The 144,179-nt window shown below is 37.7% G+C and overlaps 3 protein-coding genes across 3 annotated transcripts; 2 read left to right on the top strand and 1 right to left on the bottom strand.

Annotated features, from left to right (window-relative positions):
- Positions 1–55,934: 55,934 nt before the first annotated feature.
- LOC140137950 (uncharacterized) lies at positions 55,935–62,293 on the top strand. The gene is made up of 4 exons (XM_072159760.1): positions 55,935–56,081; positions 57,026–57,317; positions 58,456–58,605; positions 59,540–62,293. Exons 1-4 carry the CDS (start codon positions 55,953–55,955, stop codon positions 59,605–59,607), a joined length of 639 nt encoding a protein of 212 aa, XP_072015861.1. The 5' UTR covers positions 55,935–55,952; the 3' UTR covers positions 59,608–62,293.
- Positions 62,294–63,947: 1,654 nt separating this feature from the next.
- On the bottom strand, positions 63,948–68,639 carry LOC140137958 (uncharacterized; the record flags this gene model as incomplete). The annotated part of the gene is made up of 1 exon (XM_072159773.1): positions 63,948–68,639. A coding segment is annotated over one exon (525 nt), but the record flags the coding sequence as incomplete, so codon positions are not given.
- Positions 68,640–76,948: 8,309 nt separating this feature from the next.
- LOC140137949 (coiled-coil domain-containing protein 180-like) lies at positions 76,949–125,726 on the top strand. The gene is made up of 32 exons (XM_072159759.1): positions 76,949–77,061; positions 81,888–82,075; positions 82,396–82,484; positions 82,851–82,960; positions 83,730–83,796; positions 87,015–87,052; positions 87,966–88,100; positions 88,644–88,795; positions 100,473–100,580; positions 101,119–101,238; positions 101,870–102,038; positions 104,152–104,274; positions 107,902–108,191; positions 108,917–109,043; positions 109,591–109,716; positions 111,906–112,171; positions 113,167–113,248; positions 114,085–114,359; positions 114,973–115,119; positions 115,617–115,793; positions 117,121–117,304; positions 117,891–118,162; positions 118,329–118,396; positions 119,040–119,208; positions 119,826–119,903; positions 120,856–120,922; positions 121,357–121,501; positions 122,388–122,548; positions 123,304–123,441; positions 124,061–124,172; positions 124,886–125,130; positions 125,512–125,726. Exons 4-32 carry the CDS (start codon positions 82,931–82,933, stop codon positions 125,638–125,640), a joined length of 4,200 nt encoding a protein of 1,399 aa, XP_072015860.1. The 5' UTR covers positions 76,949–77,061; positions 81,888–82,075; positions 82,396–82,484; positions 82,851–82,930; the 3' UTR covers positions 125,641–125,726.
- Positions 125,727–144,179: the final 18,453 nt, after the last annotated feature.

The following is a 144,179-nucleotide window of genomic DNA, read 5'->3' as shown; positions in this document are numbered from 1 at the left end:
TCTTCAGTAGATAGCAGGTTTCTGTGGTAGCTATCTTCAGTAGAAAGCAGCTTTCTGCGGTAGCTATCTTCAGTAGATAGCAGGTTTCTGGGGTACCTACCTTCAATAGATAGCAGCTTTCTGCGGTAGCTATCTTTAGTAGATAGCAGCTTTCTGCGGTAGCTATCTTCAGTAGATAGCAGTTTTCTGTGGTAGCTATCTTCAGTAGAAAGCAGCTTTCTGTGGTAGCTATCTTCAGTAGATAGCTGGTTTCTGTGGTTGCTATCTTCAGTGGATAGCTGCTTTCTGCGGTAGCTATCTTTAATAGATAGCAGGTTTCTGTGGTAGCTATCTTCAGTAGATAGCAGGTTTCTGTGGTAGCTATCTTCAGTAGATAGCCGGTTTCTGTGGTAGCTATCTTTAGTAGATAGCAGGTTTCTGTTGTAGTTATCTTCAGTAGATAGCAGCTTTCTGCGGTAGCTATCTTCAGTAGATAGCAGCTTTCTGCGGAAGCTATCTTCAGTTCAGTTGATAGCAGCTTTCTGCGGTAGCTATCTTCAGTAGATAGCAGGTTTCTGCGGTTGCTATCTTCAGTAGATAGCAGGTTTCTGCGGTAGCTATCTTCAGTAGATAGCAGCTTTCTGCGGTAGCCAAAACCTGCGGTAGCTATCATCAGTAGATAGCAGTTTTCTGCGGTAGCTATTTTCAGTAGATAGCAGGTTTCTGCGGTAGCTATCTTCAGTAGATGGCAGCTTTTTGCGGAAGCTATCTTCAGTAGATGGCAGCTTTTTGCGGAAACTATCTTCAGTAGATAGCGGGTTTTGTGGTAGCTGTCGTCAGTTAACTTTGTACTTGGTAACAATATTCAGTAGAAAGCCGGACTGTGTAAGAACGTTTGCCACTGGATGGCATATTTGGTAACTTTCTTTTGTGTATAAGAAATTTATAATGCTAGCCATCTTCAGTACAAAATAATTATTTATGTACTAGCTATCAACTTTAAATAGCAAATTTATAGGCATCTTTGTTAGTAAGTTTTGTAAAAATCTTCATTAAATAGCATGATACAGTTACCTTCAGTAGATTAAGGCAGACTTAAGTTATTTAAAAGGGCACTAATCTACTTCGTTATCCACAGCCTCACCCTCCAACTCAACATCTGCATCATGTATAATCTTTTTACGTATTGTACGGGAAATGTGATTTTTTTTCTCGTTCATCTATCATTTATATTGTAATTGTCAAGGTCTTTCTGCTCAATTCACGCTGATACTTTCCCTAACATTTTCGCCAGTGAATGTACTCTACAATGCTACAGTGAACAAAGGATGCGACAAGAAAATGCACTTTATTTAAAACAACATTTACCATAACAACATAATGTAACATTGACCATAATATAGTACCACAATAGTGCTCGTTAGGCTTTACTGAAAGTAATCACTAACTACACACTTCGAAAGCAATTATCTTTTCTTTTCTTTTTCATATAGCATTCCTTTCAAAAGGTACAACGCTCATTGATTTTACAATCCGCATTAGCTTTTCAATGTTAACAACGCTGAGCTCTTCCTAATTGTGGACAGTCTTAGCGTAAGTACCAGGGCATTGGAGGTGGAACACCATTAACACCATTAACAGATAATTTCAATTTATTTCTCTCCACCATTTTGCAATAATTTAGTTCCTTTACATGCGGTAATATATAAAACATTACACTGCTATGTCTTCCTCAAATCACTCAACAATATTAGTCAGCCCTTTTAGGAAAGTGATTCTCATGACATTATAACCATTCTTTAGATTTCATTGCTAGGTGTTCGTCAAATCGCTCAAAAATATCAGTCAGCCCTTTTAGGAAAGTGATTCTCATGACATTCTTTAGACTACATTTTGCATGTCAGGCGTCATACCGCACGGTTGTTTGATGTGATTATTTATTACATTTTCTAACAAAGCATCATAATTTTCAATTCTAGACCTGGACAATACTTAGTTATTTCTTTTTTAAAATGTTTTGTGAAAATATAGAAGACGGTGTCTATACCTTGTAAGTATGCAAACAAGATTTAAGAAAAATAGCACTATTATAATAGTTCTACATGCCATCAAACAACCGTGACCACCCACATTATATTACGCCCAATACACTATCTATCGGTACTAGTAATATCTATCCCGTTTGACTTGCCTGTTTAGAAAACATTCTAGATACATGTTATTTTAACTTAAGTCAAATGATTTCTTTTCAATCATAATTTCCTTTTCAACATTGTAAACCCTTTTAGCCAACAGAGCAGTATTGCAGATTAGCCAATCAATTGAGCCCAAGGTCATACGAGGTCATACAAGCAATACATGTGGGTCACTTATTAGGAAAGTACGTTAGACAACGTTAGCCATTAATTGCATTCCCATAATTGCAAAGTCAAAGTTGATGCAGGGGTCGAATTTCAAAGTTGCTCAAATTTTGTTAAATCCAATCCATAATATTACGTATTCATAAGGATAAAGAAAATATGTAGCAGTTTGACCTACAGTATCTATGACTTACCGTTATTAGAAAAAAGTTCGAAGGTAAATATCCCCCCCCCCCCCTCCTTGGTCAAAACAATAACCTGCCGTACCAACACTGAGCAGCTATAAAGGATTATGCTAAATTTAATGCTTACAGAAAGATAACACGTTAAATTATTCCAATTATGATCAGTCGATCAATCTTGTTAATCGCGCGCTAGTGTTGCTATCTTCAGTAGATGACACTACTTGTGTGCTTAGTCTGCTAATGTTACCAATTTGCTTTCATTATTTGTAAACAACACACTAACATTCGACAGAGAAGTTGATTTTGATTTAGCTTCTTTCCTATTTACCTCTTCAACAGAATTGGTCGTACCAGAAATGACTTTTTTCTCCGAATTATCGGTTTTGAGATCTCTTCTCACCCTGTCTTTCTTATTACTGCGATGATCATATCTCCACCAACAAAACAATAATTTCAGCTGATAGATATAAGCTTCGCGAAAGTTCTTATTGGTTGCCGGATAAATCAGACTGTTTGTACTTGAACTTGCATGGGCCAACGCGTTCACAAAAACATACACCGTACGTCCCCAATACCCTCCTTGATCAAACAAGATTAAAATTAAATAGGGCAACCAAAGCAGTGTGTATGTAATCCAGATAATAAGCACTGATTTCAGCAAGCGAAGATCAGTTGTGCGAATTGCATAGCCCACAACCACACCCTGTTGTTTCTGATGATTTCTCAATTTCTTCTTTGCAGTTTGAGAAAACTTGAGGATACTTACATACGAAAATGTTATGATAATGAAGGGTATCGTTACCAAAAACACGCCTAGATAAATGGAGTAACCAAAGTTATCTGTCAAGTCATATGTACAATATAAAAGTCTTTGATCAAATCCGTGACGACCCCAACCAATCAAGTTGGGAAAATCGACAAAAAACGAAATCACCCAAAGCGCAATTATCACTCCAGGCATTGTTTTCTTGCTGAAAATTTGCAGATAAAGTAATCTATGACAAATGCAAATATATCGATTGAGAGCAATAGCTGCGATGCTCCACAAGGAACAAGCACATGATGTGATGCAGATCACGCCGAGAAATTCACATAAAATTGGTTTTCCAGAAAAGAACACGCCCTTGGTATGAACACCAAGAAGGGTGGCGATGTCGACGACTATAATGACACAGAAATCGGCTGCTGCAAGATTCACGATGAAAACATTGCTTAAAACTCGCAACTTTTTATGCACCAAAACACTGCCTATTACCAGAGCATTCCCGAATAATCCACAAATGCAGGCGGTATAAATGATAACCAAGTAGTAGGTATTGATAGGATAGTCGTCGGCCCACGGTGATATTTGTGTTGATGTTGTCGGTTCCTGATCTACCGACATGTTAATAGTTAATTTGCTTGAAACTCAAGTTTGATTCAAAATTCTTCTCCAGTCCTCGCGTATTTGGTGAATTCCACAATTCATTTATAAGTAATATTATCAAGAGAGCTTCAGCCAATATCTGCGAGTGTTATATTACTTCTTTCATTGTATTACATGAAAGAAACATTACACTTAGCCTCATTAACAAGGCTGCAAATTGGAATTATTAGAGCTAAGTGGTCCTGTTTGCCCATAAAAGTGAAATTGTAGCTGACCATGTGTGATATCTCTAGAGACTGACTCGTCTCGGATTTCATGACTTCTGGATCGACTGGATTCATTCTGATGTCAATAACCATACTCAGTACTAAAGTAAAATGGACGTAATTCAATAAATGCACGACAAACAAAACTGGTTGTACGTGACACAGGGCAGCAATTTATCCACAGGCAATTCAATTGAATGCAAATAAAAAGCTATAAAAGCTTAGTTTTCTGTTTAACAATCGAAGGAAATTGAAGTTAACAATGTGCATTGTCTCGAAGAAGGGCATTGCGAGTTATGAAATACATGTTTGTTTGTTTCTTTCATAGACAATATCAGAATAGTATACATAGACAACAGTAAAAAATTCTCTTTTCACAAAGCCTTTTTACCACGACATAGTTTTTAATCAACCAGCTATGCTTTGCGCTAATTTAGTATGTAACACAGAAATTAATTGTCCCGGAAATGTAAACATGAAGTAAGATACAATTTACAACTCTCTGTGCGAGATGCACAGAGGTATCGGAGGAAGGCTATGTACAGCCAGGCCCACCCTATTTTAATAAGAACCTACCGTTTCGACGAACGAGGTGTCAGCCTTTTAAAAGGGCATTTCGTGATCCACAGAATCATCCCCCCACTTTTCACAAAAAAAGTTGATATTTTTATATCATTGGAAACCTCTGGCTACATAATGTTTATGTACAAAAAATTTCTTGCAGATTAATTCGTTTAGTAAAGATATCGTGAAATTTGAATTTCGTTCTGGTACACCAGAACGAAATTACAACGTATTGTCAATGGAACAGAAAAATACACATAATCATGCAAAACTCCCAAACGCAAAATCGGAATCAATTGAAATTTTGGGAATAGGCTTTTTTTCGTGAATATCTACTAATAAATATCATAACAAGAGGTTGCTAGGATCACGAAATACTCCTTTAAGTTATTAAAACAACTTGTATGCCAGTTTGTTGTCAATGTAATGTTGACACTTGAGTTCAAAGGGATAATTGAATAGTTATTCTTTATCAATTCCTACAGAGTGAGATCAGGGACAAATCTAAATTAACATTGAAATATATCAAATAATCAATCTTATATAGAATACAATCTATATAATTCGATTACATTTTCCAATCCAATCCCATTTTGGATTTATCCCTGATACTAATATATTGTAAATTAATTTTCAATGTCAGAGTAGGCAGATTTCAATAAATTAAGTGTCATTTGAAGCAACCTTGACTGCAAAGGACTTTAATTGTAAACTAAAAACAACAGAATACTTTGCAGTAACAAATATTTCCTTTTGACATTGGGGATGGGGAGTGTGGTGTAAAACCCATGAAGTAGAGCGAATGCGGCGTCTTTCGCCCCAGGAGTAACTTTTCTGGAATAAAGTAAGCCATGTCTATCAATATTCGAGTAGTCCCGGTCGAGCGGGAGATTTCTATGTCGTTTAGGTAAATGATCAGAGCGTCTGCCAACCAATCAGCCCCGGGGGGAGTCACTCCCATTGTGGCCTGTACACCATCCGCGATAATCAACTTTTGAAAAGCACCCTAAACAAGGATTTAACCCTTGGCTAAAACGACACCCTAAACAGGGATTTCATTCCTAACATTAAATTTCATACCCTAAATTTCATTTCCGCGTATTTAGCAATTGCAATTTTGCTACCCTTTCTTCCAATTTTTCATGTTTTTGACACCCTAAACGCGATACGCGCGTATCGTGCCTACCCACGAAAAACGACCCTTTTACGCGTTTTCATTATCGCGGATGGTGTACAGGCCACAATGGGAGTGACCCCCCCCGGCAATCAGCGCAAATAACCCGCTCGCTATTATTTCTAAAAGAATGATTTTTATTGTCTGTAAACTTCCCTGTTACTGATGTGAGTCACATAAAAATAAGATGTATTTCTTCTTTTATCTTTTCCACAGGACACCGAGATACCCTGTGCGGTTTTTTTTAAATCAACAAAAATCACAATCAAATCACAAAATCAAAGAAAATCAAAAAATCAAACAAAAGATACAAAATGATGCACAACATTTATAATATAGTATACAATAATAGTCAGTCCTGGCTCACAAACAAAAAATATATAAAATAGATTACAAATTACTTTTTATAGTGAGAGGAGAGCTTATCATGCCTTTTGGCAATATAATACTAATAAGATGTATTTCTTACGAGGACATAAAACAATTTGACAATTCAGCATTTGACATAATGTTCAAAACCAATGTCAAAACCAATTATATTTTACTGACCTGACAGTTTCGGCCATCTTGGTCGAAGGCCATCATCGGAGTGATGGTACTTGATCCTTCCTTCTGGTTGATTGATCACCAACAGAGGGCGCACTAGCGCCCAGAAGAGGGTCGTATACGTGACTGAGAAAATGGGCCCCTCATCTCTGTTCAAGGTGTTTGGAGCTCTCTTTCTTATCCACATGGATTCTTTGATGCGGCGAGCCCCCGAATCACATTCCTTGTCGAGGATTTTAGCGCCGTCCCAATTGATCACATGATTATGCTGAACTGCGTGGTCTGCATAATCAGTCACGTATACGATCGTCATTATGTTAATCATATCACACAAACCTGATGAATTTCTTCAAGAAAATTTGGCATTGATGTTCACATTCTTCATTGGTGAAAAAAGTAATAATTCAATGTTTAAAAAAGTTTTTTTGATGATAATCTATCTGGACAGGTGTAAATTGCAAAATCAAGATGTTACGTCAAGCCGATCTGCTTGTTTAATTCATCCATTGAAAGCAGTACAAGACTGCATATTTATATCAATAGCAATTATCAATTATTAAAACACAAATATGCAAAGGAGCAGCCTCCGGGAGTAGTCTAATAATGTTCCTGTATCTTATAGACATCATAATTTGGATTGTAACAGCCAATAAAGAAACTTCAAATGACAAATTAATATATGTTCTATTGGACGCGATGTGACCGCCTCTTTTCATTAAAACATTGCATGGCCATGAGTTACTGAAATACACACAAACATCTTTTTCTGAAAGCATATTGATCAAACCTGTCTCGCTTTAATGATTTATGAGAAGAAAAAAACTTGCTATTTCATTAATGTGTATATAGGTGCTTCAAATACCTTAAATACCCTTTCCATAATAGGATAATCAATATTATGTTTCGTAAGTTTACCAGATGGCTCAATATGTATGCCTTCATTTGCATAAATCCAATATGGCCGCCAATTTCAAGACGTTATGTCTGTTAATTTGGTAATTATTCTTTATATATTATATAACATGTTGAATATGTTTTAAGTGCACGTTTCAGGTTTGGACAATCTCAGTATATATCCCAAATGTTTCATTCCCTACGCTGTGTGTCTGAATGAAAAATGGCTGCCAGGTATGGACTTCAATTTTCTTGTCATACTGACAACACCCTGATAATAAAAGTATGGTTATATACAAAGATTCAGGGTTAAATACAAAATATCTCTGCCATCCAGATTAACTGATAGCCAGAATGGAGTCAAGTGACTCTCAAAGTGGAGTAAACTAGCAGTGACTCTAAAAAGGAGTCGCCGGACTGTCACAAGAGAGTCAGCTGAATCTACCCGTGGAGTCAATTGACTCTACATTCAGATTCATCAACGCGGTACACAGTGTATTGCTGAGATATAGCAGCCATTTTGCATTATACTGCTGGTGTTTGCTGCTGTTCAGCATGCTGGTCATTAGCATGGTGTATCATGGACAGTTTGATGTGATAATTTCACTTGGTCTTGAGCTGATCGAATTTCACAGGAGAATTTTAACCTGAAGGTGAGGTAGAGATAATAACAGTAAGCTTGAATATTTGTTACTACACCATGATAGAATCGCCTCACTGGGTGATTCTATAAATGGAGGCTGGGTTACTCTAGAACTCTATGTCTAAAATGACTCCATATTTGGAGTCAAATGACTCCTGTGTAGGGTCATCAGCGGCGACTCTTCAGCGGAGTCAACAAATTATTACTCTTCAAGGGAGTCAGATGACTCCCAATATGGAGTCATTTTAGACACACATAGTCGCAGAGTGGCTGGACTCTGCTTTTAGAGTCACCCTGACTCCAGTTTGGCTTTCAGTGAATTGGCTTACATTTTGGTTTTAATTTTTTATATGACAATCTTGAAATAAGCAATATCAAGGTCTGTGATTGCGAGTTGATTCAACAAGCGTCACAGCAGTATGACGAATCACGATCCCTGCCGAGGGAGGGGGCGGCGAAGCCACGACAGCTAGCCGCGAAGCGGCGAGCACGAGTCGGTCGCCTCGAAGCGGCGATAGTCCTACACATGTTGGTAGCTCGCGGGTAATAATCGTTGTCCCAGTCTGTAACTTAATTGTTACCATGCTATAGGGCCTACTCCTACACATGTTGGTAGCTCGAGGGTAGTAATAAGTTTCCCAGTCTGTAACACAGACTATATGGCACTCAGACTCAGTAAAGGCTATTGAACAAGGCCTTACTTTCGGCATGTGCGATTTTTATTTGCGCCGTACTCCAAATTTTCGACGTAAAATATTCGCTCAACTAGTATTCGTTATTTCAATAATATTAATTTTTATCTTCTAACGAATTAGTGTTGACGGAAAATCAATTAGATATATGTAATGTCGAATGTCTGGTGTAAATATATTATCGATTTCATGTCATCGAACATTCGTTAGAAATTGAAAATGAACAGAAATAAAACAGGACTAGATTAATCAACTAGAAGGCTATATATTTGTACACAAATACGGCTACACCCGCATGTTATCGGTGTACCCAAACTTACAGTCCTTATTTGCTGAGGACTTAAAATAAAGAAATTGTAAAAAAGGCGCCCAATTGGGCAGAAAATGTGTAAACAGTGAAAGTTCAAGTCACAAGCTTTAATTGAATGTCGGTTGCACTGTCGTAGCACTTAAAATAAAGAAATTGTAAAAGGCCCCTCCCAGGGGAGGCGTCTCTCTTACTCTCCATAGGTTGCTGTTGTCAGTCTCTCTTATTCACAGTGAGGCTATGCAATATGATTAGGGAAAACTATTCCAGAGGGAGTATGTAAATTAAATGGAACAGCCATTCCAGAGGGAGTATGTAAATTAAACGGAACAGCCTATTTTGGGGCCATTTCAGAGGGAGTATGTAAATTAAATGGAACAGCCAATGGATATGTAATTTAACTGGAACAGCCTTAACGCTTCACGCTGGTATTTACAATTATTATATTATAATACGGATCTGTCTGTTTAGTCCTATGTGTGTGGGGTGGGGTGGGGTGTTAGTAACAATATATATAATTCTCAGGTGCTATCTGTGTACAAATTCTGAGCCCGAAGCTGCTTTATTTGATGAGAAACAGCCGGCCCTTTGTTTTAACATTTGGGGCCATGGGGCCCATTATATTTGAGTTATGAGGTCCATGTACATATCTTGAAGTATAATTCTCTAGTGCTATCAAGCGACTCAAGCTGGGCACTGTAGCTGCTTTATTTAATGTAATGGCCGGCCCTATGTTTTAGCGCTTGGGGCCCTGGGGCCCATATTACGTGATATATGGGGCTCATATGTACATATAACAATGTAATTTTCAGGTGCAATCTGTGTACAAACTCTGAGCCCTAAAGCTGCTTTATATGATGAGAAACGGCTGGCCCTTTGTTTTAACATTTGGGGCCCTGGGGCCCATTGTATTTTACTTATGAGGCTCATGTACATATGTTGAAGTATAATTCTGTAATTCTATCAGTAGGCTAAAGCTGGGCATTGTAGCTTCTTTATTTACTAAGTAACGGCCGGCCCTATGTTTTAGGGTTTGGGGCCCTGAGGCCTATATTGTGTGACACATGGGGCTCATATACACATATAACAATATAATGCTGAAGACCGTTTAGTGTATCAAATCTGAACCCTGTAGCTGCTTTATTTACTGAGTAACGGCCGGCCCTATGATTTAGCGTTTGGGGCCCTGGGGCCCATATAATGTGATATATGGGGCTCACATGTACATATAACAATATAATTTTCAGGTGCAATCTGTGTACAAACTGTGAGCCCTAAAGCTGCTTTATTTGATGAGAAACGGCCGGCCATTTGTTTTAACATTTGGGGCCCTGGGGCCCATAATATTTGATTTATGAGACTCATGTACATATGTTGAAGTATGATTCTCTAGTTCTATCAGTAGACTCAAGCTGGGCATTGTAGGTGCTTTATTTACAGAGTAACGGCCGGCTCTATGTTGTAGCGTTTGGGGCCCTGGGGCCCATATTATGTGACACATGGGGCTCATATATACATATAGTAGTATAATGCTTAAGACCTATTAGTGTACCAAATCTGAACCCTGTAACTATTTTATTTGCTGAGAAATGGCCGGCCCTTTGTTTTAACATTTGGGCCTCTGGGGCCCCTAGCCTTTAACATCTGGGCCCAAAATGGGCAAAAGGCACATTGAAAACTTAGGGCTCATACATGTACCACATATGAGCCCTAGTGCCCTTATAGTTTTAGAGCTAGCCTTGTCAATCTGTTGCCCCTTATTTTAACATTTGGGGCCCTGGGGCCCATAATATATGACATATGGGGCTCATGTAAACTTGTATATATAGAGTACCCCTATGGCTATCAGTGTACCAACTTAGGGCCCTGAGGCTGCTTCATCTGATGAGAAACGGCATAGTTTGTGTTTTTACATTTGGGCCCCTGGGGCCCGTGACCTTTGACCTCTGGGGCCGAGATGGGCAAAAGGCACATCTGCGGGGTAGGGCCCATAAGTGTACTACATATGGGCCCTGGGGCCCTTGTAGTTTTAGCGCTAGCCTTGACAGAATGATGTGTTTGATAGAAGAAGGAGAAGGAGAAGGAGATGAAACCACAGAATGGCACTAGAAGGCTATATATTTGTACACAAATACGGCTATACCCGCATGTTGTCGGTGTACCCAAACTAACAGTCCTTATTTGCTGAAGACTAAATTGTAAAAAGTCGTCCAATTGGGTGGAAAATGTGTAAAAAGTGAAAGTCCAAGTCACAAGCTTTAATTTAATATATGTTGCACTCTCGTAGCACTTAAAATAAAGAAATTGCAAAAAGTCCCCTCTCAGGGGAGTCGTCTCTCTTACTCTCCATAGGTTGCTGTTGTCAGTATCTCTTACTCACAGTGAGGCTATGCAATATGATTAGGGGAAACTATTCCAGAGGGAGGATGTTAATTAAATGGAACAGCCATTTCAGAGGGAGTATGTAAATTAAACGGAACAGCCTTTTTGGGGCCATTTCAGAGGAAGTATGTAAATTAAATGGAACAGCCAATGGGTAGGTAATTTAAATGGAACAGCCTTAACGCTTCACGCTGGTATTTCCTATTATGATATAATACGATCTGTCTGTTTAGTTCTACGTGTATGGGGTGGATGGGTGGGGGTGTTAGTAACAATATACTTCTTATGGGAAAGCTATTCCAGAGGGAGTATGTAAATTAAATGGAACAACCATTTCAGAGGGAGTATGTAAATTAAATGGAACAGCCTATTTTGTGGCCATTTCAGAGGGAGTATGTAAATTAAATGGAACAGCCAATGGGTATGTAATTTAACTGGAATAGCCTTAACGTTGATGTCATCTATATTATAATTACACTATTCTCTGTGGATCTGTTTAGTCCTAGTGTATGGGGTGGGTGTTAGTAACAATATAATTTTCAGGTGCATTCTGTGTACAAACTCTGAGCCCTGAAGCTGCTTTATTTGATGAGAAACAACCGGCCCTTTGTTTTAACATTTGGGGCCCTGGTGGGGCCCATAGTATTTGATTTATGAGGCTCATGAACATATATTGAAGTATAATTCTCAGGTGCTCTCAGTAGACTCAAGCTGGGCACTGTAGCTGGTTTATTTACTGAGTAATGGCCGGCCCTATATTTTAGCGTTTGGGGCCCTGGGGCCCATATTATGTGACACATGGGGCTCATATGTACATATAACAATATAATTATCAGGTGCAATCTGTGTACAAACTCTGAGCCCTGAAGCTGCTTTATTTGATGAGAAACAGCCGGCCCTTTGTTCTAACATTTGGGGCCCTGGGGCCCATAATATTTGACTTATGGGGCTCATGTACATATGTTGAAGTATAATTTTCAAGTGCTATCAGTAAACTCAAGCTGGGCATCGTAGCTACTTTATTCACTGAGTAACGGCCGGCCCTATGTTTTAGCGTTTGGGGCCCTGGGGCCCATATTATGTGACATATGAAGGTTATATATACATATGACAATATAATAATAAAGACCTATCTGTGTACCAAATCTGAACCCTGTAGCTACTTTATTTGCTGAGAAACGGCCGGCCCTTTGTTTTAACATTTGGGCCCCTGTGGCCCCAAGCCTTGTAAATCTGGAGCCAAAATGGGCAAAAGGCACATCTACAACTTAGGGCCCATACATATGCCATATATGAGCCCCAGTGATCTTGTACTTTTAGAGCTAGGCTTGTCAATCTGTTGCACCATATTTTAACATTTGGGCCCCTGGGGCCCATAATATATAACATATGGGGCTCTTGGATATTTGTAAATATAGAGTACCCCTAGGGCTATCACTGGACCAACTCAGGGCCCTGAGGCTGCTTCATTTGATGAGAAACGGCATGCTTTGTATTTTCACATTTGGGCCCCTGGGGCCCGTGACCTTTGACCTCTGGAGCCAAGATGGGCAAAAGGCACTTCCACGGGGTAGGGCCCATAAGTGTACCACATATGGGCCCTGGGGCCCTTGTAGTTTTAGCGCTAGCCTTGACAGAATGATGTGTTTAATAGGAGAAGGAGGAGGAGGAGGAGGAGGAGGAGGAGGAGATGAAACCACAGAATGGCAATATACCCGTTCATGCTTCGCATGCGGGTATAAATATACCCGTCCATGCTTCGCATGCGGGTATAATCACAGACATGTTGCATTGAATATTCTACGTCCAATAAAAAGTATGCAGCGGACATCCATATCTGATGACCTCCGTGATTGTGGTGCCCGCGGCCGCGGTTGATCCGTATTTTGCGATTAACAAGCTGCCATGAATTAATATCAATCAATATAGACGAATCCAACGAGCCAAGTGATGGTCAGAGTTCAGTTGGCCATTACTGGGTCCCGTCTGCACCAAACCGGTGTTGTTACTGCCCAATTGGATGGATTAAAATCCGCTTAAAAATCGATGTTGAATTGTATTGTGTTGTAAACTTTCATCATTCTTTGTCTACGTGTAACACGGGTGAGTTTAATATCCCCGCCAAGGCCACATTTTTTCACATTTTAGGTGGAATAGACCTAAGGGGGTGACCCAGCAATGGCTACCATTGAGGTGTAGGGATGCGCGAAATTAGATTCGTCTATACCCACTCACTAGTCCAGTTGATTAGATTATAGTTCAAATATTAATATGTTTACTATCTGGATGAATGATAATCTTCATAAACGAATCAAATAGAGCATACTTTTAACTAGGATTACACGCAGAAAATGTTAGGAAAAAACAAATGACAAATGAATATAATAATAGTATAATATTTCACACCTCAAATTATACATTTGTTACAAATCGATTTTCTAAAAACATAGACATACAATTTACTGAAACAAGTAAAAATTATCATAATTAAAATACTTATTTAGAGAATTTTTAAAGCATAAGTGAAATCCAAATTCCCGAGGTGAAAAATATTTTCTTAATTTGTTGCTGCTATGACTCTTTCTAGACTAATGATCAAAACTCTGACAAATTCTATACTGTATTTCTTTATTCTTTTGAAACTTCGTTTCAAACTTACTATAGGCCGTGTAAAATTAATATTTTGGTTCTTGTCCCTGCCTCCTCAATTTCTGGGATTTGTCAGATTTTTTTTTTTTTTTAGATTTTTCAATTTTTTAGACTTTGGAATGATTTATGAAATCTTCATACATATAAATAAGTTTATTAGAGAACAAGCATCACTTCCAAGTCTTTTTGTGGTACTCTAGGGGGTTTATCCCTCAGAATCTCACATTTGAAAAAAAAAAGGGCCTCATCGTTTCCTCGAGCACTGTTGGAGAAGACCGAAAACTACTGACAATGCTAATTTTACATTGAAAAAAAAAACACCTCCCTCCCTCATCAATTCATGAAAATCCTCTGGACGAGAACCAAAACATTAATTTTATACGGCCATATGAACATAATTGGTAATATTTTGAAATTAAACAGCTATTTGGAATTGGAAAAGGTTGCATTGATTTTTCGTGTGTTATTGCTGTGCAATAAATTAATAATGAAATAGAAATTATCCAGCAAATTCATGTCTTTCTTGAAGATGAATACACTGACCGAGTAAAATGAGCCGTATGTCTCGAAATTGATTATGTGATCAAAACCAAGTAAAATATGCAAGTATTATTATTGTTGGCAGCACCCACAATGAAAATAATTGTTATACCCGTGTTGAGTGAAAGTGAAGGCTTTCAGCATATTATTATATCTTATATTAAGGGATCTGGAATGAGCATTTTGAGCGTTTCGACAGTATTTTTTGTGGGACATGAGAGCACATCAGACATATCGAATTGAATTCTGAATACGAAGAATGTCTTTCTGATATCAAATAATTTTCATTTTTTGAAATTCACGATATAATACAAATTTTACGACAAATTATTAAAATTTTGATATTTTTCACACTTTTTATATATTTTAAAAGCTGGGAGGAAAAGCCGACGATCAATTGAAAATTTTGACCTTTCATATTGAAGATATGGATTTTTTCCCCAAAAGACTTAATTTTTTTGGGTGTTTTTGGAAAAAAATCCATATCTCCTATCTTGATCGTCGGCTTTTCATCCCACCTACATACACTTTAAGTATAAATCATCACATTGATAAAGTTTACTTCGAGTACTATGTTAAATATCGAAAATAACAATTTTTAATCATTTGCCATAAATTGTGTATTACATTGCGAATTTCAAAAAATGAAAATTATTTTATATCAGAAGGACATTCTTTGTATTCAGAATGCAATTCGATATGTCTGATGTGCTCTAATGTCCCACAATAAATACTGTCCAAACGTTCATACCCCACCCCTTAAGGAAAAAATATTATTAAAGGAAACTGATTTAAGGCAACACACGTCTCTCTTAATTCAAACTTGTTACTTATTTCAAATCATGCATAAGAGATATATAGCCGACCATCATTTAAAAATTTTGACCTTTAGTATTGAAGATATACATTTTTTCCTTACAATATTTTTCAAATTTTATGTCATGAAAAAGACACACTTATAATTGTCCACATACTAGCGTCACTAGAATGAGCAATGGTCAATTCTCTTTAAATTGCAAATCTTGTGCAAAAAGTTTTCGCCTGTTTTGTCAATTTGATAATAATTATTAATTTTTAATAATTTGCCATAACATTTGAATATATGAATACAAAAGCCACCCAAGTCCATGCTTTGGCCAAATTGAGTTAAGCATGGGAAATTGTTGCTATACATAGGCCTGTCATATGTATGAGAGAACAACTCAAATTCATCCTCTGTGTCTATTGAGCATGTGAAAAATGGCATGTATGAAAGAATCACCCAATTCTATGATTTGATTCTTGTAACACATTGATTGAAATCCAGTATGTATATAAAAGTCCACTTGTAACACATTCATTGCTAGAGAGTGACTTTTGAAAAAAAATGGGTTTAATAAAGGAAAGTGTGTTGTTTATATTACATGGCAGAATGCTTATCAACATTATACATACCTGTGTGCTTTATTTTGTATTATCTTACTAGTGGTAATCTCATTCTAACATTGTTGTCTTTGTATATGATTCAAAAACCATCCAAGTCCAAAATTTAAAATGAACCCCACGAAGTCCCTGAAATGCTAATCGTCATACCTCACACAGGTTAATCCACTCATTTGCACGTAAAACTTACCATATTGACCAGGTAAATCTAACTGAAGGAATTAAAATGATACACAGGTTTTTCTCTCAAAATCACTTCCCATGGACTTCGGTGGCTTTTGTATTCATGTATTCATTTGTATTATATCGCGAATTTAAAAAAATCTAAATTATTTGATATCAGAAGACCATCCCCCCGGGACCATTCCTCGTATTTAGAATTCAATTTGGTGTGTCTGATGTGCTCTCAGGTCCCACACTGAAATACCATGCAAATGTCGCTGTCCGATCCCTTAAAACTGTCATCGAAGTTTATTTCTGTGGTTAATACGCGGTTCTCTGTATACTATATGCCTTGATTTGGTCCTCAGTTTATTCTCGGATCTGTCGGAAGGGACAGAAACAAAGCAGGGATTTCACCTCAAAATGGTTTGTTTCCGGAAGGGTAGTCTTCCCTTGCCCTTCCCCGGCATTGCTTAGGAGGTGGATTGCCAACTGCCACATGGTTTTTATGCATCCGCAACAAGTCATCTCAAGTTAGTTGTACACATTCCCAGCATCCTTTTACTTCCTGATCCTAGGTATAAACAACTCATCCTTCCTATCAGCCTGTGTTAGATATTTTACAATCGCCTATATTTAATTTATTTAATATCCAACGAGTTATATCTTTATACATTGCTGTCATAATATTTATACACACAACGAATATTTGACCGAGATTTTGAGGCTTTTCCTTCTCTTTCTTTCAGTTCTTCAATAGCAAGCGACTTATCAATTCTTGTATTATTAGCTTGAAGATTATCTTTGCTCTTGTCCTTGTTATTAATGCGACCATAAAAAGAGCAAAACAATAATTCCAGCTGGTAAATATAGGCTTCGCGAAAGTTCTTATTGGTTGCCGGGTAAATCAGACTGTTTGTACTTGAACTTGTATGAGCTAACGTATTTACAAAAACATACACTGTACGTCCCCAATGCCCTCCTTGGTCAAACAAGATTAAAATCAAATAGGGCAACCAAAGTAGCGTGTATGTAATCCAGATAATAAGCACTGATTTCAGCAAGCGAAGATCAGTCATACGAATTCCATGCCCAATTGGTGCACCATCATGCTGCTGGTGCTTTCTCAATTCTTTCTTAACAGCTCGAGAAAACTTGAGGATACTAACATATGAAAATGTTATAGAAATAAATGGAATGGTTACCAAAAATACCCCTAGAAAAACGGAGTAACCAAAGTTGGCTGTTAAGTCATAAGTGCAATAGAGTAGTCTTTCATCAAATCCGTGACGACCCCAACCAATCAAGTTGGGGAAATCGATTAGGAAAGAAACTATCCAAAGTACAATAATCATGCAAAACATTGTTTTCTTGCTGAAAATTTCCAGATAAAATAAACGATGACAAATGCAAACATATCGATTGAGAGCAATAGCTGCGATGCTCCATAAGGAACAAGCACATGATGTGATGCAGATCACGCCGAGAAATTCACATAAAATTGGTTTTCCAAAAAAGAACGCACCCTTAGTATGAACACCAAGAAGAGTAAAGATGTCGACGACTACGATAACGCAGAAATCGGCTGCTGCAAGATTCACGATAAAAACATTGCTTAAAACTCGTAACTTTTTATGCACCAAGACACTGCCTATTACCAACGTATTCCCGAATAATCCACAAATGCAGGCAGTATAAATGATAATCAGGTAGTAGGTATTGATAGGATAGTAGTCGCCCCATGGTGATATATGTGTCACAAGTGTTGGCTCCTGATCTGACGCTGACATGTTATCGACAACAGACATTGTTGATATTTACTGATTCGATAGTAAAATCGCAAATATAATAGTTTCTTAATTCCTCTCCTGGTTTTACAACGTTTATAAATTATAATGACATTCGTATTGACCAATTTCCACGAGATTCAATAATAACTTAATTTAATTTGACCTGTGTCACCCACAAATTAAGTTTTAAAAGCAAAATGTCGACCTACTGGTTGTTTTCAGCATGTCTTGAATGCAATGTAAGCATAACGATACAGCTAGTTAACGATTTTCTTCTTACAGATCATTAAAGCGAGGCAGTGTACTTAAAGTAAATGATGTTTGTTTGAATTTATGGCCATGAGCTATTTCAATGAAAACATCGCGTCTAAAGAAAATATATTAATTAATTTGTCACTTAATGTATTAATTGGCTTTTGTTATCCAAATTATAATGGGCAAATTTGATGCAGGAACATGATTAGGATACTCCCGGAGGTTAAACTTTGCAATATTTTGCAACAATAATCGATAATTATATTGCAGTCACGCGTGGCTTTCGATGCATAAATTGCATATCATTTTGGAGCTGAGCAATTTATAAGATTTACACCTGTCCAAATAAATGTATCATCATATTTTCACCAAATATCCTCGAATGAAGAATGTGCCAAATTAGGCAAATTTGTTTTCATTTCCACAAAAATATATCTTTCTTTCTTTTTTAATTGACTCGCATAAAGGGGAGCGAACAATAAAAATCATTCTTTTAGAAAATAGGTTCAATTGGCTGTTCAAGAATATCGTTTAACCTTACACTATTTTGTCCACTTTTACGTGTTTACTGCCTCGGACAGCATGGGCTATTTTAACGCGTCTCCTCAGATTCATCGACACTTCAGCATCCCTTATCTTGAAAACCTCATTTCATAGGTCCCGATGCATATAGAAATAGTTTGGGAACCGCTACTATACCTTAGAGCAGGCGCGGAAAAAGTAGGACAATGAGGAGAAAATGGGAAAAGAGAGAAAGGAGAAGAGAAAAGGGAGCAAAAGATAAGAGAAACGTTAAATTGCACCTAGGTCTATTAAAGTAAACCCATGTCTCTAACCAGAGGCGGATCTAGGTTTTTGAAAGTGGAGCCACTCTTGAAACATTTTCCGGCTCGCTGCCTATGCCCAACTTTTACGACTCTATTAACCATTGTTGAAGAACACGAGGGGGATTATATTCCCTAAGATTAAACAAATTGCAAAATCGTACAACAAAAATGTTCCTTTTTTCAACAGAGAAAATGGATTTCATCTATTCTCCATAATACTGTTATCAGGCTTATAATGAAGAACCTTGATCAAAATTTATGTGTACTATGTAAAAATTGAAGTTAAAACTAAATGAATATTAACAAGTGGCAAATGGTGGTCATAGACCACAAACCTAGCTGGGGCATGTTGGTGTTGTGGAGGTATCTGACCCCTGCAAAATGTTCCAAAAATGTTCCCCTGTCATGAGGTTTGTTGTCACCGAGTTTTGAGTCCTGTACTCCTCACAGATGTCCAGAAAATGCAATTCTAAGATTTGACCCAGATGACCTTTGACCGGACCCTGCAAGATGTTCCATAATTCACCCCTGATCATGAGTTGTCACCGATTTTGAGCCCTGTACCTCTTACAGATGTCCAGATAACGCAATTCTAAGATTTGGCCCCAGAATGATGTCTTTTGAGCTGACCCGTTCAAAATGTTCCAATATGTTCCCCAGGTCATGAGGTTGTCACCGAGGTTAAGCCCCGTACCCCTTACAGATGTCCAGATATTGAAATTCGAAGATTTGACCCCAGCTGACCTTTGACCTGATCCATGCAAAATATTCCAAAATGTTACTCTTGTCATCAAGTTTATTGTCACTGAGTTTGAGCTCCGTACCCCTTACATATTGCCAGAAAATGCAGCAATTCTAAGATTTGACATGACCCCTGCAAAATATTCCCCTGGTTGTGAGGTTTGTTGTCACTGAGTTTGAGCCCCATAAATACCCCTTAGGGGCTATCATTTTATTTGGAAGGAGGGTCTTAAATATACAGGGGGGTCATAAATTTTCGGAAAGAAAAATACGGGGGGGGGGGGCATAATACTTTTGATGACCAAAATGTAGGGAGTCACAAGATGACCACAGATAATGTGTTTATTTTATTCAAAACTAGCGGGAGCTAGTAGAGTAAACAGGAGCAGTTAGTAAACGGGAGTGGTTAATAAAGATGTTGAAGGGTGATGATAAACATGGTGTCTTGGACTAAAACATGAATAGGAATTATTATTATTACCCAGGTATAATTCTGGTTTACCCTGTGCACCCTGTGTTTTAGGGTTAGGGTTTGGTTAGGGGATGTCATTTTCTTCGTCGGGGGGGGGGGAATATGTCGGTGACCGGAGTAAAAATTTTTATGACCCTCCTATCGCGGGCACAATTTTTTTGAGACCCCCCTATCTTGGGTCGAAAATTGTTATGACCCCCCCCACCTACACAGACTCAAGACAAATTATTCATTGCCGGAACAAAGGCGAGGAGCGCATCAAAACTTTAGAGCAAGGAAAGTATGTGGAGTGCGTTAAAATTTAATTGTGTGTCTAAAGAAGGTGCGCTATATGCCCAAAATATTTGCATTATACATGTATAATGAAAGAATGTGTGCACATTTTGATTGTTAAATTAAAAGAATACATGCACAACGCGCGAAAAGTTTGAGTCACCAGCCCTTAATAATTCTATACCCCCTATTTTGGGTGTTGAAAAATTATAACCCCCTATAATTGGGTCTAAAAATTCTATGACCCCACTCCCCAGTATATTCATGACCCCCCTTCCAAAGAAATGACAGCCCCTTATAATTTAAATTTAAATTAGGGTTAGGATTAGGGTTAGGTTTATAAACGGTGAAGATTAGGGTTAGGGTTATAATTGGGGTTGCTTAGGGGTTAGGGTTATACTTGTGCGCAGGGTCTACCAGAATTATTCCAATACCCATGAATAGTCCTGTAACTATCACACTTAATAGAATTAAATTAATTAAACTATGATCAGTCTTACCTTGTTAGTATTAGCTAGTATTTCTCATTCAAGATCACCATGATTACAGAAAACAGCAAATGGGTGATAACCATGATAACAATAAAATATATATACTGGTACCATTAACTGTACACATTTATAAACATTTATCATACCACGATGCACTGACCAATTCATCTAACGCTGAAACCTTTTGGAAATGCAGTTTTAACTTGTTGTAGGGCATAAGGTTGTGCAATAGAAATGATTTACAATATTACTTGTATATAGCCTGACCAATTGACCCCTTAAACAGCTCAAATGTTACAGTCCATGACATTATATACTACATCAAATGTAAGGTGGCACCACATCAGTGCTGCCGCACAGTATAATACCCAGTGGACTCGAAGGTATCATGAACTGTTCCTGCACTTCTTTTACAGTTTCCAATTACTAGACTTTTAAAGGCTTTTATACTATTTTCCCCAACTTCATAAACCAAAAAAAAAAGGTAGGGAAAACAAATGAATTCATGTCCCGCATTCATGTAGGCCTATTCCATTTGCAAGCTATTTTTGTGTTGCGCATAATCTTAAACCATGTTTAATTTCACTGTAAAATACAAGAACACTAATTGTTAATGTTTTAAACCACACAAATTAGGAACTGGGATTCAAATATAAAACTTAATGCAAGATGTTTTTAATCAAACAAAATAAGATACATACTCTAAGATATAAGTATAAAACAAAAAACCCTAACATCAGAAGACAAGAAAATCCCCCAACAATCATTTACTTAAACAAAACATAGAGCCTGTAAACAAATGCTAGTTAGAGTTTGATATTAACTGCCATGATAATGGCACTGAAGAATTAAAGTTCCTAATGCAAAGGAAACACATCTGATAGTTTCATATACCGGTACTAACATTGGAATTACTAATCAGGCCAAAAACACATTCATTACATACAAAGAAAGAGGCCAGAGAACACTTTCATTAATACAAAGAAAGAGGTCGGACATAACCATACAGAAATAAATGCTAAACATTTTAAAGCCTGGCTCATTAATCCCCTGTTTCCAAACATACCACCAAAGTCTGTAAAATACGGGTGCAAAATCAAAATCAAAAGATAAGCCAGAGCCTAATACTAGTACTTTTAATAGTAAACATAATATTAAACCCATAAATTTATACTACAATTACTGTTAAGGAGTGCCTTTAACACGCCTGGTTCATATCAAAAATCACATTCCTATTACAAAACCCCCTATATAAATATACCATTACTGCTTCTCATATTATGTCACAGTTTCAATACATATTAAACAAATTCTGTGTATCCATACCTTCAACCTCACTCACAGGGGATAAGATTTCAAACCCCAGTAACTAAATTTCCACTGAATCTACCCATGCTCTTCCACACTAAAATCAAACCATGTCACAAAAATGAGGCTACAACCAGAAACTACAACAATACTAAAATTGAAACCCAAATCATCAACTAGGTAATTAGCTCGCAAAACTCTTGTCAACATATCACTCCCTCAATAATACTATAGTAAACACCTATCACAATCACCAAAATAGTTATAACAGTGGTGTTCCATCTCAATACTCTCATAATTTCCACTGCATTGACATTCAACCTTAAAGAAAACTTTTGGCTTTAAAATCACCTAAAGTAATTCACTTTTTCATGTGTCCATATGCCATTATTTCAACTATTGCTTCCTACACAAACTACTGTCACTATTATCCAAGTTTTCTGCAACAACCTTTCAATTCCAACTAACTACATCCAAAATCATATTAGCCATCAATCCTCCCACACACACATTCCCAGGGCTTGCAGAAAAAACAGGTAATTAATTACCTTTTCAACTAATTAAGTACCCCAGATTAAATAACAAAGTACAGTAACAAACTAACAAACACATTCATTCCTTAGGAAAAACAATGCTTCAACAAGGCCAAACCATATCTACACTAATCAAATAATTCTTACATAGCATCAAGTCAGGGTTTCATACTCAAAGGGTAACAACACAAAACATGTGCAATTTCACTTAGTTGCCAGCGGAAGAACAAACCGAACGAATACAATACCTAGCTGGGGGGTGTAAAACCCCCCAGCTTGGTAATAAACAATTTTATGATATGTTCACGATTCATTCTGTTATAATGTACCGGTAGGTACTAGACCATCTCGAAAAATATAAATTTCAATCAAGCGATCAGCATTGATGCATTTTAACCATAAAACATCTTGACGCATAAACGATTTTGCACTTTCGAAGCGAGCGAGCGAATTGTTGGAATATTTTAGATCATCATAATGATACATCATAGTCCCAGTACAAGGCATGTGATACACCGTACAAGTAAACAACGTGGCTAATACTGCCTTTTTATTTGGGAGATTAATTCACCTTTTCGGTAAATCCCATAAGCCTTTGCGAGTACACCTGAGAACTCGTCATTTGACGTCACGCCAATCTACACCGATGCGCACATCGTTTATCGAACATGGTTACTGCCATTGCAAGTCGGCGTGACGTCAAATGACGAGTTCTCAGGTGTACTCGCAAAGGCTTATTGGATTTACCGAAAAGGTGAATTGTTGAATCAGTCTGCTTGCAAAGTAAAAGGCAGCATCTGCTGGTAGATAATATAGAATATACTGCCATTTTACATTGCCACATTATTAACCGAAATTAACAAACATTTTCAAAATAATTAAAATTTGCCTGTAGGAGTTGATCCCGAGTGATAGCGAGTGGAGTAATTTCCCCTGATATTCGACGAAGGGTAATGATCCATAGAGAATCATCCCCGCTGATGTTTATAGTGTTATGCAAATTGACCATTTACGCCTGAAATGGCAAATTTTCATACGTATTTGTTGCATTTTAATGTCGTATTTGATCATTTTAACTTCAAAATAGCAGAGTTTCGCACGCTTCGCATGCATTTGGTTGGGAAAATTATTATGGGAGCAAAAGACGCTCTATTCAGTGTACTTCACAAATCATTACATTAGATCAACCTCCCAACCCAGGGTCGGATCCAGGAATTTTTGATAAAGGGGGCGCCTTTTGGTCGACGACGAAAAAAAATGTGTTAAAGGGGGTTACCCCCTCGAAAACTCAACGGTTTTGGCCCATTGTTTGCTGTTCATGGCCGAATTTGTTCCTTTTTTTTTAATTTCTTACAATTTTTGCATTTTTAAGTTACCGGCGCCCTTTGCTTGTCAAAAAATAGAGGGGGCGCGCGCCGGCTGCGCCCCCCTAAATCCGCCCCTGCAACCCCATGGCGATGTCAAAAGAAATCTTCGTCACTGCAAAGTATTCTATAGGTGATATTAATATTTTTTAATTAAGGACATTTGCAGTCAAGGTCACTTCCAAATGACCATTACTTTAGCAAACGTTTTCAAATTCAAATCTGCCTTCTCTGAAAATTCAGAAGCGATTGAAAATCAATTTTCAAAATTAATTATTAGAAAATACAATTGAATTGGACTGTGTTCTGTAATAAGATTGATTATTTGATTAATTTTAAATGTTAATTTTATATTTAACAACCCTCTTCTATTATGTCTTTGCACTCGAGGGTGATTTTACATTTAACAACAAACTGGCTTTAAAAGTTTGTGATTAACATGATTAAGGCTGATACCTCATTGTACGCAATGGAATAATAGCCTACCTCCTTATACATCTGTACATATCGCACAGCGAGTTGTACGTTTTTATCTTACTTCATGTTTGCATTTCCCAGACAAAATTGGCGCACATATAATAGCTGGTTGATCAAAGACTATAGCCGTAAAAACGCTTTGGGAAAAGAGGCATGTTAACCAAAAACGCTTTGGGAAAAGAAATATTTTACTGTCTATGTATATTATTTTGATAATGTTTTTATTTTAAAAAAAACCATGTATCGAGAAAATACACATGACGTTGTTAACTTTAATTTCCTTCGGTTATTAAACAGTAAGCTATAAAGCTTTTATTTGCATTTAATTTGATTACCTGCGGAGAAAACGTTCTGTGTCACTTATAACCAGTCAAATATAGTTTTGTCACGCATTTATTGAATTACATCCATTTTATTTTTATATACTGATTAATTATGCGTTGTACAGATGAGCCAGAAGTCATGAAATCCGACTCAGTCTCTAGAGATATCACCATCAGATAAAATTTCACTTGTTGTATTGCCAAACAGGACCGTAGCTCTTCTAAATCCAATACACGGGGCTGAATGCAATATTTTATTCATATAATAGAACAAGTAATACAATAACATTCGTAGATTTCGGCTGAAGCACTCTTGACAATATTACCAATAAATGAATGCTCTTCACTTACGGAGTTCATCAATGCGATAGACAGCTAGAGAACTGGAGAAGAATTTTGAATCAAACTAATTAAATTTCAAGCAAATACGGCCGTATCAATACATCAACAACCAAGCTCAACCATTCATATCACCAATGTCGGTAAATGCTAACATGTCGATAGATCAGGCAACGACAACCTCGACACAAATATCAGCATGGGCCGACGACTATCCTAACAATACCTACTACTTGGTTATCATTTATACCGCCTGCATTTGTGGATTATTCGGGAATACGTTGGTAATAGGCAGTGTCTTTGTGCATAAAAAGTTACGAGTTTTAAGCAATGTTTTTATCGTGAATCTGGCAGCAGCCGATTTCTGCGTCATCATAGTCGTCGACATCTTCACTCTTCTTGGTGTTCATACTAAGGGTGCTTTCTTTTTGGGAAAACCGATTTTATGTGAATTTCTCGGCGTGATCTGCATCACATCATGTGCTTGTTCCTTGTGGAGCATCGCAGCTATTGCTCTCAATCGATACATCTGTATTTGTCATAGGTTACTTTATCTGAGAAGTTTCAGCAAGAAAACAATGCCTGGCGTGATTATTGCGCTTTGGGTGATTTCGTTTTTCGTCGATTTCCCAAACTTGATTGGTTGGGGTCGCCACGGTTTTGATCAAAGACTTCTATATTGTACATATGACTTAACAGCTAATCTTGGTTACTCCATTTACCTAGCTGTGTTTCTGGTAACCATACCTTTTATTATCATAACGTTTTCGTATGTAAGTATCCTCAATTTTTCTCAAACTGCAAAGAAGAAATTGAGAAATCATCAGAAGCAACAGGGTGCGGTTATGGGTCATCATGCAATTCGCACAACTGATCTTCGCTTGCTGAAATCAGTGCTTATTATCTGGATTACATACACGCTGCTTTGGTTGCCCTACTTGATTTTAATCTTGTTTGATCAAGGAGGGCATTGGGGGCGTACAGTGTATGTTTTTGTGAACGCGTTAGCTCATGCAAGTTCCAGTACAAACAGTCTAATTTATCCGGCAACCAATAAGAACTTTCGTGAAGCTTATATTTATCAGCTGAAATTATTATTTTGTTGGTGGAGACATGATCATTGCCGTAATGAGAAAGAGAGAGTGAGCAGATATCACAAAACCGATATTTCAAAGAAAATCGTCAACATTTCTGGTATGACCAAATCTGTTGAAGCACTGAATAGGAAATAAGCTCAATAAAACAATTTCTAAGTCAAATGTTTATGTTAGTGTGCTGTTTACAAACAATGGAAACAAATCTATTTAACAATATCAGACTAAACGGACAAGAGTTCTATTCGTGTTATCTACTGAAGAAACATCGACACAAGTGGGGATTTAAAAAAGAATCATCATTATTGGGATGATTTAAGGATACGATACACGATTTAGCGACGACAAGTGACTCATTTCGGAATGCGATCATGAATTTCGAAGAAAAAAAAGTTCCCACAGGCTTTGAGGGGACTCGAACCAATGATTCCACGCGTCGTTGATTATCAGTCCCGGTCTTTACCGCTCTGCCACGGAGGCAGATGAATGAAAGAGTGTAATAATAAAAGATAAATCTCATAATGCTATCTTTAGCCTTTTGTTTACATTAAAATGACGCATTTTGTAAAGATAGATTGGTCGTTTTATGTATAAATAGCACGAACATTTGGAAAAGGGCTCAAACAAATAATAAAGACACTGATACGATGATGAAATTGCATAACGTGCCGGGGAATATCTGCGTCGCAATGTTTTGTTTTGATTTTAGAAATTTGACCTTAAAATTTACGACGTTAAGACACTATCATTCGAAATCAACAAAAGATATTTCAGCAGTATATGGCACAATTCTTTCTCTAGAGTGTTTTAGACATGTATGTGAAATGGCTTCAACAATGATTCGCTGCATAATGGTAAAAACAGCCTTGACCTGAAAAAGGGCGAGAGGTGCCATATTTACGGATTCAGGCTAAATTCAAAATTTGTATAAAACGTTTGGTTTTTGATCGATTACAAAAATTCATTTTTGTCATTAAAAGAAATTGTATCTGGCGTGAATTACACTACAATTTTTATTCCTAGGGCTCTTTGATTTCTTTAAATATTTTTTATAATGATACGGTGAATCTACTGGCCCTCTATAATTACGCACAAAAGACCGACCCCCTTAAAAAGTTCTCTTTCTCTAAGTGTACAAGTTGGAAACATTTGTAGTAGTCGCTCATTTCTACCAAAGCACCTGTGGCAAATTACGGGGACATTATAGAACGGGCTTACGATATTGGAAAGTAAATTATCTGACTTTAAATACCATAATCTGCATATAGAATTAAACTCACTAGTCAAAGTATGGAGATAAATACTGCGGAGAAGGAACTTTTTGGTATTCTTATATTGTAGATCCTGTTAAAGGCAAATACATGTAGTTACAGTTTAATTTGTTAGAAGTTCGAGAGGAAACGAAATTATTAGGGACCCCTCTCTAAGTCTAACCTCCATAGTTGCTTTGTGCATTCCATGTTTTCGGAATATTTTTAAGCAATGATAATGCACAATTTAAATATTTTAAACCATTATACAATTATTGCATTATATTTTTTGTTTGTTTTAAATCTCACGTCAAGCTATAAGTACTTGATCATTGTCATTCTTGGCACAACATAAAGAATTAAACCTGGGGCGCTCCCAATTGCAGTAATTAAAGATTTCTCAGACAAAATGCTTCAAACATTGTCACGAATAATGAATGCAAAACTTTTATCTTCAAACCAAAAGTCCAAGAATTAAACATACTATTGCAGCGTATCAAAATTAGAAACTACAAGCTCAGTACTTTATCGTGTTTTTTGTGTGGGGGGTGTGTGTGTGTGTTTTTTTCGTTTGTTTTGTTTTTTATGTTTTTTTTTTGTTTTTTGTTTTTTGTTTTTTTTTTTGAAAAGTTTAACATAATCATAAAGAATTCAACATCTGTGTATCAAACTGAAGGCAAATCAAAAAGTTATATTCAGGTTGTTCACCTTCACAGTAAAAGCAAGAATAACAAAATACTGTCGGCTTATAAAGGGTGGGTGGGTATGAAACAATTGACATGTTCATCAAACTTGGAATGAACTGCATTAATGCGCCTCTTTGTAATGCACAATAAAATAGATTACGCGCTGACTTTAAATTGCTTGATTCCGGTGCCTATTTCTCGACTTATATCCAATTTAATTCACATGGTTATTTTTTCTTTGTGTGTCAGGTAGTGCTATGAAGTGTAGCTGTGGTCTTCACAAGAGTACGCCATCTAGCTCGATCTGATGCCAAGCGCGTTGCACCATGCATTTCTTGGTTAGAAACCAGCTTCACGATCTCGATGGACGTCCTCTTCCATTGTTCCGTTGTTCCATGTAAAATGAACTTCTTTTTTTTTTATTTCTCCATGTTTCTCATAATATGGTCAAAGTACTTCACCTTTCTCTCCATTCGGCAATTTCTGATGGTTAAACTTATACTGTCTTGTCTAGGATCTCGAAATTTGAGGGAATTTGTTTTCCCGTCTTTCCGTGTCACTTGGAGAAGCCTTCTGTAACACCACATCTCAAAAGCATCAACTCTTTTCCTGTCATTCTTGGTCATAGCCCAAGACTCACATCCGTAAGTAGCAATGAAAAACACAGCCGCTCAGTAGTAGGCGTACCTGGAGATAAATTTATAGGCCTCGGCTTTTCCATATGCCTGTCATGCCTTGTAGCCCGGGCTTGTAGCTCTTCTCTGCTGCTACAAATAAGATTATTAAATTTCAATGTTAAATTTAGATTTGTCCTTGATCTCACTCTATAGGAATATAGAGTTCCTATTATCCCTTTGCACTCAATGGTCATTTTAGTATTAAAAAAAATGACGTTAACAATAAACTGGCATTCAAGTTTGTGATTAAGGCCGACACCTCGTTCAACGAAATCGTACGTGGTTCTTCACCTATTCCGGTATATAAATATAAAGTACTGGGGAGTACATTAGCCTAACTCCTCATGCCTCTGTACATCTCGCACGACGAGTTGTATAGGTTTTTATCTTACTTCATGTTTGCATTCAGTTTGCCAGGCAAAATTAGCGCACATAGCTGGTTAACTACGTCGCCGTAAAAACGCTTTGGAAAAGAAACATGTGTTCCATAACTCACAATGCCATTCTTTAAGAAAATACACATATGACTTTGTTAAATTCAATTTCGTTCGATTATCAAACAGAAAGCTAAGCTTCTATTTGCATTTAATGGAATTACCTGTGGAGACAATGTTGTTTTGTCTCACCAATAACCAGTAAATACAGTTTTGTCACTTATATTGATTGTTGCTATTATTCTTTATACAAATGAGCCAAGAAGTCATAAAATCCGAGACAGTCTCTAGAAATATCACCCATGATCAGCTACAATTTCACTTGTATCGGCAAACAAGACTATTTAGCTCTTCTAAATCCAATAAATGGGGCTGAGTGCAATGTTTTGTTCATGTAATATAATATAAGATTAAACATAATAACATTCATATATATCGACTGAAGCTCTCTTGACAATTTTATAAATAATTAATATACTGCATTAAACATTTTCCCATTTGTAACCCGGGCAACGAGGCTCAGAGCAATGTTTTATTCATGTAATAGAATAAAAGTAATAATAACAAACAGATGTCGGCTGAAGCTCTTTTGGCAATATTAGGCTACTAATTAATAGATTGTTTTCACTTAACTTGTGGAATTCGTCAAATTTTCAAATCAAACTTGAATTTCAAGCAAATACGGTCGTCGTATCGACATGTCCATATATTCATTCGTATCATCAATGTCGGTAAATGTTAACATGTCGGTAGATCAGGAACCGACAACATCTACACAGATATCATCATGGGCCGACGACTATCCTAACAATACCTACTACTTGGTTATCATTTATACCGCCTGCATTTGTGGATTATTCGGGAATACGTTGGTAATAGGCAGTGTCTTTGTGCATAAAAAGTTGCGAGTTTTAAGCAATGTTTTTATCGTGAATCTTGCAGCAGCCGATTTCTGCGTCATCATAGTCGTCGACATCTTCGCTATCATTGGTGTTCATACTAAGGGTGTGTTCTTTTTGGGAAAACCTATTTTATGTGAATTTCTCGGCGTAATATGCATCACATCATGTGCTTGTTCCTTGTGGAGCATCGCAGCTATTGCTCTCAATCGATATATTGGTATTTGTCATAGGTTACTTTATCTGAGAATTTTCAGCAAGAAAACAATGCCTGGCGTGATTATTGCGCTTTGGGTGATTTCGTTTTTCGTCGATTTCCCCAACTTGATTGGTTGGGGTCGCCACGGTTTTGATCAAAGACTTCTATATTGTACATATGACTTAACAGCTAATCTTGGTTACTCCATTTACCTAGGTGTGTTTTTGGTAACGATACCCTTCATTATCATAACGTTTTCGTATGTAAGTATCCTCAAGTTTTCTCAAGCTGCGAAGATGAAATTGAGAAATCATCAGAAGCAACAGGTTGTGGTTGTGGGCTATACAATTCGCACAACTGATCTCCGCTTGCTGAAATCAGTGCTTATTATCTGGATTACGTACATGCTGCTTTGGTTGCCTTACTTGATATTAATCTTGTTTGACCAAGGAGGGTATTGGGGACGTACAGTGTATGTTTTTGTGAACGCTTTAGCTCATGCAAGTTCAAGTACAAACAGTCTGATTTATCCGGCAACTAATAAGAACTTTCGTGAAGCTTATATTTATCAGCTGAAATTATTGTTTTGTTGGTGGAGATATGAGCATCGCAGTAATAAGAAAGACGGGATGAGCAGAGATCTCAAAACCGAAAGAAAAACGTCAACATTTCTGGTATGACCAAATCTATTGAAGCACTGAATAGGAAAGACGCTAAATCTAAATCAATTTATATGTCCAATGTTTAGTGTGCTGTTTGCAAATAATATCATACTAAACGGTCAAGTATTATCATCGTGTTATCTACTGAAGAAAGCGGCGACACAAGCATGACAAGTAGGAATTTTAAAAAAAGCAAAAAAATCATCATAATTATTGAGATGATTTAAAGAGTTTAAAAGTGTACAACTTGGTAAAATCTGTAGAAGTTGCTAATTTCTACCAAAGCACCTGTGGCAAATTACGGGGACATTATATATAGAAGGGGCTTACGATGTTGGAAAGTAAATTATCTGACTTAGAATAACTTGCGTATAGAATTTTCTATAAACTCACCAAAAGTCCAACCAATGGTTTTTTTCATAGTGAGAAGAAAATAGGCAAGAAATTGCCGGTAGATATACTGACGCCCATAAAACATAATACAATTTGAGGAATTCGTGTTTCCTTGAAGCCATAATGTGCGATCTTATAATATGAAATTGGTTAATCTTTTTCAAACCTGATTCTTTTGCATATTAATCTTTACACATGTTCCAACTTGTGCCTAAATGGAATCGGCCAAATTTGTTGTCTTTGTAGGTTAACAGAGCAAAGTTCGACAAAAAGTCAATGTTAAATGACCAAAATTCAACATTTTGAATAAAGAATAACAAAATTAAAATTTGACGGAAATCATACATTAAGGCTTTAAAGCTAAGCGGCTTACATATATTTTGAGTGATTTGAGGGAAATCGTTAGAGACGTAATGCACTGTTTTTCATAAATAGGAACTAAAGCTGAAAAAACACTCGGTGTGAATAAAATGAGGAATTCAAATTGGAAGGGGGCGGTGGCCAATATCCCGGGATCAAGATATTTTAAATTTTGAAATCTATCATGTCAAATAATTCTAAATAAGTAATATGTTAATTATATTTAATTATTGGAATTGTCTGTCAACGGGGATACGCCTCCATCGCCTCGGTATGTACTCCTCTGTACGTAGACATAAAGCTTCAGAAATGGCAATGTTAAGGGTGGGCTCAGATGAGTAACATTGTAAAACTAATTTAGATGGTTAAAATAAGTGAGCAAGTTGATATGTGACGTGTCATATCAAAAAGAGACACTTTTGGGCAGGATCGTAAATGGAGAAATAGCCAAAAATCTGCCCGGGGTGAATTTTCTCACAGTTTGGGTTTGTTGCGAATTTGTGATGTTATTAATGTTTAAAATATTGTCTGAAAGTTTCAGACCGATATATAAATGGCATCTTGGTTTTTTTTAGACATTTTCAAGGTAATTCCTACTCTCAACATTGTCAATAATATTTTTAAAGGCCGATATCTCAATTTCCAATTTTATAATACCATAACTTACGAACTCAATATCTTCGCTAAGGGGGAAATTCATTGGGGGAAAACGGCGTTGTGGGGCAATCTCTATATTTAAAATATGTAAAAATATCAAAAATGATAACCTGCCCAAAAGTGACTCCTTTTGACATGACACGTCACATATAAGCAAGTTTATACACCTCCATCTCCTCGGTATCTACTTCACTGTACGTAGACAAAAAGCTTCAGAAGTAAAATTGTAAAACTAATTTAGATGGTTAAAATAAAAAGCAGGTGTACAGATTGAATGAGCTCGAGATGAAGAAAATTGCTTTCTCAATTTGAGACCAGTGTCGTTGAAATCGGAGCACTTTTCATTTTTAGCCCCACAATGTGTGGGCTTATGTTATGGAGCAGATGGTTGTCTGTCTGTCTGTCTGTCCGGCTCTTTTGCTGGGCGGAAGTAAAATAATTAATCTAGCATCAACGCGATAACCGACCAACTTCAAACTTAGTTGGGTGACAAAGTATGTTGACCTCGTATGTTGTATAGTTTTACATCATGATATTTGTATATTTATGAGCATATTAATGTGCTTATTTACATATTTTGTCTGAAATTTCATTATAATTATGTATTTGTATATTTTACCTAAAACAAACGCCATTACTCCACTCTGAAGCTATTATGCAATTACCAATGCAAAAAAAAACAATCTCTTTCTTCGAATGTAGGTTCATACGTGCTGCTGCATGGTGATAAACAGTTTCTTCAGCGCAACAAATTCAACTAACCTTGAATTTTCGATGTGTGACGCACATCTTCATCAGAAGAAGTCCTAAGATGTTGTGATGAATTTGCCCTTTGGTTGACCATTGGCGACTTTTGGTCGAATGAGGTGCTCCATGATTTGTGGTCCAGTTCAACATACGCAGGTCACATCTTCAACGGTGTTTAGATTTTGAGAGTAACTTTACATGGGCCAGTACCAGTTCTCAGTCTGTTAAGGCATTTCCATTCAGCCCAGTTTCAGCCGGCACCGGGGGAAGTTCTTCTTTGGCACTTATGGACACAAATGTTGTTGGTGGAAGATTGACAGGCATCTCTTTCCATAAGGCAGCTCTTGAACCTGCACTTGGTTCAACTTCGTTGAGGAAGTTTTTCCTAGAGTTCAGCCGATTCTTTGCAGGTTCATGGCCGAATAGGGGATGTCGCTCTTCTGTGGTCTGGCGATGATGTTCTCTACTGCTTACTGCACTACGACGGATCTCTGGCAGCGCTATACCACATAATATGTATAGGCTGTCTTTTGATGTTGGTCTGAGACATCCAGTGATAAGGCGGCATGTGGAGTTGATGGCTGAATCAATCTTCTTAGCATGGGCAAACTGGGCGTGTATACTCTGCAGATGAGTAGCAAAGGGCTAAGTCAGTTGATAGTAGAGTGTCTGGGCTGGCACCCCATCTTGTTTCCGTAAGTTTGCTGACAATGTTGTTTCTTGTACAGACTTAAGCTTTTGTCCTTTCAACATGGGTCCTGAAGGTGAGGCATTCTCTTGGTCGGGCTGACGTCACAAAGGGGAAATGACCTTGTAAAACCAGTGTGCGCATGTGCAGTTCCCCTTTCTCGAGCTGGTTGCTATGCGCGCGCTTGTGCAAAGGGGACAAAGGGACAATGTTCCCGGATGTCCGACCAAGTGAATCGGTCTAGGGTGATACCTTATACTGGGTAATCGCAGTTTTCGAGGGGACTACAAGATCAGATGACATTCAGTTGGCGTTTGGCTTCTCGATTGCGCAGATAGAAAGCACACACCTGTTTGCACAGAAGTGGTTATTTTTTCGTAAAAGGGTGTCAGTTCCTTGAGAGCATTTGCGAGTCTTTCTTCAACAGCACTGAAGTCACTGTCTTTAGCAGCTACACCAAGGTCATCTGCATAGATGAAGCGGCATGTACCTTCCCTTCTTGGTTGGTCGTTTGTGTAGATGTTGAAGAGTAGTGGTGCAAGCACGCTTCCCTGTGGTAGACCGTTCTTGAGTGTCGCCGTCTGCTCTCCTTTCCACTTAGTTCAACGAAGAAGTACCTGTTCTCAAGCATACTTTCAATCAGTTCTGTTAGGTATCCTTGGTAAGCTCCAGGATCAGGTGTATAAGGGATCTGTAGTTAACAGTATTGTAAGCAGCTGAGAGATCGACGAACACTTCACCGGTTACTTTCCCTTCCTCAAAACAATCTTCGGTGTGCTTAATGAGGTTGAGTATTTGGCTCGTCGTGGGCTTTCCAAGGTGGCACCAGCTTGCTAGGATGAGGAGTTCGTCAATAACAGGTCCAACTCTGTTGAGTAACAGGCGTTCGAAGAGTTTGTATGTGTGACTCAGAAGTGAGATAGACCGATAGCTCTTCGGAATTGATAGATCTTTCTCGGGCTTTAGGAGCGCCAGTACATGTGCTTTCTTCCCGATCTTAGGAAGTTTGTGGATAGACAGGCAGTGGTTATACAACTGTAGCAGCCATTTCTTAGCAGCAGGTCCAAAGTTCTTAATCTGCTAGTGAGATGTTATGTAGTGCAATTGCTTTTCCTGGCTTCAATGATGATATATCCTTTTCCAGCTCTTCCATAGTCGTGGGTCCAGTGTGACCAGGGTATTTTCTGTACTTTTTACCGTCCTGTTTGATCTTCTCTCATCTTTCCACTTTTCTGCTAAGAAGCAGCTGGTAGCAACTTGATTTGCAGTGACTTTGTGCTGTTGAGGTGGTGTTTTGGGGGTCACTACTGAGCTTACGAATGTTCTTTGACATATCGGTTGACTCTATCGGGGCTTGGCAGGTCTTGCGACTTTCTCGCCTACTTTAGGTGTTTCTTCAGAAAAGGGTTCTTCTTTAAACATGGTGGCATACTCTTCATATAGTCCCGAGCTTTCCTTGGAAAATGTTGTACTCTAAAGCCCCGTGGAATATTCCTTTTCGACGTCTTCTTCTGCTAGTTTTGCAAAGCGGTCGTAGTTGCTTGATATTGGTGCAATACGCTTGATGTTCTGTCTGCTATAACTCATCGGAGTACTCTTTCCAATCTGCTTTTAAAAGCGCCTCTTGAAAGGAACACTGGCTGCATTGACTTGGATGATAATATGCCGGTGTTGTGATAGGGTCCATCACAATCTTCTAACACAGACCTGCAATGTTACTGGTGACGATGGCTAGATTTGGGTTGTAACCGCATCTCCATCGGGCGCTGTGGAATGGTGGTGGTAGCTTGAGGTCATGAATTAGACTGAGTTGGTTTGTGTCCATCCATTCCTCTACTGCCTCTCCATCTGGGTTAGTTTCCTTGTACCCCATTGGATGATATGGCTGTTGAAATCACCAATGATGATCTGCCCGGGATGATCTGTGGCTTACTGTGCACTTGTGGAACAGAGTGTGTGAACTTGAAGTTAACAGCTGGTGGTTTGTAGACTGGTGTTACTACTGCACTCTACTGTCAAAACTTCGATGTTGTCATCTTCTGACACTGATGTAGCTTCTTTAACAGAACTTGCATTGATATAGCACTGCCATATTGCCGATGGGGTCGCTCGGTGACGGGTACCATATCAGGTATGGGTCTCCTGCAGGCAGAGGACGTCACATTGGAGGTTGCAAATTCAGCTAAGATTTGTTGCTTGACTGTTAAGAATTAGTTTTGACCAGGGCCGTGACGTGGACGCTTCTACCATGGCCCCTTCGGTGAGTATCGTTGTATATTATGCCATAATACTTATATGATTTATTGTTACATTATGTTGTTATGGGGAATGTTGTTTAAAGTGCATTTGCTCGTGGCATCTTTTATTCACTGTTAAGTACATTCACTGGGGATAAACATATTTTAAGGATGTATGTATTCCGTTTCCTGGAGAAATTCTTTTGCCAAAAACGATAAATGTAAACCATGTAAACCTTTCAAAATGTCCGGTTAAACCATAATTGAGAATACTAACACATTTTATCTGGTTTAATATTTTGGGACAAAAAATCAACTACACCTAACTGGTTTTAACTACACTTAAAAGGGTTTTTTTTTGTGCATTGGGAACATCTGTCTCAAATTTGTTTGTATATATTAGGAGACCGTCCTAAATGCACATAACTTATAATTGCCAAGATCTCAATCGATTGTGAGAGTTCCGTAATGTGTGTAGAAAAAAATCGTTTGGATGTATGACAGATGGATGTAGATTCGTTTCGCATGAATTGACTAACAGCAGCGATGTCAAAATGACATTTCACATACGATCATTAAGATGAATACCTTATCCTAGTTGAAACGATGGCCCAATCCGCTTGCTGCAATCGACTGAAGATAACGTAAAAACGATGCAGCAATCACACAACTATCCACTTAAGGCAGTTGATGCTTTAATCTATTGAAGATAGTCACTGGTATATAATGAAGATATTTACTAAATAAACCTCCTACCTCCTACCTACACGGATGTTTGATGTGATCATTTATTAATTTTTCTGACAAAACATTTATTCAGGGAATTATATAGAAAATAAATTCATACCTTTGGCAAAACGCGTACGTTGGTACGTTGTTTACTTAATGTGTCAATGTTTTTTTTTCTATTGAAGATAGCATTTACGGCGGGTGTATACAGAAGATAATTCTTACATTTAGCACATTGCATTTTTATCCGCCAATCGTTGTTGTCTAGCGGAATCCGGAATCTTCCTCTGTTACTAATAAAGTCACAGTATGAAATATTTTCTCTTTATTTTAGTCCCATCAAGTCCCGGATCTGTATCTGTTTTTACTACATAAATCCTGTTCAGAATTTTCAATAACTGACGTCACTTTATCTCCTTTTAAAAACTCAGTACGCTTGGTGTTCATGTTTTTCGCTATCTACTGAAGATAGTATTTAGGACCTATACAGAAAATGATTCGGCAAAACTCGTATTTGGGAAGTCTTTTGGTATAATTTGATGTTTGAGTTCTTCGCTGTCAGTGGCGTAACGACGGGGCGGTTGGGGTGGAGGTGTTGCTGCATTGACTTGGATGATAATAGGCCGGTGTTGTGATAGGGTCCATCACAATCTTCTAACACAGACCTGCAATATCGTATTACTGGTGACGATGGCTAGATTTGTGTTGTAACCGCATCTCCATCAGGCACTGTGGAATGGTGGTGGTAGTTTGGGGTCATGCATTGGACTGATCTTGTGTCCATCCATTCCTCTACTGCCTCTCCATCTGGGTTAGTTTCCTTGTACCCCATGCACGTGCACGTGTCCTGAGTTAGATTCTGCGCCCCTCTAAGCGTTTGAAATTCAAACCTTTCTCGCGCTACGCTCGCATTTGAGCACAAAATCATTTTGAAGATCATTTTAAAACCGATTTATCTTCATTATTACCCAAATTAATTAGCGATAGGCCCTATTTGTTCAATTTTTTGCGCGCTTATGTTTCAAGAATGGGGGAGGGGCGCCATTACATATATGCTTGGCCCTGGGTGCCACAACACCTAGCTACGCCACTATTCGCTATCTACTGAAGATATCATTTAGTGCGGGCCATATAGGAGGATATTAGTGAAAAAATTATATACAAGATGATGTGCTTGTCCAATTTTTCCATTAAAAGCCGCCCATGACTGCACATTATTTTTGACCGTTGAAATTTACTTGAAAAAACAAACATGACAAAGGAGTAGCCTAAATAATGTACCCTCATCTTTATAGCCATTATAATTTGGACATGCAAACAGCCAAATTAATAAACGCCGCAGAAAGTAACAAATTTATATCTTCTCTACATCAGGAGATGTGCCGAATGTTTGCATTGGAATGGCGCATTGCTAATGTCCAACCATCATTTGTATGTGTTACTGAAATACAAAAAAAAATGAAGTATGTAATTTTAAACTGCATCGCTTTAAAAATGATTTATGAGAAACAAGTTCGACTTGCCATTTTCATTAATACTTACATCACATTTCAGATATGCTGAGAACAATCAGTAGGGCGACATTTTGTGAAGTGAAATGATAATATTAAAGCAATAAATTCACAACTTGGACGAAATTAATTTGTGACTGACACACTTTTTACGCTATTGTGATTTAAAGACCTTTTCTTGAGTCTCAGAAATGAAAGCATTGTACTGTAAACAGGTTTAAATTAAATGAGTTCTAAGTACAGACCCTAGATTCTGCGCTCCAAGTTGTTATTGAATCTTGTGGGAATCTGTCATTGCCTAATGAACAACATTGTAAATACGATGTAAAACAGTGGGAGAGGTAAAAAAACTATTTTACTATTGAATCAGTAACATCATCAATGTCTGCAATCGATAACACGTCAGCGTCAGATCAGGAGCCAACACTTGCGACACATATATCACCATGGGGTGACGATTATCCTATCAATACCTACTACCTGATTATCATTTATACCGCCTGCATTTGTGGATTATTCGGGAATACGTTGGTAATAGGCAGTGTCTTGGTGCATAAAAAGTTGCGAGTTTTAAGCAATGTTTTTATAGTGAATCTTGCAGCAGCCGATTTCTGCGTCATCATAGTCGTCGACATCTTCGCTATCATTGGTGTTCATACTAAGGGTGCGTTCTTTTCGGGAAAACCAATTTTATGTGAATTTCTCGGCGTGATCTGCATCACATCATGTGCTTGTTCCTTGTGGAGCATCGCAGCTATTGCTCTCAATCGATATATTTGCATTTGTCATCGTTTATTTTATCTGAAAATGTTCAACAAGAAAACAATGTTTTGCATGATTATTGCGCTTTGGGTGGTTTCTTTTTTCGTCGATTTCCCCAACTTGATTGGTTGGGGTCGTCACGGATTTGATGAAAGACTACTCTATTGCACTTATGACTTAACAGCCAACTTTGGTTACTCCGTTTATCTAGGGGTATTTTTGGTAACCATTCCATTTATTTCTATAACATTTTCGTATGTAAGTATCCTCGAGTTTTCTCGAGCTGTTAAGAAAGAGTTGAGAAAGCATCAGAAACAAGATGGTGCACATATTGGACATGGAATTCGTACGACTGATCTTCGCTTGCTGAAATCAGTGCTCATTATCTGGATTACATACACGCTGCTTTGGTTGCCTTACTTGATTTTAATCTTGTTTGATCAAGGTGGGTCTTGGGGACGTACAGTGTATGTTTTTGTGAATGCTTTGGCCCATGCAAGTTCAAGTACAAACAGTCTAATTTATCCGGCAACTAATAAGAACTTTCGCGAAGCCTATATTTATCAGCTGGAATTATTGTTTTGCTCTTTTCATGGCCGCATTAACAAACACAAGAGAACGTCAGTAGGCAGACGGGTTATTAATTCGAAAACCAAATAACCAAGTTATAAGCCATAGCCCTAAACTTCGCCCTAACTCTAACCTATAACCTAAGCCGTATAATCCTAACCCTAAACATAACCCTCTGATCTATTGTAAGATCAGAGGTCAACTTCTTCATTGGGTCAGGGGTTTCCTAAATCATCATACCCAGCAAGTAGTTTGTAATGGAGAGATTTCAACACCTAGATCCGTCTTGTCAAGAGTACCACAGGGCACAGTATTAGGCCCTCTCCTATTTCTTCTGTACATAAACGACCTGCCTAATAACCAGCTATTTGCTGACGACTGCCTAGTGTACACAGCTGGCAAAGATGATAACCATATTAGAGTTCTCCAGGAAGACTTCAACAAGCTAGAGAGATGGCAGGATAAATGGAAAATGGCTTTTAATCCATTGAAGTGACCCACAATGCAGATTTCATACAAGAAGGACTCTCCAAGTTCAACATTTACATTTTGTGGTGAAGAACTCCAGCAAGTGGACTCCCATCCATATCTTGGTGTTAAGATTGACAGTAAATTGACATGGAGTGTGCTCATCAAGAATACAATTAACAAAGCTATCAGAACTCTAAGATTTTTGCGACGAAATCTATGGTTTTGCAATAAGGAAGTGAAGACCTGTATTTGATACAAATGATACAAAGGAGAACAGCTATGTTCTGCTGCAGTGACTTCGATAGACAACGGGGTAACAACAATGCTGGCACGCCTGGTTTGGGATACACTGGAGCAGAGGAGGAGGACAACCTAACCTAAACCTAACCTCATCCCTCACCCTAATCCTAACGTAAAATGCCCTAAAGTACTTTTCGGACTATAAATGGGCTCAGTGTTCCCACAGAAAAAGCCCACTCTAAATATTGGTCAAAGTTTTGTTGTGGTGGTGAAAGGAAGCTTAAGGATGAGTTGTGTTTACACCAAGGATCAGAGAGCTAAAAGATGTTGGTTGCATGTGTAATATTGATATTAATAACATGAGTCTGAACATGAGTGGACCTGTCGTGAAATCTCACGCCTGTATCGTATCGTGGGCAAGTGCAAGACCATCGTAAGCAAGGTAAGTGCACTGATATTGAATGCATGGTTTTATCAGGAGCAGCATTGTTTGTGTGTGGGGGTGTCATTTGTTGTTATGAGAGGTAGGCCCCCTCTAATGATCACAAAACCTTCCAAAAGTGTTCAACTTCCTAGACATATTTTTTTGAAAAGTTCTGAATTTCAAAAGATAAAAATATAATTGAAGAAACCTCAAAAAAGGAAGCAGGAGGGGACGTGAAACATGTTATTTTTTATTTGGCCTTATAATATAGGCCTATTTGTTTTTTGACAGCCGTCTACTTTATTCAAAGTTTCTTAATAGTGACCTTAAGGGTAAAATTTTCAAATGTCGTGCATTGCTACCCCCCCCCTCTTGGCCTGCTAAAATCGCCCCTCCCTCTCGGCCTGCAAAAAATCTTTGCCCCACCCCGCACACTGCCAAATTTTTGCGATCCCAATTTGCAAACCTTGCGAGAGCAGCGAGCAGGAAAATTTGCATAGCCTATTTAAAGCCATGTTATAACATTTCCACACAAAATAGATAAAAATATTTCTTAGCCATAAAATGTTAGCTTTTATCATCAGATAGAAATTTACTACCAGCGCCGATGTCGCCAATGTGTATCACGGTCACTCCATCGGTTGTAGCACGTACTGTGTTGTGAACATCGTGTACGCGCGTTCGACTAATATTTCCATCGTAATAATAAAATGACGGTTCCTGCGAGCTCCTGCGTTTTATTGAAAATCTCGGATTTTGACAAAACTACAGCGCGTATAGTCTTGAATTTTGCAGGGTATGTTAGTTTGATAAAGTACAATTTTTTATAATCATGTAAAAAAACATAATTTTGAAAAATATTGAGGGCGTTCTCCTCAGCAAATTCATATAATATGGCTTTAAGCGTTTCCGTATCTTAAAACGAATTGATGCTATGTATATAATTTATTTTGAAGCTTATTGTTCCGTGCTTACATTTTTATTCAAATCATGAAATGTCAAAAATGCGACTTGTTCCTGGTTTTGTCAGAACGGGTCACATGATTATAGTAATGTAATTTCATTTGTGCTTTAAGGTGTCATTATTTGATGTTATATCCCTCATTAATATATTCTCGTTCATTAATTGGTGAAACGAGTATCATGTGACCAAAAATAGTGTTGCTATTTTGCAAACTTGTTAACAAGCCGATTGATGAGGGAACGGGGTACTATTCAAAGTACTATCTCCCGGGGAAATAGCTACTGAAGATAGCATCAAATAAAGGTATCCCTTTAATAATGCTGTCTACTCGAAATAGCGTAAGATGCCAGCATCTATGGATGTTGTCTGCTGTAAATAGCATCAGACAAATGCATCCATTATTGCTGTCTACTGAAGATAGTATCAGATAAAGGCATCCATTATTGATGTCTACTGACGATAGTATCAGATAAAGGCATCCATTATTGATGTCCGAACTGAAGATAGTATCAGAGATAAAGGCATCTATTATTGCTGTCTACTGAAGATAGTATCAGAGATAAAGGCATCTATTATTGCCGTCTATTAAAGATAGTATCAGATACAGGCATCCATTATTGTTGTCTACTGAAGATAGTATCAGAGATAAAGGCATCTATTATTGCTGTCTATTAAAGATAGTATCAGATAAAGGCATCCATTATTGCTGTCTACTGAAGATAGTATCAGATAAAGGCATCCATTATTGCTGTCTACTGAAGATAGTATCAGAGATAAAGGCATCTATTATTGCTGTCTATTAAAGATAGTATCAGATAGAGGCATCCATTATTGCTGTCTACTGAAGATAGTATCAGAGATAAAGGCATCTATTATTGCTGTCTATTAAAGATAGTATCAGATAAAGGCATCCATTATTGCTGTCTACTGAAGATAGTATCAGATAAAGGCATCCATTATTGCTGTCTACTGAAGATAGTATCAGAGATAAAGGCATCTATTATTGCTGTCTATTAAAGATAGTATCAGATAGAGGCATCCATTATTGCTGTCTACTGAAGATAGTATCAGAGATAAAGGCATCTATTATTGCTGTCTATTAAAGATAGTATCATATAAAGGCATCCATTATTGCTGTCTACTGAAGATAGTATCAGAGATAAAGGCATCTATTATTGCTGTCTATTAAAGATAGTATCAGATAAAGGCATCCATTATTGCTGTCTACTGAAGATAGTATCAGATAAAGGCATCCATTATTGCTGTCTACTGAAGATAGTATCAGAGATAAAGGCATCTATTATTGCTGTCTATTAAAGGTCCGTAACCCGATCGACAGCATCATGCCCCCGATTTTTTTCATTGTTGATGAGGTTTTGGTATCACATAATTAGATACTATTTTTTTCATTACTATCCTGAAATTTGACGCTCCAAGTCGATGTATTTCCGGAGAAATCATGAAACACAGCGGTTTTTACAGGTTACCAGTTGTTCGCATTTTACACGACACGGGAGAATTGGGTAGTCATAGAATGAAATCGGAATAGATTCGGAAGACTTCACCCCAGTATCAATTCGTCCGCAAAAATGCATCAAATAGGCCCCCTAATGTCAAACTATAGATGGCGCTATAATGATATAAAACAAAAAACAAAAATAAAGAAATACATAAGAGGCGAAATAAATAAGGAAACATAACCTATATTGTCAAGCATGATACGAGGAATATGAAAAAAAGTATGAGAGCACCTCCCCCCCATTAAAAAAAAATTAGTTAAAAAATAAAACAAAGGAAAATCATAAATATGTGAAAATGTGCATCATATAGCTAAAAATAAAGAAATAATTAAGCGAAGTAAATACAGCATGGGCTATCTTGTCAAGAATGATAATGAGCGCAGTGATATGTAATGTTTTTAAAGATTAATCAGTATGAATAGAGGGTATAAAAGTGTACAGGGGCGAGCCGGTTTTCAGTGCCAAGGCGAACACTTCCTGTTTCCACCGGGACATGCGCTCGGCCGTTGTTTCGGGATGCCTGACCAGAATGCAATTCACGCGTACCAGTGTATTGGCTTGCTAATATGCTAATTATTCACATTTATGCTGAAATTGTTCCTGTTTTCTCACATAGATTGATAAAGGGGACAATATTTGACATTGTATGTAAGTTTGAAGAGAATCCATATCCTAAACCGATAGGGTTACCCCCCTTTAAAGATAGTATCAGATAGAGGCATCCAGTATTGCTGTCTACTGAAGATAGTATCAGAGATAAAGGCATCTATTATTGCTGTCTATTAAAGATAGTATCAGATAAAGGCATCCATTATTGCTGTCTACTGAAGATATCATCAAATAAAGGCATCCATTATTGCTGTCTACTGAAGATAGCATCAGATAAAGGCATCCATTATTGCTGTCTACTGAAGAGAGTATCAGATAAAGGCATCCATTATTGCAGTTTACTGAAGATATTATCAGATAAAGGCATCCATTAGTCCTGTCTACTGAATCCGATAAAGGCAACTGTTTTCCTAAGCCTTTTTAGAGCGTTTTCCATAATTACTTCCCGCACCCCTTTTCATCGCCAAAAAACTGCTTCCCCCTCCCAATTTTACTCTCCCATTGAAAATATACGGCATAGGCCTACCCGGGAGGCCTACAACCCAAGAAAAGTTATTTTTCAATCTGATGGCACTTCCACCCTTTATTCCCAAGATGTAATCTTCTCATTTGGTAAGTCTAGAGTTATAATCCTAAAATAGTCGTCCACGCTCATTCGGGTTCTTAAAAAAAAAATTTAATTAAAAACAACTTCAACCCTCGTAAACTTGAATAAAAGCTATTGGACATTATCAGGCCTGTTTCTACTCAGGCCTGATTCAGGGCCTGATTCAATTGCAACTTAAGCAATAATTATTGCAACTTAAGCAATTGATTAAGGAGCATACAAGAATAACTGACAAAAGTAAGACTATTATTGATCTAGCATTTGTTTCACAATCTGATAAAATCATTTCTTCTGGTGTGCATAGTCTTGGCATCAGTGATCATAATCTTATTTACTTTGTAAGAAAACAGAAAAAGATCAAGCATGCTCCAAAAATAATTAAAGCTAGGTCTTTTAGGAACTTTGATGAAAACAAATTTATTTCTGATGTCAAAATATAAACTGGAATGTTATTGAAAATTATGAAAATGTTGATGTTGCATGGGATGTTTGGAAATCTCTATTTGATCAAGTTTGTAATACTCATGCACCAATTCAAGACAAACAAATTAAGAGTCATAAGCCTGATTGGATAACTAATGATTTTATAAAATTAAGTAAGGATAGAGATTGTTATTTTAAGAAAGCTCACAAAACTAATGACCCTAGTGACTGGGAAATGACAAAAGCACTTCGTAATAAATGTACCATTCGTAACACTGTACTGATGCCATTAATGATAATATAAATGATCCCCAAAAGTTATGGCAAGCAATTAAGAAAGAAAGTTGTCCCAAATAAAGTCAAGTAAATGTCGCTAATATACAAAAGAATGGGACAAGTTTAAATGCTACAGATACTGCTAATGAATTTAACACTTATTACATCAGTTGGCACTACCCTTGCAAGTAATTTTGATGACATTAATGAAGACATTTAGGTGAATCATGCTCGTCTTCTGAGGTTAATTTCAATTTCAGTACAATTACCTCCGACTTTGTTCATGAACAAATTTGTAAGTTTTCAAATGATAAAGCAACAGGTCTTTATGGTTTTCATATCAAACTACTCAAGTTAGCATCTCCTATTATTTGTGAATCTATTGCTTACATTTGTAACCTCTCACTTTATTCATCAACATTTCCAACTGATTGGAAGAGAGCCAAGGTAACACCAATACACTCTTATTTCGCCAATTAAAAAAGTCTTATACAATCTTAATCAATCTTAAACTCGTGTTAGTTACGTGGTCCTCTCGTCGAAATAAAACTTTTAACCAATAAATGCATATAGCACTTTAACCAGCTTCAAGTTAAAGTGCTTAACCAACTAGGTTGTTTAAGGTCTTTTAATCAATATTTGCTTAATAAGTCTAAACAGATAATGATTTATATGTTCTATTTTATCTAAGGATTGTTTAAGAAATACAACTGCTTAATCAATGGTTGTATTGGATTTAATTATGATTGGGACTTTCTTTCTTTCTTTCTTTTTAAATTTTATACTGAAACATAATTCATGATAGATTTGAAGTCATCAGATCTTGGTCAACTGTGAGATTCGTTCAAAAATACAATTTTATGCATAAAGTTTTTTTTTTTTTAATCAGTTCAACCCGCTATGTATCCGGGCAATGTATCCGAGTAAAAAATTAAAATCTAGTAAGCCTTTCTCTCTCGCATGCATTACGATACAATGCTAAAATACAATACATCAACGCTAATAAATTCACACACTCGATACGGTATCCAGCATACCGATACTTCAATGCATCTCGTCTACATTGTGCGTATGCCCAAAACTGAACATCGCGGTACACACATTGGTGATATGTACCGTGCACGTAGAACAGTACAGTACAGTATCGCTAGAATGTCAATCCCAATGACGTTGTTAAATCTAGCAAATGAACGCATCAATATCCATCCTTTATGTCTCAACGATGTCTATGCATAACTTATCAAACGAATCTCGAGTTTGGTGCAACCTGATTGACTCAAACCTACCTATTTGAACGAAGTTTCAGGACACCATAAGCAGCACGACCAGCATTCACTCGTGGCCGCCATTTGCTTTTGTCATTTTAAACAATAATTGGTTAAAATTCCGTGGCGCGAGATGTATCGTTAAACAGGTAAAGTACAATTCCACTAAACATTACACAGTTTAACGCCTTTTAACGTAACAAACAATAACCACCTTTATACGCTCGAGTTTAACAGTCTTTTAACATACGATAAACTTTGCAGATTAAGCACAAAATCACGCCTTTGAACATTAATTGTTTAAAAATCTTAAACTTTTCTTCTTATACTTGGCGACTGTTAACTGCCGGAACAAGAGTGTATACAAAGATGGCGATAAAGGTGATTATTGGCAACAATCGCCCTATATCAGTTCTACCTATCATTTCAAAATTATTGAACGTGCAATTCATAATCAACTTTATGACTATCTCAGTGTCAAAGGCATTCTTTCACCAAGTCAATCTGGTTTTCGTTATAATCATTCTTGTGCCACTACTTTACTTGATGTTCAAGATTATATTTTGAAAAATATGAATAATCGTCCTGCCATAGATGCTATTTTTCTTGACTTGAAGAAAGCCTTTGACACTGTAAATCATAATCTACTTTTAAATAGACTTTGTATGTATGGTGTTAACGGATATGAACTTGAATGGTTGAAATCTTATTTGAATAATAGAAATCAGTGTGTAAATTTTAAAGGTCCGTAACCCGATCGACAGCATCGTTCCCCCGATTTTTTTCATTGTTGATGAGGTTTTGGTATCACATGATTCCTACTATTTTTCTCATTACTATCCTGAAATTTGACGCTCCAAGTCGATGTATTTCCGGAGAAATCATGAAACACAGCGGCTTTTACAGGCTACCAGTTTGTAAATACTAAAACTTACTTCGGATTTCTGGGTAGGGAATGAATTGCGAATCATGAGTCTCCTCAACAGCTACTTTGGTTTCGCGTCATACACATTCTGTGAAAAAAGCGAACCACACTAACTGCTGAGGAGACGGTGCGCCGTATATATTTATAAAACTTCCACGTCGGACGTAGTGGGCCGAATAGCTCAATTAGTTAGCGCATCATGCTTCACCCGTGAGGTACCCGGTTCAAAATCCGGTATCGGATGATTTTTTCCCTCTCCATTTTTAACCCAAACCTTTTTATATTCATTTGAAATGTACATATTGCAAGGGGAAATATATTTTGTTTCCTTTTTTTCTGAAACGGTACGAAAAAAACACAAATATTTTCCGTTCAATACGGGCCGGCCATTGTACAGCATGTCAGCATTCGTCATACGAACGGGAATTGTTGTTGTTGCTCGCCTGCCCAGAATGCAATTCACGTATACCAAGGTATTGGATTGCAAATTTGGCTATTTATTCACATTTACACTGTAAATGTTCTCGTTTTTTCACAAAGCAGCATAAAGGGGGCGATATTTGATATTATGATGTAATTTTAAAGACAATCCATATCCAAAACCAATAGGGTTACCCCCTTTAACTCGGTTCTTTCTGACTTTAAAGCTGTAAACATAGGTATACCTCAAGGGTCTATCTTAGGACCACTTCTCTTCATAATTTTTGTAAATACTTTACCACAAAGTGTATCATGTAAATCTGTGATGTATGCTGATGATACTACCCTTCTTTGTTCTTCAGAAACTGCATCACAACTTCAAACTGATCTTGAAAATAATTTGAATAATATTGCTGATTGGTTTCAAAAAAACCACTTGACTTTGAATATCAAAAAGACCAAATTTATGATATTTGGTACATGGCATGTTCTATCTAAATTTGATGATGTTAAGTTAAGTTATTGTGATCAAACCATTGAAAAAGTTGACCAGTTTAAATACCTTGGTGTTATATTTGATTCAAACTTAACATGGTCTAACCATATCAACTATGTTTCTAAAAATATTTCTAAAAGATGTGGTGTCATAAATCGTATTAAGTATTATCTTCCACAGTCAACTCTGACCATGCTGGCAAATGCTCTCGCACTACCCCATTTTGATTATTGCAACCCTGTATGGTCATATTGTTCTAGAGAACTTGCAAACTCTCTCCAAATCCTCCAGAACAGACTTGAAAGAATTATTTTGTCAACTCATTTGTTAGTTATTGTTTTAAAATGTATTAAAGATCAAGCACCTTCCTACTTATCATCTAACCTTACATTTACACATGTACATAATGTTGCAACCAGAGGCCAAATTTCTAATATGCTTTATCTACCAAAATGGAACTCAAACTCTGGTAAACGTACTTTTAATGTTAGAGCTGTTAAAATATGGATATGATCTTCCATCTACGAGGGGCAGTCAGTATGTTTTAAGAGTGGACTCGTGACGTCATATGTGGATTGTTTTCACAGCATTTCTCAATGATTACATAAACACTGTACCTTTGTCTTTCAAACAACACATGCAAAAATTATATCACACACATGATTACGTAACAGCATTAGCATAAAATCAATGGTCTAGAGTCACCTGGTGAAATCGTCGTTTTTGTTAAAGGAAATGAGAGGCTGAAATGAGGTATTGTGGTATTTTTATATTTTCTCGGGAATTAAAGAATGGAGAATGCTGCCTTTTGGAACAGTAATAGAACACAAACTACCAGTTCATTAAGCCATGATTGTTGGGCTGTAAAGGTTTTAGTTTGCTTAAAATGCCTGGTCAAATATGTCTTATTTTTGACAAAAACAAGATTTGTCTTTCTATACAAATCTTGATATTGCCAAAAATAGCAAACGTGGAAATTTTTTTTTTTTCACCAGTTCTGTTGACTAATCTCCACAAATTAAAACGGGAGACTCCCTAGAAAATATTTGAATCCATGTTTAAAATATAACTGTTATTCTACCATTGTTACATTTATACAAAAAGTAGTGGTACGGAGAGAGAGGCCATCGTTTTAATAAGAAATTTATTTTTAAAACTTTTCTGTTCATTTCAGGTTGAGATCATCCATAAAATTCATATAAATATTTAAATTAAAATTTTCATAGCATTTTGTAATATTTTAGGCCCTATTTACATGGAATTTTGCCATTTTCGTGCATTTCCACCATGTTGTATCGGTCATCCTACCTACGCATGCGCAGATTATTGTTTGATTTGCACCAGTTATCATCGCACTGAGTACTAGCTCTCACACGTGACCAGTCATTATATTTTAGTCTGTTTCATTTTGGAGATAATTAATGTCATTTGTAATAACTGCTTTTTCATTAACGCCATTTTTGCAGAATAATTTTGCTTCCATTCAAGCCCTAAAGTTGTTGAAGTTTCCAGACTTCCCATTTCCACCACAGTTTAATGACAAGTCTCATATTTTACCAAATGCAAACTGAGGACCTAGTATTTATTCCTGCCGAAAACTAGCCTTATGCCCCGTGTACTTTCTCTGTTCTCGGACATTTTAAACACGTGTCTTTGCTGTAATTTAAAAAGCCCGCCTTTTTGAGTGATTTGGCAGTGTCCCTAGTATATTGATTTTATGCTAATGCTGTTACGTAATCATGTGTATGATATAATTTTTACATGTGTTGCTTGAAAGACAAAGGTACAGTGTTTATGTAATCATTGAGAAATGCCATGAAAACAATCCACATATGATGTCACTAGTCCACTCTTAAAACATACTGACTGCCCCTCGTAAGATTCGTAGTAACTATTAATACAATGAGTCTCTCCATGCTTAAGAATACTACATTGTGCACCTCAACCAAGATAATTTAATTAATCAGCATAATAAGTTCATAATGTACTCATAATTATTTCATATTCAACTATGTATATTTTTCCTCATGTACTCAGTATAGGCCTAAATATTATTTAAGTTGTATATTTGTAAATGTTCGGCTCTTGCAGGGCCCCCAGGAAGATCAGTGTTTTCATTGATAAAAATTGGTCTTTTGGGGAAAAATCCATATCTTCAATATGAAAGGTCAAAATTTTCAATTGATCGTCGGCTTTTCCTCCCAGCTACATACACTTTAAGAATATGTCATTAGATTTATAAAATTTACTTCGAGGACTGTTATAGGCCCTATATCAAAAATTTGAAAAATATCAAATTTTTATAATTTGTCCCGGGAATTTGTCATACAATTTGTAGGCCTATTGTATCGTGATTTTCAAAAAATGAAAATTATTTGATATCAGAAATATATGTTTCGTATTCAGAATACAATTCGATACGTCTGAGGTGCTCTCATGTTCCATAAAAAATCCCGGGTAAAAAATACTGTCGAAACGCTCATTCCAGATCCGTCTTAAAGAAAGTATAAATAAATAAATTCTACCTACCTGCGAAGGTAGCCTGATTATATATGAAGAGCTTATTTCCAAACCGTGTTAAGTCCACAAGATTCACTTTGAAGAAAATCAGGAATTTTCTTTATGGCAATGAAAAAAAGTTCGATTTCTATAAAATTACAGTGAAGTGAAGGTGACATAATAGGACCATAAAAACATGTTAAGTTAAAATCTAGAGACTTTTGACTTTTTTTTATGAATTAATTTGTTTTAAAAATAGCATGGACTTAACACGCTTTGACACAAAACGCAATTTCTGGCATGGACTTAACACATTTTGACACAAAACATAGTATCTGTAACACAGAACTAACTCAAACTAGTCTTTAAAATTTATCAAAAACATACAAAATGTGATTCTCTCTACTATAAAACACCATTTTGCCACAAAACACCTTGCATCTCAAACCCCCTCCTGCTGCCCATTTTTTACCAAAATTCGACGTTTAAAATACTTCAAAATTTAAAACTTAGTTGAATTGCATTTCTCAGAATTGAATAATCATCATTTCACTGACAATAAGTGATGACCTGAAATATCCACTTGTTTTATCACATCACAAATATTTCCCCTCCCCCATGCTGCCACACTTATCTCATATTGACAGTTGTAAGTTTTTAAGTCCTAAGTTTTTTTATACCTTTAACTTTAAAATTATACCTTGAATTTAGTAGCACATTTTGATAATCATTCAAAATAATAATATCAAAAACTAACTCTACCACCATCCTCTAACATTAATTCTACCATCACAGCCTTTCCCTCTCCCCCTTCCCACCCTATTCATGTCTTTCTGGAGGTATCTATCAAATATTTCAGAAATCCCATACACACTAAGCCTATAAAATATAAAACAACAACAACAACAACAACAACTTTTTATGCAGACCAAATTCATGTATACTAGTCTCAGGACCAAACAAGAACTTTGGCGATTAACTATTGGAAGCCCTATGCCGTGCTACTTGCCTACAAGCTGCCCACAAGGGCAGTGTTCGTGGACTTAACACAGCACACCGTCATCATCCCTATATCTTCGTGTTAAAAATTGCCGTGATAGTACGATGAATCCTCACGTTTTTCAACAACTACGCATGGTGATTTTATTCGAGATAGGCCGTGCAACTTGCAATTTGAGATTTTGAGCGCCTGCCACACTGTTTCTATTCTATGTTTTACGATTTTCGCATGATCAATATATGGCTGGCCGTAACCGCCACAACGTGGAGCTCACTACGCGTAGCTTACTTTTCGCTTCGCGGAGCTAAATTGACCAATCATGTTAGATCTTTTCATTACGCGGAGCCAGTGGATGCATCCTCGTTCCAGAGAGAGAAAACTCTTGCCAAAATTAATGTTTACTATGGGGATTTTAAATGAATCGATTGTAAATAAACCACGACCAGTTGTACAGGATCAATACAATTGTTTGATTAGTGTATAGTCAATGTTACCTTGCATGCATGTGTCATGTGTGTGGCGTGTTTGTTTGTTTGTTTGTCTACTGTGTCAGGCCAGGATCACTGACACCCACGGTACTGATACTCTCATACTATCACGGTGATCATATTGTTGAATGTTGTTGACTTTAAAATAAGCATGATGCAGTCATGTCTACAGTAGAACTCACCACGACCTTTGAAGGACTTAAACCCTATTAAAAGCTATTAAACCAAGATAACACTCAATGAAAACGGCTCAACTATGTTACATCAGATCTTCTCTGGTTAAATACATACTGCACTTGTGTCTGTTTTACCTGTGCAATGAGCAATGAGCTGGTATTATAGTTTCAGTTGGGTGAACGATTATAAAGCGAACGCAAGGTAACAGTACTGTGGGCTTTTGTTTACGAAATGAAACAATAGTCTGCTTATTGTTAACCAGCGTTCTTGAAAATGAGAAGCTTAATGACTTAACACGGTTTAGAAATAATTTCTTCATATTTTTTGGTACAAAAGTACCAATATTTCCAAACACCTAAATTAGCTAAAAATTTAGGACATGTTACAAAACTATATTTTCTAGAATTTCAGAGAATACTTTAAATATTGGCCGGTTATTTTTTACACAGTAGTGACGTCAACTAGGCAATGGCCTATACTTCTAACATACACTATTTGTAGAGGTCACGCGTCAATGGTGAGCGCACTGAGTATTGTGTATAGGAAAACGGACAGTAACTACAGTATGTATGGCCTACTACTAGTATATAAAGTAAATCCGAACTGCCCAGCAAACACAAAACGTTTTCGACATCATTCGCAAATGGTTATAGAATGTTGTCAGAAAACGTTTAAATGTTGGGTTATATAAAGGGTATATTAATAGTATAAAACGTTTTCATAACCTTGAAAAACATTGCTTGATAATCTACTGCTCAGCAAACAAAAATGTTTTACAGAAAACGTTTAAATGTCGGGTTATATAAAGGGTATAAAAACGTTTTAATAAAAAAACAAAAACATTCTTGAAAACTTGATACAAAACATTCTAAACAAAATGTTATTTTGGGGTTGAAAAAATATTTTGCGAAAAATGTTTGCCCAAAATATTTTCAATAACGTTTTAAAAACGTTTTCATGACCTTTATATAACCCGACATTTAAATGTTATTAAAATGTTTTGAAAAAAACATTATAAGAACATTTCTGTGTTTGCTGGGTTCAAATATTTTAACATAATGTTATTTAAGTATTGACACAATATTTGGCAAAAATGTTTGCAAAAAGAGTTTGCAATATCATTTTTTGAAAACATTTAAAAATATTCTTGTAGGGTGTTTTCATACAAAACGTTTTAAAACGTTATCATGACCTTTATATAACCCGACATTTTAATGTTATAAAAACGTTTTTACCTAAACCAAAAGCTAAAATATAACTTTTTTTAAACGTTTTTAAAACGTTTTTGTGTTTGCTGGGTGGTTTGCAGTTTGCTGAAGGTCGAATTCCGCAGGGACACCGCGCAAGTTATACAAATTAGCTCCCGGCGATACACTGCAGATCGCAGAACTGTGTGCATAGTTTACCACCACTCTGCCTAGCTATATAGTTATGTACAATACTGTATGAGTTTCTTATGAGTGCATGTCCATCTTAAAGGTCCGTAACCCGATCGACAGCATCATCCCCCGATTTTTTTCATTGTTGATGAGGTTTTGGTATCACATAATAGATACTATTTTTCTCATTACTATCCTGAAATTTGACGCTCCAAGTCGATGTATTTCCGGAGAAATCATGAATCACAGCGGTTTTTACAGGTATACCAGTTTGTAAACAATGGTAAATACTTTGGAATTCTGGGAGGGAATTATGAACGAAATATCAGTCACCGCAAGACGCTGCGCCGTATATAGTTATGAAAACGGCAACAGTAAGCGTGGTGTGCTAAATAGCTCAATTGACTAGCGCGTTTGTTTTTACCCGAGAGGTACCCGGTTCAAAACCCGGTATCGGAAGGGTTTTTTTCCTCTCCATTTTACCCAAACTTTTTTATATTCATTTGAAATGTACATATTGCAAGGGGAAATATATTTTGTTTCCTTTTTTCTGAAACGGTACGAAAAAAAACATTTTCCGTTCAATACGGGCCGGGCATTGTACAGCATGTCAGCATTCGTCATTGCCTGCCCAGAATGCAATTCACGTATACCAAGGTATTGGATTGCAAATTTGGCTATTTATTCACATTTACGCTGAAAATGCTCTCGTTTTTTCACAAAGCAGCATAAAGGAGGCGATATTTGATATTATTATGTAATTTTAAAGACAATCCATATCCAAAACCAATAGGGTTACCCCCCTTTAATAATAAGTCAGTTCGTACTTTTCATAAACTACTTTTTGAATCATAACTTTCGTGACCGAGGATATCTTGCAACTACGTGACGCTCGTCTGGAAAATTCTTAATGAATAAATTCGCTTCACGTAATGAGTAAGTCGTACTTAATTAGTCAGTTTTACCTCCGAGTAATGAAAAACTCTAACATGATCATGATTGGTCAATTTGGCTCCACGGAGCAAAAAGTCAGCTACGCGTATATCCAGCTCCGTTGTGGCGGTTGCGGCCTACCATATCAGTATCCCATATGATATTTCTATTGCAAGAAAATTTATTTGTTGTCAGGTTTTATCTTAAATACACTAACTGGAAATTAAATACACTAATTAGTGAGGACCGGTATTTTGCTGTGGATATGTTTAACTGCAATTTGCGGGTAAAAAATTTGAAATCCTGAGTAAAAATTTTGATCATATTCAACTCTTTGAGAAAAAATTTATATAAAAGAATGCATGTAAAATCCAGCTGCAATACAATGTACATTATTGACACACTATTACTCTCTTTATCTACGGCAATAATAGAATATCGATTTCAATCGAATTGAATACGATGCTCAGTTTTGAGTTTATAGTTGACTACTAAGCGACCTAAGCGATCGATTGCTATGCTAGCCAATCAGATAGAACTCCTTTTCTTGCGTTCGGTGAAATACCAGTCGCCCGTCGCTCACCAACGGAGTATTAAATTTATATTTATCGAATAGGAAGTCGACACTGTGCACTGTGCACAGTTTGCTACAAAACTGCATTGGAAAAAAATCGATACTTTGTGTGTCAATATTTCGGAACTTGACTAATTTTGGGAAAAACCAAACACATTGCTGGATAGCCCTAGTTACTCACTACCCATTTTCATCAAAATCTCAATTTTGAAGGTGGGTGGACTTAACACGGTTTGGAAATAAGCTCTTCATATACTGCTGCTGTTATGATGCTGTTGTCCAGGGCTGTTGTCGTAAAGTCGTATAGCGCCCTCTAAATTGTAACGAGACAATTTGTGAGTCATTTGGGATTTTCCCATTAACTTCCGGGTATTCCATGGGGTATGCACTGTCCAGCTGTTTCTGTAAACTGCGCTTCCGAAATTAAGAGTAGAAATTTGTCTGTCATGGCCGGATCAAACAGGAGTAGTAAATTTGAGTTTGATGAACGTTTGTACAACATGCAAATGGAGGTGGGTAATTATAAGAATATACTCGTATTCGTCGATTGATTCTCTTTTATCGATGACCAACAGTGTGTCAGTATACATGTCAACAAAGCAGGAGGGGTTGCTATAAGCTGCGCTATACTGTTTAATGTATCATAATTTGTGTGTGGGGTTGTGGTGTGTGGGGGGGGGGGTGTGAATTCTCAAAATGGATGCCATATATTCCAGGCGCGTATTCAGAACTTCAGCAACCTGGGGGCGCAAATTTCTTGGTGAGCTAAAGGATCATGAAACATAAATATAACATGATATATCGTGCGAAGCGCGCCAAAATTTGGCCAAATATGAGATTAATTTAGTCAAAATATGTGCAAACAGGCGTTTCTCTTCTTCTCCTTTCTCTTCTCTTTTTTTTAAACTGAATTAATGTTCAGAAATTTGTGTTTCTATTAAAAGTAAAGTTGGTTTTTTTAAACTTCCGTGGTCGTGCCTGTGCGTATCGCGTATACGAGCGTTCAAACGCAAAAGCAATACACAATCACGCTGATTGGCTGATCAACGCACTTGACAACAAGCCGGGTGACCCAATGGCCTTTGGCACGGTGCGTAGTAGGCGACCTTGACACTTCTACGCGATCGCAATTCACCAGCGCGTACCCCGACCACGGAAGTTTAAAGAAAACAACTCTAGACCTTTGAAAGTTATTTTCAAAATGTTAAAATGTAAAATCGCACATCTCACATATATGTAATACACCTGTCACCTGACAATTTTTCTGCACCTTCCTATCTCCTTTATAACAATATAATTATTGGATCACTCCTAACAGGTTATGCATGAGGGGAGTGTAAAATCATAACATTGCTTGTTTTGATTTTTAAAAGCATGTACATTATTGAATACAAACTAATTTTGCATTTGGTATCAGAGACAATAGAGTTTATACATTTTCATTTGATTCCTACAGGTTCTGAATGAGAACAGAGATTTCTTGTGCAAGACGATAACCCCCTCCAGACATTATCCATATCTAAGGCAACAACAAGTCTTGAGTCTTGAAGGACAAGAAACTATTGAAAGTCAAGTAACTGGCAAAGATAAAGTGAACAAGTTAATTGATGAACTAGAAAAAAATGGCGGACCAAAAGCTTATTTAGCATTCATGGAGGCGTTATTGAATGAAAAAACTCAAGAATTTGTGATAAAAAAATTGAATATGGCTTTGGAGGAGAAACGCAACAGACCTGATGTACGAGATGGTAAGTGGCATCCAATGCAGGGTGTGGGAAATACCTACATCCGAAGCAGATGGAGCTACAAATAAGCAAGGGGCATAATGTTACACTAGTACACTATTTGGGACTGATTTTCTATTTGACTTCAGACTCCCAAATCCACAACATGGCAGTGGAGGGCACCGACCATGATTGGGGGGCACCGGGTCTAACTGGGGGGGGGGCACAAGCCGTTTTTCAGCTATTTTCGTATGGGATTTTCTAAATTTTGCAATTGATTGAGGGGGGGGGCATGTGAAACATCCCCAACCCCACCCCATACCCCTATGATGCTATGCCGCCATGCATTGGAACATAGTATGCCATGGATGATCATTGGAGTCAGCAATAAGTTTCACAATCCCTGATGACCCACAGCATATCAGCATGCATGCAGCAGGCCCTCCCTGGTCAAGCACTGATCCGAAGTATTCCAACCAGAATGAGTCTGGACATTTTGTGAAATTATTATTATTATTATTATTATTAGGCCCTTCACAATTAATTCTTAGTTTCCTGTTTCATGGTTGAAAACCAGGGATGAGGCGACTTTTAATTATTAATTATCTTTTATTTTCTTTATTTTAAAATAAGTGGTCGCAACCTACATCAAGCCATTTTGACAAGGAGCATGCATTTAATTATTTTACTACTAAAGTACTATGTTTGATTTTATACATAAGTAATGGTACAATTAGGTTCTATGTTTATTCATCATTATAGATGATATATGATCAAAGTCAGAAAGTAGCAAATGGTAGTCATTAAAAGTTATTTTTAAAGAGAAAATCGAAAATATAAATAAAATAATTAAATATTTTGAAATTCTCTACTTTGGACGCGGCGGGAAACAGGAAACTAAGAATCAATTGTAATTGGCCTTATAAAACATTTATATAAATAAATAAAGCTAACTACTCCCAAAGAAAGCCTGCGAAGCCCCATGATTGAGAAAACAACAGGGTACCGGTATTTTGTTCTCAATGATATTATAATGGACCATTTCAGCCCAAAGATGCTATAGTTTTGCCAATTCATGGCAACATTGTTGCCCACAGACCCCCATAATATTAAAAATCTTGACAAATTTTAACATCTTGGTGTTTTTTTTCCTGATCAATAGCTATCCATCGATCAGAGTCCTGTAGAGAACCAACAGAAGATGATGATATAGATACTATCATCTCGGAGGAATCACTGGAGCCAGAAAGACCACCATTCAATCCAAGCAAACCCCCATCATTTGAGGTGCTGTCAAATCTTACCACAAAAGGTAACAATGTCATCTGGCTAGTAAACACCAGATAAGATATCTTACACTCCCCACAATACATTTCTCTCATTTAAATTTCTTGTACTGATTTGCTATCTAGTGCAACATGGGTTGAGAGTGATGAAAATGTGAATAGAACACATCCAATGAACCTGTACAAAGTAATGGGCAAGGCATGGGCGTCAATCTGGAGGGGTGGGGGAAGTGTCCCCCACACCCACTACCCACCTTTCGGCAAAATGACCCATTTTTGTTCTTTCAGCCACCTTTTGACAATTCGGGTTGAATGCCCCCCCTCCCCATTTGAAGCCGGATTGACGCCATTTTTAATGGGAGTGTCATTTGGTGAAATGAGGTGATATATTATGTTGCAGAGAATTTTGGGAAGGGTAGGATATCTTCTCTGATAGAGTAATTAATAAATAACATTAACAAAAATATTGCACATATAAGGAACAAATTGGATACATCAAGATAAAAATGCTGTCATAAAATCACAGTTAAAACTCACCAGCTGAATATGAACATAATGCACTATAGTGGGAATTCCAATTGAATGAACGCAGCTTTCAATAGCGTGACGATTTATTGCGTACACTGCGCGATGTACGCCCGCGTGTGCGATTGTGTGTGAGTAATACGCGGAAGTGAATCCAACCATGCCAACGCATTCGTGATTGGTTAGCATTGTATCCATGGTCGGACCTGTTGAAGGCTGCGTTCATTGAATTGGAATTCCCAGTATAATTTAGTAGATGAGTGAGATAGGGTATTGAGCTGTTCCATTATCTTTTTGTATTTATGGTCCTCATATTGTGTGGGAACTATTCTGAGTACCTATTCTGAGATTCAACACATTTTTGAGCAAAGGAACAGTGATGTAATCTTCTATGATTCCAACTGATCATCATATTGTGTTCTTGTTACTTCACAGGTTCATCTGAATCACAAGTGAATGGACACAAACTAATACCACATGGCAAGTCGCAAGAGGACAATTGACATGGATCGTACCCGCGATCCTATTGTACACCAAGACCAGCAAATGGGGCATTTGCAGTTGAGTAGGCCTATCATACATGTACATGTGCACACATACGTCACAACACTTGCACAAAACCACTCCCCAAACAAGGAAAGTCAATTTTGACCAAAAGATGAAAAGCAAGTTAGTAAGATCTGAGAAAAAGCTAGTTTTCCTTGAATGAATACTGCAAATTACTTGACAGGTTACAAAAACACATAATTTTCACTTGCTTTGTTGTCACACATTGTGTATAGCATATTTCTCAAGTGGCCAATGGGCTATATAGGATCCACAACTTATAAGTCCCCCACTAATGCTTTTTGAGCTAAATCAAAAAACATTTTACAAATGTAAAAATGTAACAAGGTATGTGTGGCCTTATTTGATTTGTGAACCAATTTATAGCATCATATATAATTGCATTCAGTCACAGGTTTTCATTAACAAAAATGTGATACTGTATTATTTGAGAGTTGACTCCTATGGACTCAGATGCCACTTTAAAACAGCCTTTTTTACATACTGAACCATTGTGACTAAACACAATGCCGGGACGCAATGATGTGTGACGCTATGATAAATTGGCCCACATGTGTAAAACAAATAAGGCTACACACACCTGAAATATTTCGTAAAGTTTTTTTGATATATTTCAAAAAGTGTTAGGGGAAACTTATAAGTTGTGGATCCTATATAAGATGTGCAGTAAACTTGGGGATGAATCAAATGAGGGACCAATTCTTGACAGGTCAGAAGGGGACATGAATTTTGGGATAACTTTTTTTATTTATCCACCAAATTGTAAAAGCATGGCAAGTAAGCTCTTCCACAAAAAACATTTGGAATGTTGAAAGGGTGTTAAGTGTAAGGATATTTTGGCAAGCAGGGTGTAAAGTGTCAGTTATTGACCAAATGTTGACAATTCTATACAAATTTATATAATTCACAGGGTTATAATTTAATCAGTCATAAAATTGCATACTAGGTGGGTCACACTGGTGAGGGAAAGGTGTGGCAGCATGATGATCCATAAGCAGTGTAAACAAAATAATAAGAGTTACATGTAGTATATTTGGTATCCTTTTACTTCTTTGACTAGTTAAACACATTAGTGATGTAATACGCGGATTTAGGGTCCTCTACCGGGAGTCAAATTTGTACCAAAATTCCTTCCCACAATGCAGTATGCGTATTGCATAACAAAGAATATTGACTAACCTCCGAACTGTATCTATTGTTATGCAAAACACTTATTGCATTGTGGGAAGGAATTTCGGTGCAACCTTTTTGGAAACATTTTTTGAAATTATCTGTTGAGGTGCCAGTGTACTCCTTTACACTATAAATCATCAAATTTTGTGGAATTATTTTTATATTTATGTAAGCCTGTAGTTTTTAACTTAGTTTTGAATGTTGTACATTATTTCATTTTGAAAATTCTAGGGTATTCCTTCATGTAATTATACACAAAATGTGGGCAAGGATTAGAGTTAGGACTAGCTTACAAGAAATAATTACATGAAGGATCAAACAACATTCTATTTATAACCTCTTTACCATTCATAATGAAGCTGTAGTTAGCTGTGTAATGTCAATAAGCCCAGATATCTTCAACCAATGGAGTGGAAGTGCACCTAGGGAACTATGGAGTGCACCCAGGGGCTCAGTGGCCAAAGCTGCCAAAATTTGCCCAAATTGACACGACTTTTATCCAGAGAAGATAGCTTACACTCCCCACAATGCATTTCTTTCATTTCAATTTTCTGTACTGATTTGCTATCCTGTGCAACATGGGCCTATACTAGTGACAAAAAGTACCTCAATGAACAGAGCACTTCCCACATCCAGATTTTAAAAAATATGATTATTGCTTGACTTTTGACCCATGTTTTTATGTCTATTCTCAACATGAGAACAAAGGGAATCTGGAATAGTTGAGTCATTTGATGTTGTGTGAGGTGATGTGTCATGTTGCAAAGGATTCTGGGAAGGGTAAGGCATCTTCTCTGCTATATATACCATATGACATAATATGTACCAGGGAAAATTTTGAAAATTTTTTTTTTTTTTTTTTTTTTGTGTTTGCGGGTTTAAAGCTGTATATACATTGAGATGTATTTTTAAATACATGTAGTACTAGTTAAAAAAATATTTATCTATACCAGGGTTCCTGAATTATATTGCTCATAAATGAATGAGCTACAGAGGGGAACAAATTTCAAAGATCTGTGTTTGGGGGCCCAACTATGCATTGTTATGGTTTCAGAGCTGCTCAGGGTCAACCACCATAGGTTCGGCCCACCTAAGGCACCAGAACCAAATTTGTTTGATCTTTGGATCAGCCGTCAATACTGCTTCGATGCTTGTTATTAATGAGCTAACAACTAATTAATGAGAATTAATGCTTAATTTATATTGGTCAATATCAATAAATACTAGACTCATATATGTTATCATAATTAACAATAGTCAATTAATTGATTTCATAAATAATAAGGATCAACTCCCCGGAATCGAACAAGCATTGATGGTCGATCGAAAGATCAAACCACAGTGATCAAACTAATTTGTTTTTACTGCTATTGAGAATCCCTGATTTTAGCTATAAATCTATAAGCCTAGTAAACACACAATGAATCAGTACTAATTAAATAGCATATAAACACAGCCAAAAAAGAAAGTCTCCAGTAGTTCCATCCTCATTTAATCAGATTCTGATGAGTTTATGGCAAAATAATTTATATAATAATTTTCTATACACTCTCCTTCAAGATTGATACCAAATTTGATATCAAAAGTTTAATCATCGTGAGCATAGAAACATTTGTTTGGAAATTAGTTCAATTTTAAAAATGACATAGGGGAATTGTATCACGTAGCAGAGCTAGCGTGAGTGTCAAGAATTACGTCGCCTGAATAGGCCGGCAGGTTAAAGGTTTGGCCATGCATATCAAAATGCAAATCAAATACCCGCTCTTTCAATTGTGCACAGGCAAGGGTACAATGATTCCTGTCGGGCATGCTTCAGGCCACATAATAAGCTGATACCATGCATTGATTTTTGCGTGGTCAATTCAGTAATTTGTCATTTTAAAATTGCACAAATTTCCAAACAACGCTCCTTTGCTCATGATGATTAAACTTTTGATATCAAATTTGGTATCAATCTGCAGGAAAGTGTATAGAAAATTATTATATAAATTATTTTGCCATAAACTCATCAAAATCTGATTAAATGGGGATGGAACTACTGGAGACTTTCTTTTTTGGCTGTGTTTATAACACATGTGTGAGAATGTCAAATTCCATGTTTCTGTTCATTTGGATTTTGGATTGTGTATTAATTATTTTTTTGTGGAAGACAAGCTAGCTGGTAGTAAAAAAGTGCTCATCACTGCATGCTTCCTTTCCAATTCCAAGGCAAAAGGTTACTGATTACATTGTTGATTTTGAGGGAAAAAACCAAATATGTGAAGCAGTCAGAACTTTTTTTTAAACTGTCTGCTTTTTATTTTAAAAAAAGCAGTATGGATAAACTGACAGGTTGATAGTATGTATGTAAAAAGCACTGGTAATACATGGTACACAGCAACAATTTGTGACCCATCACATCGAAACAGACCACCTCGCGGCAGAAATGAAAATGGAGATTTAAACACTAGGATAAACTGCTGTTTTTGGCTTGAAAATGACACCTTACTTGTTGCAATCAGATACAGTAAATATGTTTTATGAGGCAAAACAAGCTCAGAATTCTTTTTATTTTCTTTATATTTTCTCATCTTCTTTCATTGTTATCTGCCAATGAAGCCAGCCGCGAAGTGGTAGGTTTTGATGTGATGGGTCACATTTATCAAAATGCCAGTAACACAGTATGTCCTTTTGTCATGGGGTAGTCTGGTATTGGGGAAGGAACCAAAATATTGCAGACCTTTAACTTTTGAAGTTGAGGTGCAATGTCATTTGAAATGTCGTCATTCAATCAAAGTCAAGACCCCAAAGTCCCAAAGCAATTTCAACTAACTTTAAAAAGAACAACATATCAAACAATATGTGACTCCTCGCCACAACTGAGCCCGGATGTAGCCAATCATCATTTTTGAGATATTCAACCAAAATATTCTGCTTGAAATTAGCTTTAAAATGATGTATATCATGTCTATAGTACTTGACATTTAAGTAGTGAAAATCAATAAAACAGTCAATAAATCCTTTCTTTCCTATTGTTTATTGTTAAGTTCGATGGAGCATATCTCAATAGTGGCACTGGCGACATCCGGGCTCAGTTGTGGCGAGGAGTCACATATGTGTTAAATCACTCAATTGATGCATCTTTTATTTTTTACCTTTGGTAACTTTTATATCTTCTCAAATACACAGATACATGTGTACTGTTTATTGCAAGCAATCATTTGTAACAATCTGCCATAAAATGAAAACAAAGTTCCACGCATGTATATTCTTGAGGGTGAATTTTAAGCATTTTATAAGTCACACTTTACAGTATACCACAATAAATTGAGCAAATTGTATTTCATAGTAAATATTTTTGTGACTGAGCAGATTCGTGACTGAGCAAACCTGTTACAATTTTAAAAGTGTTTCACACAGACATAATATATTGTCAGTCACAAAATCAAACTCTGATGCTACATGTATGAGGCACTTATCGTCACCACTCAAGTAAATCACACCCTAGATTTGACCGACTCCAAAATTGGGGTGGGGCCGGGGGGGGGGGGTGGGCCTATAACCAGGGAGGGCAAGTACTTTTTTTTTGTAAATCTTCCTAATTTGTATTAATGTTCATGCTCAGTGAAGCAGTAATATCTATCATCTAGGACTATATTAATTACTTAGTCCCTGGGCATGAAAAACCTCACGTAAAATATGGGCTCCCAATGAAAAAAATATAATATGATATGATTTGGTCCACAGAGGCAAAAGGAGGCATTTTTGAAAATTGACCTACTATTATAATTATTACCTTTATTATATTAGGCTATCATATACTGAAACACCCAAGGTGTAGCATACTTGGTGATACCTATTTCCTAATACTCCATATTTTTGCATTTATCTCAATTTCAAATTTGCCTCCTTTGGCCTCAATGGAACAGATCATGTCATAACAATTTGTTATTTTTACGTAAGATACAGAAAACTGTTTAAAATTAATACTAATAGGATATCCGTAGCAAATGGTGTTAGTTTTTTTGTTATAAAAACAATTTACAGACACTTATAAATTTGTTTATAATTAGCATGGAAACAAGTTGTAATTGTATCAATAGTTCAAAAAAGGAATTTGACCAAAACTGTACATAATGTTATGAGGTTTTGATATTGATATTGGGGTCCACATATCACATTATGAGGTTTAGCATTTGACCTTTACAATTACATACAAATACATGGTTTTCCTTGTCCAGCAACACAGTATGGAATGTCAATTTTTACTGGGTTTTTTTTTTGGTTTTTAATTTAAGAACTTAATTGTGGTGTGATCAAGCAAAATGAGTCTGAAGTCGGACATATTCAATTTTCAATTTCTTATAGGATTAAAAACAGCATTTGCAAAGCTATGTACATTTTGCAGAAAATCCCATTGAATTTGGACAACCAGTTCATAAGATATGAGCAGTTAGGGGCAATAGGGGGCTATCATTTTCTTCGGAAGGGGGTCCCAAATATACTGGGAGATCATAACTTTTTGGAAAGAAAATAGGGGAGGGTCATAAAATATTTGATGACCAAAATGTAGGGATTCACAAGATGACCACAGATAGTGTGTTTATTTCATTCAAAAAGACTGATTTCAATACAATTTTCGGTGGTGGGGGTCATAAAATTTTTGTTGCCAAAATAGGGGGTCGCAATTTTATTGATGCCAACTTTTTGTAAATTTGAGACCCCCTTCCAAAGAAAATGATAGCCCCTTAAAGAGTTCCCAAAACAATAGGAAATACTTTCTTTGTTTGGCTATGATGTCTCAAAATCAATATTTCTGACTTCCAACTAATTTTGCTTGATCACATCAAAATTAGCCAAAATTACTACCAAGCTTGTAGCGGAGTGCAGTCAGTGCACCCTTAACTCTTCACTTTTGCACAAGTATGTACGACTCGCACCAAGTAACGACACTAACGCTAAGCTAACGCAGAACACGCTAAACTTCAAAGTGCGACTCGAGGTAGATATTATACAGACTTATAGGAGACAGACAGGTGTTTAAAATTTCGATTTGAAAAAAACAAATTAATTGTTCATAGTTAAGGGGGTACTACACCCCTGGCCAATTTTGTGCCTATTTTTGCATTTTTCTCAAAAATTGCAGCGCATTGGTGACAATTAAGATATGCATGTTGTAGGGGCAAGTACTACAACTATTGCTCTGAAAATTCAGCAACTCAAGGCAAGTAGTTATTGATTTATTGATCAAATACTGGTTTTCCCTCATTTTTGACTGCAACTCCACAACTGCTGTCTGTGCCGAAATAAAATTTCCAGTGCAGTAGTTGTCGTCCTTGCCCCTATAATATACATATCTTACTTGTCACCAATGCGCTATAATTTTTGAGAAAAATGCAAAAATAGGCACAAAATTGGACAGGGGTGTAGTACCGCCTTAAATGAAGTAGAAAAGGTTAGGCTATTTTTCAGATCAAAAACTGATACTCACTCAGAAATATTTCAATTCATAGCAGGAATCTTGATCACTCTGATGTTTCTACATGTACACGCATCTACAAACATGTAGAATTAGAAACACCAGACTGATCAAGATTCCTGATAGGATTTGAAATATTTCTAGGTATCAGTTTTTTTGATCTAAAAAAAACCTTTTCTTCTTTTATAGTGCACCCTTGTTTCCTCTATGGAATGAAAACTAAGGGTAGGCTTATTTGCTTTAAAAAGTATACTGTGTGGTTACAGTACTTACATGTACAACATTTAGTCAATACTTGACAATTATAAATATTTAAATGTACACTGACTGACAGTGATACACATAATGGGAAATTTCATGAATAGCCCCATATACCAAAATGCCAAAATATTGCACACAAGGGCTACTTTCTGTAGAATACATTGTGTTCAAAACAGGTTCAAAAGAGTTAGCATTGCAAGCAAAACAGTAATAGATTGCACTTAGTCTTGTGCAGATAAGTGATGTCTTCTCATTCATAATGCCCTTGCATTACAAAGTGATAAAGCTTTATTATTATATTATTACGGGTATAAGCCCACCTTTGGCTATAAGCCCACCCCCTATTTTTCAAAACATTCTGGGAACAAGGGTGCACTCAGGTATAAGCCCAGTACTAAATTTTGGTCAAGTTCTTAAAATCAAATCAATACTTGGCTCTCATATTTAAGAACAAATATGAAAATATATCAGTTGATAATTAACATTCCACACTTGTAATTTTAAGAAATTGACATATTAAAATGATATAAATTACTGGTACATTGGGCATATACATGTACAAATGGGGGATGATTGTTCTTATTTTTAAATTCAAGCACTAGCCCTTCCCCGGTTATAAGCCCACCCCCCATTTTTGAAGCGAAATCTGCCATCTAGGGGGTGGGCTTATACCCGAGTGGTTACGGTAATATCATCAAGGCTTTTTACTTGTAATATAGGCCAACGGTACATGTACAGTGTAAGACCTACAATTCCAAATCTGAAAATACAATGTTGTTTTACACTCCAGGTATTGTAAATTATATTCAGAATTTCAGAACACCGGTACCATACACACATTGAAATGAGAAGCACTTCATCTAGTAAGAGCTGATAACTTCTTCAGAACTAGTTGTCCACGTCCAACTTAGTTTCGTCAGCACAGACATTGACTGTTATCATATTGACATTTTTTAAACGGAATACTGCTTGCTCTTCACTAAGTTGGACAATAAGTACTCCTGAAACACGTAGCGGAAGATCGTGATGGTCCCCAGTAAGTCTATCTGCACAACATGCTAGGAGATTCGGGAGCCAACATGACACAGCGCACTGCGCGCGAGTTTTGTTGTCGCACCCAATGAATTTGTGTGGAACGGACTCGCTATCGGGGAAATGTACGTAAGCATTCCCCACCGTAGCACGATAGACACCCATATGATAAGGGACGCGAAGGTGGGGTGTTCCTCACTATTCAGAACTATTTAAACTGGGGGTCACTTGAAGCTTGGTGACAGCAAATCTGGGTCATTGGGCAAGGTGGGGTTGAACATGAGATTCAATGTGGCTGCACATCACCAATTTTCCAATTTTGTTTCTTGCCCCGGGCCCTACTTGCCGATGCCATGATATGAGATACTAGATGGCAAAAGGACTTTGTGTATTTTCTGACTGACATTTACATGTATGTTTCATTTTGTTTTTCAAAGTTACATGAGTTTATACAACTTTTTAACAGCATCAATTAAAATTAAATCATAGCAAATCTTCAACTAAAAAAGTTTGTGCAAATTATTCCCAATCATCTCCATATTTATTCTTGCGTGATTTTCTTCCTAGTGAGAACTCATCATCATCTTGAGACTTCCTCTGTGGTGGGCTTCTTGCTGGAGGACTGCTTTGTTGAGGTTGCCATTGATAGCTTCCAGGCTGACCTTGCTGAGATGGTTGCTGCGGAGCATACTGAGATTGATATATCGGCCTTTGTGACCTGTTCTTACTACGTAGCTCTTGATATGTGGTAGTCATTTCTGCTTTGGCTTGCTCAGTTTGTTCTTCTTGAGGTAGTTCTTGGTAGTCATCTATTCTTTTCACATTGCTGGTATCAATGTCCATGTTAACGTGAGCGTCATCCGACTGATAACCACTTACTTGAACACCACCAAATTCACTACTAGGATCTGCGTTGTAAACTCCCCCTACTGGGGGTGGGGAATACTGGACCCTGGTGCTGGCATTGGCATGGGTGTGCGCACGCCAGACTTTCTTTGACGAAGCATGTCGGCCAATGGCGAGTTTTCCAGTTTCATAATCTTTTCATTACACTTATTTACATACGAGAAAATGCCTGCAAAGTATCCAATTGCGCCACCAGCTATCATCTTCGGTAGAGAGCCGTATCGTACTGTTAGAACCCCACGGTTTATCAAGTATTTAGTTAGTAAAGCACCACTAACCATAAGTGGAAGCGATCGGTACCAAAAGCTTTCCGATCGGCATTCTTTCATTGCCTGTAATTCGCTTTCAGTGTACCGGTATTGCGCTGGTTCTTGCTGCCCACCACGCCCTGGGTATGTCTGGGGTCCACCTGGTGAGTCTGGTAGGGTTGTGGAGAGGGTTGTGGTTGATCGCCAGACATCTTGGAGAAGTTTACTTTAGAGAAAACAAGACTTTCTTTCACACTTCATGCAGTTTTGCAAACTTCTTTCGCCGGTCATGTAATTTCTGTGAACTATGAACTTACTATGACCTTCATTAATCCAGATTATAACTATCAACTTCGACCTTTTAACCATGTTAATTGGGATTAAAAAGTAGAGATGGGCAATAGACAAATATTGCATTTCGATAGTGAAGAGGCCAAGAAAAGTTTTTCGATGGGGGGGGAGGGGGGCTATTACCCCGGGCAACTTTGGTCAGAGTATACATTCCATGAAGGAAAAAAATCAGAAAAATTGATCTTCGCTGTATATGGGCAAATTGTTGTTTTTTGTGACATTTGACCCCTTGTACAATTAATCATAAGCACACATCTTGGCTCACAAATATCGATTTTTTTTTTCTGAAAAAAAAATGTAAAAAAATGCTCATTTTTGGTCAAAAATCCTGATTTTTTCATAAATTTTGAGGATATTGGACATAATCGACTATTATTTCTTCCAAATATATGTCTCAACAAATTAACACCAAATAGGCCTATGACTAAAAACAATATTGCTGTATGAAAATATGACCATTACAAAAAATATATTTGACCGACCAAAGTTACCCCGCTGACCGAAGTTACCCCATTTTACGGTAGGCCCTAGGCCCGGGCCCTAGGGCCTATGATAGGCCCCTATAACCTTTTCAATACCCGTCAACCCCGTCCACTTTTTCAAAACTAGCCCCCCATGATGATAGGCTACTCCTCTTTTAGTTTGCGTTTTTCTTACTTTTTTGTTTTCTTTGATTCCTTTATCTTTGATTACTCTCTTGATAAAGTATAGTCTACTCTCACACAACCCTGTTTCTTTAAAGTTCTCTTTCTTTATTTCTTGCTTTCATAATTCTTTCTTTCTTTCTTTCTTTCTTTCTTTCTTTCTTTCTTGAAGTTCTTTCTTTCTTTCTTTCGTTCTTTGAGTTATTTATTTATTTATTTATTTACCGTATTTATTTATTTATTTATTTATTTATTTATTTATTTATTTATTTATTTATTTATTTACTTATTTACTTATTTACTTATTTATTTATTTATTTACATTCATTTTCGAGTCGACGGTTTTTGAGTCTATTTTTTAAGTTCAGGCTTCCTTCAAGACATTCTTTGAGTCACTCAGTTGAGTCTTTCTACCTTTACTTTTAGGCCTACCTCAGGTTTCCACGTAGGCTAAACTCCGGGGCTATAAAACTTGACGATACATGACCTTATTAGTCCTTATACGGAGTGTTCAGAAATACATGGGGGATAGGGGTCATAAAAGTTTGGGAACGTAATGGGTGGGGGCGGCAAAAATTACGGTCCCAAAAGGGGTGGGCAGGGTCAGTCCCAGTTTCAAAATTTGTCGAATGCTTGATTACCGAGTTGCAAAGCTTTTCGTGATAAAAACTCGAATGCAACTGCAAATTTCACTTTTGCAAACCTAATCATTCACTAATCATTCTTTTTTTTTTTTTCAATCTTAGTGATTTAAGTCTAAAAATGAGCAAAACTTACCTCAAAACTTTGAATCCCAGGGATATGCACATCAGTTCGTAGCAATCTGTAGAAACAAGATGGAACCAACGAATGTAGGCCTATAGCCGGGATGAAAAGTAGACCATCATTATGAAATAAAAATTTTGACTTTCGAAGATAGGCCTATATGTTTTTTCCAACACCAAACAAATGTCTTTTGGGGGAAAATGCATTATCTATCTTCAATATGAAAGGTGAACATTTTCAACTCATGGTCTTTTCCATCCCATCCCAGCTAGCTACAGCTACACTAGGCCTATAGGGCCTATCATTAGATTTATGACTACACCGCTTGATGAATTTGTGACTATTTTTGCATTTTTCTACAAAAATAATAACACTGGTAACAAAAGTTACTGTTACTACACTGGAATTTCAGCTCAAGACCGTAGCGATATGATAAGAAAAGAGGTAGAGAATGTACCGGTACATAATTTCTTAACATATATAATGAACCACTTTGATTCAAGACAAGACTTGTCTTGAATCACTGAAATTTCAGTGAAGTAATTGGATTCCTTGCCCCTTAGTAACTTTTGTTACCAGTGCATGTGTAGTTATTTTTTGAGGAAAATGCAAAATTAGTCACAAAATTAGACCACCTTAAAAAAAAAACTGATAAAAAATATGATTAAATTAAAAGGGCATTTCGTGATCCACAGCCTCATCCCCCCACTTTTCTCAAAAAAAGTTGAGATTTTTATATCACTGGAATACTCTGGCTACATAATGTTTATGTACAAAATAAGCTAAAATATATCTTGCAGATTAATTCGTTTAGCAAAGATATCGCGAAATTTGAATTTCGTTCTGGTGCACCAGAAGCTACCAGAACGAAATTACAACGTATTGTCTATGGAGCACTGTTTAATACGGTTACGGTTCGCTATCTCTAAGGTTCGCTATCTCTAAGGTTCGCTATCTCTAAGGTTCGTTATCACTAATTACAAAAAAGGTCCGCTATCTCTAAGGTTCGTTATCACTAATTTCGATTAGGGTTCGCTATACCTAAGGTTCGTTATCACTAATTTTAAATAAGGTCCGCTATCTCTAATTTTAAAAAAAGGTCCGCTATCACTAATTTATTGAAGGTTCGCTATCTCTAAGGTTCGCTATCACTAATTTAAAATAAGGTCCGCTATCTCTAATTTTAACAATCCCGGTATCCCTAAGGTTTGCTATCTCTAATTTCAAATAAGGTCCGCTATCTCTAAGGTTCGCTATCTCTAAGGTTCGCTATCTCTAAGGTTCGCTATCACTAATTTTAAATAAGGTTCCCTATCTCTAATTTCAAACAAGGTTCGCTATCTCTAATTTATAATAAGGTTCGCTATCTCTAATTTTAAATAAGGTTCGCTATATCTAATTTTAAATAAGGTTCGCTATCTCTAATTTTAAATAAGGTTCGCTATCTCTAAATTTAAATAAGGTTCGCTATCACTAATTTCAAATAAGGTTCGTTGTCTCTAATTCCAAATAGGGTTCGCTAACTCTAATTTTATATAAAGCCCGCTTCATATCTGTAATTGAAAATAAAATTCGCTATTTTAAAATAAAGCCCGCTATCTCTAATTAAAAATAAGGCCCGCTATAAGGCCCATCTAATTTAAAATAGGACCCGTTATTTCTAATTTACTGTAAGGTTCGCTATGATCAGTAATTTTATTTTAATAAACATGATAAAGTTTGCAAGATCGCTAGTACGTATACTGGTCCGGTCCGAACAACCCAGAAAGAGATTTGAATCAGTTCACCGTCGCGTACCAGTATAGGCCTACAATTGATAGCCGATCGCGTTGCGCTCAGGTGTTGGGGATATACATGTATGTTGTGTCCCCCTAAGAAGTGAGAAACCTTTCTAAAATGAAGACCTAATTAAAGTCATTTGGTGGACCATTTTGGCACAAGTTTTTTCTGTTATAATTGTAGGCCTATAAAATAATTGTGTTAAACACAAAGTACCGGGTGACAAAAACGAAATCGGCGACTTGTTTATCCACTATTGTCTATGCAGGGGGAGGTGTCTGAGGAAGTTAAAAATTGGAAAATTGTCCAAAATTAAGGAAATTAATTCCAATTGAAGCCATTTGATGCATCATAATTTATTCACCCTATTTTACTTGATCAAACCAGAGAATATCTTCTCTGATCCAGTGGCGTAGCTGCCTGGCGGGTGGTGCTACTTGAATGCAGTCAGACCCTGCGCCCCCTAGCGCTATTTGGGCCCCGCCCTAGCGAAGGGAAAAGGAGAGAGAGAGAGAGGGAAAAAGAGAAGGGGAAAGAGAGGGGAGATAGGGAGAGGAGGGGAAAAGAGATGGGGAATCCATACGATATGCAATACCACACGATTATTGTCAATAAGCCTGGCAAAAAACAGTGGGCTGTGTACTGCCCTCTACGATAAACTATGCTAATTGTTTTATTTGATTTGATTTGTTCGGGTTTTTGACAACCCTGGATAACCCAAGAAAGCCTCTATTGAAGCTTATTTCCATTGGGTTCCATTTGAACACCGGGACGGGCTGCGAAATACATATACAGGTATGGCTCTCTGCACACGGGACTGACGGCTTAACGTCCCCTCCGAAGGACGGAGTACTTTCATGATTCATTTACCCAATTCTAAATGAACCATGGGGAGAGCGGAAGTCTGAATTTAATATGCAGAAGTTGCCAATTAATTTCAGACTTTTTTCCCTAAATCTACGTGCTAAATAGGGGGTCGCGTTTTAGGACATTAGTCGAGTTACCTCCAACTTTATAATAATATTGTTGATATCATAAATCAGAACAAAATACCGCATATCTGAAAATGATACCACATTTTTAGGTTTAGGCCTACTTTTTAAGAAAATTAGCGACAGATTTTCCCGTATTTAGACCCTACATCTGACTGCTAACCACGTTTTGAACTCGTATGTTCATGCGCACATAATCGTAAACATTGCTCAAATTTTCGCATTTTATTTTCAAATTGATAGAGATCACATTCACAAGAGCTGTAAAACACGATTTTATGCAAAGTTGGGACTATAGGCGTGATAAACTTTAGCCGGAAACTGCTTCACAATCATTAATTTTTGGGTTATTTTCTTCTATATATATACTTTAGACACGCTGGCGAATTCAACGCATTATAGTTGCTGATTTGCAATTTTCATGAAGATATCAATAGATGTTAGGAATAAAAGTACTATCATCAAAAATTGAAACACAAACAGGCCTATCCCACCCATCCAGCATCGGATTTAACCCGTTTTGTCCAATAAGCAAATGTGATGATTGACTATTTGAAATTAAATTTTTAATATAAATTCAACTTTGATTATTAGTAATAATTTGGAACACACTAAACATTGGTATAGATAGAGCAAACTAGATACCTATATGAATTATTTAAAAAAACCTTAATTTTTATGCAATTTAATCAAAATTGAAGGCCAAAACTTGAATTTAAATTACAAAAAAAATAGTTAAAACAGCTAACAATAACATTGAAAAGTCTCTTTGTAATTTAAACACCAATAAACATTGTTTTCTATATTTTTAAACCCTTCTTTACTCATATTAAAAGGTTTCTAGCTTCCTCCAAAATCGGAGCTGTTATTAAATTGGAAATGAATGTAGGCCTATTCCCGGCAAACGCACGTACAGCGAAAAACCTGGTGGCGTCCATGCACGCGCTTGTGGATGTCCTCATTTTTTCACGTGCATTTTAAGTAGATAAAGACACGAAAACGCATGGAAATGCTCCTTAAATGGTACATACCACCCAAAAAAACCCTTTCCACAGACTTTAGGTGCTAAATAGGGGTCGTCGCATTTTTAGGCCATACGTCGAGTTACTTCCATCTTTAAATATATCATTGATATCATCAAAATCAGAACAGGGGGTCCTTTATGCAATTTATATCTTCCAAACAACATGTGATGGAAAGGAAAACAAGGATTTTTCCCAACAAAAGGGGTCACTTTGGGGTCAGTGTCATTTGGAACATCCTACCATAAAGCAGTTACATCAATAACACATCAGGCTTCAGATTGGCAGCTTTACCAGCCATCCGAAGACCGCAGCCTCCTGCTTCCATCAACAGGTGGTAACTCCCACATCAAGTTTATAGTAGCAGGCCATGAAAATATGCATGACAAAATTCTCTATCTATTGACTACTTTATCTTGTAATTTAGTTTTAGTGTGTTTAAGGGCTGGGGTATGAACGTTTGGACAGTATTTATTTTGGGACATTAGAGCACATCAGACATATCGAATTGCATTCTGAATATGAAGAATGTCATTCCGATATCAAATAATTTTGATTTTTGAAATTCGCAATTTAATACATTTTATGGCAAATCATTAAAATTGATATTTTGATATTTAACAGTACTTGAAGTAAACTTTATAAATCTGATGATTTATACTTAAAGTGTATGTAGGTGGGATGAAAAGCCGACGATCAATTGAAAATGTTGACCTTTCGTATTAAAGATATGAATTTTTTAAAAAAAAACACCAAAAAAAATTAGGTCTTTTTGGGAAAAATCCATATCTTCAATATGAAAGGTCAAAATTTTCAATTGACCGTCGGCTTTTCCTCCTGCTACATACACTTTAAGAATATATCATTAGATTTATAAAATTTACTTCGAGGACTGTTATATCAAAAATCTGAAAATATCAAATTTTTATAATTTGTCATAAAATTTGTATTATATTGTGATTTAAAAAATGAAAATTATTTGATATCAGAAAGACATGCTTCGTATTCAGAATGCAATTCGATAGGTCTGAGGTGCTCTCATGTCCCACAAAAAAATACTGTCGAAACGCAATAAACGCTCATTTTGGATCCCTTAAGAAACGGCTTTTTTTTTAAAGAGTTCGTGTACTTTATGTGTATATTTTCACCCGTATAAACTATTCAACTCGAGGGCGCCTTTCCCGCTTTATTTAAAATAACTTTTAAGTCAGAGATAGTGGGCTAATTTAAATCAGAAAGAGCGAACTTTATTGAAAATTAGAGATGTATAGTGGGCTTTATATAAAATTAGGAATAGCGGGCGCTATTTAAAATTAGAGATAGCGGACCTTATTTGAAATTAGAGATAGCGGACCTTATTTGAAATTAGAGATAGCGGACCTTATTTAAAATTAGAGATAGCGGACCTTATTTGAAATTAGAGATAGCGGACCTTTTTAAAAATTAGAGATAGCGGACCTTTTTTAACATTAGAGATAGCGGACCTTTTTTTAAAATTAGAGATAGCGGACCTTATTTAAAATTAGTGATAACGAACCTTAGGTATAGCGAACCCTAATCGAAATTAGTGATAACGAACCTTAGAGATAGCGAACCTTAATTAATTAGGGATAGCGAACCTTATTTAAAATTAGTGATAGCGAACCTTAGGTATAGCGAACCTTTATTGGAATTAGTGATAACGAACCTTAGAGATAGCGAACCTTCAATAAATTAGTGATAGCGGACCTTATTCAAAATTAGTGATAGCGAACCTTATTTTAAATTAGTGATAGCGAACCTTATTTAAAATTAGTGATATCGAACCTTAGAACTAGCGAACCTTATTTTAAATTAGTGATATCGAACCTTAGAAGTAGCGGACCTTTTTTTAGGTATAACGAACCCTTTTCTCTATTAGAGATAGCGGGATTCTGTCTCCATAGACTTTACGCGTTAGTGATAGCGAACCTTAGAGATAGCGAACCTTAGAGATAGCGGACCTTAGAGATAGCGGGATGTCACCTTTAATACACATGACATAATCATGCATAACTCGCAAACGCAAAATCGGAATCAACTGAAATTTTGGGAATATGCTTTTTTCGTGGATATGTACTGAAAAATGTCATAAAAAGAGGATCACGAAATACTCCTTTAACTTTGGACTTTTTTAATCAAATTTTAACTTGATATGTGCCCGGGGATATGTGCATGATAAAACTTGTAACTCTTGTATTAAAGGCCAATCGCGAATTTCAAATCAATTAAAATTATTTGATATCATCACTGCCATCAGGACATGCCTGATGTGCTCAAGCCATGCACCATCATCAGTGTTTGGCTGAACCAGTCACGTCTCCGAGTATCGTTTACCGCTCAGCACTGGAAACTCAGTTTGTTGTTGCTTGGAAACAGTCTCGGAATTAGGGTGTAAATTTGATACGTTTTCACCATAATTTACACCTATTCTAAAACTTTACTTTAATTCTAGCATATCCAGTGGAATATCTGGTATCGCTATCACAATATTCGCTTAATGATGTCAAAATCTTAAGCATCATTTTCATGAAAATAAAGTATCATCATATACGTGGAACGGAAGCCTGTTGAATTCAGCAGACATGACAACTGAACTGCAATGAACTGATAGTGGTTTGGTAATTCAGTGGTTTTGCTTGTGATAAACAAACCAACAAAAAACTGACACAATGGCAGAAATACAGGCTGTAAGGGTTGTACCTTCGGGGAAAATATATAGACAAATATTTGATGCAGAGGTGAGTGAGCTGCAGCTGGAGTTTTTTTATTTTCTTTATTTTTACCCCCCATGTTTACATGTTTATGAGAATACTGGACACTTCATCCCTGGACATTTCATCCCTGGACATTTCATCCCTGGACATTTCATCCCCTCGTGTTAAAACGCTTCTTTGAGCGTGACAGTCATGACAGTGAATCAAGAATGCATATGAATATAATAATTGTTTAGAATCTTGAACTTAGAAGGAACTAATATAAGGAAATTAATAATCTTATTTATCCAATGTGTGCACCGTGTTCTGTATGAGCTATCACCAGCTGACCACACATATAATAATCGATCAATGTTGAATGGCAGCAGGGCCTATAATAGACTAACAGTTAATAATAGTTTATACATTCAATGAATTTACTAAATTGAACAGTGCATACGCATTATATCTTTTGTTATTACTGTGACTATTGTTATCATTATATTACTATTATTGTTAATATTATTAGGCATATTGTTATATTATTATTATTATTATTATTATTTACTGTGGTTTTTTTTGTTGATAGCTCAGACTAATTATTGTTATGTTATGTTAAGTGTATTCTCTTTTTTCCCTGTTATTTATGTATTTATTATGTATTGTTTGTTTTTTAATTAATGAATGAATTAATTAATTAATTAATTAATAAAATAATTTAATATAATTAATGAATGAATGAATGAATGAATGAATTAATTAATTAATTAATTAATTAATTAATTAATTAATTAATTAATTAATTAATTAATTAATTAATTAATTAATTAATTAATTTATCTAACAAAATTAGTACATTTTTAATACTATTTATCTGTTTATTGTATATTGATAAAGTCAAATTGTCATTACAAAACCGATTTTTTTTTTTTATTTCATGATAAATTTATGTGAAACCTTATACATTGCGAATATACTTTCTTGCTGATCAAAATCGAAAATAATATAGGCCTACCATTCCTTTTTATACAATTTTTTTTATAACCATGAGTTTTAAGTTCAGTCAACTTTCAATCAATCAACCCCCCTCCCCCCGTGCCCACCCCCTCCTAGGCCTACATCATGCATTTTTGTAAAATTTAAAATTTAAATTTAAATTAAAAAAAATTAGATAACGACTGGTAATGTAGACTAACCTGTTTTCAGCCACTGCCCAGAGCCATGGAACATGGAAATAGTAGATGCCCCCCGCTTGGCACTTTTGTCGTCTTTAACCACTTGTGAGAATTGATATTGGAATATTCTAAGGATAATCATGGGGATTAAGCCTTATATCAGTTATCTCCCTGTGCGTGTATCGACTTTAATTTGTTTCCCATTGTCATACTTGGATGCACACTGACCACAGAATGTTTTCTTTTTATTTGAATTAGTTGTTTGGAGGTTTTGTTTTGAAGGACCATTGACTATGACAGAATATCCAATTTAACAATTTTGAAGTCGGCTTTTAAAAAATCACCCAATATTTAATGGATTTCGCGGTGAGATTTTTAAAGTAGCCAAAATGTCGCGAAATCGCGGGAGCACTTTGTATACTTTCTTGCTGATCAAAATAAAAAATAGTATAGGCCTGCCATTCCTTTCTATACAAATTTTTTTATAACCATGAGTTTTAAGTTCAGTCAACTTTCAATCAATCAACCCAGAACACCCTCCCGGGTCCATGGATAACGACTGGTAAGGTAGTCTAAGCTATTTTCTATTTTCATCGCCCCCGTGCCCTGTGCCAATGTATAATGTCATGTAGTTAGTGATATTTTTAATTAACCCCAAAACAACCTCTTTCGTAGGCCTACATCATGCATTTTTGTAAAATTAGTTGATTTTCAAAAAAAAAAAAAAAAAAAAGATAACGACTGGTAATGTAGACTAACCTATTTTCAGCCACTGCCCCACTCCCCAGAGCCATGGAACGACATGTTGTTATGTTATTTTTAATAAACCCAAGTGAATCTACATGAAAAGAGAAACTTGTGAGAATTGATATGGGAATATTCTAAGGATAATCATGGGGATTAAGCCCTTATATCAGTTATCTCCCTGCTCGTGTATCAACTTTAATTTGTTTCCCATTGTCATACTTGGATGCACACTAACCACAGAATGTTTTCTTTTTATTTGAATTAGTTGTTTGGAGGTTTTGTTTTGAAGGACCATTGACTATGACAGAATATCCAATTTAACAATTATGAAGTCGGCTTTTCAAAAATCGTCCAATATTTAATGGATTTCACGGGTGAGATTTTCAAAGTAGCCAAAATGTCGCGAAATGGCGGGAGCACTTTGTTTGTCGCGAGACGAAAGTAAAAAGTCGCCCAATTGGGCAACTAAAACTGGCAATATAGTTATATGTATAGATTCCACTGAATGAAAGAGTTCAACTTCCTGTAACCATTCGGGTTGACGGCTATTGTTCCTATTGTATAACATGACATTGCACTAAATCTAATCACCTCATCAAGTGGACAATACAAAAATATTGCCATGAACCATCCCTTGGGCCTATATTAAGCTACTTGCACGGTTCGCCATTATGCACTATGTGCGGGAGAGCCTCGAACTGGCAGCATACATGAAAGGAAGAATTATGTAACCTTACACATAACGTTATGACTAGTTCAATTCCCATTCATGTATGCTGCCAGTTCGAGGCTCTCCCCGCACATAGTGCATAATGGCGGAACCGTGCAAGTAGCGAATGCAGACATATTTGATGCTATTATCTTTTATCACTATCTAATAATATAACATACTATCCACATGACATAACATTTACAGATACATGGTTCCCATAAAAATGTAGGCCTACTAATTTTGTTAAATGAACAACTAAGTAAATAATAATAAATAAACAACAAACAAAATAAATAATAAATACATAAATTATTATAATAATTATAAATAAATAAACAGCCTATACAATACACAATAAATACATAAATAACAGGAAGAAAGCGAAGAAATACACTTTAGCTAAGTTAAATAGTCCAGGCTAGTAATATCAACAAAAAAAACAAAAACAAAGTATAATAATATATATAATAATAATAAAAATATTAATAATAATATATTGACGATAGGCCTACCCGCTAGTACCCGGTAAAATAATAAAATAATAATACTTTTAATAATAATAACTAGGCGTGATACTGAATTAGAATCATCCGTGTAGGGGGCCTACACACACTGTTCAATAGGTAAATTCATTGCACTATTGCCATTCAACATCGATCGATTTTTACGTGTGATCAGCTGGTGATAGCTCATACAGAACACGGTGCATACATTGGATAAATAAGACTAATTTTAAATAAATATTAATTTCCTTATATTATTTCTTTCTAAAGATCCTAAACAATTATTATATTCATATGCAATCTTTATTTACTGTCACTCTCAAATAACGCTACAATAGCGTTTTAACATGAGGGGATGAAATGTCCAGGGGAAATGAGGGGATGAAATGTCCAGGGGATGAAAATGCGAGGGGATGAAATGTCCGGTTACCGTCTCTGACGTCTTAACTTGATTATGATTCATTCCATTTCCAGGAAGGAATGCATTTACAATTACAATTTTAAATTTTTTAGGCAAAATATCGGTGATCTTGACTTTTAGACCAACCTCGCTAGGCTAGGGGTGGTGCAATTAATTATGTGTACCCTGAGGGGTAGTGAATTATACAATGCATATGGGGGGGCAAAGATTTTTTGGCAGGCCAAGGCCTAGCCGAGGTACTCACACCTCCGTCACTCGATTTCCACTGTCCTTCTCCGTCACGAAGGTCTGAGACTCCTGAGTATATCTGGTCCAGGGTACACATAAAATACCACTTTTTCTCATAAATACCACTTCCTACCATTCCTCACGTGAAGATGAGACTTAAACAAAACATATTTGGTGCATGTTCGGAAATTTTGAGCACATTTGAGGATGTAAAAGACCAGACTTGTGACTGTTATCGTCGCCGTGTTTTGAACTCTTCCTATAAATAGATGCTGTCAGTGTGACGTCATCACCGCGACGTGTTTTCTCGGTGCCCCGTTTTTACGTACGTAGGGCATTCATGGCCCTAGTGAGGAAGGAACAGGGCCATGATGTTTCGGGCTAGCCAAGGCCAGGGGGGGGCAAGCATTTTTTGGCAGGTCGAAAGGGGGATCAAGCAATTTTTGGCAGGTCGAAACTTCGAAAGGGGGGCAAGTGATTTTTGGCACAGATATTTTGGCACCGTTTCTATATTAGGCAAAATAAAAAAATAAACATGTTTCACATCCCCTCCCCTCCCGCTTCCTTTTTTGAGGTTTCCTCAAATATATTTTAATTTTTTGAAATTCAGTTACAACTTTTCAAAAAATATGTCTAGGAAGTTGGAATGCTTTCTATAGCCTTGTTAAGATACAAGAAACATTTTAGGAAGGTTTTGTGATCATTGGAGGGGGTGTAACTCTCAGAACAACAAATAAAAAAGGGCCTCCTTCTTTTTCCAGGCATTATTGTATACGCTAAAACAGCTCTAAGTGTGGGTATTTACACCAATTTTGCGATAGAAAATAAAAAGCCCCCTCCTCCTCCTTTTTTTAGAAAACCCGGACGTGAAACATGTTTTATTTTTTACTTGGCCTTACACCCAAAAAAGTAGAAACTGTAGGAAAAAAATTAGAAACACATGAATCAAAAATGCAAATGTACCTTGATAATGATAATGTACCTTGATAATGATAGTGTATCTTGGAAATCATGGGAATAGGATTCAGTGGGAATAGATTCAGGTTGATTTTAATATTTTTTATAAATATTATTTTCTATTTTAGGTTCAACTTGTTAATTCTTTGGAGAAAACCAAAGCCGAGGCCAAGCCAACACAACTCAAAACATTGTCAGTACCATTGGTCCACGATGGCAGGAAAACAATGGGAGAAAGCCTGTTATCAGAAAGGCAGATAGAGTGGCTGGAAAGTTTGCCCAATGACCATGGCACAGAAAACCCTGTACTCTATAGGTAAGATTGACAGTGTCAATGAGACTTATAAAATACAATTAATGCATGTGCACATATTTTTCTAATTCCTTCTTATCTACCTCATACATGCTCTTTCTCATTTTCTAATTTGAGGTTCTGATTGTGATTTCCACATCTTTGTATGTCATTGTATTGTGTTAAGATTGTCTCTCGTACTGTACATCTGTGAATGTGATGTCTTTGTGGCTCTCTGCACTAGTTTGTTTCTCTCTGAGATGAAGATCAAAACTCTTTAAACATTTGAACACCTATCTAGTACAGGAGAATAAACAAACAAAAAATATGTGTCTATTCTACAGGCATGATATTGAAAGAAAGGTAGAGCGTGCTACTTAACATGTATCAACTTTAGCTGCGAGGGAGGTCAGAGGACTTGCTGATAGTGTGGGTAAGTTAGTTACTACTTAAAATATTGTATACCGGTAGTTCACTTCACTCTCAGTTTGTTACTTGATCAAGCAGCAAAGAAGCCCAGGTTCTGAATAGACCTTTTTACTGTGGCATCTAAAACTTAAATGGCCATCAGCCAAGAACAGCACTGCACTGAAAAGGCCTGTTTACTGTGAGAACTCTGAGAAACTCTTGAGAAACCACATAAAATCTACTTGATTTGTAATATTTTAAAGAGCTTTGTTGTATCGGTTTATACAATACAACTTATTTTCACTCTTCGAAATTTTAAGAATGTTCAATGATAAGAAAGATTACAACATCATACTATTTCAGACACATTTTGGATTTTTCCTTCATACAGAAGCTGAAAAAAGAGGTTCTGACACCATTGAAAGGATAGCTGAAAGTCGTCGGTTGAGACATGAGGAAGCAATTGAAGATATGCACCAGGAGCTTCATTTGATTGCAGATGTAAGATTATGAATGATATTAAAATATCCCTGTCCTTTGATGGGTAGATACTGAATTTTGTGCCATATAATATTTCATAATTTTATTTCCCCAGGTGGTATTTTCTAACATGGCAAAAACTTCCATAAGAAATAATTGTTTTATCATACAAGATAATAAATCTAATTGACTATATTGACTGTTGATGACATAATCACTGGTCAATGCTCACTTATATGGGATTTTTTGCATTGCTCTACATAGGGATCTCAGTAGATCAATCTGATACAGATTGATCTTTGGCGATCATATTGTCGCTCATTGTTTAGAAATAATTTTTGAGGCTGAACATTTGCTTTTAATTAAGAGTTATAAAACAAATATTGACTGCTCTTTATTCGGGTTCATCTTGGGGAAAATACATGTAGTTCATGGTCTCTAGTTCACCTTAAGGGAATATTTTGTCCCATTTCCCTTATGAGCAGTCAATAAATGGGACAAAATATTCCCTTGAGGTGAACTAGAGACCATGAACTACTGTATACTGTAACACATTGCTGAAAATGGGATTAATCTTTCACACATCTGTGATTAATAACTAAAACAATTAGATTTAGTGATGTCAATCAAGTAATTAACAAGACTATTCTTGTTTATCATGTTTTAACATGTAAAATGGAAAGAAATTTTATTTTAGTGTTCCTGGATAATGTTTTTTTTTAAACATTAAGTAGCTGTGGCAACAATGATGTTGGTACAAATAAGGTTTCTTTTGTGTTGCATTTACCAGGATCTTGAGCCTAAAATAGAAGCTGAAGGAGAAACAATAATACAAAAACTTGAGAAGAATGATAAAGGTTAGTAAAAAGCTAGAATCTGTAAGTAGGCAAGTGATGTTTTTAATGAATCTCATCAAATGCCCCCAGTCAGAACTCTTGCCCCCAGTAACCCCCCATGAAATTCACCTTACCCCTTAATCCCCGAAAAAATTCTTGGTACCGCCACTAGTCTCACCTTTGGCACACATTTATTTTCTCTAAAAACTAAATTAATTTTCTATTCAGAAGTCAAAACTAGGAGTATCTTGCAAATAAAATACCATCAGTTTGTCACAATTAACGCGGCTGTGTACTCTAGACATTGTTTCTTTCGCAAAATTGAGTTTTTTTGATATATTTGTACTTTGTTATGTTTTTTATAAATACAAGGAATGAAAATCCAGATTTGTAAACCCCAACTGCAATATTTTAAGGATTTTATTTCACTATTCCACTTGTGTTTGAAATTGAAAAGGAAAGAAAATCTTTGTTGTACCAGCAGGATACACGCACAAGCGCAACAACTGATCGCGTTATGTGTCGCGCAATTTGTTAACGCACAAATACGCTTACGATACGCCGACGCTTATCTGCATCGTGGCGCATCTTATGGAAACACCACGGAAGCACAAAAACCTAGTGGTCAAATGGCTCCGCTTTTAGCTTATAAAATGTGAGTTTTTCAAGTTCTTTCCCCCGATTTAAATATCAAGTTATGAATGGATTACGCTCAAACTTCTCAAGGGGCCGTGGATTTACCTGATGTTTATGTAATGTAAGGTAGAAAAATAAAAACTGCTGCATTCTCCTGCGAGATTCGATGAAAGTGCAAAATGTGACCACTTTAAACTAAAAACAAAAAAAAATATTTTGGAAAGAGTGTTTTTTGTTATGATGTACCTAATAAATATTGCGAAAACTCACTTTTTTGTGATTTTCTTCATAATTGTTGTTTTTACCCCAAATCTGTATTTATACCCGCATGCGAAGCATGGACGGGTATATTGTTATCCTTTGGTTTCTTCTCCTTCTTCTTCTCCTCCTTCTCCTTCTCCATCAAACACATCATTCTGTCAAGGCTAGCGCTAAAACTACAAAGGCCCTGGGGCCCATATGTGGTACACTTATGGGCCCTACCCATCAGAAGTGCCTTTTGCCCATCTTGGCCCCAGAGGTCAAGGTCACGGCCCCAGGGGCCCAAATGTGAAAAATACAAAGCACGCTGCTTCTCATCAAATGAAGCAGCCTCGGGGCTCTCAGTTGGTACACTGATAGCCCTAGGGGAACTCTATTTACAAATATACAAGAGCCCCATATGTTATATATTATGGGCCCCAGGGGCCCAAATGTTACAATATGGTGCAACAGATTGACAAGCCTAGCTCTAAAAGTACAAGATCACTAGGGCTCATACATGGCATATGTATGGGCCCTCAGTTGTAGATGTGCCTTTTGCCCGTTTTGGCCCCAGATTTACAAGGCTAGGGGCCCCAGGGGCCAAAATGTTAAAACAAAGGGCCGGCCGTTTCTCAGCAAATAAAGTAGCTACAGGGTTCAGATTTGGTACACAGGTAGGTCTTTAGTATTGTATTGTCAAATGTATGTATAACCCCCGTATGTCACATAATATGGGCCCCAAGGCCCCAAACGCTAAAACATAGGGCCGGCCGTTACTCAGTAAATAAAGCAGCTACAATGCCCAGCTTGAGTTTACTGATAGCACTTGAGAATTATACTTCAACATATGTACATGAGCCTCATAAGTAAAAAAATATGGGCCCCAGGGCCCCACATGTTAAAACAAAGGGCCAGCCGTTTCTCATCAGTTAAAGCAGCTTTAGGGCTCAGAGTTTGTACACAGATTGCACCTGAGAATTTCATTGTTATATGTACATATGAGCCCCATATACCACATAATATGGGCCCCAGGGCCCCAAATGCTAAAACATAGGGCCAGCCATTACTCAGTAAATAAAGCAGCTACAGGGTTCAGATTTGGTACACAGATAGGTCTTTAGTATTATATTGTCATATGTATATATAATCCCCATATGTCACATAATATGGGCCCCAGGGCCCCAAACGCTAAAACATAGGGCCGGCCGTTACTCAGTATATAAAGCAGCTACAATGCCCAGCTTGAGTCTACTGATAGCACTTGAGAATCATACTTTAACATATGTACATGAGCCCCATAAGTCATATATATTGGGCCCCAGGGCCCCAAATGTTAAAACAAAGGGCCGGCCGTTTCTCATCAAAGAAAGCAGCTTCCGGGCTCAGAATATGTACACAGATAGCTCCTGAGAAGTATATTGTTACTAACACCCACACACCCATCCACCCCACACACGTAGGACTAAACAGACAGATCGTATTATCATAATTGGAAATACCAGCGTGAAGCGTTAAGGCTGTTCCAGTTAAATTACATACCCATTGGCTGTTCCATTTAATTTACATACTCCCTCTGAAATGGCCCCAAAAGGCTGTTCCATTATAATTTACATACTCCCTCTGAAATGGCTGTTCCATTTAATTTACATACTCCCTCTGGAATAGTTTCCCTGAATCATATTGCATAGCCTCACTGTGAGTAAGAGAGACTGACAACAGCACCCTATGGAGAATAAGAGAGACAACTCCCCTGTGAGGGGACTTTTTACAATTTCTTTATTTTAAGTGCTACGATCAGTGCAACCTAAAATAAAGAAATTGTAATAAGTCACCTCACAGTGGCGTCGTCTCTCTTATTCTCCATACGGTGCTGTTGTCAGTCTCTCTTACTCACAGTGAGGCTATGCAATATGATTCAGGGAAACTATTCCAGAGGGAGTATGTAAATTAAATGGAACAGCCATTTCAGAGGGAGTATGTAAATTATACGGAACAGCCTTTTTGGGCCATTTCAGAGCTTGTGACTTGGACTTTCACTTTTTACACATTTTCTGCCCAATTGGGCGACTTTTTACAATTTCTTTATTTTAAGTCCTCAGCAAATAAGGACTGTAAGTTTGGGTACATGCGGGTATAGCCGTATTTGTGTACAAATATATAGCCTTCTAGTTATATTAAGATTTATTGATGTCTTGCCTTCATAAAAATGTATACTTTTATATGTCTTCCACGAATAATTACAAAGTTATTGCACTTTTACTACATGCATGTCTGAGAGTACACAGCCTCCTTAAAGTTTTATTCTTGTCCTGGATGCAACTTCACCATTCATGTCCTTATATATCATTTACCTCTTTCAGAAATTGAGAAGATGTTGCAGAAAATAGCAGATGATAAGGTAAATCAAGATGTTATAAATAGCCAATCTATTTTCCTTTTCAGGGATGCTTAATTTCTTTTTTCAACCATAAATGGGCCACAATACCACCAACCCTTAGGTCCGTATGTATGCACAAAAGAGTTTGTCTAAGTGGAATTTAATACCAGGAAAAAGGGCAGTTTCCTTTACATTTTCTTAAGTTCTTTTGTATTATTTTTGAACTTTGCATTTAAATCTTTAAAATTTGCTAGCTACTTTCGGAAGGAAGTAAAGGTCCATTCTGGTAGAACCAAATTCTGCTTAGACCAGGTCTAACTTTAGACCTGGTCTAACTCTTTTGTGCATATGGACCTTAGGGTTTAGGGTTAGGTGTAGCATATTGTGGCCCATTATCATTGCAGAAAATAAATATGCATCAGGGACAGCCTTGAGGCTGAGCTATACTCCAATGTCTTGCGGGTAATTTTCCATTGCGACCAATGCAGCAGCTAATTTCCACCAGTGTGTCTTCCACAGCCGCTAACATTTGCCTCAGCATCTTCTGTTGCATAAAACATTGAGAAGGAGAACAAAGCATGATCAAAGCTAATCACTTAGCGGAAAGATCGAGAACTGGAAGTTGTTATGGAGAACTGGACACGCAGCATCTGTCACAGGGAAAATTGCCCACAAAGATGTTGCACTATAGCCTGGCTTTTAGATAATCATAATCTAAACTATTGGAGGGGTGTCAGCACTTATAATTATAAGAGAAGTGAATGTGTATGGGAACACTCAGCTAGAATATGTACATAGGCAAGTGAGGTTTTTAATGAATCTCATCAATTTTCTTCTTTCTTCTGCTTCCTCAACATGTTGTTTCTGCATATCAACTTCTTACTCGTTTATGAATTGTGTGACTAATAATACTGATGATTCTATTTTATTGCAGGATCTGATAGTATATTCATTGGCAGCTCTTAATCAGCTATGGGAAGAAGTATCAGAACAGTCTATAGTAAGACGCCAATGGATAGAGAAGATGGACCACACGGTTAATAAGATAGAATCTGACAGGTTATTTAGGGTGAGTTTTGTCTTTGTTTTTAATTTAATTACTGTATGGAGAATTAATATTGGATATTTTTGAATTGGACTTCAATAAGTGACAAGGATTTTTTTACATATTGCTGTATGACTATTACTTTTATAGTTTCAAATTTTTTTGATTTTGTCAGTATATCCAAAGTAATTTATGCTATAAGGTGTGAACTGAAAAGAAAATTATTATGTTTGTCATACATGGTTTGATATATAAAATTGGATGTGAATCTATTATACGAGCTAGAGTTTTCATATATCGAAGCGAGACAAAGTCAGGCGCGATATTTGAAACTCTAGCGAGACTGATAAATTTTAATATGTACAAAGGTTTTGGATGCAAGATTTTGAAAACGTAATAATTTAAAGTTATTACTTGTATGTATTACCATCATTACATCATTAATATATTTCTACTATGTTTTGTTTCAATCTTAGTACTATAAATTCAATTATTTTGATACAATAATAGTCATTTGTTTTGTTCTACCTTAATCTACTTTGCTTTGATTTTATTATTCACATCCAGATACGAAGCACTTTAAAGGACTATGCCAAGAAGCTGGAAAAGATTGCGTATCAGATGCCTCCAGATGTCCAAAGACTTATAGAAAAAGAATCGCAAGTGATCAATCAAACTATACTCAATAATAGGAGGGCATATAGTGACCTCTTTGCAAGGTAGGTTCATTGGATTAGTTAATGGGGCAGTGTACATGAGATACAAGAACCCACATCAATGTTAAACTCAAATGCAGATCTGTGTGGACTTGTGTTTGAAACGTAGCACAATTTAGGGCTGTCTTCATGGCAGTGTTGTAGTCGATCATCGGCATCAAATCGATGTCAATAATATGCAATATTCAAATTGATGCTTGCATGAGACTGAGACCTTGATATCCAAGACCGAGACCTGCAAAACCAGGTCTCGAGACGGTCTTGAGACCGAGAGCTACAATCAACGAAAAAAGTCCTTGGAACGCTTGGCACACTCTGTCAAGATTCCGTGCAGAATTTCTTATGTTCATGGAAATGACCTATATTGTGTTTGCGAAGAAACGTGACATCTACAACAATGATTTCCCCTCCCCCTCTCCCCATCAAGCAATGTTGGAACACATTGGGGAACCGCTGAAGACATTGGCAGTTCTCAACATTGCACGGGGGAGAGGGGGTGACAGTTTTCCGTTATTTACACGCAAGCGTTCCAAGGACTTTTTTTCGTTGATTGTCTCTGCCGAATGCAAAATATTTCATCTAAATTTCGTTTTTGTCTCATAACTCAAAAACGGCATGTCGTATGAGCTTCAAATTGCACACGAATTGAGAGTGGATTATATGCTTTGTAATCATAATAAACTTGTTGATAAAGAATTTGGTTTATTTAGGGAATGGTCATTGGAAACACCCCCTATGCTAAATTACTCACGTTTCTTAATCATGGCTCTAAAATGCTCTAAAATGTCGCTTTTGTCCATAACTCAAAAACAGAATGTTGTATGAGTTTCATATTGCACCAGATTTGAGAGTAGATAATATCCTTTTGAATCATAATAAAATTGTTGATAAAAATGTTGAGTTATTCAGGGAGTGGTCACTGAATACACGTCCTATGCTAAATTACACAAGTTTCAGTAATTATGCTCTCTACTGTAGTCAAATTTCGTTTTTGTCTCAGTAACTCAAAAACACTACAAATACATTTTTTTACAATATCACAATACTTTGGAGCATGTTTCCAAAATATTTTCAATGTTATTAAAACTTAAAACATTTTGTACCCTTTATGATATAACCCAACATGTAAATGTTTTCTCTAAAACTTGTGTATGCTGAGTATAGGCATATCCGAGCGAATCAGAAAGATTATGATATAACAATTTGAAACTACTCATTTCTGAATATTATTTATATTAAAACACGCTTTTGAGATGAGAAAAAAAAAAGAAAAGAAAAAAAAAACACAATTGAATATACTATTTTAAAAAAAGACCACCACTGGGACTCGAACCATTCACATCGGTCAATAGTCAAAAGGTTATCAGTCTGAGGACTATTCCGCTTTCACGCCACGCTGCCATTTACGCAATCGAAGTAACAAGTTTTGTTCTTTTATAGTAGTCAGGTATCGGGAAAGTGTAAACTTGTATAGAGTGTTTGCACGAAAGGTCATGGGTTCAAATCATCCTCCAGACACGCTCCATAAGATATGCTAATGCATAGAGTACAAAGAATTACTTGATCAAAACCAGTTAAACAGGTGATTGGTATTGTACTCCGTGCATTTGCATGTCCTCTGGAGCGTGTCTTTAGGATGGTTTGAACTTAATGATCTTCCATGCAAGCACTCTATAGTAGAAACGGCAAAATGTATCAGTTTACCATAATGACAAAATGGTCCAAAAGCGACATTTTATGTTTTTAGGCCGCATCTCACGAAGCGTCACGTTCGTTTACATTTGCTATACCAATTGAAAATGTTTTATTGCAAAAGGAATGAAACATTCGTTTCATATATCAAATTTGTTAACAGTTAAGTTTACCAATTTGAATTGAAATAAATATGCATAAACAACTCAGACTCAGTACACCGGTCGATCTTACCGTTTCCGATGTTGATTAAGATACTTCTTGCATCGATCCCGAGATGCGGAAAAAACCAATAGTCATTTTGTCCCACATAAATGAATAAATAACAAAAACCCCCGATCCCCGAGTGGACTCACCCATTCGGTGACGTCACACACGATAATCATCCTTATCCTCCTTGGTTTCTAGATGAGATAGACGTGTGGATTTTTCTTTACCAACGCTAAGTATCATTACGAACAAAAAAAAGAGATATACAGTTTGTTTGTTACACCTGAGGTAAAAACCAACCAGTATAGTACGCTAGGGAGATAGTTTTGACGACATTTTTCGACTAGAAAAGTGACAAAAACGATCCAAAAACTTAGCTTGTATGAGTGTTTCCGTTAGATCACGGAACACACGTTTCAAAATAACCGCCTTTAGGACGCCATTTTATTTTTGTTCTCACGTAAAACAACTATAGCAGACTAGTAAGTTACAATAGATGTTTGTACAGTACTGTGTATACATGTATGGTGAGTGATTTTACGCTATGTTTATGGTGTGCTCTATCGTTATATCTTTCAGTACGCGTCTGATGACGAGTTACTGCTAAGAGTTCGGTGGGTTTCCGAAGGGACCAGCCTGACAAATCTATACCCAAAAGGTTTTCAGTTTTTCATCCCTTTGTTTATATATTTTTATATCATACCACTACATCAGCGTCAGCCACTGTGCGTGTGGGTCTGTTTATTGGGCTTGAGCTTGTGTTCGGGGGTAGTGCTACACGCTCCCCGATTACTACAATGTCCAGGCCTTGTCAATCATGCCCTTCCCTTGTGGCAGAGTGGGACCCGCATCCACTCTGCTACACCCACAGGGATTGCTCTAAATCAAATAAGTGTGCTTCCTTTTGCATAGGCTTATCGGACATCCACTTGACGATTTAGAAAGTAGCGCTCGCTTTGGGTCTTCGACACAGACAGAAGACGAAGACTAAGAAACAGAAGCCTACAGGTAAGATTGATATGGTAGGTACTAGCGCGGCCGGCAAGGGCCAAGCTAAGGTAACCTCTGGGGCTCGGGTCCCGGGCAAGCAGGCGGACCCTACGGGGACTGATAGCGAGCCCGAAGGCCTAGCAGCCAGCGAAAGCACTGACTTAACGTCTAAGCTAGTAGCAGGCAGCAGGGCGGTACTTGCCCTAACAGGCGAGTACCAGTCTACCAGTGAGATCTCTACCGAGTTTCTTGCAGGTGGACACCCGTCTATTGCTGGCGAACGAGCGGGTCTAGCACCCGCGAAGTAGCCGGCGACGGACAGTATGCCAAGGGCACCCCGGGCTTGCCTGGGTTGACTCCTAGCATACAGCGTGCAGCGGACTTGCCTCGGCCGGTCTGTAGCACGCAGCGTACCAGTGGAACCCCGGGCTTGCCTGGGTTGATCCACGGCACGCAGCACGCTTTTCGTTCCCCGCAAGGGTCGAATGAAAACGTGCATGGGTTTAGCAGAGACGATACCGGGGCTAACGCTTCGGGTGTAGTCTTAGCAGAACCAACTGGGGTTGTCACACGGCAGCGTTCCATGGTGGGACCGCCGAGTGATTCCCTGGGCCTTGGAATGGCTGCCGGCTGTCCTCCGGGACTGGCTAGCGGCTATACCGGGGGTGGGCTCGCAGTCTCTCACGGGACAGCGACCCAAGTGCAAACAGTGGCAGCTACCGAGACGAGCTACGGCTTGACTTCAGTGGTAGCCACTATGCACGCGCCCATAGCTGCCGTGAGTGGTCCGCCACACACAGCGACCTTGGGCGAGGCTCAAGAGGTTAGGGTAGGTAGTTTGAACAGCCTGGCTGATCAACAACCCACTTATGTCCTCGAGAGCCAGCAGAGCGTGGTGATCCATTACAGTCAATGGGTCAATTACCCTCTTATGATCGATCACTATCTATTCAGCGGAGCATGGCTCCATTGATTGATACTGCCTATTCAGGTAGCGAGGTGACTGATCGAGGGTATACACGCTCAGCTACCCGTGATACTAGGCAAGCTCCTTTTAGCCAAGGGACAGCCAGTATAGCGGGTACCCATACACACGGCTTGATCCTCTAGCGGGAACGCTGTGAGGCATGGGTACAGTGGTACGCAGCCGGGAGCCCTACCGGGCACCTACGCTACAACCACGCAGGTACCGCAGTACTGTCCTGGTTACCACAGTCTCTGTGGCAACAGGGGGAGGCGGTACTGGTACTGCCGCTCCCATGGGGTTTCCCTGGTGGCGGATCCTTTCAGGGTCAGCTACCAACAGGGTATGCCCCGTGGTATCCGCCGCAGGGTGGTTTCTTCCACGGTCTAGCACCGTGGCAAGTGCCGCCTAGCGTTGGGCAAGCAGTACCACCAGTTGTTACCCAACCCGGCGGCGAGTGGCTAACCCTGATACAGCTCAGGGTAGGCCGCACACTGCTATGGCTAGGGCGACAGCAGCGAGAGCGTCGCGGATCCCGGGTGCTATAGCTAGCATCTCGGGGTCTAGCGGGAGTACTCCCTCTTCTGCTGGTGTTCAGTTGGCTAGCCACACGGTGGCGACACCTCCCTGTCCACCTTCAGATGCCCGTCGTCAGATCTCTTCCTCATCAGAGAGTGAGTCAGAGTCTGAAGGCGAGGGAAAGGAGTCGGAAGATGAAACCAGTAGCGACTCACAGTCTGATGAGACTGTGCAGCTAGCTTCAGGTATCCTTCCCCGCTTCCCGTGAGGAACTTCGCTAGCAATGGTCTGCCTGCGGACACCGCTGAGGTGATGAGCCGTGTGGCCCAAGGTTTGGGCCTGGCTTTCTCTCAGGAGGAGTCCGTTCAGGAGGACCAGGGCATCTTTTCAGTAGGATGCCCAGCTAGCGCGTCCACACAAGGGTCGCCTGCACTTGCATTCCCGGCGGACCTCAAGGGTAGGTTTCAGAGGGGCTGTCAGGCTCGCTGGAGCTTCGACGCCGCGGGCTTGCACGCTTCCACTGCGTGTTTCGCAGGAGGACTACTGAAACCTACCTCAGGGTCCCTGACATGGATCCAGACGTTGCCAAGCGCCTGCCGCTAGCGGCCAAGGCGCACGGGTCGTTCTCCCCCCCAGTGGGAGGAGGAGCTAAAGCTCATCGATAAGCGAGCACGCTCGCTTATCAGAGTCTCTAGCGTCGCTACCACGCTTGCCGAGCACCTCGGTAGGAAGGTAGCGAACGACCACGGGCAACGCGTCAGAACTCTTCCGCGAGGTTAATCTGTTAGCGGTGCTAACAGCTAACCTCAACGAGAGTTCTATGGGCCTAGCCCATAGGATGTCATCTCGCCGCCGGAGAATGCCTGTCTGTCCCTCCAGTCAACTTACGGCTCCGACTTTGCTGAAGCAATGAAGAAGTCAGACTCGGTGGGACAGGGGCTACTCTTTGGACAGGCCTTTTGCGCCACGGTGGAGGACCGGGCAAAGAAGGCCACCAATGAGAGCACTCTGAAGAAGTCAGAGGCTGCCCTAACCAAGGGAAGGGCAGTAAGGCGAAGAAGAAGCACAAGAAGAAGAAGTCTTCTAAGCGTTCTTCAGCGCCAGCTCCGCTTCAGCAGGACGCGCACCACAGACTACACCTGAGCCGAGGCTACTCCAGCACCTCCCAAAAATCTGGGAAGCGCAAGAGTAGTGCTGGATCGATGGCAAGCCCCTAAGAAGAGCCGTTCTTCTAAGGGTGGCAAACCAGATCGGTCCTGAGGGCCCGGCGGTCGACAGCCCGTGCCGCCAGGCCTTGGACTTCCCACAGGGGCTTCCCCCGGTGGGCGGTCGCTTGTTGCAGTACGCCCAGAGATGGCATGCCATCTCACCGGGCGCCTGGGTATTGTCAGTGGTCAGTGGGGGTTACAGGCTGGAATTTACCAGCCACCCTCGTGCGCCTGCACGATTCAGAGGTCCACGGTAGTGCCGCCAGACGGCCCCCAGCGTCGGGCACTACTGTCAGAGGTCACTCAGCTTCTCCGCGAAAAGCGATTGTCCCGGTCTACCCCCCTTTCACCAAGGGGTTTTGGAGCACTTTTTTTCTGGCTCCAAAGAAGACCGGCGACTGGAGGCCCATTCTGAACCTCAAGCCGTTGAACGAGTTCATCAGGCCCAAGAGGTTCAGAATGGAGACTCTCGCTTCGGTGCTAGCCTGCCCCATCAAGGGTATGTGGGCGGCATCGCTAGATCTCTCGGACGCATATCTGCATGTTCCGATCGCACCTCAAGATCAGAGGTTTCTACGCTTCAAGGTACAGGGTCAAACTTACCAGTTTCGATGCCTGCCATTCGCCTTGTCCACCTCCCCCAGAGTGTTTACACTCCTGGTCAGGAGGTGGCAGCGCATCTGAAGCGCAGGGGAGTCAACATGTGTTGCTACCTGGACGATTGGTTCATTCTACGGACGCACCCCCACTGGAGACACAGTGTCTCGTGGAGTTAGTAGTCCGTGACGGTGCGGACCTGGGATTTCTGATCAACGCCAAGAAATCCAATTTGGTCCCGACGCAGACACCACTATTCTTAGGGGCCCAGATCAACCTCAAGGAGGGATCGCGGCGCCTCACCCGAGAGGGTGACGAACATGGCGAGGTGTGCCCGACTCTTGGCCGAGTCAGAGGGAGCACCCGCTGTGGCATGGATGAAGGTTTTGGGCCTTATGGCCAGTATGGTAGACCTCGCACTGCATCGTGCCGCTTTCACATGAGGCCTATACAACTACACCTTCTAGCCTTTTACAGGCCCAGTCGTCACCCAATATCCCTCGCGGTTCCGATGTCGGAGATCGCGCGAGAGAACTCTGGTGGTGGACCCATCAGCCCAATTTGACTCAAGGTGTCAGGTTCCCTGCACCAGCGGTGGCCACGTAGTGACGACCGACGCGCCAAAGCTGGGCTGGGGGGCCACATCCACGGGACTCAGTCTCGGGCCTATGGTCGGCCACGGAGACGGAGTTCCATATCAACCTTCTCGAACTTTGGGCAGTGGAGAGAACTCTCCAGCATTTCGAGAAGGTGATCGTGGATCTCATATCGTTGTCCAAGCGGACAACACAACCGTGGTGGCCTACCTCAACAGACAAGGGGGCACCAGGTCACCACGGTTGTGCCTGCACGCACCACGCCTGATAGGGTGGTGCAAGGCCAGGCAGATTACGTTGAGAGCGATGCACATAGCGGAGTCACCAACATCCTCGCGGACGATCTGTCACGAGGAAAGGTGTCGGGACCTACAGAATGGTCCCTTGCTCCGCAGGTCGCCCAGACGATCTTCGAGGTGATGTACCACCCCTCGATAGATTTGTTCGCATCTCATCGCAATCATCAGCTGCCGGTGTACTGCTCGAGGGTCGCAGACCCACAGGCATTCGCCGTGGACGCTCTGTCCGTGAGACTGGGAGGAATGACTGCTTACGCTTTCCCCGATCTCACTGCTCGCAAGGGTGGTGACCAAGATCGGGAGGGAGATTGCAACGTCATTCTGATAGCACCGTTCTGGCCGAAACACCTGTGGTTTCGACCGATGGTGGATCTACTAGCGGCACAGCCGCGAGTACTCCCCGAGTTACCAAATCTACTTCGGATGCCCGGAGGAGAGGTACCAAGTCTACCACTAGAGCACCTGCAGTTAGCTGCATGGCCCTTATCAGGGAACGTGCGGCGGAGGGAGGCTTTTCATCAGAAGCTGCTTCTCTTATCGCCGGGGGTAGACGAGAGTCTACCCTCCGTGCGTATAGTCAGCGCTTTGGCTCCCTACTACGCATGGTGCGATGAGAGAAATACATCTCCCACTAGAGCCCCTGTGCCTCTAGTGGCAGATTTTCTGACAGAAAAGTTCAGGTCAGGACTTCAGCAGGCAACGATAGCCAACTATAAGTCAGCCATTCTCTCGATTCATCGGGATTTGAAGACGGGTCGACTATCAATTCAGATGGGTCCCTAAGTCTTCTTCTCGACGGTATGTTCAACGAGCGCTCACCGGAAAGGAAGGTGGTCCCTCCATGGGACCTCAACACAGTCTTGGAGTATATTAAGGGTCCCCTTTGAGCCCCTGTCAAAAGCGACCCTTAAATACGCCACTCTTAAGGCGGCCTTTCTTCTGGCGTTGGCTTCGGACGGCGCTGCTCAGAGTTGCACGCAGTCTCAAGTCAGCCTCCGTGATTACTAACAACGGAGCGACGCTGTTTCTTCGCCGGATTTCCTTGCAAAAATGAGCGAAGTACATTCCGACACTCGCCCCTCTTCCTACCCAGTATTGGGCAGGGTTCGTCAATAGCCGAAGACAGGTTGTGGTGCCCGGTGAGGGCGCTACAGCACTACCTTGGCCGAACACAAACCTTAAGAGGGGCTCATGACCGCTTATTTATCACTCACGCCCAGAACCGCACGGTCCAGCCGCTAAACAGACTCTGGCACGGTGGCTGGTCCAGGTGTTGGTGGACTCGGGGCGGCAAAAGACGCCCGCCCAAGGCCCACTCAACCAGATCTATCTCATCTTCGTGGGCCTACCATAGGGGGGTCCCCATTGAAGAGATTTGTCAGGCTGTGTCTTGGAAGAACCCGTCGTCCTTTTCCACGGTTTACTACAAAAGCGTAAACCAACGACCAGGCGATAAGTTCTCCAGGGCTATTCTCGGAGATAATATGGTGGTTGGGTATCAGGTGTTTTGCGGACATTCAGAATTCCAACATGGTAAGAACCAGTGTTTCTATTCTTAACCACTGAACTTTCAGTTCAGGGGTTTTTGTCTGTTCACGTAGTCTTTCTGTTTCCCGGCCGGGAGGGGGGGAAATAGTTTGACCTCGCGATTACCATGCTACCCACTCTCCCGATCCTTATCAGATGCTGGCCAATCTTGTACCTCCATCCGTCGGTTACTTGCTAGATCGATCTTTCAGATGTTGATGCAAGAAGTATCTTAATCAACATCGAAACGGTAAGATCGACCGGTGTACTGAGTCTAGTCCCAAACAAAAATGTTTGGTAGACTCATAACCGTCGCGATCTTACCTTTCCGATGTTGATTATCTCGACCCCCGCCGCCCTACAAGTTTGGCCGAGTAGGGGCTGCCCAAGTCGGATAAGGGATGATTATCGTGTGTGACGTCACCGAATGGGTGAGTCCACTGGGGATCGGGGGTTTTGTTATTTATTCATTTATGTGGGACAAAATGACTATTGGTTTTTCCGCATCTCGGGATCGATGCAAGAAGTATCTTAATCAACATCGGAAAGGTAAGATCGCACCGGTTATGAGTCTACCAAACATTTTTGTTTGGGACTATTTCTGAATATTATTTATATTAAAATACGCTTTTGCGATGAGAAAAAAAACAAAAAAAGAAAAAAGAAAACAACAATTGAATATACTTTTAAAAAAGACCACCAATGGGACAAAGGTTATTAGTCTGAGGACCACATCGGTCAATAGTCAAAAGGTTATCAGTCTGAGGACTAATCCGTTCATACGCTGCCATTTAAACATAATCGAGTAACAAGTTTTGTTCTTTTGTATTCAGGTATCGGAAAACGATGTAAATTTATTTATAGTAGAAATGGTAAAGTGTTATCAGTTTCCATAATAAAAGATCAAAATGTCATTTTTTGCATTAAAACTTCTCAATTGGTATAGCAAATGTTAAAGAACGTTTGCTATACCAATTGAGATGCGCCTAAAACAAAAAATGTATTTTGACCATTTTGTCATTATGGTAAATTGATACACTTTACCATTTCTATATACAAGTTTACACTTTCCCGATACCTGACTACTATAAAAGAACAAAACTTGTTACTTCGCTTGTGCAATGACAGCGCATGAGTGGATTAGTCCTCCGATGTTAACCTATTGGCTATTGACTGATGTGTGGTTCGAGTCCCAATGGTGGTCTATACTTTTTCTTTAAGTGTATTAAATTGTTGTTTCTTTTTATTTTATTTTTTTCTCATCGCAAAGCGTATTTTGTTATAAATAATATTCAGAAATGAGTTGTTTCAAATTGTTACATCATAATCTTTCTGATTCTCTTGGTTTTTTAGTGAAAAACATAAATTTAACACGTTAGGTTATATCATAAAGGGTGCAAAACGTTTTAATAAAAAAAAAAAAACATTTTGGAAAACATGTTGCAAAACATTGTGATATTGTACTGAAAAATTCATTTGTAGTGTTTTTGAGTTATGAGACAAAAACGAAAATTGACTCAGTATCATACAGAAGAGGGCCATAATTACAAAACTTGTGTCATTTAGCATAGGAGGTGTTGTCAGTGACCACTCCCTAAATAACTCAACATTTTTATCAACAATTTTATTATGATTCAAAAGGATATTATCTACTCCCTAATCGTGTGCAATATGAAGCTCATACAACATTCTGTTTTTGTGTTATGGACAAAAACGACATTTTAGAGCAGTTTAAAGCCATAACTATGAAACGTGTGTAATTTAGCATATGGGGTGTTTTGAGAGACCACTCCCTAAATAAATCAAATTCTGTATCAACAATTTTATTATGATTGCAAAGCATATAACCCCCTCTCAAATCGTGTTCAACATGAAGCTCATACAACATTCTGTTTTTGAGCTATGGACAAAAACGACATTTTAGAGCAGTTTAGAGCTATAATTATGAAACGTGTGTAATTTAGCATATGGGGTGTTTTGAGAGACCACTCCCTAAATAAATCAAATTCTGTATCAACAATTTTATTATGATTGCAAAGCATATAACCCCCTCTCAAATCGTGTTCAACATGAAGCTCATACAACATTCTGTTTTTGAGCTATGGACAAAAACGACATTTTAGAGCAGTTTAGAGCTATAATTATGAAACGTGTGTAATTTAGCACCTGGGGTGTTTTCGGTGACCACTCCCTAAATAAACCAAATTCTTTATCAACAATTTTATTATGATTGCAAAGCATGTAATCCACTCTCAAATCGTGTGAAATTTGAAGCTCATACGACATTCCGTTTTTGAGTTATGAGAAAAAAACAAAATTTAGATGAAATATTTTGCATTCGGTAGAGACAATCAACGAAAAAAGTCCTTGGAACGCTTAGCACACTCTGTCAAGATTCCGTGCAGAATTTCTTATGTTCATGGAAATGACCTATATTGTGTTTCGGATAGAAACATGACATCTACAACAATGATTTACCCTTCCCCTCTCCCCATCAAGCAATGTTGGAACACATTGGGGAACCGCTGAAGACATTGGCATTTCTCAACATTGCACAGGGGAGAGGGGGTGACAGTTTTCCGTTATTTACACGCAAGCGTTCCAAGACTTTTTTCGTTGATTGTAGTCTCAAGACCTACAACACTGCTACATGGAGCAGCTAATGTATCCCATGTTCACAATCTAGTCAATTTTGATAATAAGGATATAAGATGCACTTGGCTATATATTTTCTATCAGATCCCTGTCCAGTTTTTTGACAGTTTTATAGGGAAAATGTTTGTACTTCCATTGCCTGTCAAATGTGTTTGCCATCACCTTAATAAGAAAATGTTGAGCTGGATCTCACACAATTAGTCACTGTATTTGTTTTTTCTACAACTGAGATCAGTATTTCAAATTATGGAGAAGGGTTTGTCAAACTGTAAAATATGACTCAAAATCCAGCCTTTTTATATTGATATCCCACTCCTAGTAGATTATGGTATGTTTTTCAGGAAAAGGTTGACAAAAATAAAGTTTCTTGTGTTAAAGAGTTAAGTGTGTGACTATAATATATGTTTAATTTAATTTACATAGGTTGATGAAGAGTGATATTGAAAGAGAAAAGAACCATCACAGAATTTGGGAGACAAGAGTTGCTGATTGGAGACAGCTCAATACAGATGTAGCTATCAAGCAGTTTACGTAAGTTCTGATCAAAATGTAGAGGGGAAATGACTATATCATGTCATAGAAGATAGGCAGGTCCAACATCTTAAAATGGACAGTTAAATGTGCATACTAATGTTTTATCATACTTACTACATGTGCAATCGGACTTTTAGATTAATAAGCACAGCACGATGAACACCCGTGTTTGTGCCACTCAACCATGATACGTTCACACAGAGCTAGTTACTGGCTGGATGCAGCGGACGCATGTGATTATGCGCACATCAAAAATGATACATTGTTCATTCATTTTGCAATTTTCACTCTAGTTTGCTAGTTTTTCAAGTATTTTGATGAGGGTTTTGATGTCCCCAGGCTGTTAAATCATAACAAGAACTGACCTCAATCAATTGGGAATCTTTAAATCCGGATTTGTTTAATGATTCCTAACAAAAAGAGGCAAAGCTCTGCATTTTGAGTAACCATAAGAGAAGTAACCAGCAAATATATGTAGTAAACCCTTCTCCTGATGTTGTAGTTGATGTGTTCTTTGTCATTTTTGTTATTGCAGGGAATATATGCAAAGCCAAGAAGTAATTGACCCACCTGGTGTGACAGTGTTACTAGAAGACATGCAGAGTGAGCAGAAGATACTGAACCATAAGAGACTGGCTCTCTTGAACTCACTAAGGTAAAAAATCTCTCAACTATGGTGAAAATGGTTTGGAATTAACTCTCAAATAATAAAAATGTTGCTCTTCTGTTAGCTGTTAACAACAATGATTATTGTTAGAGTGTGCTTTTCTTCAAAACTCTGGAAAAAGTGCCAATTTTTCATTGTTTTTTGTTATAAAATTTTCAAAAATATTTCCAGAATTTGGCAAAATTACCTGAATTTTGAACTAAAGTAATTTCAAAGAAACTATCTTAGTTCACTTTGGTTCATCAAATTTGGGATATTTGCAGCTCCTTCAAAATATGCAAAGCCAACCATCAGCATACAACATAAAGTAATAAGAAACAAGACAGCAAGAACAGGGACTGTCTTTTAGAATTTGCAGGAGAGCATTAAATTGCTCTCCTGGAGCCTTCAATGAGAGCTTTTTAGAGCATTTACAATAGTATGTAATGAGAGTATTGTCAACTAAGAAGAGCTAAGAATCACTCCTATATCAGATTTAACTTAAGGAGAGCAGAAGAGAGCGATTGCTCTGGCTCTTCTTAAGGCAGTCCCTGCAAGAAAATGCATTCAAAACGTTGTAACAGGAATATTTTTCCTTGGCAAGTAAACATTGTAATAATCCATCATATTTGTTTCCCAGACAAATGAAACCACCCAATTCCACCAAGACAGCTGTGTATCAGTGGAACAAGGACATATCTGAGGTGTGTCAACAGATAGAACAATTACATGTACGATACCTAGGCAGATTACATCAGCATTATGAGGCTGTTTGCAAGGGATGCTTAGAACAAATTGACAAGCACAAGGTAAGGGGGGGGGGGAGGTTGTGTCTCAGAAAATCAGTGAAATCATGTGAAATGTCATATTTTTCCTTTTTTTTTTTTATTAAAGACCAAAATGTGATGGGCTAAAAATCACATGTCATCTGGGAACAAGTAGCTCCAAGTGAAACAGCCCCACACGTTGGAGGCATTACAATTCACCCCGTATCCAAGAAGCATAAAATTTATAGTTTAGGGTTTAATGTTGGTTGTAATCTCAGGTAATTTACTTTTACTTTAGTCCCCCACCATTTTGTAAAGCATCCTAGAAACAAAATTCTGTTAACCAGAACGTAAATACAAATTTGACAATATTTTTGCTAAATGATTTAAGGGAGGTGCAATGAGCGTGAACCTGGTTTGGATGCAGAGGGAGTGTGCCTGTAACAGACACAGCCACCAGAAAAGGACCAGCTCAGATCGCACGCCAAATAAGTTTGCAGTCCAGAAATTTCATTTTTTTCTCAGCCTTGCAAAAAATAGGCAGAGGTGGGAATCGAACCCGGGACCTCTGTGTTGTAAAACCTACTGCGTTACCACTGAGCCAACTGACAATCAGCTTTGAGAAGTTTGATAGTAATCCTTGATATTGCTGAATAGAATAAATCAATACTGATAGGTCTATTTATCTAATGTACGATGTTATTCAAATTGGCCTATAAACTAGGAATATAATGTGAAATGACTATCAATCGATCAATCAATCAAGTTGTCAAGTTATCAACAATCAATAATAAACCGACGTAGGCCTATCATGGAATATTACTAACTAGGCCTACTAACTAATATACCAAATAAATAAAATAAATAAATAAGTCAGTAAATAAATAAATAGGCATAGGCCTAAATAAATAAATAAATACATAATGCAGAATGCAGTTAGTATTTTAGTTGCAAAATTCCAAACATTCTATTCACACATTCTATTATAATTTTCTGCTATACACGCAAAGGACCTGTGCCTTTAATATGTCCGCCTAATCAATAATGAGTCTTTCACCATGCTCACACACCATGTTAAACTATTGTATCCCTGCAAGTATTATCTACTGATCAAGTCCTAACACCTCAATGAAATGGATGCTATAACGTACCCAATCAAGCTTAACATATCAAGGTCATATCAGGCGTTATACAAAGAATGGTCAAAGGTCAACGCTTCCAAAGAAGTATAGTAATAGATGTAGACACAAGCTTTCGTCAGGGAAACATAAACACATAGTCGTCAGTCGTGTGGTTTTTATGAGATTTGATACGGCGCTGAAGTCTATTGGCTGTCCCAAAATCAGTACCAGACCCGGTTTCCAGACGGCAATGCGTGTGTTGTTACAAGGAATGCAAACTCATTTTATCAATGAGTGAACCACATAGAGGAATACGACATCTATTGTGACCCAATCTGCATTCTGTTGCCTGCAAAAGCCGACGATCAGGTAAAAATTCTAAAAGCAGCGTGACTAGATATTTGCGTTAATTTCATGATACGTGTAAAACGCATTGAAAACGCCAAATTGCAGTCATAAAATATATAATATTAGTAAATCACCCAATCGAATGTTAACGTAGGTATGTGGAAAAGAACTGCAATAACAATAACAAACTATGTGCCCAGAGAGTTGTCTTTGGCATGTCGCTTTTTGAAATATGACCAAAATATCAAATTTTGGAAAAACGCCCCAAAATTTAAAACAAATACGAACCTTCCAAAATAAATATATATTAGCACTCGGCGGCCCAGTCACTACCTGCCGCTGTGATTTGGGGTAACTCATTGCTTCCCCCCTCCAGATACCGGAACTTCAAGGTCGCTCATACCCCAGCCCTTAATCTGCAAGAATTTTTTTGTACATAAACAATATGTAATCAGAGGTTTCAAGTGGTATAAAAACTTTTTTCAGAAAAATGGGGGGGGGGGATGAAGCTGTGGATCATGAAATGCCCCTGTAAAGAGTGTTGCTTCACATCACTAAACAGCACAAATTGTTTCACCAATTACACACATTTTGTAATAACTCATTCTTCACTCAAAGGCCTCAGTGCATGCCATAATCCCAGTTTGGAATAAATGCATATTATCAGTTTATTTTGTGTGTTACAGGAAGAGTTGATGTTATCTGGTGTATGTGATGAGGACAGATGTCTGGATGTCATTGAGCAACATTTCTTGCCTCAGATTGGTGAACGACAGAGGGTCTTTGAAGAGATACTTGAACAGATGGATGTAAGTATTATACACAGTATTTCAAAATAGAAATAAGATACTTAATGGTAGTGCTGCCACAAGGAACTTTCCTAGTGTGTGTCCTGAAGCAAACAATAAAAAAGATTATTTGCCTGACCTATTCCAACCATCTGTCCTAAACGTTCCAACCTTTTGGGGACAAAAAGAGCTAAAAAGGCGTTTCTGCCAAAAGTGGTCTGTGGACAAGCAAATAATCTTTCTTGCTTTTTTGCCTGCTGGTAGTTCTTCTTTTTATTTTCGGTCGGCAGGGTGACTTTTTATAATATTGTCACCCTCATAACCAAAGTGCCTAAGTCAATATTACATGTTTCTCATTTGCAATTTTGAGATGAATTCCACAAGTTAATGAAGAATGCGGCTGGAAATTTTATTAATTATGGGTTTATTACTCAGAAAATCAAAATTGCAAATGAGAAACATGTAATAATGACTTAGACACTTTGGTTATGAGGGTGACGATATGCCACATTTCGCCAACACTTGATCCTGGAACCTAGGATTGATTGCAGATATCAGAACTGGGGATGGCCCCCCCTTCTTTGAATAGCTCTGACACTTAACGTGCACAGGATTTTACTCTTTCTGTACACAGGACCAACGGCTTTATGTGACTTTCTAACCACAAGACGTCGCACACACACTAGCTATATCTGCACGTGCTAAGCAGTGTATGGGGCGAGAAGAAATTCTGTATTATAATTATTAAAAAGTGCTATTGTTAACAGGCTACCAGCCACCACTTTCCAAGGGACATTTTTACACATCATACTGACACAATGGGCTTGTTGAAATCTATTCACCCTCTATAAAAGACATGACCTTAATCTTCCACACAGGTTCTATATTTCAAATGGAGTCACACATACAGGAAATCCCATTTGAAATTCACCCTCATGATTAAAGGTGAACCTCATTGAAAATAAAGTTATATATCAATGGAAAGCTTATGATGTCAGGATACTAAAAATTATTTTTTCCGATTTTTTGATGGCCAATAAAGCTGAAAAATTAAAAAATGAATGAATTTTTGGTCTTTTTAAGGCGCCCAAAAAGCACCCAAATCAATCGTCTATGACCTTGAGAATGCTCGTGACGTAAGCTCAGGGTTCGCAGTCACGTGATCCTACTCGGAAACATGTAAACAAGACTTGCTTCCTGTACTTTGCAAGCTGCCCGGCAAGTCTGATTTTCACAATAAAGCTTGAAATTAGAGGAATCTTCAAGTTGCTGGTTCCTTCTATATATATTAGAAATAATAGAATTATTGTCAGCACATAAATTTTCCGTAAATTTTAGACAAAATCAGTCATAACTCGCTGGGTATAATTGGGTAATTGAGTTTGAATTTCGCGCTGGGATCAATTCCATGCGCAAATGCTTGCTACCGCGCCGTTCATGTCATGGACTGAATAAACATGATCGAAAAACAAATTACATACTTGTTTGTGACATTCCTATTCTTGATTCATTTGAAAATATCTGATATTTAAAAATATCGTCTTGCAGTAATCAAAAATTAATAAAAACCCACCGATTTCATCAAATCCAGCCCATAAAGGTTTTCATATTTAGCGCATTGCGGTAAATACATTCTTTCCACGCAATCACGATTGAAAGAAACATACTTTATTATAAAATAAGTACAATTTAGGCTTAGTAGATGGAATTCTGAAATCTGAATAAAATAAAAATAAAAATATTGTCACTTGTGTCACGATTCTTTAATGATAGTACAATCAGTGTACGGTACTGAAAAAGTGAAACATTCATGTTTTATGGATTACCGAACACGATGCGTAAATTGCTGCTGAAGAAATAGCGCAACAGCGAGTCGCCAAGTTCGTCCTCTGGTAGCACTTGCGGTCCGGTGTGTGTTGCAGCAGATTTGATCTCCGGGATTTGATCAAGTCTGCTTGCATGCATTTTCGCAATTAAGCTTGAAATTAGAGGAATATTCAAGTTGCAAATAATAGAATTATTGTCAACACATAAATTTTCTGTAAATTTTGGACAAAATCAGTCGAAACTGGCTGGGTATAATTGGGTTATTGAGTTCGAATTTCGCGCTGTGATCGATTCCATGCGCAAATGCTTGCTGCGACCGGTGACCGGTCATGGCATAATAATATAAACATCAAATTAAATACTTGCTTATCAAGTAACATTCCCTGATCTTGATTCATTTTAAAATATCTGATTTCTAAAAATATTGTCTTGCAGTAATCAAAAAAGATTTCATTATAAAATCCAGCTCATAAAAAGGTTTTCATATCTAGCGTTGGATCATTCCCCGATCGGATATGATTCATTATGGAAAATATTCTTTCCATGAATTCCCAATTGAAAGAAACAAATACTTTATAAATACAATTTAGGCTTGGTAGACCGTTATTTGATGGAATTCTGAAATCTAAATTATAATATTGTCATTTCTGTCACAGTTCTTGATGATAGCACAATCGGTGTAGCCCTACTGAAAAAGAAAAACATCTATGTAATTGTTGTATGGATGATGGTAGTAGCGAAATACTGAAGAAATTGCAAGGAGCTGGTGTCTGCGAGGCGGATATTCCCAAACAGCGCTAGCGCTTCTCGCTTCCGGGAGCACTGTGTATTAGCTGATTTGATCAATCGTTCCTTGATATTTGGAACATTTACAGGAATAAATTTTGCTGACGAAGTAGCAATAAGTTGGAAATATCAGAATGTGAATATCAAATCGGTCATTTTGTCTGCAAGCAGTACAGTCAGCGGATACCGAACACTCGACTGAGACTCAGCCCGGAGACTCAGTCAGTCACTGAGTTCATCACGTATGCCCCGGCCCGTATGGATCTACGAGTTCGCCTATCATACATGACCGGTTGTAAAACTAAGAAATAATTAAAAATCCTGTACATGTACCTTATTCTATTCCTTCATTTTCTCATTGTGATAAGTTCATCTCAACTTGGTGTGACGATCTGAACTGGTAGCACTAGCAGTTATTTTTGCAATCTGTTTTCATTCCGGTTCTTCGCGAATCTTCGCTCTTGCTTTACTGCAATATTCCCTATGCATATCGTGGATGGTTTGGCCTATCCCAAATCACCCTGGCCAGCACTTTTTCCATTTTTATCCACACCCTTTATTCAGGAACTTCATTCTTGATTTGATCATGATGTTTCCTTCATGTTATTCTTATTTTATTGAAGATATTTTTCATGTAAAATAAGTTGACAATGACTGAATTTGTACATTGGCCCGATGCATGCCACAGTAACGCATGGACATTGTGTTTACAATCAAACCCGGAAGTAACTGTGTGTCCCCGAGCTGACGTCATCAACGAAAGCGCCCAATTTGAACGATTTCGTTTTGTAATTTAGGGGGGGTGCCAATATCAAATCTTTGCATTGAGATTGTGTCTAGCCTGGTACGTTTGGCAAATAAAAAATATTCTTTTCTGCTTCCTGACATCATAAGCTTTCCATTGATATATAACTTTATTTTCAATGAGGTTCACCTTTAAGGTCATGTTTTCCATGGAGGATGTGGATTTCAACTGGAATAGCCCAATTGGTGTTGGATTTTCTAACAATCTCATCATGCTGTGTTCTTTTACAGGACTCCTTGGAGAAGCTCTCTGAGAACTTTGACGAACAACTACGCTCTCTCTTCAAGTTCTCCCAAGGTGCTGCCCACCTGTGGGATATCCATGAGCTAGGCCTAGCTCGCCGTGAGAGAGACTTGCAGGAACAGCTGGAGGAATGCCGACATGATCACGACAATGTGAACCAGGACATGGAAGCTAATTTGGACATCATCATGGATAGATTAAGACAGGAAAGCAGTGAGGATACACTGGGGGATACATTGAGGAAAGCATTACTTATGCTGGATAAGATCCAATCAAGGTAAGGATATCCCTGAGATGAACTCATCACAGTCATTACTTGTTTTGCTGGTTGTAACTCTATTACTTAAGATTGATTGACCCTGCCTACATCTTGGTGATTAGTAACTTGCCTATTTTACTGACAGGTGATTGGCAATTAGTGGACAACAATTCAATCCTGTTGACGACAGACTCATCTATAGTGCTTCCCTTCCTTAATTCTCCAGTGAATGAAATTTTTCTATTGGTAGTTATTGGTGCCAGATTAAATTGAGCACCTTGATTCATGGATACATATGGGTGCAAGGGCTTATGCAGCCAGCGGTGTAGGGAATGTTTTACACACCTAAATTTGGAAATACACACCCAGTTTTTGCCCTCATGGCCTATACTTTGTACACAAATCTTTAATGTATACACCCAGGTTTTTAAATTTATGCACCCAAACCTTAAAATCCTACATAAGACCTTGTATGGGTGCACAAAGTAACACTGTGCATTGGTATGCATGAGTCACAGGTGGATCAAGGTATTGCCATGTTTCCATTCTTTATTGTCGGATATTAGCATGAATGTAAAAAAAAAAAGCAGACCTAGTTCTGTCTGACGATTCTGTTAATCATACTCCGACCCAGCCCCATTATTGGTTTGCATTGCATAATAAGGAAAGTACCAAAGCATGACAAAATTGAAGAGCTGCTCAGTTCATTTATGATTTTTTTCCATGTAATTATTGAATTTCAGTTATGAAGCATTTCACAAGGAGCAGATGGAGATAGTCAAGCAATACCCATCCATGGTGAAACAAGAACTAGAAAAATATGATTTCAGCGTGTGTAAATTCTATGAAGTAGACAGAATACATCCAAGTGTGAGTAGACTTTGTGTAGTGAGATCTAATATCAAGTTGTGAAACATCAGCTAAACGAAAGCATCTCTTACAATTGGTATTTTTTTAAAGTATATTTGAAGACCCGAAAATAAGTTCATCAGGATTGTCAAAATATGGTGCACAAAAGTCTTGAAAACAAGAAATATTGGGTAAATGATGTTAAACATGACAGTTTCATTCTACAATGTAGTAATTTTTCAAATTGAATGAACAATTATTCTGCCCTTCCTTGTCTGCTTCCTGGTGAAACCTGATGTTGGTGGTGGTGTTTTGGGATGTAGGAGCTGGTCATATATTCCGTAGAAAGTGATTTGCTTCATCTCAGTTTATTGTGTACTTCAGGACACAAAAATCAGAGATAGCGAACAAAACAGGAACAGAAGACACAAAAGAAACCATTTGGAGCTAGAAAAAGAGGGTCAACACCGTAACCGAAATGGTTTTTTTTGAAGCAACAGTTACTATGTTTTTTTAATTACAAAGAAAAACACACTTAATTATAACACAGATATAATGTTGTATTTAGGATCGTAAACAGATGCGTGAGCAGGAGGTGGCAGATAGATCCAAGAGGACAACGCCTACACCAGTGTCCAGAAGAAAGATGAGGTCAACCACTCCTGATGAGAGGTCGGGTAGTATCTCAAAAGCGGTAAGAGAAACTATCATATTTAGGGTTTTTTTTAGGAAAGTTTGACGTCACATCATCATACCTTACATGTTTTATATCCCTTTCATTATCTTATTGTTCTTACATATATCTTTCTATTTTGTAGTAACTTGTTTCTTACATTGAACCCTTAAAGTAGGAAGGAACCTATTGAACCTGAAAATGTGTATTTGCTGCCAATTCCATGTTGATGTTTGTTCCAAAATTTGTGATGCAAATATTATAATACTGTTATGATTTTTGTCAAGAGTGCTGTATACATCCTTTTTGTTTTGTGCAAATATTTACAAAATCTTGTTTTGTCACATTTTACACAATGCAATCAGAAATATATGTTTTCAGCAAATTTCTAGTTTGGTGAACATGATGTAACTTTTGGAAATTATGTTGCAAAGATGAATTCTGTCATGAAAGTATATCTGTGCTGAAAAGTGGAAAATTATGTCCAAAATAGCTATTTCGGTACCATTATAAAAACAATGGTTATTGACACTTAAATATCTAGAAACCATACACAATTGTTTAAAAGGAGGGCCGATTGGTCTATTAAGTGTGCAAGACAAAATTGCTGCACTTCATTTGTCAAATGCAGTTGTAGTATCTTTTGTGACCTATCCAAAAACTGGGTGCCTCAAAAGTACGCCAAAATCTGCCTAACAAAGAATTTCAGATGTGCCTTTCATACACACACATCACACAATGATATCTTCAATCTTAGAATGTTAATGGTGTTGTCTTGTCCTGTCTGATCATGTCTTGTCCTGTCTGATCATGTCTTGTCATTGTCTCACAATTTCTCATCTTAACCATATCACAGCAATTGAATGGACAATGGGTTATTCCAGTTGAAATCCATACAACCCCTTTGGAAGACATGACTGTCATTTTCCACGCAGGGAGTATGATTTTCAAATGGGGTTACCTGAATGCATACAATGGTGTATATACCAGAAAGAAAATGACATGATTTTTCAAAGACATACAACAATTATTATTTATATGTTATTTTGATTCAATAAGGGCTGACATTTCATGAGTCAAACTTATGGTTGACCATTGGCTTTGTGAAATGACCATCTTGCTGCATGTCACACCTTTTGTCATCCACTCACCTTTGCATGTTCTTGTGTGTACCTAGAACAACAAACTTCACATGTTATACATGTCATGTCCATTCAATTTGTGTGCAAATAAAGTCAATTTTTTATTTCTTCAGAGTTATGGTTACGAGATAATGATTATCAAGTGCATAGAAGTGTCCCTTGCACGTTCGATGGCCAATGTGTCAACCATATTGTTGTCATGATCGTTGATCAGCCAATCAGCATGATTGTTTATCATTTATTCATTCATGCCTATATGCACTTGACACAGAGAACATAACTCTGAAGAATTAAAAAAAATTACTTTAGTACCATACTCATGATTTCACCTATAATTACACCTGTTTCCTTTCTCTAACCATCTCACTACATGTTTCCTCATCCATCCATCCACCTTGCATGTTCCTTTGTGTGTACACCTATATCAGAATGTGTTTCAACAAGTACACTATGCTCAAGCTAAGTGGAAAAACCTGAAAAAGGTGAGTAAACATTGTCAAAAGCATGATGGAATCATTACCTTTCAGACACTGTAATTGTTTTTTTAACATGACTCTAAATTTTAGACTTGATGTACACTTCATATTCTAAAGATTTGCACTTCATATTAGATTTTTTAAAAGTTACACTCATATGGGAATGATATATAAAACTCAAGCACACTATTCTTCCTAAGCTTTTGTGCTGTTAACATTCTTTTTTACAACAGTTTGAAAAGTAATGCGACCATTTGTGATGAGTCGGATGTCGCTAATATTGATTTTGAGATATTGGCAAAGAAAATGTTAAAATTCTTTTGTTTTATATTGTTTTCAGTGATTGATAAATTGATGTAACTTCGCAAAGAAAAGCTGTATCAACATGGGGTTTTCAGTTTCTCAAAGCTCTAAATGACCTCTTTAGAAACAAATGTAAAACTCATTTTCGACCAGGGTCGACATGTTTTAAGTGCAGGTGAATCAGATGTGCTTGCTATCATCAAGAATTTAATCTTAGGCAGGTTTCATGATACTATAACTTTCTGAACCAAGTCTTTAAAACCAAACTGTTGATATATTTTAATTTCAGAAAACTGGTTTAGAACCCCCAAGCATCTCTAGCCAAAGCCCAGTACCAATGGCTGTCAAGGAAGTATTATCCACTGCAAAGGGTACTACATTCTATGTGCTGACAGTGGCTGGAAAACATGGAATATCAGAAGAAGAAGAGAAAGGCAATAAGGAGGAGAAAACATTCCTGACTGAAACTGGTGTAGAGGGAGTAGGAAAGATGCAAGCTCACACCACAAAGAATGTTGCGGTTCCCAATGAGCTGTTTGTAGAACTAAGAAAAATGTAAGTAAATGAAAAATTGAAATGTAGGCATTACATACTACGCAGTTCGGGGGAAAAGACAGGATTATTTTATAATGGTTTTGACATGATGTACATTATGCTGCCAGTAGTCTGCTCTTTGAAGCTTCACTTTAAAGATTTAACGAAGAGGTTAGACTTCAAAGAGTCCAGACTCCAAATAGTAAAAATGTAATATTATAAGAAATCTGTCATAAGGCTTTGTTTACTTTGTTTACTGTAGTAGGTGGCCTGAAAACAAAAATACAAAATATATTTTTTTCATTATTTTAAAAATATTGTTAGTGTCAGGATTTATAGCAACACATGCTTCAAATCACAAATATTTATTGTCAAATCAGTGCAGAGTAGGTTAGATGTGTACACTCAGGGCGTTTAACTTTACGCGCGCGATTTGATACTGTGGCAAGCAAAATACTCACTACCGAACTTGAGATGAACCAAAATATATTCACTATGTATTCCTATTATAAATTCCTGCAATTTGTAAAAGAGATAAATGAAGCACTGCAGTTTGGTTGTGTGCACACATGTGTCACAGGCAGACAGTACCATGCACTTGCATTTTCAAGGTGCTACAATGTGTATGTGGGGGTGTGTTTATGTACATATGGGTACATCAGTGGGCACCTAATTAAGTGTCACCAGGGGTGGACCAAATTGACAAAATGTGAAATAACATTGCTCCTATCTAACGTATATGTATGATTATTATGTGGGGTGTGTATGTGCGGCTTTCACCATCAATTGGGCTACACAGTAATCACCATGGAACAATGGACACACAGGAAGAGTGATGGTCTGCGCTTACTGTATTATATAGTGCCTATGGATAACGGTTAAGAATAAAAACACATCATAAACAATGTCCACAGCTAGGGTCTGTGGTAAGCTTAGCCAATGTTTGCCAATGTTGGGGTGTGTGGGGGGGTGTGTTTGTAAACTCATTTTTTAATTGTTGCCACTTTTCTTGCCAGAATGAGAATGGAGTTTTTGAACCACCTTGAGGAGTGGCTTGATGGAGCAGTGGAGAGAGGCAATAGTGTGGTTGCTGCGAAGGTAAGATACATGCAAACAATTGATGTAAAATGGTCGAACTGTTTGTGATTGTAAGAGGAATCCCAGCAATCACAAAAATGTTTTCAAAATGTTATGAATATGTTTTGGTTTTGTTCAAAACGTTTTAATAACATTTAAAGGTAGGGTTATAAAAATGTCATGAAAACAATTTTTAAACATTTTAAATGAAAAACCACTTCAACATTTTGATATTGTAACATAATTTTTGGCAAACATTTTTGCAAATATTTTGTCAATGAGTTTTGCAGCAAGTTTTCAAAAATATGTTTTTATATAAAAAATAGTTTTATATGCCCTTTATATAAGCCAACATTTTCTGTTTGTTGGGATCAATTTACTGTTATTTACTGTTTTCAACAAAGTAAGAATTTGGTAGCTGATAAAACTTTTATATTTCTAGTATTCTGACAATGCTGTGCCTTAATACTAAATTGTTGACCCTTGACATTTGTATTGAGAAGTTCCTTGCATTAGTGGCTTGACTTGTCAAGCCTCCATGCACTCAACTTTGATATATCCCATCATCTTTCTGTTATGTTTCAAAAACATTGACATTAGGGTGGGGTCAAACTTCTTGGCTGTCTGCAAAATCAACCCCCGTTTTTGTCATTTTACATCAATCAATAGCCCCTCGGCACCCTTGCCTTGGCACCCCATAAGGGTGGATACTTTTTGGAAAATTTCTGGTGCTTACATGTATCAGTTTGCCAAGTCTGGCCCTGTTAATACAAGCCCAAACTAGTCAGTATCTATTGTACAAGTCACATAGAATGAAACAAATAAACAATCCCAATTGTTTTCTTTCTTCTCTTTAGTTTGAAGAACTCAACAGCGAATTGGATCTTCGTCTTCATCTTCATGAACCACGTTCCAAGAGAGCAGAGCTTGACATCCACAACGTACGAGGAGCTGAACTGGTGATGCATTCAGAAAGGGTGGTCAGACACTCCAAGGGTATATCAGGGGCACTGAATGACATCAAAGTACGCTTTGCAGATATGCAGCAGGAACATAATAAATTCACTGATAAGTTCAAGGAGGATGTGGATGCGATGGAGAGTGTTTTTATACAAGCCACAAAATCTGCCACGTAAGTAATGTCTGTTGGTTACTTGTGTTTCTAGGGAAAGCTTGTGCTTAGAGGAACATTATGGAACACAAGAGTAAATATAAGGAAATTAAATTTACAATAACAGAGTACAATATAAAAGCAACCATAACAAATATTTGGGCTATTGATACAAACTTTGAACTTTCTGGTTTGTTGCTCTGAGATGATGATGAAAAACAAGTAAATATATTGGATAAGGCAGACTCCATATTTGCAGGTCACTCATTAAGGAGAAAATAGCGTTCCTCTGGATTTTTCTTAATTAGTGCTGGTTATTTTTAATGTAAGTTTGGCAAAACAAACCTCACATCCACGCTTCTAAGGGGGTAACTAACTTCTATTACTAGATTTTAAAACAAAATCATGTGTTGAAACTATTTGGTTCCGTGCATAACATCCAGTATTGGGTTCCTATGGTGTTACATGTGATATTATGCATAGTCCAACTGTTTAAAGATTGAATTTCCAATAGCTATTGTTAAAGCAAGTAAGTCTTCAGTTCAAACATGTACCTATAACACTAACACCTGCATTAGAACCAGAGTGATATAGTTCATATTTCAAATACTTTGTTGTTATAATTTTGATACAGATTGGTGATGCTATCTCATCAAGTGAGTTCCAAGGTAGAGGATCATATGAACATTATCAGGGCATCGCTGAGACAATTCAGACAGTATCTAGATGATACACTACAGATGCTCAGGGAATCTAATGCACGCTTCATCAAATCATTCAAGTAAGTACAATACTTTGATAAATGGTAATATTTTGGGTACAGATATATGGCTTATTTGGTAATTGGCATCAGGTGTAGTGGATGCTGGTCAATTCACACACACAAGACACAAATATCTTGTTTAGGTTTGACTTGTGCTTTCAATTTCTGAATTTATAGGTGTATGTTTACAGTATCACAATTAAAAATGCAAGACCAATGGGCAGTTTGATTGAAACTCATACATCCCCTATGAAGACATGACCTTAATCTCACACACGCACAGGATATAGATTTCAAATGGAGTCGCCACCAATTCAGGTAACGCCATTATAAATTCACACTCTCTGTGACTGTGGAAGAACTTTAGAGAATGGAGAATATTAATGCATTTAGGTCGTCTTTATATCTACTTTGTTCTGTCTATTCTTTCTTCTTCTGCATTTCCTTCATCTTGTGGCATATCATATTAACTTGTTTTAACAAGTCTCTTTTTCACATCTCTTCCCTTCTCACAGATTATTTTCTGACGGTGGTAACTTCTCCCCAGAGGAAGTTGACACTTTCAAGAAGAAACTTGAGAAGCTTGCAAACAAGATAGACTCAGCTGAAGGCTTTGTTATGGCTGACTTAGAAGGCATGGAAGCAAGGAGGCTAGAACAAGCCACAGAGATAGCTAACAAATTTGAAGACAGGTAGGTGATACCATGTATGCAATCATATTGTAATTATGGTATGTAAGTGATTATTCTTTACTTTTTAACCCTAACCGCCTTAGGGCTTTTTGGCAATGGGAAAAGAAAAAGGAAGGAATAAAGAGAGAAAACAAAGAGAGAAGTTGTTTGCTCTGGGTGGGATTCGAACCCGAGACCCCATCGCATTCCAAGCACTGGGTCAGCGACACTTTGCCACGGGTGTTGGGCTTCACTGGCCAGCGAAACCGTGCCTTTATATCACTTAGGACGATTGCATCATCACACCATGTGGGATGCACGCACAAACAGCGCATTTATCAAGTAGTATTTTGTAGTACCTGGTCCTGTTAGGGTTAATGCACTGGCAGATTAAAAAAATTGTAATAGCAATTCCAGGATTCTTAGCCTACATCTGGAATAATCGGAATAGCATGGACCAGTCCCAGAGTACGGGTAACTGACAATATGAGGAATTTCAAGTTGGCTCAATTATTCCATGAGACTGCACTGGGGCTTGGAACTTACATCACTAAACACGTATGCACTTGAGTCTAACACCTTGCTGATTGACCTGAAACATGAGAGCTAGAAACTCTCCCTTTGTAATGCTGCAGATGGTGATGTTGTCAATTTTTTCCAGTACAAAACTGGTTCTTTCAGTGATTCCAGCGAAAGTAAATTTTGTCTTAAATACATAGTTTTCAGCTGAATTACTATGTTAGCACATCTATGACAATGCAAAGGTACCAAAATCTGAATTTTGATGACTCACGATACGAACGTCCAAATGAGCAAATCGCCGAATGGGCCTTTAAAACCTGTTACTTTTAAATCAGTGGCTCCGGAACCGAGGCAAATCCATCATGTTTCCTTTAATCACTGCGTTGTCTTTTTTAAAGACATTTCTTGTTTGCCATGATTGATACCTGCCCTCTACAAATTGTGTAAGGCATTTCACATGCTGTTTAAGAATGGCATAGTAATATTGCATTGCTCATTCTGCAGAAATCACAATGATAGGAGCATAATGTTCTATTAATATTGTTTATATTCACTTGTTCCAGGACTAGAATTTCAGCAGGAATCCATGAATCAATTTTCACAAAGATTTTTGTGAAACAAATTTGTGTGAATCAAACTTGAGTCTCATAAACTTTTTATATATGCACAGTGAAGATTGGGTGAGCATCAAGTGGTTCTCACAAACAACTATGTTGCATGAATCAAATTTGATTCTTGCAATGTGTCTGCTCCCTGTGTTCTATGATACCCAGTTGCATAATGAATGCAAATATCAATCTTCATTCACTTCCATATCTCTTGACAGATTCAAGCATCATTTGTTTGACCTGACATTTATTGAGAAGTTGACAAGATGGCTGACCAACACGCAAGTGAAAGTCAAAGGTGAGGTTGCTGAGAGCAACAGACAGGCCCAACAGCTTATGCATCATTTGAATACATTGGAGAGAAGGATTGATGCTTGTGAGAAACCAAACTTGGACAAAGAGGTAAATTATCTACAGATAGGCTGAAACTAGTATGGGGGAATATGGAAATATGAGTGTGACAATAACTGTTGGATTTTAATTTTATTTTGTTCAGGAATATTCAAACAGTTTGTGTGCAACCAGAGAGAACAAAATTCAGTTAATATAAGCAAATAACATACTAACCTAGCTTGGGAGCGCTGTCACCAAAAGTAGTAGAGCCGTCATCTTGCCACCAAGATATGATTCTCAATGCATGCGCATTTTTAAAAATGTATTTTTTGATAGTTTTCTTCTCCACATTTATGCAAAACGCACGAATGCTAATGTAAAGTGTACACACAATCTACAACATGTGTACATACCATGCAGGTAGAACCATGTTTTGAGATGACTGTGCATGAAGTCTACAGTAAAAATCACTGGGAACAATTACATTTCAAATTAATTTATTGTATTTCATTTTGAAGAGCCAAACATTTTATGCACAAATTTGTGTCCATTGTTATTTGTGCTTTCTTTTTTCAAGTGAGAGTAAGTTATGCCATTTTTCACAAATTCTATCCGATAAATTGAATGTTGTATTTCATTTTATTGCATATTACAGCAAGTGACTCCAGGTCAGCTTCTGGACAGTATGAAAGATATCTTTCAAGCATTTGACGACCGTGCTCAATATCTCCACTGTACAAAACATGCTGCTTACCGGACTTCCGCATCTAAAAAGGTCACTGGGGACAAAGCTGGCAAGGTTGGCTTTGCATCGGATGGTCAGTCTGGTCAACAGACGGCCCCACAGACAATTACACTAACCACTCTGAAGGCTAATAAGACACAGCAGGAAGATGCAGCAGTCACACTTATCAAAAATATCCTATCGTAAGTAGATACCTGTTTAATTGTATCGTACATGGGAAGTAAATAAATCTCACATTCTTCATATGCAAAGAGAGACTACCCAGAACTCATCTTTGTTGTCCTGCAGGTGCAATCCCAAAAATATATTCAGGCTAAATCAGATTGTTGACCTATGTTTCATATGCAGATCACAGAAGATGAAAGCTAGACAAGGTAGCCATGGCGATGGTGAGAAAGAACCCCCATCTAGCTCTGGTAAGTTAATATTAAATATTTGATCATATTTTTCCTCGGAATAATATAAAATTATTGACTGATCATTAGGGAAACTCTGCAAAATATTACCCCAAGGTGAACTGGAGACCGCTAGCCTCACGGTCTTCTGTAACAGAGGGGAAATGTTTTGCACCATTTCCTAATAAGAAGCAATCAATATTTTTTATATAATAGGCCTATATGAAAATATTCAGACTGTCACAGCCTCAAAAAGATCGCCATGGTATCAGTGTCAGCTTGATCCACTGAGGTCATAATGTTAAGCAGGGCTAAAGGAATTGCCTAAGAAAGTGACTATTCGCCCTTTTGCACGGATCCGCCATCTTGCTACTGAAACGAGGTTCTCCCTGCAAAACGCATGCGCAAAAAGTGCATTTTGATTTCTCACGCTTTTCTAGCAACGCCAGAAGGCTAAGTTGTGTTCATTCAAATGAAATTTCTATTGCAGGTAACCTTCAGTGCATTGTTCAAAAAAGGCCAAAACACCAGAGATCACAGTCACACACAAGACAAATATTTGCACACTAAAAACAATAGCAAATACAAAAATGCCAGTCTTTTTTCAAATTAATGGTTGAGGCACTGTACTTGCATGTTTCAATGGGTTTTTTTTCCGATACAGGTTTACCCCGTCCACCTGGTACTCAATCCAGTATTCAAACTGAAGATGGCAAACTGAAGAGCACCTTGAGACCACCTCCCAAGATGACGGACAAAGACAGGGCAAGAACATTGCTACGTAGGAGTACATCAATGAGTATGGATAGCAATCCACGCAGGAGTGCCTCAGGGTAAGTGACATAGGTCCTCTTATATGTAGATTATAAAAGACAGGGAAAGCACAGTATGAATAGCAATCCACACAGAAGTGCCTTAGGGTAAGTGACATGGGTCCTCTTATATGTAGATTATAAAAGACAGGGCAAGCACAGTATGGATAGCAATCCACACAGAAGTGCCTTAGGGTAAGTGACATGGGTCCTCTTATATGCAGATTATAAATGACAGGGCAAGAACATAGGTTTGTAGGAATACATCAATGAGTATGGATAGTAACCCACGCAGGCGTGCCTCAGGATAAGTGACATGGGTAGATTATAAATGACAGCGAGAATATTACTACATAGGAATACATCAATGAGTATAGATAGCAATCCGCGCAGGAGTGTGCCAGGGTGAGTGAAATTTTTAAAAGTTGAATCGAACCCAGGACCTCATGTACCAGAAGCAGGTGTTACTGCTGAGCCACACTCTCTTTAGCTGTTGAGTTTTAGAACTCTATACTCTGATATTATCATCAATATGCAAGTGAGGATTTGTACCTGCAAAAGTCATTGAAATGTAATTTATTAAACATCTGAAAGTAAGTCAGGATTAACAGAATTCTAATTATTCCTTCCTCTTGCAGAGTACTAAGGAACAAGAACAATGGACTCAAATTTGATCCAAAATACTATGTCTTTGGAGAAAAACTGGAAAAAGAAATGTAAGTGTTTATGTAAAGGAAGATTAGTGTATTTAAAAAACATGGCAATTTAGGGTGTGCTACATACAGTCATAATTAAGCACACAATCTTCTGTACACTTTACAGGAATTTGCTGACCACACACCACATAAACCACTTAGCATCAATCAGGATACAGCTTTATACAGGTGCAGACCCTAATCACCCTACACCTAGAATATCATTTACAGGATCAGCTGCTCAAGTTCTCATTCGCGTTTCCAAGACAATAAGCAGTTAGTTTCTAGCCAGAGGATTGGGCTATTCCAGCTGAAATCTATACAACCCTTATGAAAGACATGACCTTAATCTCCCAGGGGATGCAAATTTTAAAGGGAGTCACACATTTAGGTAACCCAATTTGAAATTCACACTCCCTGTGTGAAGATTAAGGTCATGTCTTCCATATAGGAGTGTATGGATTTCAAATGATATTATAATTAAAATTTTCGTCCATCCATTCTGGTAACCAATAGTGCAATGAAATCAAATCGCCCACAATGGTGACCTAGTGCCGACGAAGGCAACTCTCATTGGTCAAAGCGCGATGCTGTCACACAGCCATGGAAACACCCGGGAAAACACTGACCCAATAGGCATAACTCAGAAGTGCCTCCGCGTGGGGTCAAAGGTGTTTTCTTACTCTTTCACGTCAGCAAACTTTATTTCAAGTTCAATTACTACACAAGAACAAACAGGGCTCATTCAAACTCGCATTGCCACACACACCAATGCATCAATCTTACTGATTGAGTGAACTGTTAAACATCATAATTTGTCTTAACAAATCTTTTAACAGGCTTTTTGCAATATTCTAAGTGGAAAATGGATTTTAAAGAAAAATATTTATTTTCTGTAAAGATGTTGTTGGTATGCAAGATACCATATTTGAGAAAATTCTGAACAAAGTTTGAATTATGTTTGATATTTCAGTCATTATATGGCAACAAATAGAAGAATCCTACAGGAGTCATTGGAAGGGTTACTGACAACAGCAGATGTGAGTAGTACTATAGATTATATATCACATTGTTTTGAGTAAATGGACCGTGATAGTACTCCTTCCTTTGGAGGGGATGTTAAACCGTCTCGGTCATCATTAAAATTGTATGATGGACAGTTGCTGTAATGGGCTAGACAATGACCAGATAAATAAATAACCATTGTTTAAGTGTATAACTGTAAAATCCAGTTGAATTTTACACATTTTGACCTCAAATTAGTCCATTTTGTTTGGAATCCCAAAACTGTCCACCCTTTTTCCACTTTTTATGGGTTAAACTTGTTGGATCCTTTGAACTTTTGAATTTGGTTGAAATTCCAAAACAAAATCTTCCTCAGTGGGGGTGTGAATTCAAATGGATTAGCCCAAATGCCAACTATATCAACATCCAATAGTGTGTACTTACTGGTATATATTTATTCTCCTTTCAGTTATACTATCGTCAAAAAGGTTCGCGTCCTCCTACCAGACCTGAGGCTATACATGAATCCTTTGAGTTATGTGCTGATGTCATTGTGACAAAGCTGCAATCCTACTTCAATCAAGCTGATGAATATCACAATCAATGCCTACAAGGTAAACATTTTAAATGTACAATTCATAGTTTGTAACATCATCTCTGAAATGTGGGGATGTCACTTATGTTGGACTTGTCGGTCGATTGTCTACATATGGTGCATATAAATGGGTAATTTGGTATAGCAACATCCTTGATGTGGTCATAACTGCTTAGTACCACCACAGGTAAAGTGAAATATTGACATGTTGTTAAATGCCTTTGGATCTGATTCAAGAATATGAAGAGCTTGTTTCCAAAAGGGATTAAATCCACTATTTGTCGAAATTGAGATAACTGCAGAACAGAAAGAGAGTTACAATATACAATTTTAACCTTTGTTCCACATCTGTAGCATGTCTGGGTCCAAAGCTCATTCCCTTATTTTCCGAAATTTTCATAAATTTAAATATAAACCAATATTTTTAAGCCATGGTAAAATATTGATAGAAATGTTCTTAATCAATTCAAATTTAACCCAACTCAATGGTGGGTACATCATTTGTGTATACAATATTTTTGGAAAATTTTATAGTCCAAAGAAATTTAGCTGTTAGCATTCCCAAAGGAGCCGCAAGGTCCAGAAAGGTTGAATTCAATTAAGATAGGGTGGATTCAAGGGGCCGGGGGGCTGTCTGTACCTAAAAAATGAAAAGAGAAAAAATTAAAATGGTATGGAGTTTGGGCTCAGGACTGCCCTTCCACGATTCGCTTCGGGCGGGAGGGTCGAGTATGTGCGAGTTCACTAATATGGAAGAGCGAAGTGAGCCAAAATTATTAAAAAGCCTTAAAAGGTTATATATGACTCATGAGAGTGGAGTCACAAAACAAAGGTGAAGTATTACATTGGGACAAGAAGAGGGTAATTGTGTTAACTTTCTCCATATGACTTTGATCATATTTCAGAGTTCCGAGAGCAGCTGGAGAGACTTGAAAAGGCCATCTCCAAAGTTCCTGCTCTTGTGGTACAAGAAGTATTCAAAGGTCACTTACAGAAATCTAGGAGTAAACTAGAATCTGTAGCAGGTGATTTCAGCAGCAGACTGTCTCATTGGGACAAGAAAAGGGTAAGTGTTTGCAGTCTGTTATGAATGATCATTCTTGCCTAACACGTCCTATGTGTAACATGTTCTACGCGTAATCTCACTCCCAGCGCAAGACACAATATTGCAAGTTGCGCATACGACAATGGTACGGACTACAATTACTCCATAAACATTAGGCCTATTCCTTATCAACCGTTTTAAAATCCACCCAAAACTTGCATGTGAATCATTTTAATATCATTCCCATGCCATGGCAGCATCTTGGATGTGCAGGAAAATCCCCAGATATGGTCTGTACATAGGGAGTGTTAAAAGTTGTAGTGACTTCCCCTGATCTGAATTGGTGCAGGTTAAGTGCAAATATTGCTGAGGATCATTCAAACAATTTTAGGAGGGGTTCTCCCTGTTTTGTGATATACAGACAGACATGTTTTGGGGTGCATTTTTTGATAGAGCAAAGGAGATAAGTGTTTGACTCTATATTAATGGGTCTCATTTTGGTGATTAGTACTTGTATGTGGAGAGATGGTAGTTTCTAAAACTCAATGGGCATATCCAAGTACACATCTGTTGAGACCGCCCACCCCTTCTTCAGCAATTTTGGAATAGTTATCAATGCCCCTCCGCACCCCTTTTCTGGTATTACAACAAATGTGGTAAATTGTGGACCGACATTCTCCCAGGACGTTCTTTACCTGTTTTGATGTTTGGTCCTCTTGTTTGTTGATTTTACAACAGTGTTTGAATGAAACCCTTGATTTGTGTTTTCGTTTCAGAGAGAGCATAAGACATTACTGAGACCAACACTGGGTCATCCACACAATAAGAATCAATTACAGACATTATGTGATAGTGAGGAGAATAGGAAGCAGGATTATGTGAACGGTATAGATGAACATGCACAAAATCTTAAGGTAAGTTGGCTAGTATATCAGTACTACCAATCACAGTGATAATTGGTGGGTGATTCTTCAGTTGCTGAGCAATTGATTACATGCCTGTGACCATGGCTGTGATTGTGACCTTATCAGGTGTTGTAACTTATGATGATACTATAAGGAAGTACAGAGTGCTTTAAGAATGATATGCATTAATTGTTTAGGTTACCAAAACAAAACCTGAGTTACGGGCTTGACCGACCCGATTTTATATTTTGGTGATTTTTTTTTTCAGTGCGCATGTAAAATCTGCTGTTTTTTGTGTGTTTTTTCCTTTTTTGTTTGCAAAAGTGGACTAATTTCAACTGGAAAACACAAGCAAAGCCAGTGAAAACAAATAGGATCTTGTCAGACATTTGCAAAAAAACAACAACAATAAAAAACCGCCCATCCATCCAACTATGTACAGGTTTGTTTGTTTTGGGGTTTTTTTTGTCACCATGAATTGGGGTTCATTTTTTGAAGTACATGCACCCAATTCTTTGGCAGTTTGTTAATTCAGAAAGCGAAACTGTCATGTGTCATGTAGCATCGACTTTGATGATGATGATAACACAGTGAATTCAAATTCAGTGTTCATAATGCTTTGTTTCAGGATCTTGCCAAGACATTAGGAGATGAATTCATCCAAGACTTGACATCGACAGGAGAGAAGCTCTTGGCTTTGTTTGATTCGCTTCTTACTATGGATGATGTAGAAACTGGACGTAAGTTTTAATAAAAGACTGCATTTCTGCAGTTTTAAATTACATGAATCAATATAATTGAGATATTTGAAAGCTGAGATTAGTGATTAGAGTGGAGGGTGGTGCCCTTTATCCAACCCTAATCCTATACTGAACCCTAATCCACAAGCCTATCCTTATACAGCCAACATTTATAGGGCCCATGTTTTGTGTCCTTATCTCAAAAGTTTTGAAAATGTTGCATATTACATTCTCATTTACATTTCTAAATTCAACTGCCTATCTCACCAAGGAGTAAAATTAATAGCAGGGGTGTTATTTTATGCAATTTTATTGGTTTCAGCTCGTTTTGGGGCACTAAAAAGTATTTTAGCCCAATTTCACACTGTTTTTCAGAATATCAGGATATTTCACAAGCTTTGAATCACACCCCTGTATTAGGGTTTTTCTTTAACCTCCCTGTTTAAACTATGCATTTTGTACCCGCTGGCAAATCCACAAAAGCAAAATGTTGTGATATTATTATTACATTATATAACTATTTTTAGTACCATGTATTATATTAATTTAATGTTTACCATTTCCATAGTTCTAGCAAATTACTGAACAGTGTGGCTGATATTAAAACACTACTTAAGAAAAGCAACATTTTTTCATTTTGGCCTAATAATAAAATCAAGTCATGGTCCCTTTGTAAACTAAGTCATATTATTGGTTTCATGTTCAATACACAGGTGTAGACCCAAAGCGTCTGAAAACCAGTGCTCTAATCCGCCGCAAGCAAGCAGGTCTCCCTCTAGAAGACAAGGAGTATGTACCTTTGATAGAGAGAGGTCCCCATGTGTGGATGGGAGTTCCTTTAGATCAGCTTGTGGAGGGTGAACGACCTGCTAAGCCACAGCTGTCTAGTGCAGTGACATCAACAAAGACAACTCTGGGACATCAGTCTACGGTGGATGCAAGGAATAAGGCTTTCCAGGTGAGATCATGTTGATATGTTCATTTGTTTTGTTTTCGAATGGATTGCATCCCAAATTCAGGTATATGAAATGCCATGTCAATGTCAATGGGCTATTCCAGTTGCAGTATGGAAGGCATGACCTTAATCTCCCACACAGGGGTATCAATTGAGGTTTCTGGTTACCCCATTTAAAATTCACTGTCCCTGTGTGGAAGATTAAGGACATGTCTTCCATAGGAGATGTATGGATTTCAAATAGAATAAGCCTATTACTCCAAAGACCAAGTCACCAATTGGCCTGCCACCACCATGGGGGTGGCGCCAAAGACACTCAACAATTTTTTCATCAGTTAAGACCATTTTTGATAATGTATATGTTGTTTTGTATTTTCTCCACAGGATTATCTGGTAGCATTTGATTCCAAATTAGAGGAGATTGAGCAGCAGAAAGCAGAACAAATGACAGCAGAGACAAGATGGTCTGATAGCTGGCACAAATCAGTATGCAAGGTCAAACAACTTTACTAAACTTGGAAGTCAAGATTTGTGATTCTATTCAAGTTCACTGCCAGAATAAGTTGAGGTCAAATCACAAGTGCTTTTTACTTAACATGTGTGAATTAGGGATTCAATCATGTTTCACCGTTGTTCATCACCGTTTAACAACGATGCGGCCGCGTCGTCTGCGTGGTTTACTTCGCGAGGGCAGCTTTAGCTGCCCGAGGAAATGTCAGTTAATCGTTGTCACTAAGCCTTACAAAAACTTAGATGATTTCTCTGTTAATATCATTAATAAAACTACAGAATAAAACGGCAAAATTTAGCCGCTATCTGAAAATACTGAATTGAACTTGTAAGCTTGCATACGCACAAAGGTTCCAGGCATGACGAATTTTACGCGCTCTCGCGTAACGCGTAGTCTCGCTTTCGAGTTCGCGTATCGCCGGTAAAAGTGTGGATTCATCACGGATTAACAACGGTTGGCTCCTGTACAAAGGTATAGGAAGAGTTGTTGAAATTTGTGTGAAAAATGCATATTAATGACATTCTAAACACTATAGTTCCTTTCACCATGAGAGATTGGTAATGATTTCAAAAAGTGTCTGTGTGTGCGCATGTTCCTCACGACGCACCCTAAAATATGCAGTTAGATCACTACCAATCAAGGTGAGAAGAACTATAGAAGCAAATGAATGGGTTCATCAAGTACTTACTTGCATATAGCGTTGTTGGGCAGGAAAAATCTTTTGTGCCATTGATTGACCCCTGAACATGTTTAAAGCAAAACCTCCTATGTAACCTGTTGGCAGTTTTGTTTTAAACATGTTCAAGGGCCAAAAGCTTATAGGAGTTTTTTCCTGTCCAAAGACGATAGGTGCATTGGGCTATTTCAGTTGAAATCCCATACACCTCCAATGGAAGGCATGACCTTAATCTCCCACACAGGGGTTGTGAATTTCAGATGGGTTACTCCTCTATGTGGGAGATTAAGGTCATGTCTTCCATAGTGGTGTTTGGATTTCAACTGGAATAGCCTATTGCAGCTTTTGTTGACACACGCATGTAGTGAAGCAACAAAGTCTGCTGTAAGTCCTGCAGACTTTGTTGTAACTTTTTGACTTCCATAGAGAAACAATGTTAAACCTATACAGTGCCTTCCTACCTAAGTCTAACCAGTTGAGGCAGAAAGTGTCACTTCCAAGTACCGTATTCGTTCCAATAAGCGCCCATGCCCCAATAAGCGCCCACCTACTGTATTTTCAATTCGCTTAAGGGTACCATTAATGTTGAAGTGACAGAAAGGCATTGATACAGTGAAATAGCTGGAAGACTACAAGTCCTGCATAAACTTGAACGTCTCAGGACCCTTAATTCATCTCTAATAAATGCCCCTTACAAAAAAATTAGGTAAACCAGGTGAAAAATAAGCGCCCACCCAAAATGACTTTGTTAAGCGCCCTGGGCGCTTATTGGAATGAATACGGTATTTTGTTTTTTAAATGAAAATATCAAAATTTCTGTATTTAAATTGTATTTATAAATATGTAAATATTAAAGAATGCAATATTTGTAAGTAATAAATGATTATATCCGTCCAATTTTGTCTGACAAACAAAACGTATGCAAAATTATCCGTCCACTGTTGTGAGGTCAAACAACATGTATGCAGAGTTATAGGGAGTTAAATTCACTGTAATTATTATGATAGTAAATATCCTTAAAGGCTCTATTAACTGATCCCAGCAAAGTAAAAAAAATCTAAATTTGTATGATTGGCTTAAAAGTGAAGGATAAATCAAGACATAAGTCATTAGCTGTCATTCTGTATTTTTTCAAATAAAAAAATAGAAGAAAACAGTAGTGTTGATAATTATGAAGCTTCATCCAATTGCATGTAGCTACAAATGTCTGTGAGGGCGAACTCCCCAAACATTGACCAAAATTTGACATTTTACCCTCGGTATTATCTATAAAAGGTATAAATGCACTTTACAAATTGGGATTTTCTGATTTTGCCAATCACTGATATAGAGCCTTCAATGTGTATCCGTCCAAGAGTGCAGGGGTGTGTTTGTGGCAAAGAAAGTGGAAATAAACCATCATATAAACTGAACTATTGTATTCAAGTGTCATTATTTATACACACAAATTGCATCCAGCCCCTCAGTTGATCAGAAATCAATAGTGATTGGTGACTACATCATTAACATTGATGAGAATATATAGATTTGGGTATTTTGCGGCTTTTGTGATGACATCACAAATCAACTCGTCATATATGTTTGATGACTTTTATGGTACGCAACCGACAGAGATGAAAAGGACATAATTCAGGCCAATAAGGAATAAATTGCAATGAATCCGTGGCATTTTAAAAAATGAAGCAAAATGTGGGTACATCCTTCATTTGAAATTTGACTTGGACTATCTTGAATAGGATTTGTTCATGAATGGTGTTGACTCAAATACAATAGAATATAGAAGTCATACTTCCTTTATTTAGTTGCATTTCAGATATGATTTTTATGACAAATGATTCATCATGCTTGATTATGTCAAATAAATCTGTCCATAAATATTGAAATGTGATCATCAGGAACTGAAGCAAACTTTTACTCATCTGAGTTTGTTTATTGTCCAACTCTGCAAAATATCAGATGCATCCACATCCACATAGGTCATTCAAGGCACCCAATCTCGAGGGTCAAATATATGCCAATATGTGACCTGCTACCACGAATGAGCGTAAAGTCACAAGTTAGTAGTTTTCAGACATCCTGGCTGCTGCGTTGATGTTCTTTGCAGCGCACCTGTACAAGCCAGAAGTATGTCCTTTCACTACTGACATACATACTATTGGCTTGAACAGGTGCATGTGAAATAAAGAACACCAACACAGCAGCCAGGACGTCTCGAAACGACCAACATACAACTCATTCCGTGGTAGCAGGTTACATTTAAGGGAAGGGGTATGAATGTTTGGACAGTATTTATTGTGGGACATTAGAGCACATCAGACATATCGAATTGCATTCTGAATACGAAGAATGTCCTGATGATATCAAATAATTTTCATTTTTTGAAATTCGCAATGTTACATAATACACATTTTATGGCAAATGATTAAAAATTGATATTTTTGATATTTAACAGTACTCGAAGTAAACTTTATAAATTTGATGATTTATACTTTTTATTTGGATTTTTTTCCCAACACACCAAAAAAAAATTAGGTCTTTTGGGAAAAAAATCCATATCTTCAATATGAAAGGTCAAAATTTTCAATTGATCGTCGGCTTTTCCTCCCAGCTACATACACTTTAAGAATATATCATTAGAATTGTAAAAATTTACTTTGAGGACTGTTATATATCAAAAATGTGAAAAATATCAAATTTTAATAATTTTTCATAACATTTGTATTATATCGTGAATTTCAAGAATTAAAATTATTTGATATCAGAAAGACATTCTTCGTATTCAGAATGCAATTCGATATGTCTGATGTGCTCTCATGTCCCACAAAAGATACTGTCGAAAAGCTCAAAACGCTCATTCCAGATCCCTTAAAGAAGGGATTTTGAGACTTGCGGTGTATCGTAAATGTTAGTGAAATTTACACCAGGGCACATTGTAGTTGGGTAGCATTTTCAGGGCACTTTTTCAAACAGGCATATACAATCTCACAAAATTGTGTAGTGATACCAGCCCAAGCCTGGTTTACAAGAGGGTCCTCGACACATTGTATCCACCTTGCCCACTATAATGCGCACTTGATCATGGCAATTTACTGGACAGTGTAACATTGTACACCTCGGAAGTGTTTGTTCAATTAATTTCATATATTCAGGAAAAGCATCTTAAACACAGATTGCACTAAATGTTTTTTGAGCGTTGTTATTGTTGAAGAGAAACTCATTTGACCATCCACTACGAACCCAGTGTCAAGTCGCAATTTTGCATGCATCTAAACAATTGAAATCTGCATAAAACAAGCTTTAAAATGACAACACTTGGGCAGTAAGTGCTCAAAAAATAAATTTGCTATCGATTTCTTTACTGCAATATTGGTCCATATCTTGGTTTGTGATGGATGGTTACATTTGTCACTATTATATTTACCATTTATCAATACAATTTTATATGAAGTTGTAAATAAACAAAACATAGCAAAAAACCACAAGTTGCAGATGTTTTCTATTTTGGTATAAAGATGGAAATTTATTCTTAAAAATCAAATATAAATCAGATAATAAATATAATTTTTATAAATCACAATGTAAAAATTACAATTACAACATTAAGAAAACCCATACAAAACTACAGTGGAAACCCATTAACACGAAGTTGTGCAGAATTCAAATATTTTACTTCTTGCTATCAGGAGTTCGTGTTATCCAGTTCTAATAACATGCGAATTGTATGCTTGGCATACTTCTTGTTATCAGGAACTTCATGTTAAGAAGGTTTGTGTTAACAAGTTGCCACTGTACATGGGTATGAATCTGCCTACTATAGGAGAGCTGCTATTTACCAAAATGAGACCAATCAAATATACAAGTTTTCTATAGACCATTATTATAATTAGCACTTTTTCTGCCATTGATGGGATGAATATTGATATCACATTATAAAATAACGAGAGTGAGGTCAGGAAGGGTAGCTCATGATTATTTCATGTGATATCATTCTTGACCTCGCTTTCGTTTTTTATAATACATGATATCAATGTGATACCAATGTTCACCCCATCAACGGCAGGAAAATGCCAATTATAGGAATATAGTCTATACAGATTAATCACTTTTGTATGAAGTTTTTGCCAAAAATGTACCCCATATCAGGTTCATACCATGATACACCATGTATTAAGAAGACGGCACACTACTAATGACTGAAATAGTCTACTACTAAGATGATCTAATGCAAGTTAGAAATGTCCTAAATACAACAATTAACAATTTTAAAGCTAAAGAAAATTTATAAAAAGAAGACAACATATAATTAAAGAATAAAATACAATACATGACTTGAATACATAATACTGATAATGTGAATAAATACTGGAATAGTATGCTATATTAAGATGCTGATTTCTGTGACCCCATGCATGAACCGGATATCCCACAATTTCACAATTTTTGAGTTATTGTCATGGACGTGTAGAGTAAAACTGTATGTCTTTTAAAAAAACCACAATAGCCTGGGTGACCAAACTTTTTAGCTATAGAGGGCAGTACTATTTTTCTCAAGTCAAGTCAAGTCAAACTCTCACATCAAAACTGTTTTTTTTCCAATTAAGTGTCTGTGTGGGATATCAGGTTCATACATGGGGCCACAGATTTAATTTGACAGCACCTTCTGAAATATTGACATGTCTTAAATGCTAATTTTACTTCTTGGTCATACTTCATCATGCAAGTGAAAGAAAGTTGTATGTGCAATGGTTACATCACATTTTGCAGAAGAATAAAAAAAACTTGATAAACTGTATCTCGTGATTTGAGATTCATTGGATGATTAAAGTTGCTCCTGGAAGCAACTCAAGTCCATCTACACTCAGACAACACTTTATCAGGGTTATAAATGAAATCTTGAATTACAAAGGGCAGCTATTGCACATACAGTCCAACATCTCTTATCCGGCCATGATGGGAACAAGCATTAGCCGGATAAGTGAAGTGAAAAACGATATGTGATTCTGCATGTCTGAAGTGCTAACACAGACAGCAAAAGGTTACTTGAAAATTACAAAGCATTAACAATAACAACATGTTTTTCTATGAAGATTACATGTCCAAATATTAAAGGCCAAAAAGAAAAAGATTGTTTGCTTGTCCTCCACAACTTTTTCAGAATTGGGTCGGCCGGTCCGGATTTTTGTTGTTGAAGGTTATTGCCAAAACATGACTGTATGCCTTTAATTAGCTTAATAAATAGCCTAAATAGTTGTGAATTGGGATATTTCTCTACTTTATACCACTCATTCATTCATGTTTTAAAACAGTTTAGAAGTGTGTAGAAACTGTAAAAAAACAAATTTTCAGGATGTCAAAATGTTGAAAGAATTTCCAGATTTTCCATATTAGGGTCCGTCGGTGGAGGACAAACAAACAATCTTTTTTCTTTTTTTCTTTTTTTTTCCCTAATAGAGAGATCCGTATAACAGCGGTCTGGATAAGGGAGGTTGGACTGTACCACTTTCTTGCATATTAATATGACGACTTGTCCGTTCAAATTTTGAAACAATAGCATCACACTAAAAGCACACCAAAAAGCACCTTGTGAAGAAGTAGACAAACATAAATGGATAATTATATTAATCTAGACAAAAGTATAGAGCATCACAACAATTTTCTACAAATGTACATATAAAATGGATTTCTCTTAACATTTTTAAAAGTGGCTTATTCGTACTAAGATACAATTTTAAATGGATTTGCTTGCAAAGTGATAGTTTGCTCATGAATCTTCAATAAATGGTTTAACAAGAAAACTAAATTATACATTTCATCAATACATTAATGTGATCTTTGTTTCATCAATTCCAAATGTGGTCATTTTCACAAAGACCATGTATAACAAAGATTGTTCCATCACATTTGCTGTTTATTGAAAAGCCTTCCAAACATGCAACATTGGATTATCTTCAAATGACCATATTTTGTTCAATGACCTTTTATACCACTAAAAAAATAAGTGCATTGCCCTCCGATGTTCCAGTCTTATCCAAAATCACAGGAAACTTGTGGGTAACGATCATTTTGATAATTTGATACAACCCCGGGGATACAACCTGTATTTCATCACTTTACTTATTATACCATACTGACCCAATTATAGTCCATTTCTTTATTTTAATTTGCTGGCACAAATAATAAGTTATTTCAACAGCTGCTCAGTAACGTTGCATTTTTGTAATGTTAACTTTTTTTGGTCCTCAACAGATCTGCAAGTCCCTTTATTGCAAATATATACATTGTACATTTATCCTTTAGTCCTTTAGTTGAATTCTGTAATCTCATTGGTCAAACACCACTTGGATTAAAATCTGTATTACCTGCAGCATACTCCTCATTAATATGTATACAGGCAGGTAAAATTTTCCTTATTACCTGCATAGTCCTAACACACACACGTCTGCATAATACATAACATGCGCGATATCCTAAGACTCGCGCGCATACTTCACATGCAGCATGGCTGCACTGTTAAAAAAATCAAGGAAAAAACTGGATACTTTTCAGTAAGATTATCAAACTTTGGCAAAGTTTATGAACAAGTCGGAAGTTAGTAGAATTCATGTTCACTAAAGGATAAAATTGTTACTCACTCTTTGTTCTCACGAAATAAATACGGGAAAATATCTACGGTCTGGTGCCGTATTTCATTCAGCCTTTGGCTTCATGGAATACGGCACCAGACCGTAGCTAATTTCTTGTATTTCGTCAACAAACAGGGGGTAACTAATAGTATACACTGGCAAGGCCTTTACCTCCATTCCATCATAGGCTACGTATGTTAAATTAAACAATTCAGTAATTAATGTAAATATGGGATTATGTTATTATCTCCAATTAATCCATTATGGGACAAGAACATTTGAAAATTCATCTTGCAGGGCATACATCATGTAGTTGTTACGACAGCAAAGGTTTTTAACAATCAAATTCAATTCAACAAATGGCATAATTTGATACAAATTGTTTTAGAAATTACAAGTCATGATTTGGTATATATATCAAAAATTAGAATATAATTATTATATAATAAGAAATGCATTTTCAAAAGCTATTTCACACAACAATAAGAAATTGGTGAGCTAGTTCATTCTTTGTGAACAGTTCTATGAAAATTTTTAGAGACGTTTCATGGAGAAATTGGAATTGAATCCACACACACAAATCATCTACATGAATAACAAACATTCACAAATCAGCTCGGTTCACAAATCATGTCGCCTCTATAAATATTAAATCATTCTATCAATTGGCAGGGCTCAGTTCCAGTAGCACAAAGCCTCATCTCTGTAACAAACCTTTTTCTCAAAGTTCTAAGTCAGTATAACAAGCTCTCATTATGCAGTTGCACATATATCGAAGGTTCAGAACCAGAAAGCTGTAACTCACTATGACCAGCTCTCACAAAATGAGCATAAAGTTGGCTCCTTGCTTTGGTCTTCAAAAATCAATATTTCCTCCACAATGTCTTTAGTTTTGTTTATTGAATTTTGTCATGATTAATGGACTGTATCTTCTATAGCGCCCTTACGACTTTATGCTCATTTTGTGGTAGCAGGTGATTATGATTGTGAGTTGAGGCTTTCTGGCTCTCAACCCTCAATATATAGAATGACCAATTCTTCAATCGCTTTTGTCTCAATATTGACATACATGTACAAGGCCTTGTGTATTCTGAGCCCTTGATATTTAAGTAACATGTAAATTTTAACAATGCACATTGACACAATATACTTGCATGTCGAAACAGAGTACATGAATATACTAAAAAACAATATTTCGAGGGATTAAAGCCAGGACTGTCTATGTCCAGTTTTGGCCAAAATTAGTAAAGTCCTATTCCATTTTTCACCCTGCTGTGGCAGTGACGTCAGTGTGCATTTCATTAGGCGTAGCATTAAGTAGCTAGCGGACGCTCAAAGCGCTGGCGTACATACGCACATAGGTACGCTCGCATTGACGTCACTGCCACATCGGGGTGAAAAATATTATATGGATACTCTTTTTTTAGTAGGAGTGACTAAGTCCAATAGTGAAGAAAAAAGGGTGCCATAGCAATGTCAATACTGTACAATGTATGGTTATGTTAAATATATTTCACACTCAAACCCAAACTTGTTTTTCTCAGAATGACATATTTTGACATAGACAGTTCTGGTTGTAAGCCCTCGATTTGTTAGTACTGAACAATGACTCCAATACAATATTATAAATCTTATGTTATCCATACAATATCCTCATACATGCAATACGCTGGCAAGGTGATGTAATAATCAGATTTACTACCATAGCAATAGGTGAAAACTATTTTTGAATACACCGCGCTGCACTGGTACACCACGCGGTACCTCTGCATTGAACCATATCATGCTGATCACATGCACTTGTAAGATTAGTATCTTTGAAAAGACTAGTATTGTATTCAATCTATGATTGCAGACATACACAGGTGATGAGTGCAACCTGCTTGTAGTGCAGCGCAACATATTCAAAAATTGCTTTCACCTATTGCTGTAATAGTTAATCCGATTATTACATCACTTCACCAACATATATCCTCATAAAATATCTACAAACAACTGAAACAACTGGTAAATATAAATAGAACTTGATCAATGTTTTTAATGAACGCATAATTTAGTACTTTTATTTGTCTGCCATTGTTTCACCTAAAGTTTGGTAGTGATGTCATTGTCGTTACAAGATTGTGCTGCAAGCGTATCAACAAATCACCCTTGTACATGTGTGCATACGCTCTTCGGAACTAGGGTAACATATACGTAATCTATACTCAGACCAGCAAAAGACGCACCTATGTCACTCGAAGTGAAACAAAGTATTAAGTCAGTGATGCTCTAAGTCAGTAAGTCTCTAACGCTGGACCTCTAACACAACTAGATTTCTAATTTAAACTACCTCTGCTACATGTATATACTACTGAGTACTGGTACAATATTTATGAACACATTTATATATCTACATGTATATGGATAGATAAATGTGTTCTTCACATTGGGCTATTCCAGTTGAAATCCATACACCCCTATGGCAGACATGGCCTTTATCTTCAACACAGGGTGTGTGAATTTCAAATGGGGTTACCTGAATGGATGACTCCATTTGAAACCTAAACCCCCTGTATGGGAAATTAAGGTCATGTCTTCCATAGGGGGTGTATGGATTTCAAATGGAATAACCCATACAGATGTGTTATTATTATTAGGCTCAATTCCTTCCATTTGTATTCATTTATTTGTCAGAGAAGAGCGGATCAAAATGACACTATCTATTGACTTTCCCCTCCAACACACCAATAATGAATACATATACAGCATAAACCTTACAAACCGTACACTACAGTGAGCCCATTTCAAATTGGATGTGAAAATAGATAATTTGTCATTTTTAACGAGTTCTTACCTTCTAATTTTATGACCTTTCAAAAATTTGCAGAACATATTTCCCCACTTGTGGAACTTATTCATTGATTTTCTCATTTTTTCATTGCAATTAGCATCAAGGAATTACCACATATTTAAAGTGTAAAAATACTTTTTTGGTGCAGTTTAACTTTGGTGCTGTTTTTCTTCATGGTTCTTAAGCCGAGACGGATTTGTAAACGTAAGCTCACACACCTTACACTTGTAACACATCCTCTTTGTCAGTAACTTGTTTCCAACGTTCAGTAATCCTTCAGCTGTATGGGCCTTTTCATGAGCTCTGAGCTGATTCAAACCTCTTTGTGGTTTTCCACATTGCTTACAACGCATGTTCAACGGATGCATCACAATTTCATGCGCCTTCAACGCTGATTCTGTTGTGAATTCCTTTCTGCAATACTTGCATATGTTACGACTGGACTTCACACTGTTGCTATTCTTTACAGCACCATTCAGATTGTGTCCAAGCAAAGGTTGTTTATTTCCCTGATCATTTGCATATGTTTCCGAACATAGGCTTAAGTTCTTATCACATAAAGCAGACGGTAAAGTACTACTAAGTAGGTTGCTGTGCATGATTGGGGTTGAAGCAGCCACTTCATCGCTACAAATAAGGTGTCGATGTACTGCATCTTTCATAGGGCCTGTTTTTACATCCGTATGACATGTATTCTTGTGCCTGTGTTTGTGATGAACAGGTTTGCTCTGGGAGTTGCCTCCTTGTAATGAACATTGAGTACCATTCCAATGCTTTCCACTTTCAGCACTGACCTTTGACACATCCTCACTAATGCCCTTGGAATGCATACTTGCAGATTGGGCTCCGCTTTGCTTCAATTTGATATCTCCATTTTGACTAGAATTCTGTGTTTTATCAATGTTACCTTTAGGATGAATCACCCGAATCGCTCTGTTACTATCAATGATACCTTTAGCACGAATCACCTGATTCTTTATATCAATGACACCTTTAGGACGAATCACACGATTCTTTCTGTTTCTATCAATGACACGTTTAGGACGAATCACCCGCTTCTTTATTACCCGATTCTTTCTGTTTGTTGACGGGCTGATTTTGTCCGCATGTGGTATACTTTCATGTACCCTCAATGCCAACTTTGTGGTGAACTCCTTTCCGCACTGTATGCAAATGTTACGACTTGACGTGTTCATTTCTTTGCCTTTGTCAACAACAAGATTCACAGTTGGTTTATTCAAGAGAGGCTGACTAGAGAGAGCATTACTGCCACTTTGATTTATGGGCAGTGACTGTGATGATTTAGGATAGGTACCTGATGACGCCAGACCTATGCTTGAAGACGTATCACAAGTACTGGCTGGTAAAGTACTGCTTGTGGCACTCTCTGATGGTGTATACATGCAAGATTCTGTATCCTTTTGATTCCTGTGGCCATTTTCATGCTTTATTATCTCATTCAGTGGGAAACTCAATCTGCAATACCTACATTGGTACTGGTTATGCTGTGTTGATAAGGGAGCAGATTTGTCAAGTATGCTTGGCTCCATATTGCTGTTAACTACACGGAAAGATGGGACAGCTATGTTGTTCATAGTCTGCTTCACACTGCAGTTCACGCCATCTAGTTTTTCATCATGTACCATCTTTTTGGTTCCGATTTGAAAGTTACTTTTAGTACCAAACTCTTGTTTATTCCTTTTCTGTACTACATGCTTCACATGCATGTTATATGATATCGTTTGCTGACCATCAACTTTATATTTGAAAGTATTGGACACTTCACTTTGTTCACACATAAATGTATTTTGAAGTCCATCTTGCATCTGGATGATGCTTTGTGGAGCTGCATTTGTAATGTTGCTCTGCAAACCATGTCCTGATGTGAATCCATATGGAGGATTGGTCTGTTGCCTTTCACTTGCAGTAACAACCTCTGGCGTTTCACTGGAGATAGTCCTTGCATGTTTACTTCCACTAACAGACACATCTCTACTTTGAACTGATTTGACAACTCCACTTGGGCTACAATATTGAGACAGCTTGAGGCTACGTTTTGGAAGAATTACTTTCTCCACTTTACTGCCAGAAACAGCTCCACTCTGAGTTGCTTGGCATGAATTCAAAGATCTTTGAGTGTCACCTCTTGGACTTATTGCTTGGTACTTTCTCTTATTGGCAGGTCCTTCACTGTGCAACAGGCTTTCATGTACCTTCAATGCCGACTCTGTTGTGAAATCTTTTTTGCAAAACTTGCATACATGTGATCTTCTTAATGATTTCATTTCTTCCTTCTTGTCCACAGCAGAATTTAAATTATGCACCACATAATGAGGAGCTCTATTCAGACCAGCAAGTTTGGCATCTATAATTTTGAAAGTTCTTGACACTTCACATAGATCAAAACTGTTCATCTTTGGAACTCCACCATGTTTCTGGATCATATTTTGTGGTGCCATGTTTGAGGAATTCCTGTTTAGAACAGGTTCTTGTAATTCATTTGGATTGTGCATGTTTTGTCCCTTTTCAATTGGAGCAGCAACCTTAGAAATGTGGTTGCTTTTTGTACTTTCATCTTTACCATCAGAAACAGCTCCACTCTCAATTGATCGACAGGAATTCAATGGTGTTTGGGTGTCACTTCTTGGACTAATTGCTTGGCACTTTCTTCTCTTGGCAGGTCCATCACAATGCAGCAGGCTTTCATGTACCTTCAATGCCGACTCAGTTGTGAATTCTTTTTTGCAAAACCCACATATATTTGGTCTTGATGACTTCATTTCTCTGCTATTGTCCATACAGCGATTCAAAGTTGGTATCCGCTTTCCATGTTGATTATCTACCTGTGCTACCGGATCTACACTTATGACACTGGCTGATTGAGACATCCCTCCTGATTCATGGAATAACTTCCGCCATCTGCTACCCATTTTCCGAGTTTGCATTTGAGTCCTTCCACCCTTGCTTGCTACAAGATCCATATGTTTGAACATGTGTTCATCCAATACTTGTTTGGAATTGTACTCTTTCTTACAAATTGCGCATAAATGCCTTTCATTACTGTGGGTGATTTTTGCTTTCTCATCTTTACTGCTAGAAACAGCTCCACTCTGAGTTGATTGGCAGGAATTTAATGGTGTTTGAGAGTCACCTTTTGGACTAATTGTTTGGTACTTTCTCTTATTGGCAGGTTCTTCACTATCATAATGCAGCAGGCTCTCATGTGCCTTCAATGCCGACTCAGTTGTGAATTCTTTTTTGCAAAATCCACATATATTTGATCTTGACTTCATTTCTTTGCTCTTGTCTACAGCCGAATTCAAACTATGCACTACATAATGAGGAGCTCTATCCAGACCAGCAAGTTTCTGATCTATAATTTTGAAAGTTTTTGACACTTTACTTTCATCATACATGCTCATCTTTATAGGTCCACTCTGGTTTTGAGTGCTTTGTGATGTTGTTTTTGAGGCATCAACATGTTCTTGTAATACATTTGGAATATTGTTTTGTCCCTTTTCACTTGAAGCAGCAACCTTTGAAATGTCCATGCAGGTGGTTCTTGTACTGCCAGATACAGCTCCACTACAAATTAATTGGCAGGAATTTACAGGTGTTTGGGTGTCACTTCTTAAACTAATTGATTGGTACCTTCTTCTCTTGTCAGGTTCGTCACTATGCAGCAGGCTTTCATGTATCTTCAATGCCGACTCAGTTGTGAATTCTTTTTTGCAAAACTGGCATATATTTGGTCTTGGTGACTTCATTTCACTGCTATTGTCCATACAATGATTCAAAGTTGATCTCCGCTTTCCATGTTGATTATCTACCTGTGCTACCGGATCTATACTTATGACACTGGCTGACTGAGACATCCTTCCTGATTCACGGAATAACTTCTGCCATCTGCTACCCATTTTCCGAGTTTGCATTTGAGTCCTTCCACCCTTGCTTGCTACCAAATGCGTATGTTTTAACACATGTTTATCCAGCTCTTGTTTAGTATTGTATGCTTTCTTACAAATTGTACATAAATGCCTTTCGAGATTGGAAGTATCAGATGACCGCTTTGATCTCAACTCCATGGACTGCGGTGCCGAGATGCTACTGATCTGGCAATTTGGTGACGAATCAGAAGGGCATTGACCCATTACACTACAAAACAGTCTTTTTGATTTCCTCAACTCAACTGTTTGTCCATCAACATTTACTTCTTCACTTACTGCAGTATCAGCAATTTCACTTCTTGATTCAAAAGCATTCTCCTCTTTTACCATTTCCTGGTGTGCGCTCATTTTCAATTTTGGCAACTGCACCGTCAGATGCGTAATGTTGTGTTCCAACAATGTGTGATAAACAGCAAACTTCTTCCCACAAAATTTGCAGGCATGGCATGTTGAATTGGTTTCTTTCCTTTCTTCATTACATTTGTCATTATGATATTGTGTTGACTTTATTCTGCTTGGGCTTTCAGGTGGCTGTCCCAAAGTCTCAGAACTTCTTCTAGCAATGTCTACTTGCATTCTCCGCCAGCATTCTGTATTCACCAAATCCAGGTGTGACAATAATGATGACTTTTCAGAGAATTCTCTTCTGCAATAACCACACATGTTACGCTCACAGATGTTCTTCTGTGGGCTACATGTACCTGCCTTCAATTTCTCAGCATGTTTCTGTTTTCTCTCCCAGCACCTTCTACTTGCAACTTCGTTGCACATGTACTGAAGCCTGGTCTACAAACCTCTTCTTGCAATACTTGCATTTGAATTTACGTTTTGCAGATTTTATTTGTCTCTGAAATACTTTCATTGCCTTTGTCTTTTGTCTTTGTTTTTCTTCAATGCTGTGATAATTGGTAGTGTCTACTTGCTTTTTCCGCCAGCATTCTGTATTCACTAATTCCAAGTGTGACACTAAAGATGACTTTTCAGAAAATTCTCTTCTGCAATAATCACACGTGCTACGATTACAGATGCTCTTCTGTGGGCTACCTGCCTTGAATTTTTTTGTGTTACATTTTGCAACATCTTTCTGTTTTCTCTCCCAGCACCTTAAACTTGCAACTTCATGCACATGTACTGAAGCCTGGTCTACAAACCTCTTCTTGCAATACTTGCATTTGAATTTACGTTTACAGATTTTATTGGTTTCTGAAATACTTTGATTGTCTTTGCCTTCTGGAAACTCTCTGAAAACACTTGTTTTTTCTGATGGCATGTCTTATTCATGCCCTCATGCAAAAGTAGCAAATCTTTTGTTGCAAATACCTTGTCACAGAATGAACAAGGATACTGGAAGTGAGTCTCTACAAAATCGGAAGAAGAGCTGCCTCCCTCTTCTTGTTTTTCTTCAATGCTGTGATAATTGGTAGTGTCTACTTGCTTTCTCCGCCAGCATTCTGTATTCACTAATTCCAAGTGTGACACTAAAGATGACTTTTCAGAAAATTCTCTTCTGCAATAATCACACGTGTTACGATTACAGATGCTCTTCTGTGGGCTACCTGCCTTGAATTTGTCTGTGTTACATTTTGCAACATCTTTCTGTTTTCTCTCCCAGCACCTTAAACTTGCAACTTCATGCAAATGTACTGAAGTCTGATCTACAAACCTCTTTGTGCAATACTTGCATTTGAATTTACGTTTTGCAGAATAAAGTGATATCATTGGTGCTTTGATGGTAGTTGGATACATATCAGTGCTGCAACTAATATTCAGAGTAATCCAATCAAGCGTAAGAGGTGATTTTTCTTTCTGCAATGCAAGCTCACTGCTGGCCTTTGGATGTTTGATCATTTCATGTTTGATCAGTGCAGACTTCTGCATAAATTTCTTGCCACAAATGAGACAAACTGCTTCTTCATCAGCCCCTTCGATGCTGCTAGGGCTTACTGCAAGCCGACTCTGTCTTGCATCTTTAGGTATAGTCTGTGCACTCCCGACAGTTATCATTCCATAAGGATTTTCAGGGTTTTCCATTGTCCTTAAGTCTGTGTACTCCCTTGTATGTCCTGGGTGAGTCTTCATGTGTTTTGTGAGTTCCGTTCTGGTGGTAGAAGTCTGCTTACAGTATCTGCACTGATATCTGGCAAAAACACCTGTGCCCACCCTGTGGTGCATATCAGCAATATGCTTTCCAGCGTTGCCTGATGTTGTGAAGGCATGGCTACAATATTGGCATTTGAATGGCTTATATCCATTATGACTCCTTAAATGTATCAAACAAGTACTTTTTTTCTGAAATAATTTTCCACACCATGGACAAAAATATTGAACATACTTATCTGGTTCTCCACCAGCCAGTCCACTGCTGGCAGGGTTTACTGTAGCCCGTCTCTTGCTTACATCATTGGAGTTATTTCCCTGTAATTCAGCTCTATGATTAATTCTGATATGCACCTGCAAATCTGTTTCTCCAGAACATTCTTGACCACACATATTACAAGTCCACACTCTCCTACTTGAAGTAGCTTTTGTCTTAGCTTGAAAACCTTTCTGTTTCTTCCATATTTGTTTCTTATGAGATCTTGAGTGCATCATGAGATGATCAAAGCTACTGAAGTGAAGTGGGCATCTTGAACACTTATATGGCATCAGTTTGTTTATCTGGGATGTGACAGGCACAGAGGGTGAACTTCCACCAATGGTGAAGATGATGTTTTCTGTGTTGACGCCCGTGTTGAAGACTTTTCCATCATCAACCAATTTGTCTCCAGACATATCCTTTCCATGAATAGTCTGACCTACATGGTCTACTGAACATTGGCGTATTATTTCTAAAATTCTTGTGGTAGTGACTTGATTCTCACACCTTGGAGGACTTTCTCTGTCTTCAATAGATTGAGGTTTGTCTCTATTACAGGCAGTTGTATGCTTATGGAATCTTGCGCTCGATATGTATGTTTTACAAAATTTACATAAGTACATCATAGACTTGATGCCTGCATTGGGTAGTAATGAAGTAGTTTCATCTACCATCGTCAGATTTTGTGTATAACTGGATGACAGTAAGCTCTCAGAATCCTTGGAGAGTTTAGCACAATCTGTTTGCACTCCATCATTTGCGATCACAGGGATCACAATGGTACTTGTACCTCTTGTGGCACTGCAGCTTGAATATGAAGTGTTAGGTACCTCGATAAGTTCATCTGTAGTGACTTGATGATGTAGCACACTGGGTGATGTATTCACTTGGATTTCTAGAGGGTTTAATTGACAGCTAACAGCTGTACTCTGGCTGTGTTCTGCATCAGGTGATGTTATAGTATCAGCAACTTGAAAACTTGAACTTGAAGCAACATCAGCTGCAGTCAAACTCTGCCTCTTACTGTTTGGGACAGATGTTCCTGCCTCACTCATGCCACTAAGGGTTTGCTTCGGAAGTATAAAGCGGGGACTATTCAGATGACTTGATGGGCTCAGTGTTTGTGATGAGTTGTCAACTTCTGCTAACGTAGTTGGATATATATCATTGATGCAGGTATAATCAAATGATACATTATATGCTCTATGCCTTTGCTTGTGTTTTATAAACTCCTTTCTTATATCAAAGGTTCGCTGGCAGTAACGGCACAGATAAAATGATCCAACCTTTTCGTGATTGTCTGCTACATGAACAGAAGCTTGCCATTTCGCTTTGAAGTTTTTGCAGCACAGTGTACATTGATATGGTCTATTCTTTGAACTCTTATCAGTTATCACTCCAAACTGATTTTCAGGGTTTTCCTTTGTTCTCAAATCTGTATACTCTAGTGTATATTCTGGGTGAATCTTCTCATGTTTTGTAAATTTCCCTCTGGTGGTAAAAGTCTGCTTACAGTATCTGCACTGATATTTGGCAAACCAACCTTTGCCCACCCTGTGGTGTACATTAGCAATATGCTTTCCAGCGTTGCTTGATGTTGTGAAGGCACAGCTACAATATTGGCATTTGAATGGCTTAGATCCATTATGACTCCTTAAATGTATCCAACAATCATTTTTATGCTGAAATGATTTTCCACACCAGTGACAAGAATATTCAGCATGCTTGCCTGGTTCTTCATCAGCCAGTTCAACACTAGTGAGGTTTACTACACCATGAGGTTTGCTTGCATCTTTAGGTATAGTCCTTAAATCTGTGTACTCCAGCGTATGTTCTGGGTGAGTCCTCTTGTGTTTTGTGAGTTCTCTTATGGTAGTAAAAGTTTGCTTACAGTATCTGCACTGATATTTGGCAAGCGCACCTTTGCCCACCCGGTGGTGTACATTAGCAATATGCTTTCCAGCGTTGCTTGATGTTGTGAAGGCATGGCTACAATATTGGCATTTGAATGGTCTATATCCATTATGACTCCTTAAATGTGTCAAATAAATACTTTTTTGCCAAAATGATTTTCCACACCGTTGGCAAGAATATTCAGCATGCTTA

Source organism: Amphiura filiformis, chromosome 17 (assembly GCF_039555335.1).
Source record: "Amphiura filiformis chromosome 17, Afil_fr2py, whole genome shotgun sequence".
Classification (NCBI taxonomy): Eukaryota; Metazoa; Echinodermata; class Ophiuroidea; order Amphilepidida; family Amphiuridae; genus Amphiura; species Amphiura filiformis.
This window is presented reverse-complemented; position numbering and strand designations above follow the sequence as displayed.

Bases quoted from the DNA above. Each gene is read 5' to 3' on its own strand.
- LOC140137950 (XM_072159760.1), top strand. From the start codon at position 55,953: ATGCACTGTCCAGCTGTTTCTGTAAACTGCGCTTCCGAAATTAAGAGT. The intron at 57,318-58,455 runs GTAAGTGGCATC...CCTGATCAATAG, and splicing joins CAGACCTGATGTACGAGATG to CTATCCATCGATCAGAGTCC. The intron at 58,606-59,539 runs GTAACAATGTCA...GTTACTTCACAG, and splicing joins GTCAAATCTTACCACAAAAG to GTTCATCTGAATCACAAGTG.
- LOC140137949 (XM_072159759.1), top strand. From the start codon at position 82,931: ATGCACCAGGAGCTTCATTTGATTGCAGAT. The intron at 108,192-108,916 runs GTAAGGATATCC...ATTGAATTTCAG, and splicing joins CTGGATAAGATCCAATCAAG to TTATGAAGCATTTCACAAGG. The intron at 112,172-113,166 runs GTAAGTAAATGA...TTTTCTTGCCAG, and splicing joins TTTGTAGAACTAAGAAAAAT to AATGAGAATGGAGTTTTTGA.